Consider the following 144,179-nt stretch of genomic DNA (forward strand, 5'->3'; position numbering starts at 1 on the left):
TGGTGGAGGGTATATTTCAGCAGGGATAGAGTCATTTTTGGAGGGGCTTTGACGTGAAGAGGTCAAGCTAATTGGTAATATATGTAACATATACTACGTCATTAGCACTCCACTAGATGTTGTCCTGCTGTCAGCAGTCCTGAAAAGTGGATTTTGCCCCCTGACAGGAGCCTGGTGCAGTTCCCTCAGCTATTTCTCCAAGTCCAAGAGGAGGGAGGATATTTTGTGCAAACAGCAATTGGAGCAGGGCTGTCTGAGAGAACAGCCAGTGGGGGAGGTCTGAGTCAGGTCTTGTCTGCAACCAGATAGATGCTTAACATAAAGGAAGTGCCACTTAAGACACAGCCAAAGTGTTAGGGGGTATTCTGAGAATCCCCGCCCTCCTCCTGCCCAGGTAAATCTTGCCCCACGGAAGCACCGTTCCCTCTGGACTAGGGGAGTCACTTCCATGATGAGGACAGCTATTCGTGTCTCTGAAGGCAACCTGTCCCCTATTGCTGAGCCACTGGACCTGAGAACACTCAGTGAGTCAGAGCCCTTCTCTTCCCACCCACCTGGCATGCAAGAGTAGGCTCCTCATCTCCCCTCTCGCTTACGCCATGTGCACTGGTCAGAGAGTTGGACTGTGTTCCTAGTTCAAGCAAAGAGCAAGAGAACTTATATTACAGGGTTAACACCAGTCCTACTGCCCTTCCCCTCCACTACTTCAGGTTGGTCGCAACAAACCCAATTTTTTGCCAGACTCTTCCAGGCCAAGTATGCTGCAGAGCACATTCCAGCCTCAAGCTTGCACTCAATCACTGTAGCACAGTTTCTTAAATCATCAGTAGGGAAGGACCAGATTTCCTTTTTCTTTCTGTTTTTAAATTTCTGATCTATCATAGACTGAGATTTTGTAAAACCCAAGGAAAAAAGTCATTAGAGACATGAGGTAAAACTACAAATATCACAAATCTCAATTTTTTATTATCAAAATCAACAGACATTAAGTTGGTTATGTCTAATTGCTATAAAGTAAACACTTTACTCTCAACCCCTGTGTTATTTTGTCACGTACTGCTAACAGGCTCCATAGCCCGGCTTGTGGACCCCATTTCTAGTAGCTCTGGTCTAGTGAACCTGCAGATAAAAGGAAACCGAGCACTTTCTTGAGAAGGAATCCACCCAAGGGAAGAGAAAGTCGTAGTGCGAATGTTTTGCTGATGGGTTATGGACATTCATCATGGGGGCAGGGCGATTCCGAGCACACTCTTGTCTTTTACTCCCACAGTGAAAATGTAAAGGAGTGGTTTCACTAGGGTCCTAAGGGGAACACGTAGGGATTGTAAGTTGTGTCACATGTATAGCTGTGCAGAATGCACCCTTAGCCTTCAGCAGCGTCTAGGCGCTCATGTTCTCACTACAGTAGCAGTGGCCAGGATGGAACTCCCAGAGAATATGAGCAAGAGTAAATGAAATGGGTAGGTCTCTGCAAAAACTGGTTTCAGAAGTAGATCTATAGGGCTCACGGGGGGGCTCCCAGAAATATCTGGAAGACATTTGAAAGGGACTGGGTCTTCCACAGAAGAAGCAAAGATGAAACCAGAGAAGCAGGGCCAGTGAGTTCCTGAACCTGTGGTTATTTCTCCAGTTCTAGAATGCTTACTTGGTATAGACTTGGGAACTGGCAAATATCCACCTCCATTTTCTGACCTGCACTGTGGAGACCTACTGTAGTCAGAAAGGACAGAGGTGAGTCACTGGAACTGTCTCTACTTAGGAAGATAGTAAACCAGAAGCAATACCACATTTCTGGAATGGTTTCGGAGATAAGTGTCACCGTCAAGGACTTGAAGGATGCAGGGGTGGTTGATTCCCACCACATCCCCGTGCAGCCCACCTATTTGAACCCTGCAGAGAACAGGTGGATCTCATAGGGTGACAGTGGATTATCAATCAGGTGGTGACTATAACCGCAGCTACGATTCTAGATGTGATTTCATTGCTTGAGATTAACACATCCTCCGGTCCCTGACATGCAGCTATTGATCTGGCAAATGTTTTTGCTATTAGCAAAGACCGCCGGAAGCAGCTCGCTTTATCTGGTAAGGCCAGCAATCCACCTTTCACCATCCTACCTTGGAGATTTATCTTACTTCAGTTCAGCCTTATGTCATAATTTAGTCCACACCAACCTTGATCACATTTTTTATAAGACATCACATGGGTCCACTGTATTGATAACATTATGCTGATTGAACCTAAGGTGCAAGAGGCAGCAACGATTCTAGACTTAGTGGTAAGATATCTGGTTGAGGGTGGGAAATAAATTCAGCAAAAACTCAGGGGCTTTCATCTCACTGAAATTCTGGGGGCCCAGTGGTATGAGACAGGTCAAGACAGCTCTTCTAAGGTAAAGGATAACTTGTTGCATCTGGCCCTTTTCACAACCAAAAAAGAGGCACAATACCTAACGGGCCTCCTTGGATTTTGGAGTTAATATAAATCACATACCCGTCATGGAATTTGTTGGTTTTACTATGTTCCCCATCATCCTGAAGCTGCAGCCCTGATAAAATGGTGGAATGGCCTTTTGAAGACTCCGTTAGAGCACCATGTAAGTGGCAATATCTAGCTGGGCTGGGCAGTGTCTCCATATTCTAATGCTGTGGTAGTCTAGAGGTTTTGGTTTCAAAGCAAGGAATGGTGGAAGCATTCTGTCGCTACCAGCTTCATTGGACTTCTCCGTTGGAATCAGCAGGTAAAGAAGGGAATTAACTGTACTGACTGGGCCGATTGGTCCTGACTTCCAGGGGGACACTGGGCTGCTACTGCACCATGGAGGGAAGAGTATGTTCATGACACAGCACATCCTCTAGAGAATCTCAGGATCACCGAGTCCCATGACTAAAGTCAATGGAAAACTACAATTCAGGCAGGACTACCAATGGGTTGGATTCTCCAGAAATAAAGGTTTCGGTCACCCCACAGGCTAGAGCTGTGATCAGCTGAGGTGCTTGCTGAGGGCAAAAGGAATATGGAATGGGTAATGGAGGGCCCTTACAAATACCAGCTACAGCTACATACTCAGCTGGAGACACAAGGACTGTGATTATTGTATTTCTTGTTATGAATGTTTGTGTGTACATGAATGCGTATGAATACACGTATTAAGCAAAACTTTCCTCTTGTATTCTTTTATCATTCAACTTAAGATGTATTAAAAAGGGTTAATCTCACATCAGTCTTTAAACTACAGTATCTGGGTGGCTCAGTTGGTTGAGTGACTCTTGGTTTCAGCTCATGATCTCAGGGTCCTGGGATCGAGCCCTGTGTCAGGGTCTGTGCTCAGCAAGGGTCTGCTTGGATTCTCCCTCTCCCTTTGCCCCTCCCCCCCTCTCGAATAAATATTAAAAAAAATATGGTATATGAAGGAAAAAAGTGAATGAACGCCCAAGTACTTTGCATCCTCTGGGGAAAGTGAACATCTTTTCTGTATGTAGGTTAGTTGTTTGAGGTTTGACAGAAATATAAGTTGGCTACTGACTTTATTTGAAGGTAAGTATGCTTTAGGAAGATGTATATGATGCCGAGCCCACAAGGGTAGTCCGAGGTTAGTTCTAGGTGTCAACTTAGCAAGGCCATCGTACCTATTCAATAGACCATGAATCTATGTGTTGCTATGTATTTTGTAGATGTGCTTAAATTAACATCCATCATCCTGAATCCATTGAATTTAAATAGAAGAGATTATTCTCCATAATATGAGCAGGCTTCATCCAGTTGAAAGGCCAGCCTTATAAGCAAAACTGAGGTTTCCGTAGGAAATCGAAGTCTTCTGCCTGAAGACAGCAGTCTCAGCTACTGCCTGAGGATATCCAGCCCTCTGGCCCGCCCTACAGATTTTGGACCAGCCAGTTCCTGCAATCACATTCCTTGAAATTAATTTAATACATATATATTCTGCTTCCGTTTCTTTGGCAATCCTTAATACAATTTTCTTCCCCAAATACCGCATCAACCATGTTATTATAAATTTTGCTTGCTGGAATATTTTATTATTTTTGAAGTTAAAAATTCATAAACCAATGAAGTTTACACTGAAAAGGTTCATTCCTGGGACCCTTGTTCCCCAGGTACCTAGCGCTACTCCTTGGAGGCTACAAGTGTTACCAGGTCCTTCCCTACTGTTACAAACATGTACATACAAGTGTATTTTTATTTCTTATATATAAATTGCAGCACACCATGCAATTTCACACCATGCTTTTCTCACTGAACATATATTGGATTTCTATCTCGGTAACTAAAGCACTTCTCCCTTTTTCTTTTCCACTGGGCAAATGTAGTAACTTATTTAACTAATCCTCTGATTAGGGTGACTAACAATTTATCTAAAATGAGACACTTGAGAGTTGAAAAGAGCATTAATAGGGGCACCTGGGTGGCTCAGTGAGTTGAGCAACCCACTCTTGGTTTAGCTAAGGTCAGGGTTGTGGGAGTCTGTTTGGGATTCTTTCCCCTCCTTCTTCTTCCCTTTCTCTAAAATAAATAAAATCTTTAAAAAGAGAAAGAAGTAACATTAATAATTACACAAAAAATAACAGGTATAAACTGGTACTGTTAAGAAGCCCAGAAAATAGGGCTTACCCTATCTATGATGGGATATTTAGGTTGTATCCATTCTTTTGGTTATCACCAAATTGCAATGAATATACCTACAAACACATAGTTTTGTACATGTCCATTTCCATCAGTAGACATTTCTAGAAGTGGAATTGCTGGGTGTGGTAATTTTTTTAATCTACTTGACTGGCCACAGGGTGCCCAAATAAACATTATTTCTTGTCTATGATGATGTTCCATCATTCAACCTGTGGACTAAGTGGATTGCCTTGTGCTGTGGGAGCAGGCATTACCCAATCCATTGAAAGTATGAATAAAACAAAATTGGAAGGAATTTGCCGTTTGCCTCACTCTTGATTTAAGACATGTTAACTTGTCTTCTGCCTTCAGTGGGATTTATATCATTGGCTCCCCTGGTTCTCCATCTTGGCAGATGGCAGACCATAGTACTTCTCAGCTTCCAGAATTATGAGTGCCAATTCCTCCTAAGTGTTTTATATTTGTGTAACATTTATAATATATATTTATACATAATAAAAAATGTGTATCCTACTGGTTCTAATTCTCTGGAGAATTCTAATACATGAGGCCAAAGGTTATGTGCATTTGGAAGTTTCACAGAGACTGCCATAGAGTCCTATATAAAGGGTATACAAGATATACACTTCTACCAGAAAGGCATAAAAAATGCCTGTCCTACTTTATTGAATAATCCTTTTCCCACTGGCTTATGTCATCCTCATAATGTTTTAAGTCCTCATATGTCCACAGTAAAGTCTGTTTCTGGGTTTTTCTGTTCCATTGACCCACTTAATTGTGTACCTAATCAAGTTTATACTACCTTTTAAAACTAGTTCATCTAGTTTTATATAACCTTTTCAAATATTTCTGATTTTTACCTATTTACTTTTACAGGTAAGCTGTAGAACAATTTATCTCTTTCAAACAGAAATTTTAATAGTAGCAGTATTCACCATGGGAGGATTAAAAGTATCTCCATTTATTATAGTTTCCTTTCTTGGGATTTTTAGGCATATATTATCATCTGAAGTTAACGTTCTGCATTGCATTAGCAACAATCTCCTGTACACTATTCAGTAATAATCCCAGATAATGGGAATTCTAGATTTTATTTTATTTTGGGGTATTTCTACATTATAATGTGCACATTCAATGCTTTATTAGGTTTCATGAACTATTGATAGCTCCCTGCAGATCAAACATGTCCCCTGCTTCTATTTCCACATAAAGGCTACTGCTCTTGCCCAACTTAAATCCCTCCACCTCTGGGTTTCTACAGCATCCTGGATAGCTGTATCACTATATCCTATGCCTGTTTTTATTTACGGAGCTGTAAGTTCTTCAAAAGAAGGTACCATAACTTAGTTGCATGTTTGTATAAAAGCAGGAAGAGGGGAAGAGGAGGAGGGAGGGAGGAGAGAGAGAGAGGGAAGAAAAGGCAAGCAGGCACAGTGGCTGACTACTCACTGCACAACTCCAGGGACAGCATTCACACATTCCACATGAAAGGTACCTCTGGAGCACAAATAGGATATGAATTGTACTTCTTAGAATTCTGCAGTGTGGTAGCTCTGGTGCATGGCACACAACAGGTGCTCAATGCAGGTGTACTGAACTCTACCAGTGACAAACTCTGATTGTCAAAGAACCCAAAGAAACTAACAACTCTGAATGGTGGACTGCCTTCCTGAATATAAAGGGCATATTCTAGAACCAAGATACTTCTTTCAAAGAAAGTAAATTAGGCTCATGGATGAGGGTTTACTTTCCAATTGACACTAGGTACAACAGTCTCCAAACCAACAACTGTAAGCAAAACTCACTGATAATTCATGTAGTTGAAAATGAATTCAGTTAATTATATTCTTTAAACTTTTGAAAGAAGCCAGAAAAGAAACCTATTTAGTGCTCAAACTATACTTTAAAAAATACTATTTTATTTATACTCATGTATGAAAAAAAAAAAAAAGGCTGTACTACCATGTTTACATACATACCAATTCTGGAAACAGAATTCAATAATGAATTACTTCTAAATTTTATAAAGAACACACAAACATTAAAACACTGATTGGTTATAGAAAGCAGAGTGGAGAAAAAAACCATTAGCTATCATTTTCATTAAAGAGCAGCACCCTCTGAAAAGAATCAAATCAATTAGTAATATTCACTTATATTGCAAAATAATATATACATAGAAAAGTTAGTGATTGTACTGATTTTATTACTTTTACTAAGCCATTTATCTTCCTCACACTCAATGCAAAGAAATAAAACAATATAAAGAAAAATATGTCCTCATTATTATTCACAATAAAAAGGGTCTGCTTCATTCTGCAGGCCTGGGCATATTATATAATAGGGAGCACTTAATGGCTCAAGTGGATCAAAGTATCATTTTGATTCTGATCCAATGAATAGAATCTCATGCATATCTGTGACTGGACTAACTCCATGGGAGCTGTGATGTAATGAGCCGTTTCTGTGGTAACCCCAGATCTCACTAAGTCAAGAAAAGACCCTACACAAGAAAAGATAACAATCAATCTGTCCATAAATTATAACTATAGGCTCTTTCTTTAGTGTAAGGTGGGAAAAGGGGCCCTTTCTTGAGTACATGGATACAAGTATTGTTGTGGTCTAAAGATTGCTGGATTGATATTGTGTCTGTTATGATGAAAAGGTTTACGTCAAAACCACTGCCAGATTAAGAAACTTCCACCACTTGTCTCAATTCTTCAAATAACGGAGCAAGTTCCTTTTCTAGGCTGACAATGAGTCCTAAAACACAGATAAGAAAATTAGAACATCAGAAAAATATTCTTGAAAAAGTCTTTGACTTAGATTTCCTACTGTCAAATTTAATTACTAAAAAGCAAACAAGATCTAGTTTATTCCCCATAAATAAAGCAAAATACTATAATTCTAACTAATCAAAACCTCTTTTCATTATGAAGTTTATTTTCATTATTAAAGTAAATACATTTAAAAATATTCATATGTATTAGAAGATATAAATTATATGTACTGTAATTTTGTTAAGAGTTTTGAAAAGAATAATTTATACTTTATTGTTTTAAAATCTGTACTGATCAGAAATGATACAAGATTTTTACTTAAAAAGGTACACTTTGGGGGGATCCCTGGGTGGCTCAGTGGTTTAGCATCTGCCTTTGGCCCAGGGCGTGATCCTGGGGTCCTGGGATCGAGTCCTACATCGGGCTTCCTGCATGGAGTCTGCTTCTCCCTCTGCCTGTGTCTCTGCCCCTCTCTCTCTCTCTCTCTCTCTCTGTCTCTCATGAGTAAATAAAATCTTTTAAAAAATAAAAAAAATAAATTAAAAAAAAAAAAGTACACTTTTCTTCCTGAACAGATTCTAACAGACTTTATCAAAATACAAGTAAACAGGCTGCTTCAACCTTGAATAAAGAAATATTAGAAAACTATTTTATAAATTCAGTAAAGCTCAAGTGTAAATGGGTATTTCAATTGAAAAAATTAATTTTAAAGATGAATGGCAGGAGTGTAAAACATAAACTTCCATGTTGCAAATTTAGTGTTGAATCTGGGAGACAATGTAGTCTAGAAATTAGCCTATCTAGCTTTTCCTTAGTTTGTCAGAGTAAAAAGTTATTTATCTTAAATATCTTAGAAACTGTTTGTTTTATGCTCAAAGATCTTCCTCTATTTCACAGAATATTAAAAGCATCTGGGATTCTCAAAATGTTCTAGGTTGGGTGCCTGGGTGGCTCAGTCAGTTGGGCAACTGCCCCTGGCCAAGTCATGATCCAGGGGTCCTGGAATCAAGTCCCACCTCAGGCTCCCTTCTCAGCTGGGAGTCTGCTTCTCCCTCTCCCCTCCCCCCCCCCAATCTGCTCTCTCCTCTCTCTTACATACATACATACATACATACATACCAGAGAGTGGAAGAAAACATTTAAAAAAAATGTTCTAGGTACTAAAATATAATTCCGTACATTATCAAAATTTGTAACAACTGATGACTCAGTATATGATGGTGACTGATCACAACTGATATTTAATATACTTTAAATATCAACACCACAACTATCCTATATAAATTACAAAGTATTTTCACATATACTATTTTACAGCTTTGAAACATTTAAAAATGGAAGAGACCTTCTAGATCATCAATTCTAAACCCCTCATTTTAAAAACAAGGCATCTAAAGACAAGTTTCAGTGACACAGCTGGAAACAGAATGTGCTCAAACAACTTGGAAAGAAAAAAGCAGAAAAAAGAATGTATAACAGTTCTAAATAGCAGTCAAATCTAAAGGAGTCAATACTTAAAAAAAAATTCCCACTTTATCCAAGAGGGAGTATAGTATGTAAACTACAGAATACAGTCATTATTTTAAACATAAATATCTGGTCAAGGTCACTGGATATAATGGGATCCTATGATCTGCTATAGAAAATACAGCTTCCTGGTGGTGTGTGTTCTCAAAATCTTTGGCCCTTAGAAAGAACACATGTATGTTCATCCTAGTCAGACTCTTAAAATCTAAATCACATTAATTTTGCCCAATATCATTCAAGATTTAACAATCTCTAATAGATTGGTCTACATGGAATTGAACTCATCCTTGACCATTTTATGTGTCTGATTATCTTTTCCACTCTATTTTCTTAAGTTGTTTCAAATGTGAGCAAAATGTAGCATTCCAATGCTGAAGATAATTTAATTTTCCTTTCTCTCTTAAAAGATCACTTACCCATACAATGTTCATTTGAACTAGAAAATAACCCCATCAGACAAAGAAAGCAGGTATTAGCTCCATTATACAGCTAGGAAAAACAGAATCGAGAGAAGTTACTTTTCTGGAGACCAAGGAATAGATGGTGGAGTTGGGCCATTAATTCAGCTTTGCTGACTCTAAATCTACTATTTCTATCATATTATACTGCTCAGATATGGTATTACAAGAAATTAAAAGCTGTATTTAAGGTAGTTAAAACACACCTGTATTGGCATTGCTGCTGGCTATGAAACTCACCACCAAAGGTAAACGATTGAATTGAACCACCTAAAAAGAAAGTAAGATCTAAGTAAATGTTACTCAAATAAAATATCTTAATTTTTCAAAACTTTTATTTAAATGGCCAATGGGTAAGATACTACCTAGCATCATGTAATATGAAAGAGCTGAAAATAAGTATTTCTGTACCACAGAGTATCTCTTAGAGACATTATCATTATTCAACCTGCAGAGATTTGAAGGCAGGACTATGTCATCTTCATTTCTCTAGCTCCAAAGCCTAGCAGTGTGTCAATTATTACATGGCAGGGACTCCAGAAATATTTGATTACATGGCTAAAGTCAGTATTTCTCATTCAAGTAATTATATCTTGATGATTTTCCTGCTTCCTGTAACACTATTAATTTAAACTTCAAATCAACTATCACTTAAAAAAAGTTAGTTTCAAACTAATCTTTATTAGTAAAATTAAAGGTCAAAAGGGGTTGTTATCTTTTGCCTAATACACATGAGAATATGTGTATTTATTTTTTAAAATAAAAAATGTCACTTGTGTAACATCAGCAGTACATGAATCAAATTCTGGGAAACAATGCTCTAAAGCAGAAGCTGTTAATTTATTCTAAACAAAAAAATGCAGCTACACATCAAGAGGTATGTAGCAATGAAATTCTCTCATAATAACCTCACTTATATATATCTTTAAACCAAATGAAGGAATTAGCAGCAATAACAAATTTTAGTAACTTATCATGTGACCATCAAAGGGAACTTTTTATTTGTCACAACAACAAAATAAGTGTGTCATTTGAGAAATCATATTTGTTAAGCTAAGGGCACCATCTACTGGAGGTAAGAGTGACCTGACTTCTCTTTTTAGGATAATGTACTTTATTAATAAATCTTTTAATCACTTTTCCATATTAATTAATTCCTGGTATACTGGAATAAAATGTGAAGACAATTACTACAATTCAACACAACTTTGAAGGCTAAGATTTTAAAATGCCATCCACATTTCAAAACTAAAATTTAGAATAACATTAGTTATTCTATATAGAAGACTATTATAATAATAGGTGAAAGCAGCAAACCATTCAATTATTATGAACCTACCTGGTAGGTGTTATAGTAACAGATGATACTTTTATTTTTTGAAAGACCAAGTTTGCTCCCTTGGTCTGTTGCAAGGGCAAAAGTAGATAAGAAACCAGGTCTCAAAGCATGCTCTGGAGCATTATCATTGGCCACTGGAAATACAAATGATTTAAATAAAAATCAATGCAGTGGATATGATAGAAGTTTATCGTACTTTTTTTTAAAAAACATAAATCAGTGAAAATATTGAGCACAAGAGGTACTATGCTTCACAATGCTGAAGATCATATCAATAATTGGGTCTCATCCATTTTGGTGAGAAAAACTGCTCAATGAGAAACTGAATGATCCTAACTAAGGGAGGAAATACTGATCCTCGTAATTTTTTTCAAAGAATTCTAAATGTATATATTTTCTTAATACCTACTTTAAAACACAAATTAATCAGTACATTTAATAAACTAAATGTTCTGGTTAACTGAGAGCCAAGTCAGAATATAATAATGAAAAAAGCTTCCAGAAAACCTTTGCTCTCATAAAACCTATAACACATCACTTGAAGATATTTAATAATTTTGCAGCTAGCCATTTGTTTTAAGTTTCTTTCACTCATTATAAGGCCTGAATGGAGTTAGTTCTACCAATAAGTGCAGAGCTTAAGGCCTTAATACAGAGATCCTAAGAAAGAACATTAGAGCTGGGAAATCTCCAACATTATTTTGATTTTGTTCAAAGCCCTCAATACCAGAACTGAGAAAAGGTGAAAAGGCAGGTGACTACTTGCCCATGGTATGGTGGCTTAGAATGCACACTGAACCACACATCAGAAGATAATTGGTTCTATTACTATCTTGTTACTGACTCACTTGTAACTCTGAACTAACGATGTACTTTTTGCACTTGACCATCTTTGTTTACAAAATGAAAGAACTAAATTAGGTGATTTCTAAACTTTCTCTGAATTCTAAAGTCTAAAATTATCTGACACAGATGATAACCTCAGGTGGAAAATAAATGTAAAGAACATTACTTAATCTTTCTTTGGTAAATCTATTACAGCATCCCTAAAGAACTAGGAACATCCATGTGATGACATATTAAGAAACAAGTAGTAAAAATAGTCTTAATACACACTGATGCAGTGACATCATATATATTTTAAAAAGCTGAGGGGCGTCTGGGTGGCTCAGTCAGTTAAGTGACTGACTTGATTTCAGCTCAGGTTATGATCTCATGGCCATGAGACTGAGCCCCATGTCAGGCTCCTGGTTCTGGCCAGAGTCTGCTTGTCCCTCTCCTTCCCCCTCTGCTCCTCTACACTGCTCTCATGCCTAGTGCTCTCTCTCTCAAATAAGTAAATAAATAAAACCTAAAAAAAAAAAAAAAGGCTGAAAATCAAGGAAAAAAAATAGTTTTTAGGTTAACAAGCTCTTCTTTAGGCGAGAAAGTCTTGTTAGAGTCTAATTAATTAAAGTAATTGTGAAGTTAGCAGTTTAAAAAATATCTTATTTCTAGGAAAGAAGGAGAAAATTAACAGAGACTCAACAACAACAAAAAAACCAATATATGTGAATTCAAATGTACGGAAGTTTATCCCACAACCACCAGTAGTACTGATCAAAAATTATATATTAGGGAAATGTGTGTGTATAATATATACAGCTGCATACATGCTTAGTCTGAGCACTATTTACTAATGTTTACATTATACCACAAATGTCTCTAATGCAAAATTGGGCTTGTGATAAACCCATGTTTAAACTCTTGATGATGACACAATCCATTCAAAATGTAGTAAGTTATAAACTCCAACCCAGCCTTCAACATACAAAAGCAAACATCTCCCCCTAAACTGAGACCATCGCCTAAATTTACTGAAGTAGCTTTTATATGCTTACCTTCTGCCCTACTCAGACATAAATATGTTTTTATTCAAAAGCAAACATGAGGTGCACTTGGGTGGCTCAGGTTGTGATCCTGGGGTCCTGGGATTGAGTCCTGCATCAGGATCTCTGCAGGGAGCCTGCCTCGCCCTCTCCCTGTATCTCTGCCTCTCTCTGTGTGTCTTTCATGAATAAATAAATAAAATCTAAAAAAAAAAAAAAAAAAAAAGGCAAACATGACACTGACATGCAGGTGGCTCAGGCTCAGTTTTTACCTTTAATAACGGGGACTCCATCTCTATCTGACACAACAATAGCATGGAGCCCTTCAACACTAGAAAGAAAAAAAAGAAGTTAAAATATTATGAAGCATTTCATTTTCTCAAAATATGTACCTTAAAGTCATTACGGGGATTTTCAAGTATATTTCTGAAAAACTGTCAACTCAGTTGCTGACCTCGTAAGTTCCTAAATTTCTGCCAAAACTTCCAGAAATTGAATAACCATGCCTTATAATCCTTACCAATTTATGCTATTGATAAAGATCTAAAACACAGATAATTCTCCATTAAAATGGCTAATTATCTTTCCATTATTTATGAAAGTATGACAGGTTATCATCAGCAGTAGCTATAGTGACAATGGTATTAAGTGCCATCAAGATATCTGTGGGGTATGAGAGCCTAGAAGAGGGGGGTGATTTAGACAAGTGGGTCAGGGAAGGCAGTGGTAGTTAAGCTGAGGTGTTATGGCACTGGTCAGAAGACTGACAGAAAGACTGCTCTAGGCTGAAGGAACAGGTTGGAAAGAATGAAGGTCTGTCTGGTAGCAATCTTTTTAGTTATGCCTAATAAGCAGTAAGTGGAATCATCAAACCTGTGACTGTATAGTCCAGTCTAGGCTCTCCTACATTTACTATTTAAACCACCCTGAGCTAGTTATGAAACCTCTGTAAGCACCTGTTAAAAATATGAAATGGGAATAACTACTTATGTAGCTATTGTAAAATTTAATAAAATAATCCATGTAAAGTAGAAACTGATAGTTAAAATTCACAAATATTAATTATTACTAATTGCCATCAGAATGTCATCTGCACACACTGACAGTTAGGCAGTTTACGTGTTAACTCTTTAAGAGAATTCCGAGAGCACAAAACTTAAGTGTTAAAAATTAGAATGGGAAAACATTCTCCAACTTTCAGCCCTATAATCTTGTAATATCCAAGACTGCTAGACTGCTGCTCAGAAATATGTTCAATGATAACTATAACCCAGATCATTCTTTGTTAACCTTAATGTTTTAAGTTAGAAATAGGAATTTTCATATTAAGATACTGAAATTAAACTTTAAAGATCCCAGTGGCAAAAACTTTTAAGTCAGAGAAGTGTTATTAAAATTTGAGAAAATGTTATAAACACTATCATTTATGAACTTCACATTAAAAGTAAGAACGATGAAATAACCATGTATAAACATTTACTGGTATTACTTTTCATGATCATTCAATTCTGGAATTATCTACAGATTAAAATGTGCTCTGCATGGTTTTTTTTTTTTCTCTGTAAGGTTAATGTATAAAAGAAATTCTTCTTAAAAACTAGTTAAATAAAAGTATATTCTACAGATACATGTACACACAGAAACAATTTTGTACAGTTATCAACAGCAACATCACTTGAAATAGGAAAAAACCTAACTATTAAGAAAGACAAGATCAATAAATTATGACACACATATACAATGGAATACTTTGCAGCCATTAAAAATAAGGTTTTTTGTTATGCACTGGGAAGGACTGGTCTCAAAGGTATATTGTTAAGTGAAAAAACATAGTTTTGCATAGTGTGTGTACAGTTAACAAAACTTATATAATAACAAGGGTAGGCACACATATGTATTGTTGCAATGGACTAAATGTTTATGTCACCCCCAAAATTTGTATGTTGAAACCCTAATCCCAATGTGATGGTATTTAGAGGTGGGGCCTTTGGGAGGCAATTAGGATATGGGGTGGAGCCCTCAGAATGGGAATAGTGCCCTTACTTAAGGCTAGAGACTAGCTAGCCCTCCTTCTACCATATGGAGATAGGTGAAGTCTATAATGTGCAACTCAGAAAGCGGCCTTCACCAGAATCCAACCATGCTGGCACCTCGATCTTGGACTTCCAGCCTCCACAACTGTGAGAATTTCACTTATTTATAGGAAATCCAATCTATGGTACACTTTGTCCTAATAGCCTCAACCAAGACCTATGTGTACATGTATAAATATGTGTGCTTATTTACCTGCTTGTTTCTAGGTGCGTAAATTAACTTCGAGGGTAATGGGTGCCTTCAAGAGGGGAACTGTGTGGTGGGGGAAAACCAAACCAAACCAAAACAAACATATGGTCCTAATCCCTTTCTTCTACTATAGAAAGATTTTCATCACACTCTTACAAATACTCTTTTTACAAATATCAACTAGGCTTCTGCTCCTATATTTTGTTGCCAGTGTGGTATCTTTCCAACCCTACTGGTCAATTTTACCATCCATTCAATATGCTAAACCTCCAACGAGGCAGATACAGAAAGCCTAAGTACAGAAAGCCTTCATTTTGTACAGTTCCAATGTGGACTATAGTTACCACAGTTGAATGAAATAATTCCACTCTCCCTGACAGGATGGCTCAAATTTCAGGAAGTACGGTGTATTAAGTGAGTAACGGCATACAATACAAACTCCACTAACTCTTCACACAAATCACTGTGTGAATAACTGTAAATGACAGATGCACACTGTCCCATCACTTCTTTCAAAGTGTGTCGGTGACTGGTCACTGAGCATCTGTTACTTAGTTTATGCAGGGACAGTAAAGCATGGAGTATTATTATCTCCTTGTCTTCCAATGAAAAAGCATATGACATTAAAAAGAAAAACAGAACTGAAATAGGGAACTGGCTAATAAAGATGAAATACAGCAAAGGAAGTAAAGGTGACAATGCTGGAAGTGAAATTCAAATAGAAAGCAAGCACTCATAGATGAGATAACTGGCCAAAAGAATGCTGACATTTTTACTGTTGTGCACAAGACGTGCAGTTAGAGGAGCTTCGTGAAAGTGCACTTACTGACAGAATTTACGAAAGTGGGCTGTGATGAAAAGGATGAAAATCTCCCAGAGGAAGTGATGCTGGCAAAAAACTCTGAACATCAACAGTACAAAGGACAAAATGGTGGAAGCTGATCCACATTTAGAAAGGAGTATGCCAATTTGCCAAGGCACAGAAAAGATGCCTGCTCCTTATCTTAAGGTTTTACCTTTCATATATTTTACTATATATGCAAAGAAGCAGGCACTGTTCAAACCACACTTGAGAAGTTTTCTACAAAGAAACTAACACTGTAATCCTCAGTATTTCCACTGTTTTTAAATTGTGGTGTATTAAACAAATATTGGTTTTAGCATTTGTTTCTATCCCTTCAAACAGAACCAACAAAAGGTTTTAATGTTTTGACAAAATCTTCTAAAGGTCACAAAACAACTGTCATTTTCCCCAGGGATTACTAAAATTGCTTTGGACGGTTTCGGCTTGTACAGTCATCATGGCCCTGAACTACCAAGCAAAGCCTGTTCATCATGTTAAGAACAGAATCAGTGCTCTAGTTTTGCAAGTACTAGAAGGAAGAGAGTGAAAATGAATTCAAGTACTACATTAACATGAAACCAGAAGTAACAGTTACTTAACAGTTCAATAGTATGTTCTTCCTGAATATAGAAAAATATACATAAATCAAACCCAGGAGACAAGGTCATTAATTTCTACCGGTTGCAGCCAGGGTAAAGGCACAAGTCAATAGGCAAACCACGTCAAACAATTCACGCAAAAATCCAAACAAGAGAATTTTTTTTTTTAACCTACCTACAGAAATAAATTGACATCCAAAATCTTTTAAAATTCACACATTTGGAGAATTCTTAAAAAAGTAAAAAAAAAAAAAAAAAAAAAATCTCACTTTTACACCTCAAAGGTCATTCAGTAATGCTGAAATATAAAAATGGATGTTTCAAGTTGTATTCTCTTTCTCATATTCTTAACTCTCAGGTATTACTTTACACTAAGCTAAATGTGAATTTTAATACAACTAAAGTGACAAAGTTCTTTGAACCACAAAAATATCTAAAAGGAAGTTTGCTGTCGTCCACACAGAACCTAATTGATACTGGTGCATCGAATGGACTGGGTGCAGGCAAAAGAAACCTTTGTGATTTTTCCAAGTATGAATGCTGTCTATATCCAGCATTTTTGGGTTATGCAGACTCAGCAATTAGGTCTTAAAAATGATACTAGAGGAAAGGCATGTTCTTAGGGTTTTTCCCCTTAAAACTGCTCTAACTACTTTAAAGTATAATCCAGTAAACTGCTGACAGTATATTTGAAAGAACTCTCAAGTGACAAGAAATCTAACTTCTAGCCCTCTGGCATTCATGAGCTGTTTAACTTCAGACAAGTCACATAACTTCTCTAAGCCTCATATTATTTATCTGCAAATTCAAAGGATATTTCTTGTGCTAATGTCAAATATGTGAAAATGCTAAACAGCAGCATAATATACATACTAGTCTATAATATACAGAAACGAAATGTTACATAAAATCAATATATATTATGCAGAATTTGTTTAATAACAAATTAGTAATTTTTTACCTTGGTAATTTTTTATACAGGAATCGCTTTAGGTCCTGAAAGAGAATATAAGAAATCACATTATAATAATATGCCTTGTACTGGTTCTCTAGTTACTGTCCCACCCACATTTCAGGTACTTTAAATTGTCACTCACATAATCTTTCTTGTGTTTTCTTTCTGATTTTGATACTAGTTGTGTGACTTGGAACAAGTTATTTATTAGCCTTTTTCTCTAAGCTCCAGTTTCATTATTTGTTGAGAAGGGATAAATCACAGAACCTATGTCATAAGACTGTTGTTAAAATTTATTGAGAAGATGTATGTAAACTAATTAGCCTATCTGGACAAAAATATAGCAAATACATATTAGCTGTAAAATTAGATCATATTTTTCATACTATTTTACATCCTGTTGCCACTGTCTTGTTCACTTGAGAATGTATTATAAACATCTTTCTGTGTCCACAGATAAGCCTTCTAATGTCACTTTAACAATCATGGGTAAACTCACTTCTCTGAAACTCCATTTGTTTTCATGACTACAGTAAATGACAATGTGTGTCAAGTGTTAAGCATGGAAGAGAGCTGGGACTAAAGAAATTAAACACTATTTTATTTCCTCTCCTTACACTTTCTCACCTGGTGAATTTCACTGACAATCTAGGTATCAATTATGAGGTCTACCTAGGTAAATCAGGTATCTGTTGTTTTGAACCTCTAATCCCTACTATTCTCTAAACCTGAATGTTCATTTTATTTTATGTTATCATCACCATCTTAACCTCTGCTCTTATCTTAAACACACACATTAAAATACAACTCATAACATTTCTTGTGAAATATAGATTTCCTCAATCTCTTATTGTTTCCACTAATGGCACTACCAATCCCATTATTCAGGTCTGAAACACAGAGTAACATTTAACCCTAATAACATCAATAACATCACCTTTATCACTTCTAAATGATTTGTGACGTCAAATGTTTTTAAAATGATCTCTTCCTCTCCTTTTCAACTGACATTATAATTCAGGTTCACTTTTTTATTTATGACTTGTGCTAGTCCAACTGGTATGCTGGTCTCCCATTTCTATCCCATACAATTCTACAATGCTAGTAGCCATATTATTGTACTTTTTCACCTGGGTTAGAGGTGCCAGATGATTCTGTGTGCAGCCAAGGCTGAGAACCAACATCTGAGTGGCTCTCCACTGTTTAAAAAATTCTCTACAAATTCTTTTAATATTTGAGCCTCTCTACAATACGGTCAACACCTAATTTTACAGTCTTGCTTCCTACCACACCCTCATAACCTCAGCCCCAGCAAAAGTGGACAACTCACAGCTCCTCCACACACATCTCTTTCCCTTTCCTATCTCTCAAACTTTGCTTATACTATTCATTTTAATAATAATTCTTTATAAAAGAATTTTAAGAAAAAATGCTACTTATTTAGAGCTCATCTCAACCACCAAATACTCCAAATAAGCTTTCCTGATAAATACAAACCAGATGTAATCCCTCTCTTCTTCGAATTTTCACACAATAATGTATATACATTTATGATCACCTGCTTACTATACCTTAAAAAGAAATTTAAAAACCCTTAAAGAGAGGAATTATACCTTAATTGTTGTTATTTCACCCACAGCCCTTATTGCAACAACCTTTGCAAGGTGATGCTCAATAGATATATAGTGATTTGACGATGCCTGGAGAATAAGGTCTCAAGAACATAATGACAAACACCCCCAAAAATGAAGTGTCTGTATGTAAAGGCATACAAAGTTCCTAAATATTCAAACACATAATCTTGCAACCAAAAAGAAAAAAAATCACATTCATATTAATGTTTAATGACCATTTAACCTAGCGGTTAAGAGCATAAACTCTGGAGTCAGACTGTCTGGCTTGGTACCTGGACTCTACAACTTACCAGCCGTGTAACCTGAGGCAAGTTACTTCACCTTTCTATGCCTTGGCATCCTCATCTAGAACACAAGGGTAGTAACAGTGCCTACTTCCTGAAAGTTGTAAGAATTACATACGTTCAGTGTTTCGAAGAACGCCCAGCATGTACAGAAGTAAAATAATAACAAGATGTAAAATATAAAGATTCGTAGTGTTAATTCCCTGTTGTTCCTAGTAACTAGTACAATCAAGTTTCCTAAACTTCGAATTTGGGTTTTGTTGCTGTGCTAATGAGGTTATCAGTCAGAAATCATCTCAAATTGCCTCCAGTGAATCTAGAGACACGTCATGACCACTTTACTGGGAAAAAGTAGATTCACACAGCCGCAAAACGCCATTTAGAAATTCAAATGGTGTTCAGAGCCTCTCTTAACGCCCGCTGGACTGGGGAGTGGCAAGAGTACAATTTTCTCCACCTCAGACACCTTGGCGTCCTCCGCCCTCACCGTGGGCAGAAACTCAGGACCCAGAACATCTCTTCATGTTAGTCACTCACTCCGGAGTCTACAGAAAATACATGGCGGTGGGCGGGTTAAAAGTAAACTCATTTCTGCTCGGGAAGCTCTGCCTCTCCCCGCGCAGTAGGCCTCCAGCAAACTCCCCACCCTCCCCGCTTCCTCTTGTGTGGGTGTGTTAACTCACATCCGCCATGACGAACCCCTTTCTTCCGCAGGATCAATCTCCACTCCTGGAAGAGAAACTCCTGGTGATTCTCCCCTCAAGACTTCTTCTCACTCTCTTCTCACCTCCAGCCTAATAAGCGGAGTCGGCTCTCATCACGGCCGGGCAAGGATCCGTGGCTCTAGGACTCGCACCAGGGAAGCCCAAGCGAGGTGGGAGTTCCCAAAGAGCCAGAAGGAAGCTGGGATGCCCTACCTCAGCCCACTCCACCCTCCAGTCGCCGACATGTAGGCCCAAAGGAGAGGGGAAGGCCAGTGCTCTCCCTCTCCGTCTCACCGCTCGCGCCCCCTGCGGGCCCCGGCTGTATACCGAGCGAAGCGGCTCGAGTTACTGGCTTTCTGGGCTGCGGTGCTCTCTCCGCCGTAACTTCAGGGACAGTTTCAAAGACAAGTCTCCCCGGAAAGCCGTCGTCACATGACTTGTGACCTCCTCCGCGCTCCCGGAAGCAGTTCTCTGTCTCCGAGGCCCGAAGACACGGCATTTCCGGGGAGGTGCGAGGGCCTTTGGCGTCGGGCACGCCCCGCCCCTCCCCTCCCGGCCCCGCCCCTCCCCTCCCGGCCCCGCCCCGCCCCGCCCCGCCCCAGCCCTCTGCCCGCTCCCTGCGCCTGCGCAAGGCTTAAGGACGAGGGGCGGCTCGCTGGTGGATGCGGGCTTCGCTGGAAACCGTCGGGCTCTTAAAGAGCCCCGGGAAAAGTATGCGAGACGACGTTGTTGTGTGGGGAGGGTGCGTACATTTCATTAGTTTCTCAAGGTCCGTTATCTTAAGACTTTTTTCATCTTCAGATGAGAGAGTTTGAAGGGGTGTTGCTTACAGGCTGAGCGGCATGCAGGATTCCTGTGCCCTGAAGCCCCTGGTGCCTGGGACGCCCGGCTGGCTGAGTCCATTGAGCATAGGACTTGATCGCGGGGTGCTGAGTTCTAGCCCCACTGGCTGAAGACGGTACTTAAAAATAAAATCTAGAAAGAAAGAAAAGAAAGAAAAAAGGGGAGGGGAGGGGAGGGGAGGGGGGAAGGTAGGTCCCGGGTTCATAGGTTTCTGACCCCAATGTCCGCCTCTGCCTTGGCTTTTTCAAGAGTGCTCTGCAGGGGCCTGTCTAGATTGAATAGAGGAGCCTTGGGCCTCCTGGAGTTTTCACAGCTGTGCAACTCAACTTGTGCAGATACTGGATAACCTGCCGTCGGCTCATGTTTTAGGAGGCTGTGACTTCTAAGGAGTAACAATATTTTGTTTGGTGCTCGTTTGCACATGTAACAAAAACCTACAATTGGTGGTAAGAAAACGAAGGCTATGGGAACTTGAGGACTCCTCATCTTCAGCTCCCAACCCCTAAAAGTCGGAGGGCGATAGGAATTAACTCTAGCCCAAGACATGGTGGACACTGATTTCCTGGTTATCCTTGAGAAGATGAAATGGTAAACTACACAGCTGTTTAAACTGTTAAAAATGACCAAATTATTACAAGTGAACTTGACAGTTCCATAGCAACTCACATTTTGAAGTTCACGTCCTTTTTCTTATTTGAATTAAACCCTTTGACTTCTTAGCTTCTGGGATGCTGCTTTACTTATTTTCGGTCCTCACCCAGTCTAGTTTGCTTCCTGATTCTTTAGATGATGGCATTTAAAGCTTGTCTTTGGTTTCTGTATTTCTCTTTTCCCATTTTCCTGAGAATGAGTCCCAAGTCTACACCTTTCCTCAGAATTCTAGGTTCACATTTTCAGCTGCTTGTGGGTTGTTGGATATTTCTACATACATGTCTTTTAGTCAGCTCTGACTCAAAAGCTCCAAAAATTTCTCATTTAAGCTTTTTTTCCTAATGTGTATCTGTATTGTTTCCATGATTCTACTAGTCAGGTATCATGTTTGGGACTGCTAATCTTTTGTTCCTGATTTTTTCATCTATATTCTTTCAATTCTTCATTCAAACCCTTATTGTATTTAGCAAGATGATATTAATAGCCACTTAGTAATGGCCAGATAAGCCTTCCAAAACAATGCACATTACTGCTGTTCAAAAAATCTTTAGCGATGTATGTACCACTGCAGACTGATAAAGTTGACAGTCTTAGACTGACACAAGCATTCTATTTTACTTCTAAATACATTCTAATGTGAATCCTGTACTCCAGCCAAGTTGATTACTTCACCCTTCCATCACTGGTTATTCTTTCTCCACACTGGTTCTGGAGGGTCTTTTAAACTCAAATGTTTATTTCTCTTGCAGGGGAGGAAGAACATACTTCTACCCTCTTAGGTTTTTATGGCTGGGCCTAAGAATTAAACTGATACATTATCTGGTGAAAAACATACACATTTATTTAATATTCTTATGTGTATATGGCAGTCTTCAGAAGGAAGTAAGGTCCAAAGAAATCATTAGGTCCACAGGTTAAATACCTTTTTATGCAAAGAACAACAAATTGTGGAGATGTGACAAGAAAGGGGGCTTGGGTAAGGGACAGTAAATTGTGGGACAGTGACTCTGAAATATATGCGTGAAACCAATGGCAGATAAAAATTATTTAGTAGACTTGTTTGTACAGGTCCATTTTGGCATCAGTCTTGCCTTTGGTGGTAAGAATGTTCTCTTCCTGGTAAGAGGGCACCTTTCTCAGAGGAAATTTTAAGACCTGCTTTTTGGTAAAAGAGATCAAAGAATCCTTCCTGCATCTGTTTTCTTAGTGCCTTCAGTTCAAAATAATCAATATGCCTAAGTGGCATATTTTGGGGTGGCATGTTCTGCACCCCTTCACTTTCTACCTTAAATATGTATTTATTTTTTGAGAGAAAGAACATACGCATGTGTGCACATGCACAGGGTTGAGGAGGGGCAGAAGGAGAGAGAGACAGAAATAGAGGGAGAGGGAGAAGCAGACCCCCACAGGGAGCCCTATGTGGGACTCAATCCCCCAACCCTGGGATCAGGCCCTGAGCTGAAGGCAGATGCTCAACCACTAATCCACCCAGGTGTCCCAGGAGACAGCATCTTAAGCAGGCTCCATGCCCAGGGCACACAGCCCGATGTAGGGGGTAAATCTCATGACCTTGAAATCATGACCTGGGAGCTGAAATCAAGAGTTGGTCATTTAACTGACTGAGCCACCCAGATAATGTAATATCTACATTAGATATTTATTTATTTATTATTAAAAATATTTTACTTATTTATTCATTAGACACACACACACACACACACAGAGACAGGCAGAGGGAGAAGCAGGCTTCATGCAGGGAGCCTGATGGGGGACCTCCCCCGATCCCAAGTCTCCAGGATCACACCCCGGGCTGAAGTCAGCGCTAAACCGCAGAGCCACCCGAGCTGCCCAACCTTAGATATGTAAATCTTGTTTTCTGACAGTATCTTCTCACATATCACATTCTCTTGAATGCTACTATATGTTACCTAGAATAATTGATATTTGTGCATAATTTATGTGTCATAGTTTTGATTTGTTTTCCCAATGAAACCCTAACACCTAGAAGGCTGGGTCATGTTTTGGATTTTTTCCAGTTTCCTGCAATGACTAAATGTCTTGCATTCTGTAGACACTCATTCAGCATCTGTGGAATAAAAGTGATTAAAAGAAACTGTTAATTCTGGCCCTGATGACAACTTCTTAGTTGCCCAAGTTTAGAGGCAAATAAAAACATGAACTCTAGCAAGTTCTTTTAATTTCCGGAAGTGCTATTTTTCACTTAACATCCATCCTAATGACTTTGATAAATGATAATTGACCTGGAAAATACTGATTTTTTTTCTTCTTGGGTGGCAAAAAAGGGAGAGCATAGCTTTCTAAACTCTCCAAATATCACTACATCCTCAAATTGAAAGAACTTAGATTTCTAATTTCCAAGTGTGGGGGTTTTTGAATTATGGATCTGTTTTGAATTTACTCACTGCTGCTGGTATAAGACTAGGGAAAATATTTACCAGCCTAAAGGATTATCAGCACTATGTACCAGTTCTCCAAGGGGGTATACCAGCTGATCCCTGAGGTTCAGGAAGAAATTAGTAGAAACTGTATACATACACACACAAAATTTTATCTTACTATTCAAATTTTCTAGTACACAGCATTCTAGAGAAATAGTATACCATAAATATAATACATTAAACAGTTAAATATGTACATGTTGTAAAAGTTCTAACTTTATTGGTTGCATCAAAAGCCTTTGTTTCTGCTTATTTTTAGCTTAAGTTTCTCTTAGCTTTTGTATATGCCTAGGACCTCTCAATTTTTATTTTTTATTTTTATTTTTTTCTTTTTATTTATTTTTTTATAATAAATTTATTTTTTATTGGTGTTCAATTTGCCAACATACAGAATAACACCCAGTGCTCATCCCGTCAAGTGCCCCCCTCAGTGCCCGTCACCCATTCACCCCCACCCCCCGCCCTCCTCCCCTTCCACCACCCCTAGTTCGTTTCCCAGAGTTAGGAGTTTTTGTGTTCTGTCTCCCTTTCTGATATTTCCCACACATTTCTTCTCCCTTTCCTTATATTCCCTTTCACTATTATTTATATTCCCCAAATGAATGAGAACATACAATGTCCTTCTCCGACTGACTTACTTCACTCAGCATAATACCCTCCAGTTCCATCCACGTTGAAGCAAATGGTGGGTATTTGTCGTTTCTAATGGCTGAGGAATATTACTCAGCCATTAGAAAATTTTTTTTTTTAATTCTTCTTTCCTATAAAAAATTATCAGGATCTCTGGGTAGCTCAGTGGTTTAGCGTCTGCCTTCAGCCCAGGGTGTGATCCTGGAGTCCCAGGATCGAGTTCCGCATCAGGCTCCCTGCATGGAGCCTGCTTCTCCCTCTGCCTCTCTCTCGGGGTCTCTCATGAATAAATAAATAAAATATTTTAAAAATAAACAAACTCATGGGAAGGAGAGTCTTGCTGATTTTCCAACATACAAAAATGAAAATTTTATCACTTAGATTGGCCAAATTGGAAAATGTTTTGCTAATACTGATTCTGGCTGTGATTTGGGATTTGGCCCATGGAGAATACAATTATAAAGTCATAGGCAATAACTTGCTCGTTTATACTATCACTTACTGTCCTCACACCCTGGATTCAGGCAGTCACCTGAGAAATCACTAATTCAAACGATCTCTGGCTTGCATACAATAAACAATCACAATCAATGGATCACTCACATGTCAACATCTTAAACTCCCCTACCTTCAGCCTGACAGAACTCCAACTCTGGATGAGTTTGATGAGTTGTATTCCACTGCTCATGCCTTGGCTGATGGGTTAGACTGGAGAAAATAAACAACTAAATAGATTGTAAATTCTGTCACCAATCTGGGACTCATAAAAACCCTTTTGCATTCATCAGCTGACTCAGTGAAAAAACAATTTCTTCAATTTGTCTTCTAAGCCTCTGTTTATTTTTCTTTTCCCCTCCCCGACTTTACCCTGCCAATGCATCATTGCATCAAGCCAATGAAAGGCATGACATCTTACTAACCAACACTACAAATCTACCTGCCTTTGCACCCATCCTCCATGCGTCCCTTTCTTAAAGAATGCTGGTGGTCGCTTAGCTAAAATAATTCTTCCAATGGACATAATATCCTCTTGGACATATCAGGCACTTACTGGTACTACTCTTACTGGTATTACTCTTTCACTTTCTACCTGCCCCTTTATAACAGAATGAAAAATAACAGAATAAAACAGATCTCTCATGCAATAAGATCTCATGTAATTAATAACTGAAAAAATAAAAGCCTTCTTTAGAAACCACATCCTCTTTCAGCTGACATCCTTCTCTATCTACTCTTTTTCACAGCCAGAATTTTGGGAAGTTTTTAATTGCTGCCTCTATTTATCCCAAATCCAATCAATCAAATAATTCTCTTGACTCTACCTCCTGAATCTCTCTCAAAATCATTCAGTTATCTGTATTTCTACTCTAGATCAAACCATGATCATCTGTCCTTTGCCAATAACTTCCTATCCTCCCTACATTCACTTTTACCCTCCAGTCTTCTCTGCACAACCCTAAAATGATACTTTAAAAACTCAAATCTCATATGTAACTCCATTCTTAAAAATATCAAAGGGTTTTCTATTGGCATAGGATAAATTCCAATCATCATCATCACTTATATGTGGTTTTATGGAACTTGGCTCCTATCTTATTTTAATTCTCTAACTTACCCTGTCTTTCCTATGCTATAATCATATGAGTTGGGACGCCTGGGTGGCTCAGTGGTTGAGCATCTGCCTTTGGCTCAGGGCGTGATCTGAGTCCTGGGATGGAGTCCCAGGCTTCCTATATGGATCCTGCTTCTTCCTCTGCCTGAGTCTCTACCTCTCCTTCTGTGTCTCTCATGAATAAAAAAATAAAATCTTAAAAAAAAAATCATATGAGTTTGTTTCCGTGCAAGTTTGTTTTCACTTCTGTAAAGTTTCTATGGCTTTATCAACTTAGCACATTCTGCCTGAAATGTATCTCTAGTATTCACCTCACTCCTACTTATTTCATCTTTTGGGTTTCAGTTTAAGCTCCTTTTCTCAGAGAAACTTTCCCTGATCCTCCCAGAGTAGGTTAAGTCTTCCAGATATATGTTCTCATTGTACCTTGTAATTTTCCTTGTAGCGTTCATCATAATTAGTTATTTATTTGACATTGATTTTCCTGGCTAGATGTAAACTCCATAAGGATTTCTGTCTTGTTCAGCGATTAATTCCCAGCACTCAGCTCACTGCCTGGGATAAAGCAGGCATTCATACATTTGTTGAATGGTTTAGTGAGTGAAAGAAAGTGCATATTAAGAATATAAAAGATGATAAAAACACATCCTTTACAGTGAGAACAGACCTTCTTTTTATTCATATATTGAGATAAACTGCAGAGACTGAAAGACAAAAATTCATCACAAATCATTCAGCAGAACATTCATTAAAAATCAAATGCATTTTCTTTAACAGAGTTCTCACACAGAAAATTTTATTTTATAAGTCTGATATAACACTAAGTATTTTACAAATCAGACATTTTTAAACCTAATTGTATAATCTTGAATGCACTATAGACAAAGTAAGATCTCCTTTGCCAGTTTCACTTAACTGGTACAAGGCTTCCATTAAAATTTCATCACACCTTGAAAATTACCTGCAGCTTTTAAACAACACATGATTTAAACCTTAAATGGAAGAAAGTCTTATGTAGCCATCCAAAAAAATGAAAACAAAAATAGGTAAGAAGCATTTCTTAATATAAATAAGTTACAAAATATAATTTATGTGGAGTTTCTTTCTTCTCGTTGGTATAGTCAGCCAACTCAAAAACAATTCATTTTGAAATCGATGCTTAAAATACTCCAGTGTCACCGGAAAACCTCTATTATTTTAGTGGTACTCTTAAATGGCAAAGTAGAATGAGACTGGAATGTCCCGACTCCTGTGCCAAAGTGAAGGAGATTTGCTCAAAATCATGCTGGTTGTCATCGCTGAGCAGTTACCAGACAGCTCGGCAACCCAGTAATCCCAATTGTTAATAATAACTTACTAAACTAGACACTTCAAGAAACACTTCTTACCCCTACATATTTCCATTGCTAGGTACAGAAACATACAATTATATTTGAAATATGGGCCTTCTAATAGGAATCTCTGCTTTAAAATTTGAAAATGATCAATGGGAAGAATTCACACCAACAGAATTCTGTGGAATGATTTTCAAAGTTAGAAATGAGAATATCCACTGCTAATGGAAGCCCTGCTCTGTGCAAACATAGTGTGGTATATATTAAACAATCACACATTTGAGGTATTAGCTGGAAAAATATATATATATATGTATATATATATACACACCTATACATGGACACATCACAGAATATTCACAAGTCCATTGGCCCCAAAACCAGCAGATAATAAAATTAAATGAGAATGAATCAAGTACCAACAGGAAAAAGTTACACATAGGACACTTACAAAAAACATGGTTATAGAATCCTTAATATAAGGAGTATGTTTTGAATTAATGTTTTGAGGGAAAATGTTTCCATTTATATGAAAATCTATTTAATAGTAATGGAAACCAAAAAGGAAGCCTGAATTCTAGAACTGTGTTGCCTGTCAGATTATTAAAGGGACGTGCAAGAATTCTTTAAAGATTCTCATTCTACTCACTTTTTCTTTGTAATTACAAATTAGAATTTAAAAAGTTTTGTACGTTATTGTTACACTACTCTTTACTTTTTCATTGGTTTAGAGAATTTTATGGACTTCAGGCATAGTCCAACGGGCTAACAGGTACAGTTTTTTTTAGCTATTTAGTAAAGATTAAAATTCAGATTTATTGTTCATTTTCAGAAGTTTTTCTGTTCAGACAAGAAAAGATTATGAATGCTCTTTTGGTCTGTTTCACTCAGGATGAAGACAGATGGTAATAGGGGTAGTATTAAACCTAAGCTTCATTTAGGGAAGCTAAATGAATACACAGATTCTCCTTTTGAACCATAGGGTCCTTTGACATAACACTTACTTAACTGGCAAGATGGCTCATTTGGTTCTCAGGTCAACATCAAAAAATATTTCACTGCCTTACCACAGGTAGAAGATTTTTTTTTAAGGAAATATATGGGAAAACATTATGAATAATATGTCACAGTTATTAAGTAACAGCTGCATTTAAAACTATTTATGGTCAAAAAGAAATTAAGAAGGTAACCATTTTTCTCACTATACACTATTTTACATACTAGTGGAACTGAAGAATTAAAAGGAAGACAACTTAGGTTTAAAAGTGCAATCACAGTAAAGGACTCCACATTTCTGTTCCTGTGAACACCTGAGCTGACACGAAAGCAGAGTGGTGTAATGCACTGGCATATATTTGCTTTAAGGATTTATTCTTCTCTACCAAATTTCTGTAAGTTATAAAGAAAAATGCAGTCATTTTGAAACAAATACTTATTTAAGCATTCAAATGCAATCTGTTCCTAAAATACATTGTTTTTATTTATTACATGGATTAAATTTGAATTTGCTCATTGAGAATGAAATTCTCAGATTGGATCAAAATAAATTCTCAACCTTATAAGCAACTAGCACCAGTCTACTTGGGAACTAAGGAATCAAAACAGGAGGAGAAAAGATACTATCTACTTTATCCCAAATCCTCACAAGGATAATGTTTATATGTATGTGTAAAAAGATAAAAATGTAAAGCATTAATAAATATAGTTGCTACCAAACTTCTAAAATACCAGTTAGAAAAGCTAGTAAAGCACTACTCAAAGATTGAGAGCTTTCAGGCAATGGTTAAAATGAACAGTACAAGTTATCAAATGAAATTGCAAAGCTTGTGTAGTAAAAATAAGATGGTAAAATGTTGAGATTTTTATCGTAAGAGTAGCAAACATGAAAATCTTACATCTCAAGATAGTTCATATCTTCTTACTTTGTAGAATTAACCCAAAATTCTAAGACACTTAGTTGGACCTTCTCACCAAAATATGGATGACATTAGGACTTAATATTTCCTTGCATACTTTATATGTGGCTTAAATTATCAGGCACTCAATCAGTTATTTCACATAGTTGTTTGAAAATTTGATTTTATCAAACACATTTCCCCGTCATTTTATGAAATGTGATGAAATGCAGCAATGCAACTGAAATATAATACTGTCCAAAAGCCATATATGACTTCATAATATATAACTTCACTTAACTTGATAACTTCATCTATCCCTTTAAAGCCAAGATTAAGGGAAAAAGAATCACTCAAAAAGAGTTCGATTCACATTAGTGTCAATCACAATAGTGTAGATTTCTCATTAAAACTGGAAAAATGAATGGATTAAATTATTTCATTCAAATTTTTGTAATTTTTCTGATGTATATGAACTTTCAAAGTTAATTAGAATGTTATGACCTTATTTTTTAAAAATTGATTCTGCAGGCTCAAGAACAGATTTAATTTGTATTTTAAGCACTGCTATTTTTTTAATTTAAAAGTCGCATTTGTAAAATAAAACTGGTGAAGCTGTCCAGTTTTCCTAGGGCAGTAGGTTGTTTAGTTTAACTCATTAATTAATTCAGATATTTCTACTGATTCACCTGGAAAAGGGGATACAAGAGAACATTTTAAAAAGAATGGTCATTTTAGCAGTTTTATTCAACAGATGCTATAAAATCAACTACAGTCAGAAAACAACAACAACAAAAACCTTTAAACAGAAGAACAGAGCCACTCAAACTAGCATGCTCTCACACACAAAAAAAAACTACCAAAGATGCATTTGTGTCCCATTAACTGAGTATGAAGGAAAATCATTAAAATATTACAACTGTTAAACATAGAAGACTAGAAATCAAATTGTTTCGTACTGAATATACAGGCACCAAGAACTTCAATTTCCAGCTTACTTTTCTAATTTATATTATGTATTGAATTAGAGAGAGCTTATTCCTATAAGATTAATTGAATGACTCAATGGTGAATAGTTTGTAGCTCAGAATTTTATAAGGATGACTTGCTATAAAATCACTATTCTACCTACCTGCTGCCGTATTTCTGCTCACTGTTGCATGTGGCCAAACAGATCATGCTCTGATCAAGTAGTGTGCTGTACTCCACTTATATATTTAAGAGTTGGCAATCAGGTTAAAAAGGCACAAAGCTTCATTTTAGTAGTATTTTTCTCTTATTACTCATTTGTAGAAGAACCCATTAACTTTGGATCCTGCTTAAATGATCACTAAGAAGAAACTAAAATTTCCATGGGGGCAAAACAGGTGGGTTCTTTTCTTCATGAATCATAGCAGCCTTCAAAGACAGACATATAAACATTTGGGAGCCTTTGAATTACTAGAATTAGAAATGACATAACTGCAGTTTACTGTTGAAGACCCTTTTTGTTTAATATTTATATAGCCATCTCATATTTTCTTTAAAATCTATCAGTATAGCATTTCTTTTCTATGCATGGCTTAGCAATTCATAAAACTAAATAGCAAACTGATATTCTACACCAGTTCATTTATCTCAATATATATTCTGGATTATAATGGCAATATTAAAAATATCAATTCCCTCTAAGCTGATAATGCTACAAGATTTACACAGTTAAAGAGCTTTTTTGTTTTTTCTTTTCTTTTTGAAAAAGTTTCGTTGCTTAAACTTCACAAACATTCAACATCTGACAAGAAAAATGTAATTTTGTCACAGAACACTTATTCTATCAGTTTAAACTAAAGTGTCTCATGGAGTTAAATGCTAAAAGAATTTAAATAAAAATCCAGTAACCCATATACAAAATGATCATTCCATAAATATTTACATGACCAAAGGAAACGTGGAGAATCACTAAAACTGGAAACTGCTACAGGTGTGATAATCCTTTCTCAAGACATTTTTAGTTAGGAATAATATACGCTTTTAAAATGAAAATAGTTGCCAGAAGCATAACTAAAATATTAATTTTAGTTTTCAGTTCCTTACTATTCAAAGGAGCCAGTAGGTCATAAACAGTCCAAGATTTCAGGGACCAACTATGCAGTTTAGTTTTTAACATACAATCTTTTTCTTTAGCTCTCAGGATGAAACGAAACTTACTTACAGAAAAAATAAAGAGAATGCTAAAAGTTATAAATACAATCCCAGTTCATCCTCCTTTATAAATACTGGTCAGCCGCTCCAATTCTTTACAGTTGTCCATGCTCAAGGCATCAGCCTTCCTTCGGAGCCGATCATCACGGTATACTTTGGCTGCATACTGCATATCTGTTTCTGTTAACAAACCAAAATATTCTGCTTAGTAGATAATAATTTAGGTCACCTTGTTACTTAAGCTGAAATGATGTTTAAAGAAGCCCTTCAATATATTTCTAATAATTGACCTTTTTTTAAAAAGAAAGAAATCCAAGTATTACTCCTAAAAGCCTTTGGAAGCCTAGTATCTAAAACAAACACAGAGCTACTCTGTGAAAGAAATGAAAATAAAATCCTATCCACTCTTTCCCTCACTCCTGTCCTCAAAAGTTTAAAAACTGCTGCTCTAAAGCACCATTTCGACCTTGCATACTAAAGATATATCATATGCTATTCAATCCTGCTGGTGGTTGTTTTGCTGTGACCTCTTGTTAAGGTTTCATGTTAATTAATTATGCCACGACTTGAGTAGAAAAGTTTGAAATCTTGCCCTGAGTTTGCTTGAATTAAAAAAAATAAAAAAATAAAAAAATAAAGAAAAGAAAATCTTACTGAAGGAACACAAAAGGGGAAAAAAGTTTGCTATAGAATCACTGTAGTGTTATTTAGCAAATAAGTACTTCTGAGACTTCTTTCAGTATGTGGATAGCATTACTAAGGAAAAAGAAACGGACTATAAATCTCTAGAGAACTATTCCTTGCTATCTTTCTGTTCCTCTCAGTCATTTCACTGTTCAGTAACTCTTCCAAAGGGTGGGGGCACTTAGAAAATATGTAACCAGACACAGAAAAAAGTCAGTTACTTTCTGGAAAACAATGGCCAGAGTAAAGGACATCAGTCAGCACCACATTCAAAATATACTCACAGCAAGAGTATATTCTATTTGTAAAGATCTTCATAAATGACCTTGTATTCAGTCAATCCAGCTAGGATTTAACAATCAAAATCACTCCATCCCCTTTATTTACAAGTGAGGCAATTGTAAAATCCTTTTGCAGATGCATCTTCCCAGATGAGGTAGATAAACCGAAGTTCACAGAGCTAGTCAATGGCGGTCTAGATTCCAAGCCAAACTTCCAATTCCTAGCTTAACATTCTTTCAACTTCAAATTACTGCTTGTATCTTATAAAATGCCTACTGTATCAATATAGACATTAGAGAGTGTTAGAAATGACTGCAAAACAGAAAAACCCTGGTTAAAAAAAACCAATTGGCCAACAACCTTTTTGATGACATTAATTTATAAAACAAGGTGAGTTCATCCTGATTAATTAGTAAAACATTCAATCAGTGGATTAATTAACATTACACTGAGCTCCTTCCACTTTCATCTTCATTTAAAACCCCTAACCTCTAGATGTGCTGAATTTGTTAAGTTTTATTTTGATAATTTCAAGGAGTACCTGGGTGGCTCAGTCTGTTACGCATTGGACTTAAGCTCAGGTCCTGACCTCAGGGTCCTGGGATGCAGCCCTGCATGAGCTGTGCTCAGCAGGGAGTCTGCTAGTCTCTCTGCCCCTCCCCCCACCATATGCTTCCCTTCTCCCCTTCTGTCAAATAAATAAATCTTAAAATTTCAAACCTTCACAAAAGAGTACTACAATGAACACTCTAAAACCCTTTACATCTTGATTGATCAAATCTTTCACATTTTGTCAAATTTGCTTCAGCTCTCTCTTGTAATAAAGGCTGTTGTGGTGGTGCTAGTGGTAATTATTTTGTAAAACCTTTTGAGACTTTTCATTCCTAATTACTCCAGCATGTTTCTCCTAAGAACAAGGGCATTGTCTTACCTAACCCCAATTTTCAAATTCAGAAATCTAACTATAATTCTATCATCTATTATATAGTTCATATTCACATTTCACCAGCAGCCCCAATGATGTCCTTTATAGCTATTTCCTCCACTCCCCATCTGGGATCCAACTCAGGATCACACATTGTACCTAACTGTCATTTCTTTTTAGTCTTTAAGAGTTTTGTCTTGTTCCATTGATATTCTTGAACATAAGCAAGTTTTTTTTTAAATCTTTTTTTTAAATTTTTTTTATTTATGATAGTCACACACACACACAGAGAGAGAGAGAGAGAGAGAGAGAGAGAGAGAGGCAGAGACATAGGCAGAGGGAGAAGCAGGCTCCATGCACCGGGAGCCCGATGTGGGATTCGATCCCGGGTCTCCAGGATCACACCCTGGGCCAAAGGCAGGCGCTAAACCACTGCGACACCCAGGGATCCCAGCAAGTTGTTTTTTAATAATGACTTATTAAAATCAGATTCACTTAAAACTTATGATAGTAACTTTAAAAGACACACATATAACTGTATACAATACAGCTGTAGACAACTTTGTATGGTAAACAGAACACAGACTGAAAGTCTGTGAAACTTTAATATCAATCTTGCCAGATGACTTAAAGATTAAGTATGCCAAGCAAAAACACTTGGCTTATGGTATGGATAGGAAAAAAAATAATTACATTATAGTAAGTAAAAATATTGAACACTTACTGATGCAAGATATTATGCTAAGTGTTAACATGTATTATCTGTTATGGTCCACATTTTAATGATGACATAAATGAGATTTAGAAAGGTTAACTAACTTGGCCTAGGCAACATGTTGGTGGAACCAGGATCTTGTCTTGCAAGGCAGTCCCAGAGCCTGCACTTTAGCTGTAACATTACACTATCTTCCGTAAATATGAATATATTTTCCTTCCTTCTTTCTATTTGTATAGTCGATTTCCCAATTATTTAAGGTAATAGAATTTAAGTATACATAATCCAAAAATTGCCCATATTTGGCTGAAGATTAGAATTTGTATTTGAAGGTGATGTATTTAGTGTGTTAGTCATTCTTTTAACACAAAACAAGCAAGTCTTTCCAATCATTTTTATGAATTCGGTAATCCTTCAACCAATTATTCCTATATCCATTGAAAGTTTACCATATGCCTATGATATGCCAAGGACTGTGTAAGGCACTAGACATCAAAAAGTGAAATGAAATAAGTAAAATTTGGTATCCACTGCCCTTAAGACCTTCTGCTAACGCAATTTCTCAGCCTTAGAAATGTTGGCATTTTGGGCCAGGTAAATCTTTGTTGTGGGGCTGTCCTGTGCATTGCAGGATGTTAAGCAGCACCCCAGCCTCCATCCTTTATACGCAGGCAGCAATCTCTTCCATCCCCAACTGGTGGTGACACACAAAAAGTTTCCAGACATTACCAGATGTGATGTGAAGCAGAGCAAATCTTTCCCGGTTGACAACTAGTCTAATGCAACCTTCTCCACACTGATTTCACTGACCCAGAGACTGAGACACCAAGGAGGCTGCACCTCTTTTAACTACCACTATATAGAATATAGATGAGGAAACCAAGGTCAGAGATATGAACTTTCTTGGAAGTATACAAAAGTTATATTTTATCAAATTTTCCCTAGTAGATTAGATGATGATAACCACTACCATTTTCTGGGCCTTTTACTACATGTAAAACACTTTATTGTCTGATTTAATTTTCACAACAAACTGGCAAAGCTGGGTATTATTGAGAAAATTGTGGCACACAGTGCCTGGATTCTGGAGACAGATGGACTGCTTGAATCATGGACTACCTCTATGGCCCTGGGTAAGTTACTAAACTCTCTTTACCTCAGTTTCCATATATATATATATATAAAGGGTATAACTCTTACAGTATTGTTGTGGAGATTAAATGACTAAAGTGCTTGGGACAGTGACTTAAATAATAGGTATTATATATGTGACAGTTATTTCCTCCTACCACTCATCATCATCATCCATTTTACACCCGAGGGAGTAAACTCATACATGTTAGAATATTTGGCCCTAATCACTCAGCTAAAGATCCCAGAGTGAGGTTTCAGCTTTAGTCTGTTTAATTCCAAAGTCTACACTGTATTGTCTACATTATTATTTGTAACAGTCAGAAAAACAATAACCATAACAACACTTGCTTCACATGCATCTCTGTAGATTCTTATGGTCAAACTTTTTATAGGTGGAACTGCTTCTTAAGTTAAAGAAGTTGAAGACGGAAAATGCCAAACAAGTTGATTAAGTGTTCCCTAAGATTTTTTGTACAGAATAAACAAAGGAAAATGGAATGTCAACAGAACTCATTATACACTAAGTGTTAAATGTTGAAGATAAATTAATGAAGAGTTTCAAACTTCACTTTGAAACAGGATGCATATTAAAACTGATGATATAGCTAATGTGCCAGAATTTTTTTCTTTCTTAGTGCTACAATAATAATGCATGTTACAATTGAAAACATCTTAAATACAATGAAATTTAGTATTATTCACTTATTCAACCAAATATTTATTGATAACATCACAAGTGCTTGCTACGTGCCAAACACTGTTATAAGGCCACATAAAACATTTTAAGTTTTGAGCTCCAATTATGTGCCAGGCAATTCTAGAACCTTTCTTGAATAGGGAAACCTACAATAATCAATCAATTCCAAAGACTCTGAATAGATTTTTATATGTTAAACATTTAAATAACTTACTTTGTTGTCTTTCTTTCCAGCAATTATTTCGAATATTAGTCACATAATCTTCTTCCACACTCTTTTCCACTTTTTGTAATAACATTCCTTTATATTCATTTTTAAAGTCCTTGTTGACATAATAAACAACACCCAAGTTTTCTGTTTGCATTTTAATAGTTTGCCCTGATCCACTGTAAAAGAAATGCTTGATCATTATTTTTAATGAAAATTGTACATTCTGATCCTGCTACTACAAACCAAGCTAACAAAAACAATTACAAAAAATTAAAAAGTTAATATTGGTAATCATTTATTTACATTATTTCAAACTGCCTAAAACCACCATTCATGTCATTAAAAAGTAATTTCGTTAATACAATATGTTCTTATAAGTTCTTTCAAGTTTTAGTTAATAAAAATCTTATTTAGGAAAAATAAAAAGTTATTTCTTATTTTTAGATCAATTTGTTTTTAATACTGTAAAATCACTGCCAATATGATTGTACTAAGTTTCCCTTATGTTCACTGTATTACACTAAAGTTGTCTAGAATGGATGCTGTGTTAAATTTCCTTTTTGTCCTGATCTCTTACATATAAAGTACATTGTAGAAAAACATTTTATATAAGAGAAAAGTAATATTCGCTTTTAGTTAACCGATATCTACAAACAAAAGAATGTAGTCATTTACCCCTCAATGATATAAGTCTATGTAACAACAATTACAATTCTACTTTTGTCTTTCAAATATTTTTGTCTTTTAAACTATATTTTGCCTGTGAATTCAACACATTACCTATCATATTAAATTGCTATCAAGTTCAAATATAGTACTTCTGTCTTTACCCACAATGGAACAGAAATGTAACTAACAAGACAATACAAATTTATTACTTGAGTAACTATTTTTTAAATTAGATATTTTAAAATCTGATATAGTAATAGAAGATTACTTAAAAGTTGAAGAGAGCACAAAGCCCTTTAAAAGAAGCTAGATAAGAAACAATAATTTTTTTTTAAACTTCACTTAGCTACTTACGATCTGGGATATAAGGAATAAGGAGGATTAGAGACCATCAATTGGCTTAATAATGACACGAGGATCAATACAATAATGGGCATCAGCTGGATAAACACAGAAAAACCTCCCTACAAAAAATCATCAAAAAATAATAAATTGTAATATAATTGTAGTTGTTAATAATCCAACAGTTGTCATATATTTTTAGAGGCAGAAAGGGCATTTGAGATCATCTGATTCAGTGCTTTCAAATCTCCCTGATCATACCAGCTTTCTAGAGTGATTCTTAAAAATATCACTTTCCAGGTGCTTTATGTAGAGATCCTGATTTGGAAAACACTGATGTAAACTGATCTCATGTTACAGATGAGGAAGTTCTCTATTTATCTTGCAAATCTAGCATTCCCTTGAATTTGAGGGTGGTATGTGGAAGCAGATGAGTGGGGGCCCAGGCTTTTCAATTTTTAGTCTAGTGTTCTTTCCATTTACCTTTCTACTCCATGTAATTTAAGGGCTACATGCAATTAGGTATAACTGCATTAGAACAAGCAAAGTAACTATCAATTTAAGTTCTTTAGTACTAATTCTAAATGTTTTAGGACCAACATGAGAACTTGTCTTCAAAGCGTGTATACCACAGGGATATTCTTCATCAGAATCACAGAACACCAACTTAAGGTGTCATTTTACCCACCACCCTCCAGCTTGACTTCTACCCTTGTTCCCTTAATATCCCTAAGGGACTGTCCAGTCTATTGAATACCTCTGGTAATAGAAAACTCATTACTTCCTTTTAAAATAACTTCCCCTATTTTCAGATAATTCTAATTGCTTTTTCTGAGCTGAAATTTTGCCATTTTGAGATTTCTAATCATATCATAAACATACATCTCCTCTTTCTTCTTCTCTCTCATGTCCACTATGTCGATGCTGATGTTGATGGCTATAACCAGCTCGTCCATTTGAAAATGAATGTACACTACCTAAAAAATTAAAAGCAAGACTAAATTAAGGAGAGCAACTGTGATCAGAAAAATCATATTTTTTTACATTCTTGTTTAATTTTTAAAAATTACTATAATAATGCATGTTTGAGTAGTGAATGCTTATTGCTCTGTGAGTAAAAAGTAGATGGAAACAGAAATGATTCTCCCCAGACTTTCCTTTCTTTAAAGTAGAAGTTCTCATATGTGGAATTTAAGAAACAAAACAGAGGAACATATGGGAAGGGGAGAAAAAAGAAAGAGGGAAACAAGCCACAAGACCCTCTTAATGACAGAGAACAGAGGAGAGGGTTGATGCAGGGAGGAAGATGGGGGATGGGCTAAATAAATGGGTGATGGGGATTAAGGAGGGCACTTGTGATGAGCTGGATGTTGTATGTAAGTGATGAATCACTGAATTCTACTCCTAAAACCAATGCTGCCCTGTATGTTACCGAACTGGAATTTAAAAGTAGAAGTTCTTTCTTTATGAAACCATGAGTAAGAGTTCCTGCCTAATATTGCATCCATAGAGGACTTTTGTTGCAGTTGATTGTTTTTACAAATCTTGGGTCATCACTCTGAAATTCTTGCCTTCCTCATTTATCAACAAATCACAAATACCTTTGGAAATCAAAATAGTGCTTTCACTCATTTAAAAAAAAAACAAGTATAATATACTCTGTAATCTACTATGGCAGGGGTAGACCACAATTTATTCAAACATTCAGTTTCTGAAGGACTTTCAGGTTGTTTTCAAATAAGATGAGCAATCAGAAATAGCTAACATGTCAAAGTAACTTATGTTAAAACAAGAACTGTAATTCAACTACCTGAAAATTCACTACTACTTGAAAGATTTGTTCTTAGCATATTATCCATCAAAATTACTAGTCTGAATAATTTTTTGTGAGAGATAATTATATACCCTAATATGTCAAAATACATGCTGTATTTTCAGTCATTAATTTATACTTATACGTTCTCCTTCCATGAAGGATGCTTTACAAAATGCCCTATCAATGACCACAATCTTGCTCAATAATATTCAGACAGGATCATCAGACCAAAGTATATTAGTACATTCATAAAGATTCTCCTAATTTTGAATTGAATGTTTAACTTAGCACTTAAATGTTGTAAATATGACTAGAGCTATAATTTTAACTACCTTATAGGAGCTATTCTTAAAGAAAATTAATTTTCATATAACCCATAGTAAATATAAGTAGAGTTCAATACAACTTACGCTGGTACTATAAAATCTATTTAGTAGTAACTCTACCATATTTACTTTGATGGCCTAGTTCAACTAATTATTTCTATTTTAATTTTAAAACCCCACTACTTTATATATAACCTATGAATCAGACATTTTAATATTTCAATGGAAAATACTACCTCCATATACATTCACATTAGCAATTTATTTATGAATGAAATGCCTACAATGATCTTCAGAGAACCAATGTCAAATTGTCATCTAGGGTACAGGATACCTCCTGTAATTGTAATAGCACCTAACTAAGATATTGTCACTGGATTTCCTACTTATACATCCTTTCTTTAGCTTTATATAAAATAGAGAATATCTGTACTCATTTCTTCTTTTAAAAAATTAAAACATGTTATATAGAAAAAAGGCAAACCTACAGTCAAAGTAGTAAGGCTAACATTTTTTCACCTTCATGAAAAATCATCAATCATAATACTACAAGAAATGTAGGGGAGAAGGTTGACAAATCTCTAAATAGCCTAACTGGAGGTGTAAATCTCTAGCTTCATAAAATAGAATATTTATAACTAACATTAAAATACCTGAAGGAAATCCACCACCAAAGAATATATTAAATAAGTCTTCTGGAGTTATATCAGCTTCACAACCTCTATGGAAATTAAATCTACCATTGTTTTGGTGATTACATGCTTGTTCTTCATTGCCTGTGAGGTCATACTGTTTTCTTTTTTCTGGATTGCTTAAAACAGCATAAGCATTTCCAATCTCTGAAAAGGTAATGAGTAAAAGTTGGTAAGCAAAGTTTTTACATTATAAAAAGACTTCCCCATATAAAAGCTACTGTCATATTCACACACACAAAAAAAAACAAAAAACAAAAAACAAAAAAAACAAATCCTACTTGAGACAAAAAAAAAAAAGGTAAAATATTAACAATTTCTTATAAAGGCTTATACATTAGCTGTGCCTGGGTGGCTCATTGAGTTAAGCTTCAGACTCTTGATTTTGGCTCAGAACATGATCTCAAGGTCATGAGATTGAGCCTGGAGGCAGGTTCCATGCTGGGCTTGGAGCCTCCTTAAGATTCTCTCTAACCCTCTTCCTCTGCCCCTCCCCCCCTTAAAAAAAGGTGGGTTTTTTTTGTTTTGTTTTTTTTAAGATTTTATTTATTCATTAGAGACACTGAGAGACAGGCAGAGCCCTAGGGAGAGGGAGAAGCAGGCTCCCTGCAGAGAGCTGGATGCAGGACTCATTCCAGGACCCCAGGATTACTACAGGAGTCCAAGGCAGAGCCTCAACCACTGAGCCCCACCCAGGAGCCCCAAACAAAGGTTTCTACATTAAACTTATACACTACTTGCAATTATACATATTATTACCTCCCAATACAAATTTTTATATGAGACTGGTAAGTCTTCCTACAATCTTTAACATAAAAGAATGTTCATCTTGCTTTCTTACTATTGTGCTCCATCCTCTAATATCCTACTTCTTCTTTTGAATATCCTAATCTAGTCATTCATTAGTGCTACTCAAACCAATAATAATAGCAGTAGCTACTAACTACCATACTCTGAACCCAATATATTTTTACATTATTCATTATTATCCTTACTATATGGATGAGCCTCCTGAGGCTCAAACAGGTTAGGATACTTGTTCAAGGTCAAAAATTTTTTTCAATAGTAGGTATATTCTATGCAACCTTTACTGTAAACCCGTTTTTATATACTCTAGCCCAGAGTGAACTATCTTTCATTTTATTCATTAATAATTTGTTTCTCTTGAAACTGTCAACTCCATGAGGATAGGGAAGGTATCTATGTTTTCACTGCAATATCCATCCCCATGGTCCAGGATAAAGTCTGAATTTGCTTTTGAATGGATCCAGATAGTCTCTAGTATTCCTATCTCACTTTGCTAGTTTTATGATATTTACTTATAAAGAATTTGATTTCCCATCTCATATTCCTACTCCAAAAGAGGCAATGGTTACCAAATGTCTTCTTGAGGTAATTTACAAAAGCTGTAATGCTTTGATCTAAAAGTGGGAATTACCTTATTCTCATTCTGATACTTCTAAATACAGCTTACTTCTTTTTTTTTTTTTTTTTTTTTTTTTTTTATGATAGGCACACAGTGAGAGAGAGAGAGGCAGAGACACAGGCAGAGGGAGAAGCAGGCTCCATGCACCGGGAGCCCAACGTGGGATTCGATCCCGGGTCTCCAGGATCGCGCCCTGGGCCAAAGGCAGGCGTCAAACCGCTGCGCCACCCAGGGATCCCCCAGCTTACTTCTTAAAGTAGATTGTAAACCTTTTGCAATATGGGATAGTTTAAAAAAATACTTTTCAGATCCCATGCGGTAGCTGCCACAGGTAATGACAAGCAAATAGATGCTCATTAGGTAGTTGTCTTTGGATGATTACATAGCACACTGCAATGAATTATATCCATGTACTCTGCAACTTTTCTTCTGATGGAGATTCTAAAACCTGGGATTCAGAAATAGCTTTCAGGGGTTCTGTGAATCCCAGTATATGAAAAATTAGTTGGATGGTCCACTTATCTGAGGAGATAGTCCAAAACTTTCTTTAGATTCTCAGATAGATTCATGAATCAGAAATACAGCCATCATTTATAATATTGGGGAAAGCATGATCAGAAATCTAAACAACATACCTAGCAAACAACAGCAAGGTATTAACCAATACCCAAAAAGGAAGCATATCTATCAAAATCTGCCAGAGTTGTACTTCCAATAATATCAGTATTAGGATTTATCTCTATATACTAAATAGACTATTCCAGGTAATTTCACAATGCTATTATTTTTTAAACTACTGATATATGGTTTTAAGGTTTTAAGGCTTTCCTTTTTAAAAAAATAAATTCCAAACATTAAGATATTTTAGAAGATCTCTGTGAAATATTGTTATAATCCATAACTGTATATGCAAGACAATTTATCTACTATGACTAGAGTAATTTTCGATTTATTTACATTGTGCTATACCCATTATCAAATTTTTCAGTTTCTCATTTCCTAAAAAACTAAATCTCAAATTTATTTCGGTATTCAAAAGCTTTACAAAACACATCTACCTCAGTCTCATTTATTTCACCAAAATTAACTTCCACCATATTCTTTTTTCTTTAAACTTTATTTTGAGATAATTTTAAATTTATATGAAGTTGTAAGAAATAATACAGAGAAATCCTTTAAACCTGTTACCTAATTTCTCCAATGGCAGCATCTTGTAAAATTAAAGTACTATCACAAATAGGATATGGACATTGGTATAATCAGGACACAGAACATTTCCATCACCATCCTCCTGTCGCTCTCATATAATCATATCCACTTCCTTCCCCTTCATCCCCTTTTCAACCCCTGACAACCACTAATCTAGTCTCTATTTCTATATTTTTATGATTTCAAGAATATTATATAAATAAAATAATATAGTATACAAATGGAATGAAACCATTTGGGATTAAGCTTTTTTCAGTCAGCATAGTTCTTTGGCAATCAATCCAGGTTGGTATGTAAGCCAAAACAGTGCCCACCTTCACCCTCAAGCTATGGTTTCAGTTACCCTCAATCAACCATGATCTCGAAGCAGATGATCCTCCTTCTGACCTATCATCTGAAGGTCAATAGCAGCCTAATGCTGCATCAGAGTGACTAAATCATTCACCTCACTCCATCTCATCATGTAAGCATTTTATCATTCCATATCATCATAACAAGCGTGAATGAAGTACAATACCGTATCTTGAGAGACAGACTTTTTATGTAAATTTTATTATAGTATATTGTTAAAATTGTTGTTTTTTTGTTAATTATTGTTAATCTTAGTGATATTGTTATTGTTAATTTTATTGTTTTATTTTATTTTTAATTTTTTAAATTGTTTTATTATTGTTTATTTTTGTTATTTTATTGTTTTTTTATTGTTAATTATTGTTAATATCTTAGTGAGCCTAATTTAAAAATCACCCTTTATCATAGGTATTTACGTATAAGAAAAAAAAAAAACAGTATATATAGGGTTCAGTACTATCTGTTGTTTCAGGAAGCCACTGTGGGTCTTGGAACATTTTCCCTGAAAATAAGGTGTGTGTGTGTGTTGGGGGGGGGGGACTACTGTAGTCCATTCCTTTTTATTTATTTATTTTTAAATATTTTATTTATTTATTCACGATAGACAGAGAGAGAGAGAGAGAGGCAGACACACAGGCAGAGGGAGAAGCAGGCTCCATGCCAGGAGTCCCACGATCCTGGAACTCCAGGATCGTGCCCTGGGCCAAAAGCAGGCATTAAAACCTGGGCCACCCTTTTTATTGCTGAGTAATATTCCTTCTTATTGCTGAGTAGTATTCCATGGTATGGATGTACCACTGTTTCTTTCACCGTCCTTTTTATTGCTGAGTAGTATTCCATGGTATGGATGCACCACTGTTTCTTTCACTGTCCACCCAATGAACAACATCTGGGTTGTTTCTAGTTTTTGGTATTATGAATAAAACTGCTATTTACATCCATGTACAAGTTTATACATAAACATCAATTTTTACCTCTAGGATAAATACCCAGGAATACAATTGCTAAGTTGTATGGTAATTGAATAGTTTTGAGAAATTGCCAAACTGTTTTACAGAGTGACTGTGTCATTTCACATCCCATCAACAATGTATGAGTGATCCAGTTTCTCTACATCCATGCCGGTTACTTGGTGTTGTTGCTATTTTTTTATTTAAGCCATTTTGAAAGGTGCATAGTGGTATCTCATGGGTTTTACTTTATCTCTAATGGCTATGAATGATGTTAAAAATCTTTCAATTGCTTATTTCCCATCTGTATGTCATCTTACGTGGTATGGTTTTTTTTCTCATTTTCTAACTGAATTGTCTGTTTTTAAAATTTTCAGTTTGGGGAGTTCCCTTTGTATTCTAAATACTAGTCCTTTTCAGATATGTTTGGTGAATATTCTCTCCCACCTTGTTACTTGTCTTTTCATCCTCTTCATAAGGTCTCTGCAGAGCAAACATTAAAAAAAATTTTGATGACCCATATATTATTTAGAAATGTGCTATCCAGTTTCCAAGTGATTAGACATATTTCAATTATCTTTCTGTCATTAATTTTTACTTTGATTTCATCGTGGTCAGAGAACCAACTCTGTATGACTTCAGACTTTTAGTTTGGTAGAGGTTTATTATTTTTTGACCCAGGATATGCTCTATCTGGGTCTATGTTTTGTGAGCACTTGAAAAGAATTTATAATCTGCTGTTGTTGGATAGAGTGTTCTATAAATATTGATTAGAGCTTGTTCGGTAATGATGATGTTTCATTCTTCCATATTCTTCCTGATTTTCTGTCAAGCTGTTCTATCAATTATTGACAGAGAGGTGCTTAGGTTTCCAACTATAATTATGAATTTGTCTATCTCTCCTTCAGTTCTATCAGTTTTTGATTTACATAGTTTGCATCTGTTTTTTAATGCAAACACATGTATATTGTTATGTTACCTTGAAGGATTGATCCTCTTATAATTCCTTCTTTGGTGACTTTTTTAGTCTAAATTTACTTTATCTAATATTAATATAGCCACTCTTGCTTTCTTTTATTTTTTTTATTTTTATTTTTTAAAAAAAATTATTTATTTATTCATGAGAGATACAGAGAGAGAGAGAGAGAGAGAGAGGCAGAGACACAGGCAGAGGAAGAAGCAGGCCCTATGCAGGGAGCCCGATGTGGGACTCCAGGATCAGGCCCTGGGCTGACAGATGCGCTAAACTGCTGAGCCACCCGGGCTGCCCCTTGCTTTCTTTTAATTAAAGTTTTATGATATATCTTTTTCCATTTCTTTACCTTCAGCCTGTCTGTATTGTTATTAAAGAGGTGTGTTTCTTATATATAACATGTTTTTAATTCTTATAGTCATGTTTTTTTTTAATTCATTCTGTCAATCTGTCTTTTAATTGGCATATTTAGATCACATACATTTAATGTAGTTATTGGTAAGTTAGGGTTTATGTCTATTTTATTTTTTGCTTATTGTTCTTTATCCTGACTTCCTGTGAGTGAAACATTTTTTTTAGAATTTCATTTTGATTTATTTAGTGTTTTCTGAGTGTATCTGTTTATACAACTTTTTAGTAGTTGCTCAAGGTGTTATATTACACATACGCAACTTATCACAGCCTACTGCTGTTATCATTTTACTAGTTCAAGTATACCATGAAACCCTTACTTTTTTAACTTTCTTTTCTCCGTCCCCATTTATAACACAATTGTCCTATATATTTTCTTGGCATACATTTAGAACCATACAGACAATGCTAAAAGTTTTCTTCAGATGTCAAACAATTTAGAAATTCAAGAGGAGAAACAAAATATATTGCATTTACCCATTTTTTTGCTTACCATATTCTTCCTTTTTCATATTTCAAGATTTCTTCTTTTATTGTTTTATTTTGGTTAGAGAACTTCCTTTAGCTATTCTTTTAGGGTATGTGTGCCAATGACAAATTCTCTTTTTACTTTCATCTGAAAATGTCTGGATTTCTCCTTCATTCCTGAAGGATGTTTTTACTGGGTATACAATTCTAGGCGAAAGTTCTTTTCTTTCAAAAGATACTTGGAAAATGGGTCATTGCCTCCCAGCCTGCATGGTCTCTGATGTGAAATTCACTGTCATTTGAATTGCTTTTCCCCAGTAGGTAAGGTGTCATTTCTCTTTTGATTCTTTCAAAATTTTCTTCATCTTTAGTTTTCAAAAGTTTGACTATGATGTGTCTTTGTGTGAATTTTGGGAGGTTTATCTGTTTGGGGTTCATTCAACTTCTTGAATTATGTAAGTTTATATCTTTTGACAAGTATGGGAAGTATTCAATCATTATTTATTTATTTTTGAGTACCTTTTCAGCCAAGTTCTCTTCTTCCTTTCCTTTTAAGACCTCAATGATATAAATGTTAAATCTTGGTTATAGGTCCCACTTGTCCCTGGAGCTTTTCAGATTAGATACTATTTTTCTATTTTCCAATTCACTGATTCTTTCCTGTCACTTTGCTGTTTATTCCATTTATTGCTTGATTTTATTTTGGTTTTTGTATTTTTAAGTTGTAAAATTTCCATTTGATTCTTTATACCTTTTATTTGCTCAGATTTCCTATTTCTTTGCTGAAACTCTTCTTTTACAAAATGTATTTAAAGTATATTTGTAATTGCTCATTGAAGCATTTTTATGATGGATGCTTTAAAATCTTTGTTAATCATTTCTAACTTCTCTGTCATCTCCACGTGGATATCTATGACTTCCTAAATTTAATTTGAGATTTTCCTTGTTCTTAGTAATGATGATTTTCTACTGAAATGCGGTCATTTGAGATATTATCTTATGAAACTCTGAACCTATCTAAAACTTCTGTCCTCCTCTGACATTATTCTGGTACAGGAAGAGGAAATACCACCTTTTTACTTCCAGATGGGAATAAAAGTTCAGGTTTCCCCCTTGGCCTCTGATAACATCTGAAAAGAGGAGCTCATTACTGCTGAGCGGGGATAAGATTCCTAGTCTCCCATCAAGTGTCCAGTCATATCTCTGTGGCTAGAAACAGTAGGTATGGGTGCCTCATTACTCCCCCCACCCCTGGTAGGTTCACTAACACATGGATATGGCTTTGTTTGCCTCTAAATGGTGCTTAAAGTCCTCAGTCTCCACTAGGTCACTTATGACACTACCCCAATGAGGAGGGAAAGGGGCACCTTGTTACTGCCAAGCAGAAGTACCAGCTCCCTGCTTGATCATCTCTCTTAACACCCCAGTAAAAGGGGTAGGCATCTTATTACAGCCCAGAGAAGGTAACAGGCTGGGTTTTTACTCAGCCTTTGCTGATGTGGGTGCAGTAGGACCACAGTTTTTTCTTGGATTTGGCTGTATTGCATGGTTATTGCTTAAAATTCTTCTGTCTTACCAGGTTGCCCCCTTCCTGGTTGTTTAGCTAGAGAAAGCAGGCTTTTCTTGGGGATTGTTTATCTGTGCTTATTGGTATTTCTGGGTTGTCTGCTTTTCCAGTACCTAGTCTAAGATATAAAAGGCAAATGAAAACCCAAGCAACTTACTGCCATGTAGTTCTTTGGGTCCCAAGGTCCCTAGCTCATCTACCTTCTTCTTTCCACCTTTCAAAGGTTTTTTTTTTTTTTTTTCATGTTTCTTTTAAGATTTTATTTATTTATTCATGAGAGAGAGAGAGAGGCAGAGACACAGGTAGAGACAGAAGCAGGCTCCCCACAATGGCAATGTAAGACTTGATCCCGAATCCTGGGATCACGCCCTGAGCCGAAGGCAGATAATCAACCGCTGAACCACCCAGGTGTACCATCATGTTTGTTTTATATGCAATATTCAGTTTTATACATTGTGCAAGGAATAGGGAAAAGTACATCTATTCCATCTTCCTGAAAGTGGAACTCCTCATTGATTTTTAAATCACTTCCCTCCTTCTCATACCCAAATTTCTGCCATTTTCTCTCTTCTCTAGTCATGGAAATCATACTCATGTCCAGAAAACTCTTAATTCTCACCTATTACATAAAGGCTTCTCTGATTACTCTGATTATAATCTACCTTATCTTTCTGACTTTTCTTCAAACATCTGTATTCAATGTTTTGGTATTTAATTATATTCAGTCTTCTGGGAGATCCTTAAATCAGCTAATCTCTCTGAGTCTTAATTTTCTTACTGGGGAATGGAAGGATGACACTAGTCCCCTGACTACTTCAAAAGATTTTTAATAAGCATTAAATGAAAAAATAGGAATGAATAACTATAAAATGCTTGTCAAATGTTATGTATACTACTATTCCAAATATTCTGTGTGACACTTCTCAAATTCTTTGAGGAAGAGGATATCTCATATTCTCCTTTTGTATTTCTCTACAAAAACTAGCCCAGATGTTAGGAATATTTAATTACCAGACCTAACATAGGTAAAACTATCTGACCCATTATTATTTATCAAGTAAACATATAAGCAACTAATCCACACCCCTTGTTATTACTCTCATGTTGATGTGAATAGGCACAGGTACCATTCAAAAGGTCTCTGAAATACTTTGAATTATTTGCCTTTGAAGATAAAGTAGACCAAGTATATTTTGAAGACGTCCATGTCAGCTAGAAGGAAAGGGATCCATTTCATTCAAATATTTTTTAAAAGTATGTTCATATATATTGTACAAGTCACTCTCTAGAGGTAAATAAAATATTCCCTGCTTCAAGACACTTGAGTTACAATCTTAACTGTAAAGGACAAATAGCTATATGAACTTAAGAGTTTATTTAGTCTATCCTCCTTGATAGCAACCTTTTATTTTTAAATCTTTACAAAACGCACAAATGAAAGAGCACCTGGCTAGCTCAGCATTTTTTTTTTCATGTGTCTCTTGATTGTGAGTTCAAGCTCCACATTGGGCATTGAGCTTATTTAAAAATCAAAACAAAACAAAAACACAAGTGAAAATATCTTTCCTATCTAATTTAATTCCCTAAACCAATTACTTCCTCTTTTTCTATTCTTGGAGGAAATAAAAAGCAAATGGTTTCGATCTTATGTAAAAAGTGTTTTAGTAGTTACAGAGCAATCAATCTGTACTTAGTTTTTATACAAAAGAAAAAAAAACTATAGTATTTACTTAAAATAAACAGCTTGGTATCCCAAAAACAGAAGTTAGGATTGGTTGGTTAGAAATAAAATGATTCAGAAGATAAAGAAAAGACTCTGCATGCTGAATAAATGAAACCTGCCATTTCTGAATGATGACACTAACCGTAATATTTTCTAATTAAGTACCATTGCTCACCAAGCATCTGTGAATTACAACGTAGTTTTCTATGTAGTTTCCACTCAATGAAAAATGGGCTCATCAACCAACTCCCTATTCTGATCCTCTTTGGGATTAATAAATTGGCATTCTGATTTACAAACAACCTCCTGTGTATTGAATAATGTGAGCCTCTTCTCTAGAGATGAACCACCTCCCAGCATGTTGATAAATATTGTTTCCAGTTTGCAAAGTAGAGCATCAGACTCTGAAATGTACCACATCAAACTGTAATCACCTTTGTAAAGCTCTTCTGAAAGTCTAGCTGGGGTGACATTTATGCTGCTCACCTCTTCAAAATACATAGGATCTAAAAATATTGGTAGGTCCACTTACTGTTATTCCAAGACTAATAATGCTAAATGACTTCAATACAGAAGTGAGAGAAAGAAGCAGTTTAACATTTTTAACATTAATGGAGAATTAATATTGAAATCACTTAGCAGATCACAAACATGAAAATAACTCACTGCCTAAATGTTTTTCATTATATAAAAACACCAATTTGAAATTAAATGATTTTAATTCATAATGTGAAAAAAATTTTTTTAACTTTGAGGGGAACATGTGCTAGCTAAAGTTAGTGTTTTTGAGTAAAGAAATATTTTCTGTACTTTCAACATGCCACTTTTAAGGTAACAAACAGAGAAGGCTCTCGTCATAGTGATACTTTATACTTTCACCAGCACCACTTTGGCAGTTGCTTTTATTGAAACATATTAATAATTGCCAGAATATATTTTATTTGGCAACTTCCTTCAAGAAATAAAACTGTTTTAGAAACAATTTTAATAGCATTTTGTGAAAGACCAATGAAACCATCTATCTTTTAGGAGCATTTTATTCTATCTATCTATCTATCTATCTATCTATCTATCTATCTATCTATTTATTTATTTTTTCAGAAAAAGAGAAATGATGTGAATTGTGGGGAAGGGCAGAGGGAGAGAGAAAGAATCTTAAGCACATTTCACACCCAGGGTGGAGTTAGATGCAGGGCTACATCTCAAGACCCTGAGACCATGACCTGAGCAGAAATCAAAAGTCAGATGTTTAACCAACTGACCCACCTGGGCACCCCAGGAGCATTTTAAAAATTAGCATTTCCTTTCTGTTATTCCAAGACCCCAGCACTTCACTGCAAATATTGTATGTTGGCTCTATAAATGCCAAATTCAAAAGAAGGAACAATCACAAATATAAGCATTTTCCTGCAAATTAGAAGTTAGCTATTATGAAGAAATTGTATGTGACAAAATACAAAATTATAAAATCAACTCTCTGACATTTATTTACTAAATTGGCAGAGACAAAAACCTCGAAATTATATTAATAAAATGAAGAAAAATGAATAGTAGGCTAAAGGAAAAAAACTAATTCTTTTTTTTTAAGTAAGCTCATGCTCAACATGGAGCTCAAATGCACGACCTGAGATCAAGAGCTACATGTTCCACTGACTAAGCCAGCCAGGTACCCAAAGAAACTAATTCTTAAAAAGAAAAAAAAATCACATTTGTTAGAACCACATATAAATAAATGCAAAAATTGGCCAGTTAACAGAAATACAAGAACACTGGGCAGACAATCCAAATTTCCCAATTCTAGACAGTCTCTATCCTAAAAACTTGCAAAAGCTAAAAAAAAAAACAAAAACAAAAACAACAACAAAAAAAAAAACCTTGCAATATTTTGTTTTAGTTCCCTTTGGAAGCAGATGGCAATACACAAGAAGCTCATGTGTAATCACCACACTACTAGCATGTGGTAAACTAGAAAGCATGCACGATTATCTAGAAAAGTTGCTTAGGACTTTGCCAAAACTGGCATTTTGCTTTTGTGAAGCCACACTGCATTTTATAACAAATTAATAGTACAGTTTTAAAGGATTTTGAGGATCTTGCTTATGCTGGCTTCTAAATGCACCAGTCTAAAAGCAGAACTTAATATTCTAAAACACTGTAAAGTAGGATTCAAAAAAGAGCTTAGGAAAATTGCTTTAAAAGGTTTACTTTACTTTTAAAAGCATCTGTTGCTCCAGGTGCATGGTTTTTGTCTGGATGAAACTTCAAAGCAAGCTTTCTATAAGCTTTTTTCAAATCTTCATCACCAGCATCTTTGGTAACTCCGAGTACTTCATAGTAATTTTTACATTTGTTTATGCTGTGAACAAAAGAGTGTGTTACAATGCAAATTTCAAGGAAGAACTTCATGTAATATCTCTAATTTTTTATTTATAAGAATAGTAGGATTGTTTTCTCAGTGTCAAATGATAGCTTATCCTGTTAAAGGTTATTGCTTCATTCTCACAGACTATTCCTTTAACCTCTTTCCTGTCTAAGGAGAGTTGGCCATGAGAATGTCCTTGGTGTTTTTTATCACAACTACAGAGAAGTAAGGCAAAGCCCATAACAACCATGGATTAAGAACAGAGCACATGCTGAAACTAAAATGAGAGGGCGAGAACAATTTTACAGTATTCTTAGGTGCACAAAGAAATTCCAAAACTGTTCACAAGTATGTTGTAGCTAAAGATTAATTAATACGCATTGCATCCCAAGATTTTAGTTGTCGCATAACATAGACCTAACCAAATATCAAAGCAAGTTTAGTGCATGTAAAACAACTACAAGTATCCTAAGGTTTAAATCTCAAGGCAAGTTTAACTCAGCTCCACTATACTAAAGGGAACTCATCTGCGTCAGTCTAAGAAAAAGAAAATCTCAAAATAATATGTATCACAGGACTTAAAAATGCTTTTTACACCCAATTTTCATTATGATAAGCATACTTTTAAAAATTATTTACATAGCTAACTAAAGATGTTAACAGATTTAAGCCCAGAGTCTTGGAAGTACATTAAGAAAAAAAATATGCTCTAAATGGAGAAGAGAACATTAATACTTTCAAATGCTAATATTCTCCCCAAACCTAATAATTTTCCTCCACTAAAATACTGTACTATTTTAAACATTTTCTGTGGAGTACTTGATGACTTTAGATGTGTCCCACATATGAGGGTTTGAGGTAGTAACAGGTGAAAAGATCTTAGACATAATCGTTCGCCGGCAGCTAAGGAATTGCAGAGTAACTCAAAGTTCTCAAAGGAAAGAGACAAGATTGATCTTATTTTACTATTGAATCTATAAGCCATAATAGTGCTTGGTACAGGATAGGTTCTCAGTAAATATTTCTGGAATAAATGATCCTTTGCTCTCCTTTTATTATGAAAAGTACCAACATTTGTTAAATGAACAAAGTTAAAAAAAAAAAAAAAGAGAGAGAGAAGACATGTATAAGATTACAGAAAATTTTTATAATCATACATCAACAAAAATCTGTTATGCAGTCTTCTTTATGGTAACAATTAAAATTGGATTTTTCTGCTTTAGATATTTAATAAATATTAACACAGTCAACTTTATTTCATAAACGTGATATTTCCTTTATTTAATCAATAATATTTATTGAGCACCAATTTTGTCACAGACGGTGCTCTGAGCACTTGAGATATATTAATGAACAAAACAGAAACATTTGTGGAGATTCCTGCCTTTGTAGAGACCCATTCTCCCAGATATGTTTAGAAACTATGTGATAGAGAAAAAGGGAAAGGGGACATTTATAGAACACCTACTGTGTGTCAGGCACAGGTCCACAATCACATATCCATGTTCCATATCCACAAACCTCTGAAAAATGAGAGTTATTCTATAATTTGACTGCAAAAACCTGACTTGAACTCTTTTAGAGGCAAAGTTTGTCCTGAATGGATGTGAAGCTGCTACAGAATTTTCACTTATCCCATTTAAGTGTGAATATTTGTACAAGTTGCTGCAGAAAGGTTACTATTAGGTTATGGGCTGCTCACCACATGTTAAATGTTATTATGTAATGTATAATATATGCTCCTTATTACCTTTCTAAAATGGGAACAATTCTGAATTCCAAACTACATCTGGTCTACAAAGATTTTACACAGAGCTACAGAACCTTATTATGTTGTCTATTTTACACAAATTGTCTCATGTATTCCTCATTAGGTAGATGTTATTCCTAGGACAATAAGAACCAATGAGAAAACCAAGGCTTTGAATGGTTAAGTAAGTTGCCAAAAGTTCAATAACCAAGTAATAAATAGGAACTGAAATTTACTTCCTCAACAAAAATTTACAGAGCATCTACTTTCTGATAGACTCTGTTTCAGATGTTAGTAGTGAAAATAAAACAGTAAAAAAAAAATCTCTCTTCACATTAAATTTACAATCAGAAGAGGGATGAGCAATGAACAAATATACAAGTAAAATATAAAGTACGTCCTATGATAATAAATATTTAGAGAAAACTAAAGTGACAAAGGAGACAAGAGAATGGATGTGAAGGCCACCTATTCTAAATAAGATGATTAGGAAAGGCCCCACAAGTAAGGATTCCAATCTGAAGTCTGACTTGAAAATCCTGCTATCTCAGAACCAGACAAGGAAAAGGAGCCCTTTAGACACCAGAGTAACCCATCTCTTTCTTTCTGTTTGCTTTTCCAATCAGTGTTTAAACAAACTTTTCTCTCATAGTTATTTTCAAATGTTGACTTTGGTGCCCAAAACATGCCTTCTCCACCCTCCTTCTTGCTTAGTTTCTACAACTTCTTCAGTCTTCAACTTAGCTTTCCCTTTCCTCAAGAACTCAAATTCCTCAAGACTAGGTTTGGTGTTCCTCTTATATTACCCCCTGCAAAGCCGTCTGGACTTGAGCCCTCTCCCAGCAATGACCACAATGTACTGAAGCTATCATGTCTGACTACTCTTCTAGACTATAGGCCCCTTGAAAGCAAGGATTTTGTCTTGTTCATCATACGCGATGAATGATGGATAGACAGATGGATGACTGGGTCCATTTGAGGGCAGAAATGGTTAGGATCTAAAAGTTAAAGGTGATAAATGCTATACTGAAAATATAGATGGCACCAAAAGTCAATTTGGAATAGAGGATAATGGACTGTAGGACAAGGAACAGTGCTGTGAATGTGACAGATACTATCTGGATGCAGAAAACAAAAGGAAGTGATCAACAGAACTACTAAACAATCCTAAAGTCATTATTACTTGGTTTGCATGCATAAGATGATTAATTATACACAAGATTAACTGTAAAATTGTTTTGTTGAGATTTCTTGAGCATAAAAGCCTAGGCAATAGAAAAAGGCAGCCCAACAGAGGACTGCTGGATAGTGTAGGGAAATTAGGTTGGAATCCACAATCCTCTAGAGATGGGTCATAAAGCTAAGAATTGTCACAAAGACAGGGAGTCTGCATCTCCCTCTCCTTCTGCCCCTCCCCCCAACTCGTGTGCTCTCTCAAATAAATAAAATCTTTAAAAAAAAGGAAAAGAACTGTCACAAAGAGAAAAAAGGTAGGAAAACAATTATTTCACTAATTCTTAAGGGTAGCTAGTTTTACCATATCCTCCCTGCACTGAGTTTTTCATCATATATTAGAGGAGAAATTTTTTGAGAAGCCAGCAGAAAGGTATCAAGTTGATATCATCAATGCACAGGCTGAAGACCACTATATATTTCAGGTAATGCTCCAAATGTACTCATTTACTTAATTTTTCACATCTGAATGAGAAATTACCATTCACATATTTATTTTAATTCATATTTTCGTTCATCATTCCTTCACCAATTAAATGCATTTGTCATACTTCCTAAAATTCACTCCTTACTGAAAGATTTAAACTTTCTTCTCCATCTTCACCAAATAATTTTTTTAAAGAGATAAAAAAGAAAATAAATTAAAAAGAAGTAACCTATTACCTATCCTGGAAGGAAGTATTATACAACCAGTCCAGAAAGACTGCAGCCTCAACAATCGAGAAGTACATCTAGTTCAGCCTCTATGTCTTCCTTTATGTGCATGAAAGCATAGTGGGTAGGGCAGGAGAGTCCTCTTTCAATTCTTTTTTGCATGTTATAGCTGATCATTTAAATAGGCTCCAATTTAATTGGTGTTTAGGGAAATATTTATACTGAGACAAAGGATTATTTATTTGTTAAGTTTAGCAAAATCATTTCTTTTCATTTAAAGAACTGCAGCTTAAATCAAATCCTAATCAAATCTCCATAATTCAAATGACTTCACAATTGTACAAAAGTGTTCCTAATTGATAAATAGTATGATGCCCCAGTTAATGCTTTCACATTGATTTATAAATTTTTTAAGTAAAAGATGGGCCTTTTTTTCAATGAGAAAGTAAAAACTTCAAGTTAGATCCAGGACACGTCTCAATAATTTTTCAATATATTTCAACTCAAAGACAACAAACAGTGTTTAGTTACACAGAATATTATTAGCTCTACAAAGTTATACACTTCAGTCTTATTGTAAGCTAGCTCTTACTTATGCAATGGATGCAGTATTATTGCATGGCTTCTCCCATTGAGCCAAACTGTCACTGAGCAACTTGTTTGCATAATCCTGCTAACACAAGATAACATGGCTTTCTTCAGAAAAAAATCCCCTGTGTATAGGTAAAACAAAAAACAAAACATACAGCATTTAAGTGTTTGCTGGTGATCTGTTACCTCACTGAAGCAACACTTATGAAGGCTAATATAATGAGTAAGTGTTATATATTTCAGCTAAGCAACTCATAGAAGTTATCAACTGAAGTACTCTGATAACTTAGGGATTCTATTAAAGAATCATTCAGTCACATTTAGTTTTCAAAGGAAAAAAACTGCATTTAATAAAAAAGGGATAACATTATTGACCAGAGAAACAATTTCTAGTACAGCTATACGACTAAGCTAATACTTAAACCCAATAAGAATTCATGGTTTCAAACCTGGCTGGGTTCTCAATGCTAACCAGCAATCCTTCCTTTCCCTTTGCTTTACCCCTCTGTAAATATTCCATACTTTCACAACTTCCTCAAGTTTCCAATCTCATCTCTTTGCTCCTAACTCTCAGAGGATAACCTCATCTCCAATTTCACAGAGAATATAAAAGCCAACAGACAGAAACTCCCTCAACACCATGTTTCCATCTTTCCAGTTCTGGCTATATACAAAGTGTATCTGTACCTGCCATCATCTGTCATTCTTCCATTCTTAAAATACTCCAAGAGATAAGAGATAGCAGAACAAAAGCACTGCTTTTCCTTCCTTCTTTCTACCATACCTTGATTTACTCCTCTTTTCCTTTCAAGGTGAGACGAGAGGAAATAAAGAAAAGATGATTTAAAAAAAATAGCACCAGATTTAGGAAATTCCTATTTTCCAGAACTTTCAACTATATTTTTTTCTAAATAGAAATCATATACAATACAATTGAGTTTATTTGGTTCTTTTAGTAAAAACATACTCTCCCAATATAAAGTAAATTCTACAAGAAAATACAATTTGTTTTCAAATAGATGTGGTTTCCTGGAATGCATTTCAGAACACTATTTCATTAAAGCTTTATCTTGAAGAAATTCAAAGGTCTCTCATTTATTCATTTACTTACTCAGCCATCTCTGACACAATACTAGTTATAAAAGTAGTTAGTAAAATTACTTATTTCCCAAAAGTGCTTCACTATCATTCATGCTAATCAAATACCCTTTACCATGGCTTCCCCATGATTAGGGAGTCTTTTATCTTTTCTTTTTTCCCACCAAATGCCAAGATCTGTGGTTATACTCAGATAAAAATGTTACAATCAAGCTTTAGTGTCTAAATATATTGGGGAAGAAGAAAAATGTAAATACACTGATATTTGATTTAAAATGATTCAATTCTAAATTATGGTAAGAAAAAAAAAGAATGAACTAAAAAGCAATGGAGAAAAATGGTGAGAAAAGAGAAGTAAGATTAGAAGAAAATAGGTAAGAAAATGTAAAGAGAAAGATAATCTAGTTTTACCTACTCTTCACTTGAGCTATTTCTCTGTACTATAATTTAATCTCCATATGAATTGTCTGATTAACCACTATTTAGAGTTTTTCATCCTTACACTTTAGTTTACCTAGAGAACATCAGTACAATATAAAATACAGCTTCCCTAAGTTGTAGCAGAAAACAAAACAGCATTTTCTGTAGTGTTTCATACTCAAAGGTTCACTTTATTGCCAGAAAATCTTTTCTTAATTATATAATCAGTTACGTCAGATTCCCAAGACCCAGTTCACAATTTTCCAACTCTACCTAATTCTACTTTAAGTAGAAGTGTATCATGGGGTAAAACTAAAAACACAGAGGCAGGATCATTAGAGTAAGAAAAATATTAAAAGAATAGGATATTATAATGTTTGCATATATATAAAGATGGCCTAAAAGAGAGAGAGAAAAAAAAACTATGCTACATTAACACAAGTAGGAATTTGAAAATGCTGTTGCTATGGCCCTCAATTTTCTTCTCATGTGAAATTCTACTTTCCTATATACAGAAGACAAAACAATTCTTTATCCTCTTTTAATATAGTTATCTACATATTATACTTTGTCAAAAAATTCAAATAATGTTCCCCAAGAAAAAAATATCTGGAAGCAACTTTGTGCCTTATAGTTACTTTTATTTAAAAGATGGAACCTTCCATAGAGTTGGTACTTTACAGATTGAGTTGGTAAATAACATAAAGCATAAGATACCGAGAGTTCAATTCTTCCATGTTTGTTCTTTCACTTAATTATAGTTCACACACTTATTTTTAGGTGTTTTAACATTAAAATATTACATTAGTATCAATTATAGTTGAGATGTAAGTCATATTTATCCCTACCTGAGAACTCCATCTATTTGGTCTTTGGTGTAGCCTTTTCCACCTTCATTACCACCAGATGTGCTGTCCTTTGTACAATTAGGCTTGCTCTGACCACCACAACCTGATGGTTTTCGGCAATGAGGGCTATTTCCAGCGGTGCTTCCATTTTTCATAATTATTTCCAATAGTGCTGTAGAAAGATAAAGAAAGCAAACTATGCCATGTTACATCATGTGCATACACATGATCTTGAGAAGAAAGTTATAAAGCTGAAAATTAAAAATCATGTACTCCAAAAGTATTCACCACAGGGTCTTTAAAAATAAAATATAATTCCTTACATATCTGTTTACAGACCACTCACTAATCATTACTTAGAAGTAGAATATTGAGAAATTAAACCTAGTAACTCAAAAATACTATCATTTAATTCCTTATGACACATTTTCACTTGTCATATCATGGTGAAATTATAGAATACCAAAGAAAAAGAAATAGTCTTTAAAGAAGCCAATGAGATTAGCTACAAAGAAACAGAAATTAGACTTTCTATTTATTTCTCAACAACCACCATGGTAGCTAAAAGGCATGGAAATAATATCTTCAAAATGCTCAGAAAGAATAACTGTCAACTTGAATTCTGCACTTATTTTCTAGAAAATGCAGAAGATCAAAAACATTTTCAAAGAAACAAAAACTGACAAAATTTAGCACTAAGATTTCACTAGAGGATACTGTAATATAGATGTTTTGGGCAGAAGGAAATGCTTCTGAATAGGTGAAAATGTAAAACAGAATGGTGAGCAAATTGTGGTATATGTATGAGTAAATCTAAACATTGAATCTATAAAACAATAACATATTTCTAGGATTTGCTTTAAAACACGAAGAATATAAAAGAGAAGGTAGAGAAATATATATATGAAATAAGATGGGCCATATATATTCATAAAGGTTAAAGATGAGAGGGCAATAGGAATTGATTACGCTATTCCCTTTCCTTTTGTGTATGCTTAAAACTTTCCATAAGTTAAAACTAAACATAAGGGACACCTGGGTGGCTCAGTGGGTTAAATGTCTGCCTTGGACTCAGGTCATGATCTCAGGGTCATGGGATGGAGTTCTGAGTCAGGCTCCCTCTCAGTGAGCAGTCTGCTTCTCCCTTTACCTGCACTGGTGTACATGCTCTCTCTTTCTTATTGTCTCAAACAAATAAAATCTCTTAAAAAAGATTAAAAAGAAAACCTTAAGCATAAAAAAAAAAAAAGAACTAAAAGGAAGAAGCAGAGAAATCCACCATGGTGATAGAAGATTTAACACATTTCAATTTAACACACTTCAATGTCAGTTATTAATTGACACAGGGGAGATAAAAAAAAAAATCACCAAGGACACAAATGATATAAACATCTAATTTATCCAGCTTGATCTAAGTAAGATACACACACACACACACACACACACACATTATGTCTAACAATTGGTGAATATTCATTCTTTACAGGCCCACAGGAATAAAAAAACTGACATTATATAGCTAGACCATAATGTTACTCTCTTTGAATTTCTAAGTAGTCATGTATTCTAAGTCATGTATTCATTCAAAGAAGCACAATGTATTTAAGTAAGAAATCAATTTAAAAATTTAAGTAGATCACAAATAGGTTAGAAAGAAATCAAGACAACTCATGTACCAAAGAAATAATCATAATAGAATTGAAAAAAAAATGAACATACTACATATCAGAACATGAGAGTCAACAAATGGTGCTGGGGCAAGTGACTATTCATTTGGATCCCTTTGTCACCATATACAAAAATTAGCTTAGAACAGATCACATACCTAAATGGGTGTGTGAAGTAAATATAAGGGTAAGGAAAAATTTCTTCCTAGAACAAAATAAAGGAATATATCTTTGTGACCTTGGGTCAGACAAAACACTTTTAGATAAAAGTACAGGTGACAAAGAAAAATAGAGAAACCAAACTTCATCAAAATTAAAAACTTTGTCCCTTCAAATAATATTATCAATAAAGTAAAAAGACAATCCACAGAAAGAGAGAACATATTTAAGAAATCATACAACTGAAAACACATACCCAATAAAAACACACATCTATATAAAAACTGGCTCACAAATGTTCATAACAGCATTGTCCATAACAGAAAAACACTGGAAACAATCCAAATGTTCATCAATTGATGAATGGATAAATAAAATGTGATATGTTCATACAATGGAATATTATTCAACAATAAAAAGAAATGAAGTACCAAGGAAACAACAAAACTAAAAGGCAGGCTATGTAATGGGAAAAGATATTTACAAATGACATATCTGATAAAGCGTTAGTATTCACAATCTATAAAAAAACTTATCAAACTCAACACCCAAGACAGATAATCCAGTTAAGAAATAGGTAGAAGACCTGAATAGACATTTTTCCAAAGAAGACATATAAATGGCTAACAGACACATGAAAAAGATGCTCAACATCACTCATCATCAGGGAAATACAAATCAAAACTATAATGAAATACCACATCACATCTTTCAGAGTGGCTAAAATTAACACAAGAAATGACAGGTGTTAGCAAGGATGCAGAGAAAGGAGAACCCTCTTATACTCTTAGTAGGAATGCAAATTGGTGCAGCCTCTGGAAAATAGTATGGAGTCTCCTCAAAACCAGTCTATGATCCAGCAATTTGCACTAAGTATTTATCCAAAGGATACAAAAATACAGATTCAAAGGGGTACATGTACCATGATGTTTATAGCAGCATTATCAACAATAGCCAAAGTATGGAAGGAGACCAAATGTCTATCAGCTGATGAAGGATAAACATGTGAGATGTGAGATGTGTGTGTACACACACACACACACACACACAAATGAAATATTAGTCATCAAAAAAACCGAAATCTTGCCATTTGCAACAACATGGATGGAGCTAGACTGTTTTATGCTAAGCGAAAGAAGTCAAAGAAAGACAAATACCATAAGATTTCACTTATATGTGGAATTTAAGAAGCAAAACAGGTGAATATATGGGAGGGGGGCGGGAAAAAGGGACGGAGGGAAACAAACCACAAAAGACTCTTAACCATAGAGAAGAAGCTGAAGGTTGAAGGAGGGAAGTAGGAGGGGGATGGGCTAGATGAGTGAGGGGTATTAAGAAGGGAACTTATGATGAGCACTGGATGTTGTATGTAAGTGATGAACCACTGAATTCCATTCTTAAAACCAATATTGCACTGTAGGTTAACTAACTAGAATTTAAATAAAAATTTGGGGGAAAAATGAAGTACTGATATGCTACAACATAGATGAACTTGAAAAGATGCTCAGTAAAAAAGAAACCAGTCACAAATATTGTATGATTCTATTTATCTGAAATGTATAGAATAGACGATTGTACAGAGAAGAAAGTCTATTAGTCATTGCCAAGAGCTAGTGGGGAGGAAAGGTTGGAATTGGGGACAAACAAGGATTGACTGCTAATAATTATAGGGTTTCTTTCGGAGGTGAAGAAAATGTCCTAAAATTGTTTGCTGCAATGGTTGCACAATTGTGAATGTACTAAAACCCATTGAATGGTATACTTTAAATGAATGAATTATATGTATGTGAATTTTATCTCAATAAAGCTGTTATATATTTATTTATTTATTTATTTTATTTTATTTTATTTTTTTATTTATGATAGTCACAGAGAGAGAGAGAGAGAGAGAGGCAGAGACACACGCAGAGGGAGAAGCAGGCTCCATGCACCGGGAGCCTGACGTGGGATTCGATCCCGGCTTTCCAGGATCGCGCCCTGGGCCAAAGACAGGCGCTAAACCGCTGCGCCACCCAGGGATCCCTGTTATATATTTATTTTTAAAGACCCCAACAGTGTTGGCAAATTTGCAAACATATAATTATATATATATGTGTGTGTGTGTGTGTGTGTGTGTGTGGTATGTGTGTGCATGCATATATACACTTCTTTCTACTGTATCTTTTCCCTAGCTAATGCATTCAAGAGGTCACAAAAAACATACATTCAGTTTTTATGATATCCAGTTGCAGATGATACAGAAAGGCTCTTAGATAGCAACCTATGTTATTAACAAGTATAGTATATGTTATATAGTTAATTTTTTATAGTTAATTTTTAACTATAGTTTAGCTTGTATTTAATGCAATCATAATGTTAACCTTGAGAGCAGAAGCCAGCATAGTCTAGAGGCTAGTAGTTCACAAAAATTCTCAAAAATTCTGTGAGAATTTTGGGAAGAAGGATGTGACAGCAGCTAATATTTTAAATCTCTACCAATTCCCTTAGAAAATCTGATAGCAAATTCCCTTAGAAATTAGATAGCAAAACCAAAATCTAATGCACAAAATCCTAAAATACCAGAAGGTGAGGAAGAACCACCAATAGCTACAAGATCTATGTGGGTTTTACCATCTGTGTGGGAAGAAGTAGAGCACAGTAACAGGGTATTTGCCAGTCCACAGAACAAAAGAACTCCAAAATAACCCACAGTGACTGTCTATGTTACAACACAGCAGGCAAAACTGAGGAAAGTATGTAAAAAAAAAAAAAAAGAGTTTTGCTCACTATAGTAGCATGTGAATGACATGGTCCACAGTAAACTTGTAAAGGCGTGGAAACTGCAGGCACTACAAATACTCAGCTAATCAGTCAAAACTCTCATCCAGAACAAAGTCACATTAAGAATCTTCTGGGAACAGGACCCAAGCTGAAGAGGGCAGGGGCAATAGAAGAAATAAGAAACCAGGGCACCTGGGTGGCTCAGTCAGTTAAGCATCTGCCTTCAGCTCAGGTCGTGAACTCAGGGTCCTGGGATTGAGTCCCAAGTCAGGCTCCCTGCTCAGCAGGGTATCTGCTTCTCCTTCTCACTCTGCCCCTCTCCCCAGCTCCCACGTACTTCCTCTCTCTCTCTCTAAAATTTCTTTCTTTCTTTCTTTTTTAAGATTTTACTTACTTGTCCATGAGAGACACAGAGACAGAGGCAGAGACACAGGCAGAGGGAGAAGCAGGCTCCATGCAGGGAGCCCAATGCGGGACTTGATCCCAGGACTCCAGGATCACACCCTGGGCCAAAGGGAGACGCTAAATTGCTGAGCCACCCAGGGATCCCCTAAAATTTCTTTTAGCAACTTTACTAAGTTATCTTTGCCATAAAATTTACACATGTTTAAGAAATATAACTTGAGGGCACCTGGGGCAGGGGCGGGGGCTCAGTCAATTAAGCGTCTACCTTCAGCTCAGGTCATGATCCAGGGTCCTGGAATTGAGTCCCACATCAGCTCCCTGTCCTGCAGGGAGTCTGCTTCTCCCTCTGCCCCTCCCCCCAATTCGTTCTCTTTCTCTTGCTTGCTCTCGGTCTCCCAAATAAATAAATAAGTAATCTTAAAAAAAAAAAAAAAAAAGAAAGAAACTCATGATGAAGTGGGGAAGGAGAAAAGAGAGAAGAAAACTTATATAGCAAGGTGACATATTTTCAAACATTACCCAAAAACCGGAGAAGGAATTCTGTGTATTTAGAAAGGCTAACTAACTTCACATAAAAATGACTATAAAAAATAAGTCAAAGAAAATGGTAGAACTGATACCTGATACAAAGTTATTGTGAGAAAAAAAAAAAGTAAATAGGAATAAAATAAATCTTTCAAGACAATGAAAGCATACCACAAAGACTTGCCAACAAAACAGGTAAACACCATAAACTACTACCTCAAAATAAGCTGAATTTTTAAAAAGTTATACATAATATGAAAATATACCATAAATTAGAATTAGAACAACCCCCAGAATTATTCATTAGATGATGAAACTTAGATGATGAAACTCAGGAAAGACTAAGAAATAAAAAAAGAAAGTCAATTCAAAAAAAAAAAAAAAACTAGGAGAAACGAAGAATTAATAAACTACAAATAATGTTGTATAAGCAAAAGAGAATGTTAAAAGGGGAAAATTTTTAAATTAAAAATTGAAAAGGACAAAAAGTTAGAAAAAAAAGGCAAATACTAAAAATAGTTTAAGAATATCCAACATATATTTAATAGGATTCCTAAAAAAGAAAATAAAGCATAGGAATAAAACCAATAAAACAATAATTGGAGAATACTTTTCCAATAAAACATCTCAAACCATACAATGAAAGGGCAAATCACATACCTATGAATATTGGCACAAAATAACCAATACCATAATATATTCTTTTAAAACTAACTGAGCATCTAGGCAAAAAAGATAAAGCAACTTAAAATGAAAGAAAGTTAGATTGTCATCAAACTTTGCTTACCAGTAGTATTTACAAAAAACAATGGAATAACAAATTTAGATACCCAAAGAAAGAAAATTTCACCCAAGTACTTTGTATGCACCAACTAACTTCAAGCACTAAGGCCACAGATGAACAGTTCCCAACATTCCAGAACTTAGGAGCATAGTCCCCACAAGCCCTTCCTAAAAATTTACTAGAGAACAAGCTTCATGAATCCCAAATAATTATAAATACATTGATATAAGGACTGATGGTGAGCACTAAATGTATAGTGACCTACAGAGATAAGACTAAATTACAATTAAAAGAGAGAGCATATAATATGTAATGATAATATGCTCTGACACTGTAGATGGATTCAAATATTTTTAAAATGGTGGGCTTCCTTTGGCTTGTCTTTTACTTGAAAAAAAAAAAAACAAAAAACACAAAGTCTGTTCTCTTCTCTATCTTTTGGCAGCTGAAGCCTAGATGAAGTTTATTGGACCCAAGAGGACAATTATAGCCAAAAAAAAGGGCTGAGCATGATACTACATATATGGAACTGGAGAAAGCTAGAATGAATCCTGGACTGATATCAAAATTAATAAAGATTAAATTACTATACATATACATATGCCCATATACAAACACATATAACACACAGATATATACACCTACATACATACATTCACACATACATATATTTCTTAGTTCTGTCAACTGAGAAGACCTAAAGGCAATCCCAACCCTGTAGCAAGAAGCCTATCTAGTGCATATATCTTAGTTTCCAAGTACCATGGCTAATTCCCAGGACAATAAAAAGTGAACCTGAAATTTTTTTCGTGCCAGAAAGTAAGGAAGCTCAAAGAGTGATAAAGATATGTCAAAAAGACACAGGAGTCAACTTGAAGGGACTTCTGACTAAATCTGAAGCAATCTGAGCATCAATATTACAAATAATACTAATGGGGGCACCTGAGTGGTTCAGTTGGTTGAGTATCTGATGCTTGGTTTTTGGCTCAGGTCATGATCTAATGGGTCATGAGACTGAGCCCCACTTCAGACTCTCCCACTCAGTGAAGAGTCTGCTTGATTTCTCTCCCTCTCCCCCTATCTGCCCATGCACTCTCTCTCAAATAAATAAATCTTAAAAAAAAATGATAGTAATGGATTAAATATGAATCCATGACTCCAAAAATAAAGTTGAGTGCCAACTAATCCATTATAGAAGGAATGATAGAATTAGAAAATCACCATTTGACAACCATTAGAAATTTATTTAGGAAAGAATCATCGATGGAGCTAAAAGGAATTGGGGAAAGCCTATTGGTGAACAGGACATTTACACAGTTTCAAGTATTTTCCCACAAAATATTTATTAATTACAAAGGGGGGAAAAAGTAAGTTTAGAATGGAGAAACCTAATAATAACCACCTCAAACAATTGATCAAAATTAGCATCATCCAATAAAGCCTATATCACTCCTGACATGTTATACTAAGAAAACAACATCACTTCTATGTATTCCTGCCAAAAATTCATATGAGGAAAAGTCAAACCCAAGTTGAGGGTGATGTGGAATGCCTGGGTGGCTCAGTAGTTGAGCATCTGCCTTTGGCTCAGGGCATGATCCAGGATCGAGTTCAGCATCAGGCTCCTTGTGGGAGGCCTGCCCCTCTCTCTGTGTCTCTAATGAATAAATAAATAAAATCTTTTTAAAAATTGAGGGAAATTCTAGAAAATGATTATCCTGTACTCTTCAAAAATGTCAAGGTCAAGGGAGAAATATGTCAAAATAATGCAGCAGGTGTCTTTTTGCTATCAAAGACATAATTGGAAAGACTGGCAGAATCTGAATGAGGTATGTGTTAATTTCATTAATTTGATGGTTATACAAGAGTGCCCCTATCTTAGAAAATATACACTGAATTATTGAGGGGTAACAGGACATCATATCTGCAACTTACTTTTAACTGACTCAGGAAAAATTATAATAAGAACAAATTGTGTGTGTATACATGGGGTGAGGGAGACACCAGGGAAGGACAGAGGAAAGGTGTGATAAAGCAAGTGAAGTAAAATTTTATCAAGTAGGAAGCCTGAGTGAAATATACAAGTAAAGTCTATACTATTCTGACTTTCTTAGGAATTTTAAATTATTTCAAAATTAAAAAAAAACTTAAAATGGAGAGGGAAAATGTGGAGTATATGCAAACAATTTTTAAAAACTGTATTAGTGGAGTAATATTAGTAATGCTACCCTGAAACTATTATGCATGTATATGCTGGGCAAAAAGCAAAAAAAAAATAATAATCATGACATATTCTATCATTTACCATGGCCTTGAGAACCAGCATTACTATTGTGGAAGGAAGGGGATGGAAATATAAGCCAGGAAAAAAAAAAAAAAAGAAAAAGGAATATAAACTAGAGAAGTTTAATACCCCAAAGTGCTTAATTTGAATGAAAAGTAACAGTATAAACCCATAAGCTGTTTCAGCTTTAAAAAAAAAAAAAAAAAAAGTTATTTCCTAGTCTGTACACTGAGAAGTCCCAGAAACAATGAACAATCTAGTAGCTACAGCATCCCTAGTTCCAGACTGTGATGTTGAAACACACACAAAGAAGCCAGGGCTTATTGGGAATATGACTGATTCCAGATCTATCACAGAAAATGTACAAGAGGAGCCTGCAACATTCTGTTATAGCAAACAGCAAGTAACTATTAAAGACTATTGGGAATCTGTCTGTACTGAGGAGCTAAATCTAAAGGGGTTTCCCTACTGGCCAAAGACCTAAAAAATAATACAGTTGACCCTGAACAACCCAACCATTAGAGGCACCAACCCTCATACAGTTAAAAATACCCATTTAACTTTTGACTCTCTAAAAATCTAACTAATAGCCTACTATTGACTGGGAGGAAGTCTTACCAATAACATAAATAGTCAATTAGCACATATGTTATATGTTATATGTGTTATCTAATGTATTCTTATAATAAAATAAGCTAGAGAAAAATGTTACTAAGAAAATCAGAAGGAAGAGAAAATATATTTCTAGTACTGTACTGTATTTATCAAAAAAAATCTGATTAGTGGATCCACACAGTTCAAACCCATGCTGTTCAAGGGTCAACTATACTAATAGCTGCTTTTGAGAAAAAAAGGGAACCAACTCCTTTTCTTGAAAACTGATAAAAGCAATCAGGCACTGGTCTTTTCTGTATGAATTGTACCACTGTGTAACCATAAGACAGGAAAGGGGAAGTATCTTTTTACAGAAGTAGTTCAGCTAATAAATGATGAATTTTCTAAAACTTGTGGAGCCAGATATGAAAATGGTTTTATGTGTTTAGTATTTACAGGTGGACACAAAGTCCCTATGCATGCTAGTTAGAAGTTATCTATATATTCCCTTTCATTCTTAGCACAAAAATAATCTAGTTTTTTTCTGGACATCTTCCAGATTAATAGCTAGATGGTGAATATTGCTGAAGCAGGACCACACTCTTGTTTTATATTTTTAACATTTGTACTATACAGAAAACTTTTCTACGTCATGCATAGGGGCTCTGCTTAACAATGGCTACATGTGTACATGCACTCACACCACTCTTTAGCTCCAAAGAGTGAAAATCTGGGCAAGTTCCATTACCTCTGGGTCTCAATATCCAGTTTTGTCATCTTAAAAATGGAATCAGCAAGGTTTTCTGTATTAACAATCTCTGGAACCAATGCCTGAGAAGGTAATATGATTCAGTTCAAATACTGCCACAATTTAGAACATATTCGATTTTTCTGATTTATTAAGTTCTTAGCTATCACATGAGACTCATTTGCAACAATGTGTAGTATTACAAACATTAGTTGGGCAAATACAGTACTTACAAACCAGACTACATCTACTTTTGGTTTTCAAAATTATACATCATTTTATGCCTTCACTTTCCACACCTACTGTCTTGCTTTTGGGGTTTTGGTGGAATCTGCAATTAATTTAGGAATACTCTATATTTAGGACTAGTGAAAAAGTTAATACAGTATTAAAAATGTTTACGTGAATAATCCAAAAGTGAAGAACCAAGATCTGTTTTTATCTCCTAAGTTTCTACTTATGAAACTTACTAAGTTTCTACCTGATGCATAGAGTATCCACCATTAACTAAATCTAAAATAAGAATGCATGATGTGAAAAACAAATGCATCTTTTCCTCCTCTTTACAAACCAGAAACAACTTTTATTTGTGTGATTATAAGAGTAATGTTTCTCAACTCATTAAAAAAAACATAACAAAGTAAAAATCACTTATGAATTCTACACAAGAAAATCACTCAACCGTTTTGGTATACTTGACTCTAGTTATTCTAGTTAGCTGTTGAGTTTTTTATGTATGCTTAAACAAGATTAGAATAATCTACATATGTTTATAACTCACTTTTATTTAATTCATTGTGTATTTCATTTTATATCAATAAATATCAATCCACTTTATTTATTTATTTATCTATCTATTTATTTATTTATTTTTCAGGACTGTTGCAATAGGGAAGTAATCAGGCTTACCTCTGAATTCAGCAAAGATAGCTGGGGATTTATGGCCAAAGAGCAGGATGAAGGGATCAGTGGATGGAAAATTACTGAGGCACATTATCATTTTTAATAGGCACATAGTATCTGAATCCAATGCAATTTATTTAATCAATTCCCACTAATGAATATTTATACTCTTTCCAAATTTTGCTACTGACAATTTTTATATATACATTTTTGCATACTTATCTGATTATTGAAAAGCTTCATTTGTGAATATGATAAGCCATGATTAAATTAAGGTTCAAACCAAATTCAGTATTCTTTAACTATAATATCTGAAACAGTTTGGCTATTAGCTGAAATTTGGAGATCATTTTATAACACTTAACTCAATGTTATCGAAATAATTGTTCTGAATGCTATAATTCGTACTCGTCACTAAATTTTAATTAAGTCAGAAATAGAAAGAGAATGGAACTGCCTTAAAAGGAATAGGTTGGTTAATACTCCAGATGTGTAATGACAGTTTAAAAAGCTTTATTTTACTATTTTGAGGGAGGCAAAAGGACGGAACTTTGAATTTTTTATTAGATTTAAATTTTAAAAAATGTAGCCAAAAGAAAAACAAGGAAAACTCTATATACATATCTCTCACATGAGGGGAAAAAACAGGGAACTATTTTAATTGCTATTGTGCTGATAGATGTTGCAAATTACATGAGTTACCCATTCATTAAAGCAGACACAGGATGGTTTTTTTTTGAAGTTGTAGGCCACAATTTAGATCAAGTTACTAAGAAATTCTTGAAAATAATCAAAATGCTCTTTTCTGGAAAAAACAAACAAATCTGTAAGTCAAACTGCCTCCCAATTAGTATGAAACACTAAAGTCAATACTAAGTAAATAGCAATGCAAAACATTAAAATAGTGAGATTGTATCCCTCTGTGAAAGTCCAAAACATATCAATAATTCAATAAATACACAGTTTAAGAAACTAAAATGTAATTTACTTTTCTGCCTGCTGACATTATTTTTCCAGAATATGTAGTAGTTAGTACTTAGTAGTCATATGTATCAATCCTTTTGAACATAAACCAAACTCGAAGTACGAAAATATCTGATTATTTGTAAAAGTCAATTCACTTAGAAGTCCATTGCAATAAACGATCCATAAAATAATATCTTTAACTAAAACATAGAAAGCAATAATGTCCTAGATCCATTTGAAGATCAAGCTTTTTCCTCAAGGAAAACTCTTGCCAACTTTTTAAAGTGTTTTATCAATCAGACTGCTCACCTGGCAAAAATAAAATGTAAAGAAGATAAAAATTTTGGAATTTAGGTAGAATTTACTCTCACATTTTCCCATTCACTGTACAAGAATAATAGAAGTCAAATGCAATGTTTTCTTTTGCCCATCTTAGTATAACAACACATCAGAGGAACCTCCAGTCAAAACTGAGTTATAAGAATTTGACAATAATCTAGAATAGGAGAAATTCAGAAATAAAATTTTAAAATTTAATTTTATAATCAATAGCTTCAATTTCTTTCTACACTAAATATTTTCTCAGGACTTAAAACAAATCTTCTAGACCTTTCCTTCCCCTAAATTCTTAAATTATTCCATTACACATCTTCTGAGAACATTCTATGTAAAACACTTCACTAAGTATTTGTGTATAACTCTATTTCAGCTAATGCTCCCATAAATCCTGTGATGAAATCTTCATTTCACATATAACCAAAAAAGACTTAGAGATGCTAAGTAACTTGTCCTTTGTTACAAAATTGTCAGGGGCAAAGTCTGCATCTGAACTTTCTGACCACACAACTATAACCTATCACTTTACTTGGTTATCACAGACTGACTTTACAAGACATTGTACTATTAATTTTCACTGTTATTTTTCTTAATTTTCTCCATGTTCATGTCTTTAAGAGCAACAACTATGTTGTGCTTTGATATCTTATAGTATCCTTTCACAGACTGATTTCAAGTTGCTTATATGATCGGGGTGCCTAGATGGCTCAGTCGGTACAGCATACAACTTTTGATCTTAAGGTTGTGAGTTCAAGCTATGTCAGGCACAGAGCTCAGTTAAAATAACAAAGCAAAACAAAACACTGAAAGAATGAAGTTTCTCAATGAAGCATTAAACGAACAACAACAAAAACCCCAAATCACTTATATAAGAATGACAAGCTACAAGTTTAAAGTTTCTCAGAGCCCCACACTTGTTAGACAGAAATAATACCAAAAAAATTGAGTTCTTAACTGTTAAATGCATTCCATGTATTAATTCCTTTGATTCTCATAACAGCCTCATAAAAGCTGTACATTACTGTCCCATTTTGCAGATGAAAGAGCCGAAGGCTAGAGAGGTTATCCTACTTGCCCAAGATTAAGGATATAAGCTAGTAGGTAGAGGAGATAGGTTTCAAAAGTCAAGGTATTGTCTTGAGTGGTTATTTGCTTTAAGTTAAAACTGTCTAGTACTAAATAATGGCTAAAATGAAACAATGTATTTATACAGTATGCAAAAAATTTTAACCATGGGCAATTATTTCTTGGATATGACACCAAAAGCACAGGCGATAAGAGCAAAGACAGACAAAAGAGATTACATCAAGCTTAACTTCTGTATATCAAAGAACACAACAAACAGAATGAAAGACTTCCTACAGAATGGGCAAAAAAATGGGCAATTCATGTATCTGATAAGGGGTTTATATCCAAAATATATAAAGAACTCCTACAACTCAACTACAAAACAACCCAATTATAAAATGGGCAAGGGCACCTGGATGGCTCAGTCCATTAAGTGTCTGACTCTTGACTTCAGCTCAGGTCATGATCTAAGTAAGGGTCATGGGATAGAGCCCTGCTCTGCACTTAGCATGGAGTCCGCTGGAGTTATCTCTCTTCCTCTGCCCTCCCCCGTACTTGCACACACACCCCCCATAAATAAATAAATTAATAATAAATAAATACTTAAAACATAAGCCACTTTCTGTCAATCACCTGAGTTCTATCCTCAACACCCTAATAAGTAAAAAATTATTTTAAAAAAATGGCCAAAGGATTTGAATAGACATTTCTCCACAGATGATACAAATAAGCCAACATGCTCAATACCACTAATCATTAAAAAAAAATGCAATTCAAAACCACAATGGGATATCACCTCACACTTTTCAGGATGGCTACTATCAAAAACAAATAAGAGAGTTTTGGTGAGGATGCAGAAAAATTGTAACTCTTGCACACTGTTGGTAGGAATGTAAAATGGTGCAATTGCAATGGAAAATAGAACAGTAGTTCCTCAAAAAAATTAAAAATAGAACTGTCACTATGATCCAGCAATCCCATTTCTGGGTATGCATGTGAAAGAACTGAAAGCAGGAGAAACTTGCAATGTGATACTTGCACACCCATGTTTATAGCATCATTCACAATAGCCAAGCTATAAACACAACCTAAATATCTACTGGCAGATGACTGAATAATGAAAATGTGGTGTGTGTGTGTGTGTGTGTGTGTGTAATGAAATATTATACAGTCTTAAAAAGAAAATCATATCATGTGCTACAACATGTATTTAAAGAACATTATGCTAAGTGAAATAAACTAGTCAAAAAACACAAATATTGTATGATTTCACTTACATAAGGTATCAAAAGTAGTAGAATTTTAAAAGTAAAGAACAGTGTTGCCAAGGCCTGGGAGACAGGGAAAATAGGGAGTTGTTTCATTGGTATAGAATTTCAGTTCTATAAGATGAAAAAATTCTAGAGATCTATGACACAACAGTGTGAAAATGGTTAATACTACTGAACCATATGCTTAAAAATGGTTAAGTAAATTTCGTTACGTATTTTTGCCACATTTTTTAAAATATTAACTCCTTTTCTTTCACTTCCTTTTCCTATCCTCTCTAGTATAGTATGCAACAGCAGTGTAATGAAAATGATAGGGAAAAGCAAACAATAGAAGAGCTTCAACAATATAAAAAAAAATCGAGAAAACAATCAAATAAAACAGCCTCACATTCTTATTAACTTGTCATTAGTTTTCTTAACCCAGAAATACCTTGAACCTCGAGTGAAACGGTTTTTAATCGGCAAGCCAATACAGCATAGTGGTTAAAGGCTTTCTGGAGCTAGAAAGCCCAAGTACTATTCTGACTTTGCTACTAATTACTCTGTGACCTTCGGTAGAATATTTGCACTCATTCATTCCCTCATTCATTCATCCATCAAAAAGTCTGTTTACACATAAGTAAACCCAGTCAAATGAATCCCACCTCTACACGGGACTGCTCTGAGGAGTAAATGAAATAATTCCTAGGAAACACTGGGCACGAGGCCTGGCACTTGGTCAGCGCTCAGTAAATGTTGACTGTGACTCTTACTTTAAAGCCTGCAGAGCAGAACGTGAAGAGGGCGAATTCAAGTAAAGTCCGTTCAGTAGACTATTCCTTAGCGATTTGCCTGATTTACCGATAACTGAGGTGTCACAAAATCAGATACTACTGAGGAAATCAATGCCAAATTTTGCTCCCCTCTTCTAAAAAAGTCTCTACCGGGGAAAAGCAATGTCATCTCAGGTATTCAGAATGTTTGCTTTGGGAACAGGGTTTTCTGCCCTGGAGGTGGTGGAACGGGGACCTGTGCCTTAGCCTCTAGAGCTCCCCATTCCTCTCAGTTCCTTAGGGGCCTAGGCCTTCCTTGAGGGCGCGGATGCGGTGCGAGGGGGCCCCACGAGCCAACAGCCCTGTAAGAAGCCCCGCTCAGTTAAGATGGGGCCAGACAGACCTCCAAGAATGACAGCTGGACCCGTACAAACCGACCGGGAAGCGGGGACACTCGCCCGTCCACGGAGAGCCGGCACCTGGAAGGCAAGCCCGGGACAGTCGCGGCCGCGCGGGGGTGTGGCGGGGTCAGGCCGGCCGGGGGCCCCGCGGGTCCCGGAGGGGCGACGGTGGGGGCGACGGTGGGGGCGACGGCGGGGGCGACGGCGGGGGCGGGCGGGGGCGACGCGGCGGCCTGGGGAGCGGCAGGTGGGGCAGGGGCACCGAGGGCCTCACCGCGGGCCGAGGGCAGCGGGTAGAGCTTCTCCGCCTTCTGCAGGAAGCGCTGGGCCTTCTCACGGTTGCCGGCGTTCAGGGCCTCCCGGGCGATCTCCACACATTTCTCCGCCTCATCCCGGTTCCCCTCCATGGCTCGCGCTTCCTTCCGTTTCCTCCAGCGGCGCAGCTCGGGGGACGGACTCCGCGGCCGCGGCGGAGGCGAGCCGGCCCGGGGCGGGGGCGTGCGGGGGCGAGCGGGGAGCAGAGCCGGGGACCGAGGCGGCGGCGGCGGCCCGGGCGGACTGGCGGGCTCACAGCTCCGCCTCCTCACGGCGGCCTCCCCGCCCCCCGCGGGCCGCTACGGCGCGAGCCGCATCCCTCCGGGCCCCCCGGACCGAGCTCCCGGGCCTGGGAGGCCGAGCCGACCGTCTGCCGGTGCGCGGCGCCGCCACGCTCGGAGCCGACCAACGTGGGGGCCGGGGGGGCGGGCGATACCAGCCCGGCCGCCCGCCGGGGGATTCCGCCGCCGGGGGGGCCCGGCCGCCCGCCTGAGCAGCGCCCTGCCCCCTGACCTCCTGGCGGCCGGGGCGACGGGACGGGGCTGGGGACGCCCGTTTACAGCAAAAGCTCCGGGGACCCAAGGGCTCGCCTCGGGGCCCCTCAGCCTTGGGAGGTTTCGGTCGGGGGAGAAGCGCGCTGTCAGTCCCCAGGCTGCGCTTCCGGCACAGGTGTTCTGGAGCACATTGGAGCGTCGTTTGACCCGAACTACGGTGTGGCTTTATTTATTCCCTTTTGATTACAGCTGCACACCGTTTTTCCTGACCCATATTCCACTAAATTGTCTTTCGGTACACCCAGAAGGTACTTTATTTGCAGTTTGCAAATTATTCTGGTGAGAAGCCCTAATCCTGATCCTTTACGACCAAAACAAGGCAGAAACCACCGTCTTATTATCACAGAATTGACTACTTGTTGGCTTTTCTCCCTTCTCCCATTTTCATGGCACCCCCTCGTGAAATGCTGAACCACCTCATGTTGGGTCTCCTTGGGGAGAAAGGGACCACTTATTGCTTGGGACTATCACCCAAATTAAAATTAGGGCAGGAACTTCCCACAAAGCCAGACTCAAAATAGGCCACTCAACCCAAGCAAAAAATACTAGCTTTTTTTCACGATGTTCAATCAAGCTATTGTTAGCATGCAAATATGTAACTCAGGACTTGCAAAGAAATACTGATGCTCTTCTGGAAAATGCGAATAGCATGGGCCCTCTCCCACCCACCAGGGATGTTTAACGACTCAAAGATTTAACTCAAGTAGACTTCAAAACACGAAAAAACATGATCTTCAAAGTCTAAACTGCAAGTTCCCTCAGTGGAGGTAGGTAGCTATAAGGCAGGACTTCCTTTACCTGTGCTCTCCCTCCCCAAATTCACCACACCAACAGCCCACCAATGTGATGCCACCACGTAAGAGTAGACACAGCCAACAGAGTGAGACGGTCAAGCCCAGCCTCTAAGAAACAGCAGCCTGTCCCATTCCAGCTCCTGTCAACGTTTGAAGATCCTTAATAGCTCATTACATGTTAAAAAAAAAAAAAATTACACTTGGGGGTTCTGACTTGGTTGATCTACAAGTCTACAATTTCAAGAGAAGAAATATGCTTATGTTACTACTGCTCTATAAGTTACCTACTCAAAAGAAAGGAATTCCCATTACAATCAAGCAAATATAAAACACAACTAGTTTGGGATATGACCTTTATTGAGCTTATCCACTGGAGTGGAAATAATGTCTGTACAAAACCAAATGTTTGTTACTATAACTTCTGCATCACAATTAAAATCCAAACAGTTTTTTAAAAACAGTCAACTCAATCAAAACCCACTACTTCAGAATCAATAGCTTCTTTGAAGCCACAGTAACACTTAAATATGGTTAAGACTCGAATGCAGAAATTTGGTTGGTTGGAAAGCTAATTAAACTTCCAACTTGCTCAAATAGAATTACAAAAAGGCAAAATTGTGTTTTTCACAGAGATACAGTCCACTGGAATCACCAACACTGGACAGCTGTTAAGAGTATTTAGAGTCCTGAGATAATAAGGAATCCAGGCATCCTTTAAACAGTCTTCTGTTGTCCTTTCTTCCCAATCAGAGATTTGTGGATGTGTGGAATAACACCTAGGAGAAGAACAGAAAGGGATTAATTCTACTTTTTAATATACATATTTTAGAAATCACACAACACTTAAAAAAAAACCAAGACAACGTTCAACTTCAAAGAGGTCTTTAAATGCAAAGCTCAAGTATGTACAAATTCTTTAAGTTCTACATACGAATCAAATTTCTTGGTGCAACCACACTGAAGACGACTGAAAACAGGCCTTCTTCTTGACTAAGAATTAATGAGCGCCAAGGAATTTTTTTCTCCAAAGGAACAAAATTTTAGTATTTACATACCACCACCAGCAATTGTAGCCTTGATGAGGGAATCCAATTCTTCATCTCCACGAATAGCAAGTTGCAAGTGACGAGGGGTAATACGCTTTACCTTCAAGTCTTTCGATGCATTTCCTGCCAATTCAAGTACCTACAAGGCAGATTTTAATCAACCTCCTTCCAACTTTCCTTAAAATCAAATGTTAGTCAATCTCCTTCCACCTTTCCTTAAAGCCAAAACCCAGGGAGTAGAATCAAATCTCCAGGAAAGTAATCTACCAAACGTCGCCTTCCCCTACTATCTGAATGGCAACACAAGCAAACGGGGGCACGCAATTTTATTTCCAAGAGCAGCAAACTCCACCAAGCCCAGTAGGATCCCTCAATGAACACCAGCCCCCTCTAGCGTTCTCAGAAGCTTCTAGCCGTGATTAGGGCCTGGGAGTTTTTCTTGCATCACTTTCCTCCTTCCCTCTCGCCGCCTCCCCCCAGCCCCCCCAAACCTTTTCCAGATTATAGGCGTACACCCATTTACCTCTGCGGTGAGGTACTCCAGGATGGCTGCGCTGTACACAGCGGCAGTCGCGCCCACACGTCCATGACTGGTCGTCCTAGATTTCAGGTGTCGATGAATACGGCCCACCGGGAACTTAATTTTAAGCACACAAACATAAATGCACAAAGATGTTAGAGTCAAAGACGGCAATCTTACGCGCGCGCCAAAGCAAGGGGGCACGGACGCTGGTGCAGCAACGCGCCCCGGCATCGACACACGTGATCGGCCCCCCCCCTCGATATTTATCGTATCGGCGAACCAAGTCGCGACACCGCATCACCCACGCAGAGACGAAACGCCCATCTAGAGCGATGATAAACAAGAAAAGAGGCGGAAAGGAAAACGCCACGATCCCTGGACTGCACGAGCCACCACTGACCTGCAAGCCGGCTCTCTGTGAGCGGGAAACCGCCTTTGTCTTGGCCTTTCCGGAGTCCTTCCCAGCCTTACCGCCAGCCTGCGGCGCGCACACGCCCGCGAGCGAAGGAGGAACGGGGAATATAGGATTACCAGGGCGGCGCGCCCCTCCCCCACCGCGGCGCGGCCCAGGCGCGAGCGCGGCCCCGAGCCCGGCCGGGGTCTCCGGGCAGCCGCGCGCCGCAAGGGCGACCCCGCCCGCCCGCCCGCCCGCCCCCCGCGGCGCGCCCGCCGCGGCCGCGCGCCTCCGTCCGCCCGCCGGCCCCCAGCGGCGCTGCGCGCGCCACCCAACCGCCGCCGCCCGCCGCGAGAGCGGAGGCTGCTCCGCTCGCCGCCGACAAAACACCTCCCCCCGCTCTTCCCAATCCTGTCTCCGCGCGTTCCCAACCGTCGCCGCTTCGCCCCCATCTCCCGAGCGTAACGGGTTTTTCTGCCATCGGCAAAAACCCGCGGGGTCTTCGAGCGCCTCCGCCAAGTTTACCATTTCGAATTCTGCTGAAGCTCAAACAAGCAAGGCAGAGAAAGGACTAGTCAGACAGCCAGCGAGATCCCACCGCCTACTCCTCCGTCGCACCGCGATTCAAACTGCGCTGTCTCCCGCCTTCCCCGCGCCCTTTATACCGCTGAATGTTCCCTCATCCGGGAACTCGGACTGCTCATCCCACCAATGGCCGCCGCCCGCCCTCGGGACGCGTCCTTGAGGCCTCGGCCAATGAGCAGGCGAAGAGCAGGGCGGGGGGGCGGGCGCTCCGCCGCTCGAGCCGCTATTGGGGCGTGGGGAAGGAGGTGGGGGGAGGGCGGAGGGATGGGAACTGAGGAGAAGAAGGGCACGGCGGCGGGAGGGAAGAAACAGAGCGAGCTACGCTGCGGGAGCGAGGAGACCCGCCGGCCGCGGTCACGTGTCCGGGGGAGGAGCCGAGAGGCTGGCCCAGGGGAGGGGCGCGCGGTGGCGCCCCCAGGCTCCGGGCCCGGTCCCGCCGGCTGCGCGTGGCGCTCTCCGGGCCTGGCTCCTTGCCGCACCGCCGCGACCGGAGCGCTCCAAGGCCGAGACCCGCTGACCCACAGCCTTTTTTTTTTTTTTTTTTTTCATTTCTTCCGTCCGGGGCCCGGGGCAGCCGCCTCCGCGCCCCCCTCTCCTCTGGTCTGACAGGTGGCGCGTCCGCGTCGCGGGAGGTGGCCCCACTCCTCGGTGAACCGCAGGCTTAGCAGGGATCTGGCGTTCCTTGCGCGTCGGCAAAGCCCCAGCCTCCGAGCCTCCGATCGCGCCCCGCTGCTCCCACGTCCTCTCGAGCTGTGCCTCCCACATTTTCTGTCGTCGCCACTTCTGGAGCGCGCCCCCCCCCCCCGCGCCCCCGCGCCCCCCGCGCGCGAGATCGTTCCCCCGGAGCGAACGGTGGAGCAGAGGCCCCTCGAGGGTCACAAAAGGCCTTTTGGTCTCCGCACCGGAGGGCTGGGGCCGAGGCCGTATTCTTTCATCGAATCCTAAACCATGTTTTTCTGGAGGCTACACATCAGCGGGGCGTACTTCGAGCCTGATGTCTAGAGTTGATTTAGTGACACCTGAAAGCCACTACGTGTCAACTCTTCTATACAAAACCTTTCGCTACGTGACAAATGTTCTATAAATGTCACCGGGGTAACTTCTAGCAGGATTCACAGACAGTTACAGATGGTCCATGTAATCAATTGCAAATGGTGGGCTTAAAAAATAGTCCCGCACACCGAGGACTATCGTCATGCCAGCCACTTTGTCTCCCGACTAACAGGCGAGTAACACCTGTGAGCATCTCCAGGCGCTCGCAGCGAGCTAAGTATTTCATGATTATAGTTGTTAACGCTTTACCAGTATTTCCAACATGAAGTGATTCTGAAATACGTGTTGAGTACTTTTTTTTTTAATTTTTATTTATTTATGATAGTCACAGAGAGAGAGAGAGAGGCAGAGACATAGGCAGAGGGAGAAGCAGGCTCCATGCACCGGGAGCCCGACATGGGATTCGATCCCGGATCTCCAAGATCGCGCCCTGGGCCAAAGGCAGGCGCCAAACCGCTGCGCCACCCAGGGATCCCACGTGTTGAGTACTTTAGACTGGGTTTCAGTTTGAGAGATTTTTGTCCAATGAGAACACTTCATTCGGGAGCTAGATTCTAGAGAAGAGATTCCCAATAATTTTGATACTAAGGCTTATTCGTTCCTCTCCTTGGAGCTAAGGAGTTGTTAACGATGTCATCAATAGCAAGAGTTAATCAGTTCCCCCACCGAATTTATACAATGACAATAAAAATAAAATAAAATAAAAATTTAAAAAAAACCCAACCCTGTGAAGCCTGATGTTATAGTACCTAGGCCCCACTGGACCTTTCTGCTATACAACTCACAAACCAACATGAATACCGACCTTCTCCAGTTTAGAGACTATGTTCTCTTGGTTATGGGGCCCAGCTAAAGGAATTCACTGTTGCCTTACCCAATAGACTTTAATAGAAGGAACTCGGGAACTGGTAGAAATGGATTCTGCTCTTCTTTCTTATTATGTCATCATAGTTACTAACTTTTTGGAACTTCCAGGTCTTCTGTGAAAAGAGTATGTATGGGGCAGCCCAGGTGGCTCAGTGGTTTAGGGCCGCCTTCGGCCCAGGGTGTGATGCTGGAGACCCAGGATCCAGTCCCACGTCAGGCTCCCTGCATGAAGCCTGCTTCTCCCCTCTGCCTCTCTCTGTGTGTGTCTCTCATGAGTAAATAAATAAAATCTTAAAAAAAAGGGGGGGGTATGTATGGTATCGCCTATTTTAACGTGGTTGTTGAAAGATTAAAAGGAGAGGGTATGCGATGTACCCTCTAGCATGTATTTGTCACACAGTAAGCACTCAGTCATAGCTATGATAATCTTCTACCCTGGGTGCTGAGGAGGGGTGAAATAAAGTATCTTTGATTCCTGAATATTTTTTCCTGGCTGGTACATTGTCTTCCTTTGACCTGAAAGTAGCAGCCTGAAACCTGTCCAAGTATGCACAACCAAGGCATCCATCCTCCAAACTAAAGTCCTAAATTGATTTAATGCATTCCATAGTTTTCCTCTTCCTGTGAATAACAGGATAACATCAGTTTTCTCACTTCTCACAGCAGTTTTGTGATTGCTGCTCTTTTTCCCTCTCCGGAAAACGCATGGTACAAATATGTTAATATTCTTGGATTATATCTCCTGTACTTGTGTTTATCCTGAGCTATGTATACAATATATATAGCCAAAGCTATATAATTATTTTGTTCAGTGTCATATCCAACAGCTAGTTAATTCCTCTTTTGTCGTAAAAATCTAAATATGAAGTAGATGACTCCACTATTACTGACTCTCTCCTTAATGGCCTTATCCTAAACTCCAAACTGTCTATGACCAGTTATTATCATCCCTCAAATACTAGCTTGTATGTTAACTACTGTGGTTTTTTTTACCTTTTATGGTGAGAATTTAAGAATCGCACACTTAGGAATCTCAAATTTCTGAAAAACATCTTGCTTTAAACACCTATTTTTAAGCAAATAAAAACTTACAAGTTATTTCAAAAGATATCAGCCTAAGCTAATGGGCAGAATTTTTCTGTTCAAGAAATCCTCATTAGAATCCTCATTCCTCTACTTAGGGCATCCAGGAAAGAATGTGCCCTCACGTACTCTGAGTTCCTATGTGATATAATACAACATACTGACCTAGAGTTAAAAACCCAGAATGAGTCTGGGTAGCCACTCACTTGTTATACAGCCTGAAGTAACAAACTCTAAGCCACTTCATTTTTGAAGTGGGGATTCCTAGCATCAGAGAAACCAACCTTATAGAACTGTGAAAGGATTTCATGAAGTATAAAGAATATATGGGCGGGGGCAGGGGTCACCTGAGTGGCTCAGTTGGTTGAGAAGCCAACTCTTGGTATTGGCTCAGGTCCTGATCTTGGGGGTCCTGGGATCCAGCCCTGTGTTAGGCTCTGCACTCAACTGGGGAGTCTGCTTGTGGATTATCTTTCTCCTTCCTCTGCCCTCTCCCAGCTGATGCAAATGCTTTCTCTTTCTCTCTCTTTCATAAATAAATAAATAAATAAATAAATGAATAAATAAATAAATAAATCTTTTAAAAATATATGGAATAATGTATTAATATTGTGGGACAAAGACTGTAGTCCTCCCTGAATTCATCATATAAAAATGATTACATTAGGAGAAACCTATGTGTTTACATTGTTGATGAAACCACAGCCATAGATTTAAATTCCCAAATGCCCAGTTGTAAGCTTCCCATGACCACATATTTCATACACTTAATTCATAAATACAGGGCATAGATTACAAAGAAGATCAGCTAAATCCATTCTACTTCAATCCACTGCCATTTCAGGAAAAACAATTTGAAAGTCATGGGACCCAGTGTGTCTTTTAATACGGTACTAAACATTTTTTTTCTCTAACAGTCCTCAGAATGTTTGAAAATACGCTTTTTTAAAATAAAAAAACTAGGGTTTTTTTTTTCTCTCATATCCTTTCATTACCTATTTTGGCCTTTCTGAGCAGAGAGAGGGAGTCTATGTGTCGATCTTGTTTTCCCAAATAAGATTTCACCTATAGTATTTTATAACTTATCCCACCAGCTAAATTGTAAATACTGTGCATCATAATACATGATACATAACCCTTCCCTAATGAAGGACTAGATGTGATATATTCCAGGTTGGTGCTGCCAGCCTGTTAGGTAAACTAGAACACAGTCATTAAGTTGTACTACGTGTCAGGCACTATGCCAAGCAATTGCAGTTGGGAGACAGGATATGTAGACCTTAGGTTCTTCCTTCGATCTAGCTGAAAGGATTAGACAAGAAGGAAAAATTAAACAATGCTTTAATCATTAAGATCACATTAATAAGGCTGTTACATAATAAGTTTCTGATTGGCTGCCAAATCAATAGTTTCTCTAAAGGACAGAGACAACTGTGGGCTGGAGTGTTTTGAAGAATTTATGTTTAAACGGACACAGGCAGAGTTTAACTAGACTGGCAGGCTGGTGTAAGGAAGCAGCAGTTAGAACGTAGGTGTGGAAGAGATTCCTGGTCATATCCAAATGTCTATTTTCCCAACTTCTTGAGGAATAGAACTTTCAATTTGTAGTGGGACACTTGCTCATCAAAATATAGTTACATTTGGCCAGAAAAATAAGTTTTCACCAAAGGATGTAGGCACAGCATCCAGGAATTTATTTTTTATTTTTTTTTATTTTAAGATATGCCCTTCTCTTCTTGCTGACTGGAATGAAAACAGAATTGGAAAGCCATTTTGGACCATGAAACGAACTTGGGAATATAGGTCACACATGAAGGAAAATAAGATAGAGAAAGCAAGTAATACTATGGAGTATCAAACCCGCCCTGGATTTCTCTGAACTTTTACATCTATTTTGTCTGAGCCACTTTTATTTTGGATTATCTGTCACTTGCAGCTGAACCTGATCTTAACCATTACACTGAGTCAACATCCTAAATCTTGGAGAAAGATAGCAGACCTTACCCTGAGGAACTGAGAAACCAATTAATACCTCAGAGAAGGGGAAATACAGTGTTCATTGATTTTAGGATACTAATCTAGCATGAGGTAGGAGGCAAAACATAAAAGGGAAAATTTTGTTAGAAGACGATGTATGTTACTTAGGTATATAGCCTAAAACCAGTATAACACTGTAACCAAGAGAATGATATAAAACATCTTTTTTTTAATTTATTTTTTATTGGTGTTCAATTTACTAACATACAGAATAACCCCCAGTGCCCGTCACCCATTCACTCCCACCCCCCGCCCTTCTCCCCTTCTACCACCCCTAGTTCGTTTCCCAGAGTTAGCAGTCTTTACGTTCTGTCTCCCTTTCTGATATTTCCCACACATTTCTTCTCCCTTCCCTTATATTCCCTTTCACTACTATTTATATTCCCCAAATGAATGAGAACATATAATGTTTGTCCTTCTCCGACTGACTTACTTCATTCAGCATAATACCCTCCAGTTCCATCCACGTTGAAGCAAATGGTGGGTATTTGTCATTTCTAATGGCTGAGTAATATTCCATTGTATACATAAACCACATCTTCTTTATCCATTCATCTTTCGTTGGACACCGAGGCTCCTTCCACAGTTTGGCTATCGTGGCCATTGCTGCTATAAATATCAGGAACAAGACAGGGATGTCCACTCTCACCACTGCTGTTCAACATAGTACTGGAAGTCCTAGCCTCAGCAATCAGACAACAAAAAGACATTAAAGGCATTCAAATTGGCAAAGAAGAAGTCAAACTCTCCCTCTTCGCCGATGACATGATACTCTACATAGAAAACCCAAAAGTCTCCACCCCAAGATTGCTAGAACTCATACAGCAATTCGGTAGCGTGGCAGGATACAAAATCAATGCCCAGAAATCAATGGCATTTCTATACACTAACAATGAGACTGAAGAAAGAGAAATTAAGGCGTCAATCCCATTTACAATTGCACCCAAAAGCATAAGATACCTAGGAATAAACCTAACCAAAGATGTAAAGGATCTATACCCTCAAAACTATAGAACACTTCTGAAAGAAATTGAGGAAGACACAAAGAGATGGAAAAATATTCCATGCTCATGGATTGGCAGAATTAATATTGTGAAAATGTCAATGTTACCCAGGGCAATATACACGTTTAATGCAATCCCTATCAAAATACCATGGACTTTCTTCAGAGAGCTAGAACAAATTATTTTAAGATTTGTGTGGAATCAGAAAAGACCCCGAATAGCCAGGGGAATTTTAAAAAAGAAAACCATATCTGGGGGCATCACAATGCCAGATTTCAGGTTGTACTACAAAGCTGTGGTCATCAAGACAGTGTGGTACTGGCACAAAAACAGACACATAGATCAGTGGAACAGAATAGAGAATCCAGAAGTGGACCCTGAACTTTATGGGCAACTAATATTCGATAAAGGAGGAAAGACTATCCATTGGAAGAAAGACAGTCTCTTCAATAAATGGTGCTGGGAAAATTGGACATCCACATGATATAAAACATCTTAAAGGAAGAATCAATAAGATTTAGTAACTGACTGGGTCTGACCATTTAGGAAGTCATGGAAAGTGGACAAAAATAAGTGAAAAGGCATAAAAGAACATACCCAGATTTTTAGATTGGTGGTCTGGGATATAAAGTAGCATCTAACGAAGAGGGGATCGGTGCCTGGCTGGCTTAGTCGGTGGAGCCTGCAACTCTTAATCTTGGGTAATGGGTTTGAGCCCTGCTGTTGAATGTGGAGCCTACTTAAAATAAAACTTTTTAAAAATAAAATTTTAAAAAAATGGGGAAGCCAAGAGGGTAGATGTGAGTGGACAGAGGAGAGAAGAGCTAAGTTAGGAAAGTTATGAAATATTTAAGTTGATATTTAGAGAATTCACGTGGAATTTTCAAGTACGTATGCTGGAAATAAGGGCAGGAGTTTGTGAAAGGGAAGAGCTTCAAAGATCTATCCCAAGGAGCATGCCTCACCAAAAAGTTCTATAGTGCTGTCAGAACTGTTAACAGATAAACTGAGGCATATTTAAAAGTGCAAGAGTTTATTGGAGCAAAAATTGATTGGAATTGGGCAACACCAAACCAGAAATAGTTAGGGGCCCTCCACGGACAGGAGCTGGGGAAAAGACTTACAAAGAGAAGGTGTGAAAGCCGAGAAAGGAAATTATTTGATTAGCTATAGCTTAGAGCTTAGTTGACTCTGTCATTGGTTGTCTTAAGTTTCTATTTCATAGCCTGGAGGCATTTACAGGCTTAGATTTTAGGCTGCCTTGACATTAGAGCCACCTCAATGTAATGGCCTCCTTGTTTAGTTAATTGAACACCAATAGCAACACCAAGGAAAACAGTGAATACAATTGAAAGCTAAATAGCAGACAAAGGAAAAGACCCAAAGAAGTGAAGTGTGTGTGGTGTCTCACCAGGCATAATGATTCCATACTAAACTAGAAAATTCCCCTAGTTACAATATCTAACAAGATGATGTTCAAAACATTTCCACAAGTGTATTGCTGCTAGCTCTGGGAAATGAACTGTTCTTGATCTTTACTATTCTGTTTACCGAAGATTGCCAGAGATTTTGAGACGAACTCTGTTTTTATCTAAACTCTTGGTTGTTATGTAAATTTCTTATGCCCAACGTTACAAGGCAAGGATAACTAAGAAAAGCTCATTGGCTAAATTCTCGGAGCTTAAAATTCCATATAGTTCTCTTAGTATGAGAGGGAATCCAAATGCCATCTTTATCCTAAGGAGAAAAGGGAAGCACTACAAAAGGGGGGGAAAAAAGACGAGTCTAAAACCATGAAATTTATACTTCATACTCCTCCACAGACTCAATTCCAGGGCAAAAGCCATATGAAAGGGGTGGCCATCATATCTATTGTTAAAACTTTGTAGAGACAAGCATAACCCCACAGTCCTCTCAATTGGACGGAAATGGTTCAAGAGAAACATCTAAAGGCTTTTCCAGACTCAGATTTTCCCAGCTTTGTCTTGTGTGGTGTGTGTCTGTTTGGGGAGGGGGGGGTTGGCAGCAAGGGGGAGCAGTTCGAAGCTGTTTATTAGCCTAGAACAACCTAGAGAAAGCAACTAATACAGCTAACTAGCTTAGAATCATCTTGTTAGCTATTGTAATTGCTTTAAAGAGATTTCTGAATGAAAAACTTCTCAGGAGAGAATTTAATTAGTGCTTTTGACCACACATACCTAACTTTTTCTGTCTTAAATGAAATACGTAAACTCTCTAACTAAGCAACAGTGTTTAAGACACCAGTGTTATTCTTTCTAGATGAATACTGTTTTCATTGTCTTCTAGTGTCCTAGAAGACATGGAGTAGTCGTTAATTTCTTCAATAAGCCTCCTCTGCTGCTCAGAATCTCAGTAGGAAACAGTCTGAGACAATCTTTTCCTCCATTAATAGATTAATCCAACAACTCTAGACAAGAGCTGTCCAGGTCATTTATCATATTTCACCACAGGATATGGAAATTTACATGCTGGCTCTTTGTTTAGATTTTTATTTCCTGTTTTAAAATTAAAACAGTGTACTCATCTTAATTTTCAAAAATGAAACAAGTCACTTTTTCTCCAAAATAAGCTGACAGTTCGGGAATTTTAAAAAATATGTAAGGAAAGGGAAAAGTCTGGCCAATCCGTGTTATTATATATTATTATAATGCAGAAGTACTTGTTTCACATCACTGATTTTGTAAGGTAGTAGAATCTGCAGAAAGGGTTTGTTCAAATTAATGACTATTATGAGTGACAGAGCACCTGAAGATAAACACAGTATCTTGAGGATAAATACTTATATGATATAAATGTAAATATACAACAAATTTATAATATTTTCACATATGAATATATGTAACATTCCAAGTAACTGCTAAATGTATTGCCTAGGATAAATACCAGTACATTTGCTTTACAATTTTTTCTATAATAACATTAATTATCGTAAATGTATCAAAGCTCAAGTACTTTTAAAATCTATTTTTGAACATTTCTGCTTCTTATGTTTTCTGTGAAGTTGGTTTATGAACATTCTTTATAGATAAGTCAAACTACAGTTCAATTTCCAATAACATGTTGAAAGTTTCAGATGAACAGAATCTGAAATTTTGAGGCTCTACTCTTGGTTGGTTGCCTGTGGCATTTGGATTGGCCTCAAAGACTGGGGGACATGACTTGAAACCACTTCTACAAAGCAACGCATTTTTATTCAGACTGCATATTTTGGAGGTAGCCAAATCTCTTCATGTCACCTCTAGGTACTGAATTTTCCCTTGAATGATAGCTCATGTAAAAATATAGACATTTGTAAGATTGCAACTGTCATAAGCTCCCCTGCTCCATTTGCTGCACACATTTCAAAAGGCTGTCTTGAAAGGACACAGTGTCTATTCACTGACATGATCTTTATATGGGTTTTAGATTTGTATATAGACATTCAAGTAAATAAACTCAAAAACATGAACTATGTAATCAGAGCCAAGAATGGCAGAGACTGGCTCATTGTTCACCAAACCCATTTCTTCTTCCTGAGCATGCCACTGATACTCCTGCTCCCTTGCCAGGAGGGGTGGCCATGTGTGGCCATGTGATGGATGCTTGTCAAGGAGTGTGGAAGTGGAACGTGTCATTTCTACCTCAAGTCTTTCAAAAGGTGTGCCTTCTCCACTCTCCTTTTCTGTATTTGAGGGTTGTGCACAAAGAAGGAGACTTCCAAATCGAAAGAAGATTTTCGATCCTCAGGATTGATCATACAAAGGCTACAGACCAACTAGAAACACCAGACTAACACTTTTATTGTGTTGTCACCACAGTTTTGTTGTTTATTTATTACAGCAGTTAGCCTTCTTTATCTAATACACCTAATTTATAGCCGCTAAACAAGCAATGTAAGTAATGTGTTTTTGAGAGACCTATATCTGTGTGATCCATTGTTATTAGAATGTCCATCTTATTTGCTAATACTACATACTACAATAGAAAGAGTTTTGGCAAACATTCCCTACTAAAGAATTCTTGTTTTCATTATTCCCTACTTTTAAAAAAAGATTGTGCTTTGAAAAATACAGAATAACTTATGCACATTTTATTTATTGTGGCAGTGTTTGTAATAGCAAAAGACTGGAAATAACTCAGATTATCGTCAACAGAAAACATATCAATAAACTGATACATTGACATAATGAAATAAGATGGAGCTACAAAAAGGAATGAAGAAAAATCTCTATGCACTGAAATATAGTGATCTTTCACATATATTACTTAGGGAAAGAAATAATGTGCAGAGTGGTGCCTGGGTGGCTCAGTGGGTTAAACATCTGCCTTCAATTCAGGGCATGATCCCAGGGGCCTGGGATTGAGCCCTGTGTTGAGCTTCCTGCTTGGTGGGGAGCCTGCTTCTCCTTTTCCATCTACTGCTCCCCCTGCTTGTGCTTGCTCTCTCTCTCTGTCAAATAAATAAATAAAATCTTAAAAAAAAAGAAAAGAAAAAATGCAGAATATGGTATTTAGTATGTTATATTTTCTGTAAAAGTTCACCTATTTGCTCAGATTTACAAAAAGAAACAATAGTGGATGAATACATCAAAAATTAATAAAGATTATTATGGTGAGAGGGAGGGAGGGAGAAGAGATAGGGATGGAAGCAAAACTTGTTTCACAGTTTTTACTTTGGGGTGTTATAAATATTTTTATAGAATTTAAAAGACTCCAATAAGCAAACTATAAATATTGAAAGCAAACTGAATTAAATAAACCTAATTGGATATTAAGTTGATGCCATATTCTTTTTTTAAAAAATTTCTTTATTTATGAGAGCAAGAGAGAGAGGGGAGGAGCAGAGGGCAAGAGACAAGCGGACTCCAGGGTGAGTGGGGAGCCGGATGAGGGGCTCAATCTCAGGATGCCACGATCATGACCTGAGCTGAAATCAAGAGTCAGACACTTAACCGAATGGGCCACCTAGGTGCCCCAAGTTGGTGCCATATTCTAACAGAAAAGAATTAGTCTAAGTAAATTTAGAAATAATGTTTCTCTTAATCTTTAGTGAGATATACAATAAATACAAAAAGAGCTACCAAGAAGCGTTAATAATTAACATTAGGAATTATATCAGTATTGTTATTTTTTAAAAAATTATTGGGGCGCCTGGGTGGCTCAGTCAGTTGAGTGTCAGTCTTTGGCTCAGGTCAGGATCTCAGGGTCCAGGGATCGAGTCCTGTATTGGGATCCCTGCTCAGGGGAGTCTGCTTCTTCCTCTGCCATTCCCCCTTGCTCATAGTCTGTCTCTCTCTCCCTGTCTCTTACTCTCTCCCTCTTTCTCTTTCTCAACAAATAAATAAAAATTAAAAAGTTATATGTATGTTACAGGATAAATTTATAGGTACGTTAATTTTCTTAAGTATAGATAATTTAGCATAAGGAAAAAAAAGGAGGTATAAAACCAATAAAATTAAGACCCTGTAATCTCATATTTGAATGGGAATATCAGTGAGAACATATAATTTTTCCTTTTCTCTTGAAAAAGATATCTTAGGGGGGCGTCTGGATGGCTCAGTCAGTTAAGTGTCTGCCTTTGGCTCAGGTCATGATCCTAGGGTCCTGAGATTGAGTCCTGAATTGGGCTCCCTGCTCAGCAAGAAGTCTGCTTCTCCCTCTCTCTCTGCCCTTTTCCAACCGTTTGTGCTCACTCTCAAATAAATAAATAAATAAATAAATAAATAAATAAATATCTTAGCTCTGTCCAAGGAAAAAACCTTAAAAGCAATGACAAATCAATAGCAGCAAATATCCGTAGTCATAAGATCTTTGGAGAAAAGGGTGACTCCAGAGCTGGGGCAGAAAATGTACATGATAAGCTTATATTAAATTGTATTATATTGTCCCAAAAAGTAAGGGCATCATCAAAGACTATAGATGCCTGCAAAAAGAACACTGGAAAAAGTTAGAGAAATCTCCTGCTAGCCAAAATGGGGAAATTTGAACATCAAAAGAATAATGACCATAAGCTTAAGTCAAACACATTGAATTTAGAAAAAGAAATTAATTGAAATTAAAGAGTAAAAAAAGAGGAAGGAGAAAGGACAGAGAGAGGAGAGGGTGAAGGAGGAAGGAAGGATAGGAGGAGGGAAGGAGAAAGGGAAAAGTAAATTCATTGGATGCAACTGGAAGTATCCACAGCACCAACTGGTTACTCTAATCTAATAATTAAAGGTGAAGAAGCAAGCATTTACCCTGTTGCTCTGCAATGGATTACATTTCAGTTTATACTGAACTAGTTGATGAAGACGAAATTCTCCTAAACAGAGGAATTCAAGCCAATAAGCACGGAAGAAATAATAGAATTAGGAATAAAATCCCATTTGCAACTTTGACATCAATTCTTCAAAGGTCATCAATCTACAGTAAAAACATCTTGTCTTTATAAAATATTTCACTGAAGATTGAGACTCATACTGTTTCCAAGTTTACCTGGAAAATTATTTTAAAAGAATATTTTATAGATGGGGTGGCATAGTTCACTTCGTATCTATTCAAGTGTTTAGGCCACTGGAAATCAAAGGACAACAGGCAATGCAAGGGAGTATTAGCCACATGTAGGATGTGGGCAATTGACCTGGTTTCCTCAAAAAGAAAATAGCATTGATCAGAGAGGAAGGAGAAGAGAGAGAGTTTGAGAGAGAGAGAGAAAGAAAGAGAGAGAAGAAGCTGTTTTAGACAGCTTTAGAAGAGACTTTAAAGAATTCAAAAGAATTTTTTTAAGAATTATTTTAAAAGAATAAGGAGGCAGAATAAACCAATAAAATGTGTTGAACCTTGTTCGGAAGCTGATATCTTTTAATTTTTTCTTTTAAGTTTTTAGCTAATGGGGGAAAATTGAATATAAACTTAACATTAATATTCAAGAATTACTGTTAATGTTATTAGATAAAATAATGGCATTTGGATATGTAAAAACAACAACTCCCCCCCACCAAAACCCACCCTCTATGTTATTATTTTAAAATTGAACACAAATACTGAGGGGAAAGATGAAATGACTTCTGGAATTTACTTTAAAATGTTCCAACCAAAAGATGATCCTTTTTAAGTGTAGGAGAGAGAAACAATACAGCAAAATATTGATGATTGTTAAAATTGAGTATGTTTTGAAAATTTCAGGAAAATTTCAAAAAATGTCTTTAAAAGATGATGAAACTGCTACAAATGATATCTTTTTTTTGTAAAAGAAAAAGAAAATGGTAAGCTTTGCTTTGTAGCCATGCAGTTAGCTCCTTGTGTGGGGCTCAAACTACATTTGGCATCACAACTTTGCCCTTTAAAAAAAAATTTTTTTTAACAAAGGGCAACTCCAGTACCTGATTTGAACAAAACAGGCTGGCTTCTCAGCCACTCTGGTTTTACCATATGAAGAATATTTTCGGGGCACCTGGTTGGTTCAGTGGTTGAGCCTTTGCCTTTGGCTCAGGGCATGATCCCAGAGTCCTAGGTTCAAATCCCAAGATCAAGTCCCACATCGGGCTCCCCACAGGGAGCTTTTTTCTCCCTCTGCTTATGTCTCTGCCTCTCTCTCTGTGTCTGTCATGAATAAATACATAAAATCTTTTTTTTAAAGGATATTTTCTTGTTTGAGGTTGCCCTTAGCCATATTTAACAGATAATCTCATCTATATGAATGTTTTCGTTGTTAATTTTGTTTTGCTCTTGCTATACTAAAATAACATGCAGGGAACTTGTTCAAGAATTCACCGGATACGAGTATGGGTCACATAAAAGAAGGAGCAGTGAGGCAGTAGTGGGGGGAAAAAGGAAAATTGAATTCAGACGACATGGATTTGACACTGATACTTCCAGGCTAAGAATCAAATCACCCCCTGAGTGAGTATTGGCACTTCTCTTAGGCAAAGTGAAAATGGTAACAGGGCTATTGTAAAGACTTTGTGAGCTACGTAAGGTACTTTTTCATCTCTAGAGCATCATACCAAGGTAAAACATTACTAGCATGGAGATTGAATCCCGGCAATATTTCACACCACCATTGTCACTTTACAAAAGTAAAACACTATATGGATTTTTTTCTTTAATTTTCAAAGATTTATTTATTTTAGAGAGAGAGCAAGTGCTCAAGAGAGCATGAGCAGGAGGGGCAGAGGGAGAGGGAGAATCTTAAGCAGACTCTGTACTGAGCAGGGAGCCAACTCAGGGCTGGAACTCATGGCCCTGAGAACATGACCTAAGCCGAAACCAAGAGTTGGAGGCGTAACTGGCTGTTCCACCCAGGAGCCCCAAAACATTTTATCAATTTTTAAACATAAATCAAATAAACAAACTGAAAGTTTCCATTAAAAGATATCAAAGTAAAGCAATTAATTTCATAATGCAGCTAAGTACCTCAGTTTTACTGTTTCAAGCCTCATGTTTATTAGATCAAATTTTTTTTGTGTGTTTGTTTTATTTCATCACCTAATACAATTGTAACTCTTAAAAAACTTATAAGTAAATTTAGTACCATACATAGGGGCAACAGGTAGCATTAATTGTGACTTGGATTGTTTTCAGTAATTTATAATTTCAATTTGCAGTCAATATTCCTTCTTGCTATGCCCTAGAATGCAGCTTTTCTCTAAATTGTATAAGCCACGCAAATATCTGGTATTAATGAAAAGTTGTTCTTATGATATATTTTTGAGTCCTGAAAAGAGAATTGAAGAAAATGTGCTTCCCCCATCCTCTCTTCAGAAAAAGAGACCACATGAAAGAACATGAATATCTCTTTAAATAATTAATGGCTTAAGGGCTACAAAGTACTGCAAATATAAATAACAAGAATGATCTTTTTCCTACTACACAGCAATAAGAAACACATTTCAGCTCACTCTACGGGTTCCTCTCAAGAGAGGGATGAGGCCCCACAGTTCCACATTGGCTTTTAGACTTTGTGCCTGTTAAACCTCCTTTCACTGTGGTGGTGGTAGAGCTTCTTTTTAAAAAATATTTTATTTATTTATTCATGACAGACACACGGAGAGAGAGGCAGAGACATAGGCAGAGGGAGAAACAGGCTCCTTGCAGGGAGCCCGATGTGGGACTTGATCTCAGGACTCGATCCCAGGACTCCGGTATCATGCCCTGAGCCCAAGGCAGCTGTTCAACCTCTGAGCCACCCAGGCATCCCAATGTTAGAGCTTCTTTGGTTAAGTTGTGATTTCATCTCTTTGGGTGATATGATAGAGAAAACATATATTCCTGTGGATACTGTGGGCACTTCCAGTACCTTTATCAACTCTCTCTTCCAACTTTCCTCTCCCTCACTGGTTTTCTGTCTTTCAATCTAGATCAATTTTAACTGGTTTTAACTGTCTTTCAATCTAGATCAATTGATTTCCATTAAAATGCTTATTTACTTATTTTTGAAACGGTTAAACTTTTACATGTTTCAACATTTGAAAGGTTAAAAAAATAAGTCATGTAGTGAAAATTCTCTCTCCTACCCATGTCCCTCAATTACCCAGAAGTATATGTTTTCCCCAGATTTCCTTGTTTTCATTCTCATTGTTTCTTTCCCCTATCTGAAATGTCCTTCAAACATCTTTTGATTTTTGTTCTTCACTTCTTCAAAATTTATTTTGATACTCTCCTTTAATGAGCTTTCCCTGAACCATCACCTCTAGAATTGATCCCTTATTTTCCTTATTCTGCACAATTGAATATGGTTTTTACCCTAATTTTTAAAAATATGCTAAAAATATGCTTAAATTTGCTCATGTTTCTAAATTATTTTCAAAATAAGTGGGAAATATCAGAAAAGGAGACAGAACATGAAAGACTCCTAACTCTGGGAAACTAACTAGGAGTGGTGGGCGGGGGGTGGGGGTGACTGTGTTGCGGGCACTGAGGCGGGCACTTGACGGGATGAGCACTGGGTGTTATTCTGTATGTTGACAAATTGAACACCAATAAAAAATAAATTTATTTTATAAATAAATAAATAAATAAATAAATAAATAAATAGTTTTCAAATTTCCTGAACAGACTTGAGATTTCTGAACAGCTTACAGATTTTTAGTTTCCTTGAAAGCAAGAAGTGACCTCTTTTCTTTGTTTTCCATAGAGCAGGTAGTCTGGACTCATGCAAATAGTTGATGCCAAATACCCTCTCTATCCCCCAAAACCTTACCAGGTAGTTCTTAAAATTTGCTGCTTTAAGAATCACCTGGAGAGGTTTGGAAACTTACAACATCCTGGCTTCACCCTATACCAATTAAATCAGGATCTAAGCATAAGCACTATTTAAAACTCACCAGATGACTCCAACTTGCAGCTAAATTTAAGAATCAGTAACCTAGCCAACCTCCATGCCCTCGAGCTCATACTATGACCTCATTTCATAAAAACATGCCCTTGCTACCAACGTCAAACATGCCCCCTTCCTGCATTCATACCATTTATGCTTTGCTTCTTTGTTGGTAAGAAAGAGTTCCTCTTCCTCCCACAGGACTCCTTTCAGCAGCCATATTTTCTTTGCTCTTCTTCATTGAAAACTTTCTCATAAGGCTTTGCTATGAAGATAATTGTCTATTTTTTTTTTTAACCTCCAAGTCCCTCTTCAACTCACTAATATCTGGCTTTTATTCCCATCAGGTGTGCAAAAATGGTCTTACTGGTGTTACTTGTCATGTTGCCAAACCCAAGAATCAGTTTTCTGCCTTCTTCCCACTTCTTAGCAGCAGGATCCCTTTGTTGGAAACATTGTCTTTTCTTGATTTCCCAGACACCATGTGGTTGCTCTTCTCTTCTCCTTCTATTGTGTCTTATCCACCTGATTTCAGGATGTCAGTTTCCCAGAGTTTTATACTAAGCCCTCTGTTGTCTCCAAACATTCCCCTGTACCACTTGTGCCTAGAGATGTTTTTAGATAGTAAATGGTTGAAATGTTTTTTACCTTAACAGATAAGTGCCTTTTTTTTTTTTTTGGTGCTATTAGAAAGGACTACAACCTACAAATCAAACTCACTTTAACACTATAAACTGAAGGAGGATAAGTTTAAATAGCAAATCGTATAGCAAACTTCATAAAACATTCTTTACACATCTCTTTTACTTTTTTCCCCAAGTGTCTTCTCCAGATTGCAGCTGCTTTGCTCTCTCCAAAATCCTCCACCCACTGTACAGCTAGGTCTCCTTTTTCCTTTATAGACTTTTCCCTAAGCATACTCTCTTGCTCCCCTCTCCCCACCTGTCTTCAGCAGAAACACCTCCTGCTGATGAACTTCTGTACAATGGAGATCAAACCTGCTTTTTTTTTTTAAATGAGAAGTTACAGTTCACCTAAAAGGGAAGTCTTCAAAATAGAGAATATGTACATTGCAAGGAAGCCATGGGAAATTTGCTTGATATGGAAGAGATATTCTGGGGAAGAGAGATTATTGAATAAAGTCTGTCTCATATATGCTTTTACTATCTAAAAGTCAAGAATAATTTACACTTAGGAATGTTGGTATACTTTAGGAATGTTGGTCTCAAAAGCACCTATGTCAGCATCAAAGCTGTCATATTTATCACCAATTTATTTATTTAATGGGATGAAGCATTATCAATATACAACTCTATTAAATCTGCATCTCGGGCACCTGGGTGGCTCAGTGGTCGAGCATCTGCCTTTGGCTTAGGTCATGATCCAGGGGTCCTGGGATTGAGTCCCGCATTGGGCTCCCCACAGAGAGCCTGCTTCTCCCTCTGCCTGTGTCTCTGTCTTTCTCTTTGTGTCTCTCATGAATAAATAAATAAAATCTTAAAAAAAATAAATCTGCATCTCTAGGATTTTAATTGAATAGTGCTGATATAATAATTCTACCATTTTCTAATAGTTCTGTTAAAATCTTTTAAACTCATAATAAATATATTATTGTATAATATTAATATATATAATATATAAATATATGACATGATATATTTAATAACTCTACTAGTATCTATGGGTTATATTTATCAGGTTATAATAAAACTCCAACAAATACACTGTTTCATTATTCATTTGTACAATGACTTTAAATGCATCATCTGTAGCATTTGTGGAGGCTCACGTACTATATCCTTGAATATTTACATGTCAAAAATTAAGCTAGCATTGTTAAATAAGATACAGTTTATTCCCCTACATGACAAAATTATATTTATATTAACAAAAAATTTTAAATGTGAAGTTATGTAATTTTTTTTGCAACTCCAAGTTAGAAAATATAAAGGATGACTGATATTAATTATAGTTGTCATGTCTGACCTTCTGCTGATGGCCCAGGGATGTTTGGATGGTATAAAATGAAAGTAAATAGAATCAGTAAATTATTATATATTTATTCTGTAAGAATTATTTTTCTTGCTTTCATTTTAGAAAAATTACTATGCTACGATAAAGATTCTCACCTAATAGGTATTGACATTATGCTAAATTTCTTGATTCATTAAAACTTTTCAATAGTTTTTACAATTAATTTTAACTGGGCAAAGCTTCACGTAGCTGAGGCAAAAAACATCTGTAATTTCAATCCAGTTCTTAAGGCAATACTTCGATTCGGTAATTAATTGTGAATTTTACATAGCATCTGCAAACATTATAAAGGGTTCATGTGTGGTAAATCATTGTTACCCTGTAAGACTTTATAAAATATTTAAGATTTCATTGTCATCACCTATATTGCAATTTATTCTATGTCTTAAAGCAATATCTAAGTCTGTATAGTGACATGAAGAATTGCCAGCATGCTTGACTGATTCTATATTTAGATTGACATATTCAATTGTAATATGAATTAGATAATGTTAAAAAAAGTTCCTCAGCTACCATGTGCAATTGTGATTATCATGCTAGTTTATGAATATTTCTGGAACCACAACTGGAACACACACAGAAAAGCAAAAAAAAAAAAAAAAAAAAGCGAACACTAAGCATTCCCAAGTAACAATATTTTGTTATTCAAGAAACTATTATTTCATTGGCTTGGTTTCAGAATTGCTTTGTAGATACATGATGCTGTGTACAAGTAGCCCTATTTCTGAACAAAGTATATTTCTAAGGCACAAGAAATAAAGCCAAATCTTAGTTTAAATTAAATAATAGGGGAGAAATACAGATGTTTCAAAATGTCATAGATATTTGAGACAGTGATTTAAAAATACATATCTACTCACCAATAAGATTTTAAGTTGCCACAAATTGTTGATGTTAATCTGTAATTAAGTGACATTTTATAATATAACTTTACTCAAGATAGGCTTAAACATGTATGATGTTACCAAATCTCTATGACTCAATAATGTATTCAACAGCTATTTTCAATACAAGTGAAATTTATAAATATTAGGCAAAATATTGATTTAATTAAGAATACTCTGTGGAATATTAAGAAATAATTGATATTCAGGAATTAATATATGTGGACAACCTGTGGCAAATCTGAACATAAGCAAGATGTATTTTTTAAACTTTTTAAGTTTTGTTTTGTTATAGTTAAGAACTCAACATGAGATCTACTCTCTTAACCGATTTTAAGGATATAATATAATAAGCATAATGTTGTACACCAGATCTCTAGACCTTAATTCATCTTGCTTGTCTGAAACTTTATACCTGTTAATTAGCCACTCCTCATTTCCATCTGCCCTCTTTCCCTGGCCATCATTGCTCTTCTCTGCTTCTATGAATTTGACTATTTTAGATACCTCATATAAGTGGAATTGTGGGGCAGCCCGGGTGTCTCAGCGGTTTAGGGCCTCCTTCAGCCCAGGGCCTGATCCTGGAGACCCGGGATTAAGTCCCACATCAGGCTCCATGCATGGAGCCTCCTTTTCCCTCTGCCTGTGTCTCTGCCTCTCTTTCTCTCTTGTGTCTCATGAATAAATAAATAAAATCTTAAAAAAAAAATAAGTGGAATTGTGCGGTATTCGTCCTTCTGTGACTAGCTTGTTTCACTTACACAGTGATCCCCAGGTTCATCCCTGTTGTTGCAAATGGCAGGATTACCTTCTTTTTTTGAGATTGAGTAATATTCTATTGTATGTATATACCACATTTTCTTTATGCATTTGTTCATCCACGTGCAAGGTATGGATGATTTTAAATGGGCCACATGCTAATATGTGAAATATTTTATTACACACTTGTGAGATCTATTTTATTGCTTTATTGATATGTATTCATGTTTACTTTTCGAATTTCTTTTTAAATTAGAAATTGAGATGAGGGAATTAATTGAGTTCTAAGGATCTTCAACCCCTTGCCTTATTTAACATACACTTGAACCTAAACTTAATGGAACAAAATGCCTTTGAGGTTTGAGGTTTTTATTGACCAAAGGGCCATCATTTTATAGAATGAAAACAGAACCTGTCTCTGAACAACCAGGTATATTCAGTAGCTTAATATTTATTGAATACCCAACATAACAGTCACTGTTCTAGACACTGGCTTGCAATAGTGAACAAAAAGGTCCTGCCTTCAGGGAACTCACATTCTAGTAGTGGAATGGGGTAAAGGTGAGGACACAGAACAAGAACAAATGAATAAATTATATCAATGTTTAAGACTACGTACAGTGAAGAAAAATCAGAATAGGGGAATAGTGTGCTCATCGGAAGTTGCACTTTTAAAAGGATTGTCATGGAAGACCTCACTGGGAAGATGACAGGTAAGTCATTAAGGAGGCATTACAACATGCACACACACATTAAAAAGAAATCTCAAACTTACACAAAAGTTAAGAGTACAATCAAAGAATTCTTTTTTCCCCCTAATCTATTAGACAGTAGCTGATACCCATTACCTCCAAATACTTTGAGGTATATTCTTTATGAACTAGGATATTCTCCTGCATTACCACAATATAGCCAATAAAATCAAGAAATCATCATTATCACATTATTACCATCAAATCCACATCAAGTACATAGAGCCTGTTCAAGTTTCTCCATTGGTCCCAATTATGACTTTTATTGCAAAAATATCCAGTTCAGAATCATGGATTGCATTGAGTTGTTTTGTCTTTTTCATGCTGGGTCTGGAATAATCCATCCACCTTGTTTTAAATTTCATGACCCTGACTGTTTTTAATATTATAGACCACTTACTTTGTAAAATGTCTCTCAGTTTGAATTTGTCTGATCTTTCCTCATGAGTGCATCCAGATTTCATACTTCTGGTAAGAATATCATAGAAATAATGCTCTCTTCCTCTCATTTCATTCTATATAGTGGCTCATGGTTTTAATTTGTCCCATTATTGATGCTATTAACTTGAATAACTTGATTAAGGTATAATCTGCCAGGTTTCTCCTCTGTGAAGTTATTCCTTTTATTTTTTGTAATTAATATGTGTTTTGTGGAGAGGTACTTCAAAACTATTTCTCAACCTATTTCTCATTAAACTTTCTATTTATTCATTTATTTTTCTGCATCTATCTATCTATCCATCTAGCTAATCATTGATTGAATCCATGATTTCCTATTTAATCTGTGCATTATAGTTTTTACTACCATTATTTACTGGTGCTCTCAATGGTCCCAGATTTGGCTGGTAGGAGCCCTTTCAAGCTGATACTGGTGTGTTTTTGACATGTCCCTATCATTCAAGAACAGTCCCTTGTTTAGGGGCACAGGATATCCAGCCTAATTTTTTTTTTTAATTTTTAAGTTTGGATATAGTTAACACACAATGTTGCATTAGTTTCAGGGGTACAAGTGGTTAAACTTCTCAATATGTTATGCTATGCTCACCACAAGTGTAGCTAGCTATCATCTGTCACTACACAATGCTATTATATTATTACTGACTATATTCGTTAGCTGTGTCCTTTATTCCCATGACTTGCTCATTCCGTAGCTGGAACCCATGCTCATCTTGTGCTTTGTTGATCCTTTCCCTGAAATCAGTCATTTCTTCAAGGAGTCTTTTTTTTTTTTTTTTTTTTTAGTAGAGACTAATGTATAAGCCATGATCTAGGTGTTTGATGTGCTTAATGACATTGGGGGTATGGATGAAGATGGGGGTGATTACTGCCCTAAGGCCTTATCAGTGGTAAGAGAGAAGGAATAAATATACATATACACACATACATACATTTACAAGTGTACTAATTTTCACATCCAAGTATTGAAAATAATGAGTTTAATCAATACTTTAGATTCCAATCAAACAACACAGAATTCATTTTAGTTTTCTCCCTTCTTTTTTTCCAATGAGTTAAACATATGTTTATTCTCATATGCTTCTACACATAAGTTTACAGACCTTAATGAATGAAGATGTTACTGGAAAGGTACATTATACACAGGGTAGAGTCAATGAGTTAATAGTTTTCTCTCTTTTTATGTTTATTTGATTAATCTGCTGTAGCCCCTCCCCATTGTGGAAGCTTCCTTATCCCATCTGCATGTTTAGGCTTTAATTCCCTGCCCTGGACTACTGCATATCCACCTTCCTCAGTCAGGCTCATATATACCATTCCAGGTCACCTTGCTTGCATACATTATCTTCTCCCCTCACACCCTGCAGGTTCTCACACCCTGCATTGGGCCTTTCCTTGCATGATAACCTTTTTGTTCTGCTTGACACTTCAAGTTGGGCTTTCTCCCATGTGGACTCCCTTCTTAATCTACACCATCTCTGAATCCCTGTTTGAAGATGTCCCCATGGGTGAACACCCTCCTCAGGCTCTGATTCCTTGCATGGGCTGCCTCCCCAGGTCCGTGTCCTCCCCACTCTTCTCTCGCTCTGATACTCCATCCCACACATGTCCTTTGTGTAACACCTTTCTTATCCTACTCAGGATCTAATAGCCTCCCTCCATCCCACCCCATTGGAGAGCCCTCCTTATCCAGCTCTGGTTCTGACACCTGATGCCAATTTGCTCACTCAGGTATGTCATGCTCATTCTTTTGGGCTCCAAGTCCCCAAACTAGAATCCCGTCCCTGTATGGAGCCCTCCCCCGCTCCGCTTGGGAGCAAACATCTCTCTCCCAGCCCTTTTTTGCTGAATGAGTACCCTCTTCACCCTTCTCACACTCTGACACTATGAACTGGACAATCTCCTTCCCAATATGGATGCTCTTCTCATTCTTCAAGGGCTCCGATGCCTCATGCAATTCTGCCTATTTGTTTGAATATCTCCCTTGATCTGTTCATCTAATGTCTTTAAGATTGAATTGTTCAGTAGGATGAATGCGAATAGAAGGGAAAGAGCAAGAGAAGAGAAGAGAAAGAAGAGAAGAGAAGAGAAGAGAAGAGAAGAGAAGAGAAGAGAAGAGAAGAGAAGAGAAGAGAAGAGAAGAGGATGCTACTTTTTAATAAACAAAAAATGATACAGACACATTATGGCTTTGTGATGCATTAGCTCCTTTGCTATAACAAAATACCAGAGACTAGATGGCTCATAAAAAAACAAACATTTATTTCTCCCAGTTATGGGTCTGGAAGTCTGAGATCAGGGTACCCACATGATCAGTTTCTGGTGAAGGCCCTCTTGTGGGCTATGGACTGCTAATTTCTCACTGTCTCCTCCTTACAGGATAGAAAGGAATGAAGGAACTCTCGGGATCCTCTTTTATAAGGACACTGATCCCACTCACCAGGCTGTGCCTTCACGGATTAATCATTTCCCAAAGTCTCCACTTCCTAATAGTTTTTATCTTAGGGATTAGGATTTCAACATATGAATTTGAGAGGGACACAAACATTTGCCACATAGCATATGCCGCTCTGGAATTAACCTTCAATTTGAACCAGACTTCAACTTTTGCTTTCAAGTCTCTGAGGAAAATAGATGCTCTAAATCCCAATCTTCTGCTCTGAAGAGGAGAATAGAGGTTGCCCTAAAGCTACAGGACTAACATTTTCGTGTAAAATTAAGTTGATGATTTGGGTGCCTTAGACTACCCATCTAAAGAAATAGGGATGTGAGGGAGGATGAGGGAAAGCTGAATCACTGAAAAATCATGTTTACTAACAAGTAAAGAATATGAGACAACAACAGTGTAGAAGCAATCCACTAACAAATATATATGGAGTTTCTACTAAGACATAGAGAATCACTCTTGATCAATTTTTTCGTATTTCAATAGTCTCTTAGGATTTCCTTATATAATAACACAGCAATTAATGTTAATAAAACAATGAATCATTTATAAAAGGCAAAGTGAAGGTCCATTTACTTTGTTTTTAAAGGCAGAAAAGTGTATTAGAATACTTCAAAAAATGGCTGACAATTATTTAGTGCTTAAATTTTAGTTACTTGGAAAATATATATGTGCAAAAACTCCATTTCATTTATCATTGGAAAGTAAAGTGCCATTGTTTGTATTAGAGCCTATCCAAACTCAAGATCCTACACTGTCATTGCCTCCAGCTAGCTGTAAGACTTTGGGGTAGTCACTATATATCTTAGGACCTTCCATTTCCTCATCTGTGACATAAGGGAGTTGGTCTAAATTTACTCAAGGATGACCGTTAACTCTAACATTCTGTATATTAAAGCAGATTAAGGTAGGGTGTTTTTATCTCCTAAAAAGAGCTTCAAGTTTATATAAGGCATTAAAGAATAACGTATTTTGTGTTGGGAATTGCCTAATGGAGTAAAAATGATCAGAAATGAAATATTCATTCACTGGACACCCACACAAGTCTAAGAATAAGATGTGGTTTTCTCTCAACTGTTAGAAAATTTGAATAATGGAGTATGAAGTCCATAAGTAACTAATTTATCATTTGAGATTTACATTAGAAATCAGCTGTTGGAATTTCCCAGAAGGTAATTTCCCACTATAGTTTATCTTTCTCAATATGTGGATCATTAGAAGGCACCCTAGGTAATGAATCAGACCAATAACAAAATATTTCATTTGTATAGTGCTTCCACTTTAAGTATAGGTATCCCTTGCTTTTTGAAAGTTTACTCTACCCCACTTTGCTTTTCCCAAAAGACCTACATTTGTTCCTGTTTTCACTAACCAAAAGATAATTGAGGAGGATTTTCTCTTTTAAGAAAAAAGGCAAAACAGGAAAAGAGCATTCAGTGTTTGTTTTGCAGCAGCTATTATAGAGGAGTGACAGTGAGCACCCTGAACAGTAGAGGGGTCTGGCCAAGCTCCTTCTCTGGGAAGTACACTCAGCATCTCAGCATCAAGCCACCGTAACTTTGAGCTGTGTCTGTGAGCATCTATGCTTTACCTCAATGTATCTTGTGCATCTGTTGGCAAGATGTGTCCTAAAGTGTCAGAAAAGCCTGAGAGAGGTTATTTTTGGAGTCTGGGAACACTAAAAAATTTTTCTGTGTAAATTAATGGTAACTGCTTCCTCACTTTACATCTTTTGGCCTATGAAATGTTTCATTGAATGCTCTACTTTCAAAAAGTACTTCTTTTTTTTTTTTTTTTCAAAAAGTACTTCTGATGACAATTTACCCCTTTCTTTCTTTCTTTTTTTTTTTTTTTTTTAGGCTTATTTATTTTGAGGGAGCAGGGCAAAGGGAGGGAGAGAGTCCCAAGCAGACTCCATGTTGAGCACAGAGCCCCACAGAGGGGTTGATCTCACTACCCTTGAGGTCATCACCTGACTGGAAACCAAATCTAATGCCCAGCCAACTGTGTCACCCAGACACCCCCCACCCCTTGTTTTCTTAGAGTTCATTTCCTTGGTCTGGCTGCCCAAGGAAACAGCTTTGAGGTCTTTGAGTATATTTTTCCCTGGCATAGACCAGCAGTATTTCCTCACTTGGGATGTTGAGTTGAAGAATATCAAAGCTGATTTAGATATAAGTGGAAATTGAAAAAGAAAGACTACACCAGGATATCCCAAGAGGTAGCACTAGAAAGTGACTGATCACATTCCTGCTCAAATTATTGAGGTACAAATAAGTTGAAAAGGTTAAGAAGAGAGGAGAAAGAAAATGAGCCTGGAAGAGCTAAGACACATATATTATCTTAATTTACTTTCACGGCTACCATGAGGTAGTGTCATATCATGGATTTGTACATTAAAAGAATACTACTCAGAAGGATAAGTGACTTATTTTCCAAAGATTGCATGACTAGTTATTTTCGAACCGCACTCTTGACTTAACTCTAGACTTATGACATTCGTGCAAACACCCTCCAGCTTTGCTGCTACACTGTCCTGCCAGTACTGGCTCTGCATTGGCATCATGACCTTGGAAAACTCAGTATCTCTGAGTCTCAGCTTCCCGGTCTGTAAAGCAGAGTTACAACACAGTATTACCTTATTTAATGGGGTTGTTTTAATACTATATAATGAAATGTCTTTCTTATTATGTTATACGGTTTATAAAGGGGCACTGATGCGTGATTTTATACAGTTAATTCTTACAAAGGGCTGTAAAAATCAAATGAGAATGTGTATGAAAGCAGTTGTATTGTAATGATCACATGCTTCTACTTACATATCTACTTCCTATCTCTGAAGCTGTTGAAATTCTTGGGCTTTTGGTTATGATTTAAAGTTGTCCAGTGAGACATTTCAAATAGGTACCATAGCCTTTGCTAATGCTTAAAATGAAATAAAGGCATAAGTAAGAATTTTATAACCCATAATGTCCAAATTCTTCAAATAGACATTGAGGGCCATTAATATTCTGTTCACCATGACTTAATAACATTAATGTAATCACCCTTCAACTTTGCTATCCTCAGGCTTCAATGAATTCTTCCTCCGTGTCCGCCTGTTGGGTGTTCTACTAACGGTCAGTTCTATGCCTGTATCTTGCCCCACATTCAGTTTCTCCAGCCAAGAAAACACTCTACCTATTGTCTATTCTTCCAGATATAGGCCACATATGTGAGTTTTGTTCTCCAATAGCTATTAGTTCTTACTAGCTATAGCAGGGTAGGCAAATTATGACCCACAATCTGTTTTTGTAAATGAAGTGTTTTTGGAATTCAGCCTATGACAGGGCTACAAAGGCAGGGCTGAGTAGTTATAACAGAGACCATATGGCACATAAAGCCTTAAATATTTACTTTCTATCTATACTACCTATTTACTATCTACCTAGTACTAAAGGGGACTATCTGGCTCTTTATAGAAAACATTTGCCAACCCTGGGTCCATAGCAAATTTCACTTACCCATTGAAAAGCCTGGATCTGGCAAGATAGTAACAGCTTTTTTCCCCCTGAAATTATTTATTATTTATAGTAACTTAAGGACATCAAAATTACAATAGTATGCTGAGTGCATATTTTATTGTTATATCAGTAAAGCACAATTTTGAAATTTTATTATAAGATGAAAGGATTAAATATATTTTGGTGTTATGACAATGGTAGAGCAACAAAGCCAAAAAATATTACATACTATGAGATATAATGACAACAAGTGGCCAAGGTAATAGGGGAAAGGTAGGTAACAAAAGATAATCCTTAGCAGAAAGCTTGGGTTGGGAGGGACACATCAAAGATACCCTCTGGACAAAGAAAGCTAAGGATCATGACAAAGGCCTAGTGTCTGCACATTGCTACTGTGAAGCCAGTCACAGATTCATGGGTGGATAATAGATGGCTGGCTGGCAAAGTCTGTAGAAAATGCACATGCCATTTGCGTTGATCATGAGTACTCAGAGGAGCAATTTCTGATTAATTGTTAACAAAGCACTGTATTGTGTGGAGAACACCTGTGCATGCCTTTGAGGGGCACCAACTGGGAAGCATTGGTCTCTGCACTGGGAAGCACTATTTTCCTCTGTTGGTCATATTTTCCCAACTATATGAATCTATTTAAGGCTACAAACAATGCCACATATTTCTACCATCCACATTGTTAAGTACAGCGTTACCTTATTGTGCATGAAAGCTAAACCCAACACTTGGTCCTGCCTTTCTAAATAGCTCTTTTCTCTGCTTCAGAAGAGTCAGGAGGACAGATTATTTTCCATGAACCAAATATAGCCCATGTCTATTAGATAGAGAGACTTCTTCAAATGTTACTAAATAACAATTTGTCAAAGTGAAATGTCATTTCCAAATCTCTTCATAAGTTCTGGTAAATAGCTTTTATGTTCTCATCCATAAATACATATTACAATATAACCCCTCATAATTATAAAGATGTTAAATGAATCAGACATTTATTCTTATTGAAAATTTGATTTTTGGTTGCTGGAAAAGATAAACCTTTCCTTTATGCTTGCTAACCAGATCTTTCTACTTTTTGTCTTAGTAATAAGTTATTTCAAATCCGTTTTTTTTTTTTCCGGTGGATTTTTTTAAGTAGTCTTAATTTTTTAGAGAATTTTGGGTTCACAGCAAAATTGAAAGGAAGGCACAGAGATTTCCCGTATATACATGCATAGCTTCCCCCATCACCAACATCCTCCACCATTATATCACATTTGTTACAACTGATGAACCTACACTGACACATCACTATTACCAAAAGACCATAGTTTACTTTAGCATTCATTCTTGATATTGTGCATACTATGGGTCCATATCATTATATGTGTATAATGTATCCACAAATACAGTATCCTATAGAGCAGTTTCACGGGTCTAAAAATCCCCTGCACTCCATCTTTTTTCATTTTTTCCTTCTACTCATACTGCATGTAGGCTTTTCAGATTGGCTTCTTTCACTTAGTAATGTACATCTGAGTTTCCTCCATGTCTTTTCATGTCTTGATAGCTCATTTCTTTTTAGTGCTGAATAATATTATCTGAATATATATACCACGGTTCATTTATCCATTCACCTACTGAAGGACATCTTAGTTGCTTCCAAGTTTTGGTAATTATGGATAAAGCTCCTATGAACATCTGTGGGCAGATTTTTGTGTGGATATAAGGTTTAAACCTTTGGGTAAATACCAAGAAGTACAACTGCTGAATCATATGGTGAGTTTGTTTAGTTTTGTAAGAAACTGACAACTGTCTTCCCAAATGGCTGTACTACTTTGCATTCATACCAGGGATGAGTAAAAGTTCCTGTTTCTCCACATCCTTGTCTGCATTTGGATATGGTCAGGGTTCAAGATTTTGGCCATTCTAATACATGTGTAATGGTATCTCATTGTTTGTTTTAATACTATCTATCTATTTATTTGTTTTTTTGCATAAACTCTACCTCCAGTGTGGGGCTCAAACTCATGACCGTGAGATTAAGAGTTGCAGGCTCTATTGACTGAGCCAGCCAGGTACCCTTGATTAAACAACCCCATTGTTGTTTTAATTTATACCTTCCTGATGGTGTATGACGTGGAACATCTTTTCATGTGCTTATTTGTGTTCTGTATATCTTTTTTGATGAGTTGTCTATTAAGATCTTTGACCTATTTTTAATTGGCTGTTTTCTTATTGCTGAGTTTTAAGAGCTCTTTGTATATTTTGGATAATAGTCCTTTATCAGATATGTATTTTGCAAATTATTTCTCCCAGTCTATGGATTGTTTTTTTTTTTTTTCATTTTCTTGACAGAAAATCGTTTCTTTCACAAAGCAGAAAAATTTAATTTTAATGAAGTCTGCTTTATTCTTTCTTTTATGGATTAGGTCTTTGGTGTTGTGTCTAAAATGTCCACTTTTTTCTGCCTTTTGTAGTTTACACTGAACATTTTAAATGACTCCATTTTCTCTTTCTTAGCATAGAAGTTGAACTTTTCCAAACTTTTTAGAACTTTTTTTTAATACTAACCCGCAAGTTTGCTGTATACATTTACAACTAATCCAAGTTCACTTTTGAATAACACTATACTGCTTATAATAGAAAATCATCTTAATCCCTGGTCTAAAAATCCCCTGCACTCCATCTCTTGTATCTTGTATCTTGTATCTCTTGTATCCCCTGCACTCCATCTCCTCTCATCTCTTGTATCATTGCTGTCATTCATGTCACTTATACACACACACACATAAGTCTACATAATTAAATATATTTTTGTTATTATTTTGAACAAACTCTTATCTGTTAGATCATGTACGAATAAGAAAAATAAAGGTCTTTAATTTGTCTTCTCTTATTCCTTCTCTGATGCTCTTCCTTTCGTACTGTAGATAAGAACTTATGACTTGTATTATGCTATTTCCCTCTAACATTTCTTGCAAAACAGGTTTGCTGGCAACAAATTCCCTCAATTTTTGTTTGTGAAAGTTTTTATCTCTCCTTCACTTTGAAAAATAATTTTGCAGGGTACAGAATTTTAAGTTGATGGAATTTTTTCCCCTGTACTTCAAATAGTTCACCCCATTCCCTTTTTGCTTGCCTGGTTTCTGAGAAGTCAGATGGAATTCCTATTTTTGCACTTCTATAAGTAAGTGGTTTTTATTTTTTCTGACTTCTTTTGGGATTTTCTCTTTATCTTTCATTTTCTGTAGTTTGAAGAGGACATGCCTAAATGTCATTTTTTGGGGGGACATCTATTCTGTTTGGTGTTCTCTGAGACTCCCGGATCCATGATTTGGTATATGATATTAATTTAGGAAAATTCTCAGACCTTGTGTTTTAGACATTTCTTCTGTTCCTTTGTCTCTCTTCCTTCTGGTATTTCTATTATATATATATATTAGACATTTTATAGTTATTTCATAGTTCTTGGATAGTCTGTTATTTTATTTTCTAGGCTTTTCAGTTTGGGAGTTTTCTTCCTTTATTTTTTTTTAAAGATGTATTTATTTATTTTCCAGTGAGAGAGAGAGAGAGAGAATGTGCAGAGGGGAGAGACAGAAGGAGAGGGAGAAAGAGAAACTTAAACAGACTCCATGCTGAGCATGGAGCCCGATGCAGGGCTCAATCTCATGACCCTGAGATCATATCTGAGCTGGAAACCAAGAGTCAGATGTTTAACCTCATGTTTTGGAGTTTTCTATTAAGATTTCTGCAAGCTCACATATTTTTTCTTCCATGTCCAAACTCCTAATATGCCCATTTGAAGCATTCTTCATTTCTGTTAGTGTTTTTGCTTTCTAGCATTTCTTTTTAGTTCTTTCTCTGAATTCCTATTTGCTTACATTGCCTATCTGTTCTTACGTGCTGTCTACTTTATCCATTAGCATTCTTAGCATATTAATCATAGTTATTTTTAACTCCCTATTGATAATTCCAACATCTTTGCCATATCTTTGTCTAGTTCTGATGTTTGTTTGGTCTCTTTAAATTGTATTTTTGCCAGCAAGTATGCCTTGTAATTTTTTCTTTATCACTGGACACTGGGTAAAAGGAAATGCTATAAATAGACCTTCAATAATATGGAAGCGAGGTGTTGGCATAAGGAAAGTGTTCGCTTGTACTATGATTGGGTCTTAGTCTTTTAGTGAGCGTGCATCTGCTTTACAAGCGATTTTCAGGTTTTTTTTTCTCCCCTTTTAGGTGGGACAGAATGGATAGAATGGGCTTGAGTTGGGTACTTTCCTTCTTTCAGTTCAATTCAGCTCTCATAAAACTCCAACAGGTAAGGCTCTAGTTAAATAGCTTCTCCTGTTATGTTCAGAAGAACAAAGTGAGTGCTCTGGCATATTTCAAAAACAGTTTCTTTCCTCCTACTCCTCCTAGAAGCTCAAGGGGATTTTTCTCTGATAGTTACTGTGAGAACCAGATCAACTTCCTGAGGGAAAACTTAAAAACATGTATGAGTGGGGGGATCTGTATGATTGGGTCCTCCTGGAGTTTTGAACTCTCAGAATTGTCCATACTGAGCCTCCAGCAATTAGTCAGTTATAGTTCAGATTTTCCTACCCCAGCACTGGTTCTCACGAAGGTTTCTGCTCTGGTAAGTTGTGATTCTCTGCATTTGCCTGTCTGTTTCTCCAGTTCTAAGGACAGAGGTTTGCTCTGTTTTTGATTTTCATAGATCCTAGAAGAGTTGTTGATTTTTTTTTCAGTTTTTCATTTTGTTCAACTTTGTATTTGTCGTTAGGACAGGGTGATGACTTCTAAGTTTCTTACATGCTGAATTGGAAACCGAAGTCCAAATGATTTTTTTTAAAGAAGATAGAATTTAAAAATCTAAGTTACAGTAAATCTCAAAAATGTCCCACAGATTTGGAGTGTGACTTCTAATTAGGTAATACTAAAGTAAATCATTGATTTTTTAACTTTCGAAATTGTCATGTATATTTTACATAACATAAAATTTACAATTTTAGGGATCCCTGGGTGGCGCAGCGGTTTAGCGCATGCCTTTGGCCCGGGGCGCGATCCTGGAGACCCAGGATCGAGTCCCACGTCGGGCTCCCGGTGCATGGAGCCTGCTTCTCCCTCTGCCTGTGTCTCTGCCTCTCTCTCTCTCTCTCTGTGTGTGACTATCATAAAAAAAAAAAAAAATTTACAATTTTAAGCATATTTTAGTGCACAGTTCGGTAGCGTTGAAGTATAATATGTTGCTGTGCAACCATCACTGCCATCTATCTCTGGAACTTTCCCCATCTTCCTAAACTGAAACTTTGTACTTGCTAAATAGTAACTCTCCATTTCTCCCTTGCCTTGGCCCCTCCCAACCACTATTTTACTTTTCTATGAATTCAACTACCCTCGGACCTCATATAAGTAGAATCATCCAATACCTGTCCTTTGGTGTTTGGCTTATTTCACTTGGCATGATGTGTTCAAGGTTCATTCATGTCACAACACATCATAATACCCTTTTTTTAAGGTTGAATGATAGTTCATTATACATATATTTCATTTTATTTATCCATTCATCTGTTGATGGACATTGGATTCTTCCTACCTTTTGGCTGTTCTGAAGAGTGCTGCTATGAAAACTGGTGTACAGAACCTGCGCATCTGACTTTTTTTCCTTAGAAAAAGCCCTTTTATTAAATAAGTATTTATAAAGCGATTAATACTTGTTGGGCATTGTGCTAGGTGCTAGGTACACCCTAGTAATCTTAGAGCTCATCATTATGCCTCCTTATTTCTTGGATGTATAGAATCTAGGTTAGTAAAAAACGAATCCACACTTGGTGATGACATTGCTACCCAGCAGTCCAAATGCAAAGTGCCAATATTAATGTATTTGGGGACTAACGGTAAAATATACAGAAAATATTTTCTCATAAAATACTGAAAAGAATCACAATACTACAGAGATTTTGTTTAACATGTTAAGTGAGTATGCACTTTTTAAAGCCAGAGCCTTCTTTTCTCAGTTGTATGAAGTATGTTTTATTTATTTCAATAAATATACTCTCATTTGAACATTCTCTGGGGTAATAGAAAGACCAGGCACATCTAGCTTGAAATGGAATGGTTGGTTCTTCAGCTTAATACTAAGCAGTGATTAAAAAAAAAAGTCTCTAGGGTAACCATCTTGATCATTACCATTTACGTTGAATGGAGAAACTAAGTATTGCTTGAGCATTGTCCTCATTTGCCAGGTCTTTGACAAGTCATATTGCCTCTGCACTTGTTTCCTGGGGATAGTAATGCTTATCTTGTGGAGGTGTTTCAAAAATGAAATGAGAGGATTCATGTGAAAGCATTTTGTTAACTCAAGCACTATACCAATATAAGGAGTTTAACAAGTTGCTATTTGCAAACATGTCCTAATATTAACGTCTTAATGACTACAAAGAAGTGTCAAAATGTTCCCACCTTCTGCTGCTTCTTAAAGAATGTAACCTAAGTTGTGAAACCTTTTCCCCAATGGAATTCAAGAAAGTCACTCAGAATTGAAGAAAGGAACGTGTTCTATAATTTTTTTCCTCTCTGAATGGGGCCATATACTAAAAGGACTCAACCAAGCATACAACTATCCATCCCCACTTGCTTGCACGTGACCCTCTGTCTCACAGAATGCCACCCTCCACAGACCATTCCATTTCCACAATGACCACTAACCTGTCCTAGTTCCTTGCAGCCAAACGGGATATCTATAACTAAATGCTCTTCAAACATTTATTTATTTGTATTTATTTTAATTTTTAAGTGTAACTGCAGTAATAGTTAACAAACAGTGTTAGTTTCAGGTGTGCAAAGAGTGATAACCCATTTTATTTATTTTATTTTAAAAAATTTTAATTCTAGTATAGTTCACATACTGTGTTATATTAGTTTCAGGTGACACTCCTCAAACATTTAGAAAGAGCAACCATTTCCTTTTGCTGGGGACTTTCCTTTAGACCAGATTTTCAGAATTTTTACCAGTCTGACAACTTCTCATTGGATATTTTTTGTTCTTCTATTTCTCTTATGGTGCCTAGAATTGAGCACAATAGTGCACATACTGTATGAATAATGCAGAAAAAAAGACTTTTCTTATTCTAGGCCCTGTACTTCTATTAACACTTCCTAAATTCATATTAAAGTTTTAGCGAAAGCCTTGACTCACTTTTTTTTTGTTTTTATACCAGCTGCTGGTTGAGCCATATTTTACCCATTCTATTTTCCTATAGTGGCTTTTAAAAATTCAGCTGGGGTTACCTGGGTGCTCAGTTGATTAAGCGATTGACTCTTGGCATTTAGCTCGGGTCATGATTTCAAGGTGGTGAGATAGAGTCCCACACTCAGCCTGGAGTCTGCCTGGGATTCTTTCTTCCCCTCTCCTTCTGCCCTTCCCCTTGCTTTCTCTCTCTCTCAAATGAATAGATAAATAGAATATTTAAAAAAATGATTCTCAATCTTTCTGTGTCTCCCTCTGCTCATGCGTGCTTTCCTTCTTAAAAAAAAATTCAGTTGTAAAATTGAATCTATTTTTGTAAATTTCGTCCTGTCAGATGTAAAAATGAAAGCGTATAGAAAACATTTTTGTTTCTAAACCTTCTAATTCATATGGAACCCACTCTAACTTCTTTCCTGTGTTTGGATGTAAAAGCCTAAGAACAGTGCTCCTGTACCCTCAGTGTTAATGGCTTTCCTTGTACTTGAACTACTTGAATGGGTTTCTGATCTTTGCACTCAAAAACAGCCTCAACCAGAAAACACAGCATTAACCCAATTAGGGCTCATTTTACTTATCCTTAGTGGATGGATGGCCTGGACCGGAGGCCAACCTAAGAAATGGTCCCAAACTAAAGACCAAGAATTGTAGCAGCCTTGACTACACAATTGCCAGAACAAAAAGAAAATACTCCTCCAGACTGTATCTTTCTTGTATTGAAAATGAAAGAAACGACTGTATAAAACGATCATTTATGGGGAGAAACACAATGAATGTGTGTATGCAAAGCATGCACTGGACTTGGAGTTAGGGGACGCTGATTATTATCCTAATGCCACTACATTCAAGTTGTGGGACTTTTGGCTGGTCACAACTTTCCTAGGCTTCGGTTTCTCTATATGTAACAAAGAGTTAGGTGGATTACTTATAACATCTAAGGTCCCCTTTGGCTTGAAATGTCAGCTTCGGTATGTTTCATGTGCTGGGTGCACAGCACCACTTTGCCATCTCTCATGGTAGTCCTCTTCAGCCTTGCTTTCCTTGCTGTGTCTGGAAGATATTTCTTCCAAAGTCCTGGAGACAGCCAGGACCATCACAGGTGTGGAACTGTGGTTTATGGATTCAAGCCCCTTCCTCCCATCTCTCACCTGTATCCCTCTCCATTCTCTTCCCTGGATATGCATAAGCCTTCCTTATCTTTGTTCTTCTACTTTCAACAAGTCCACTTCTGCTTTGTCAAATCTTCCTGGCCTATGGTAAAATCTAGGGTTAACGTAATATAGTATTTCCCCCTCACCAATAAGTTTAGCTCTGATTGCTATAGCAGTACTTGGAGAGATTCCTGGTTTTTTTTAATAGCTTCAGAGTATTCCATCATTTAGATGTATCAGAATCCACCTCATTAATTCTCTATTGCAGTTGCCAGTAATATCCCTTTACTTTCATGGTTTTGATTATGTCTGTATTCACCTGCAGGACCAATTCGTAGAGATGGAATTATTGGGTTAAAAGGCAGAGAGTTATGTGTGATCTTGAAGGATACTTCTGAATTTCTCTCCAAAAAAGTGCTTGTCCCAACTTACATACCCATACCCACAAGTGATATGAAGGGCCTGTTTTCAACACTTATTCCAATGCAGTGTATGGTCAGATCAAACTTTTTGGGTTTTCCAATTTGGTAAGCGAGAGATAATATGTCACTATCATTTTAAATTGTATTCTTTTATTGTGATTGAGGTTGAACATTTTTTCATGTGTTTGATGGCTATTTGTCTTTCCATTTTTTGTTATCTGTTAATATCATTTGCTAATGCTGCTATTTAGGTATATTAAAGATAATTTGATATATGCTTTCAAAATTATGTAAAATAAGGCTTAGGTAATGATCAAAAATCAGGACAGAAGGTTTTAAATCTAAAAATAATTACAAAGAGGGGGACCTGGGTGGCTCAGTGGTTGAGCATCTGCCTTTGGCTCAGGTCATGATCCCAGGGTCTTGGGATCAAGTCCCTCATCGGGCTCCCCACAGGGAGCCTGCTTCTTCCTCTTCCTATGTCTGCTTTTTTCTTTGTGTCTCTCATGAATAAATAAACAAAATCTTTTAAAAATATAAAATAGGGATGCCTGGGTGGCTCAGTGGTTGAGTGTCTGCGTTTGGCTCAGGGCATGATTCTGGAGTCCCAGGATTGAGTTCCATTGCATGGAACCTGCTTCTCCCCCTGCCTATGTCTCTGCTCTCTCTCTGTGTCTCTCATGAATAAATAAATACAATCTTTTAAAAAATAAAATAAATAAAATAAATAAAAATAATTACAAAGAAAATTTTGTAGGAATTCTTTCTTCTTTTAAAGGTTATATATTTAAATAATGTCTACAACAACCATCAGGCTCAAACTCACAACCCTGAGGTCAAGAGTCCCATGCTCCTCCGACTGAGCCAGCCAGGTGCCCATGGAGGAATTCTTTTTTTTTTTTTTTAAGCTTTTAATATTTATTTGACACACACACACACACACACACACACACAGAGCACAAGCAAGAAGGGCAGCAGACAGAGAGAGAGGGAGAAGCAGACTCTCCGCTGAGCAGGGAGCCCACCTTGGGACTAGATCCCAGGACCCTGGGATCATGACCTGAGCTTTAGGCAGATGCTTAACCAACTGAGCCACCCAGGTGCCCCTCAGGAGGAATTTTTTGTCATCATGTTTCCTTTTGCATTTTATTCTCTATCTTCTCTTTCCTATTTACCTCTCTTTTCCCTCAACTATCCATGAAGAATTTAAATATACATTTAGTATTTCTATTTAGTTAGGAGGGATTGCTCTTACCTTGCTTCTTTGCACCTATAACATTTGATGTAGTTGTCTAGGCCATGCCTGGACTGTGGCCTGAGTGAGGTATTCACTCTACCTGCGTGAATGCTATGGAAACCAGTATAAGGCATTTCTAGCTTCAGCAGTGGGAAGCAGGCTCTGCCTCACAAGATGGGGAGGTTCGATCATTGGAAGGGTGTTTAGATTCTGGATGTTCAAAAAGATTGACAATTGTCATTAGCAGTTCTCAATTGATTTTCTTCTCTAGGCAGTTTTCTTTAAAAACCCACTTGAAAATCAAGACTAATTGTCTATTTCTTCTCTTGCCCTAAAATGTTGAGGGTTAAAGAGGCAAATAATTGGTCCTCTCTTCACAAAGCCTGATCAGAGTTTGGTTGGGAGAGGAAATAGGAAAATGCAGTTGGAGAAATAGTTGCCAAAGCCAAAATTTATGCCTGGAATTACCAGTTTTTAATTCTTTATTCCAATTTTTAAAATTATATACTCTCTACCTGCTTACTTTTTCTAAAAAATGATTTCACACTAACGTTTTCTGGATAAAAATAACAGCTTATTGTTCTTATAGTTTCTAGAATTACAACAGTTAAGTTAGGGCTAGCCGCAAAGATACACATGGCCTAAAAATAAAGTTATTATGCTTCTACTCCCCAGGCTAATGGTATTAGTTCGTTAGAGCTGCTGTAATAAAGTACTACAAACTGGGTGGCTTAAACAACAGAAATAGAATGTCCTGCAGTTCAGGAGACTATGAGCCCAGGATCATGGTGTGGCAGGATTGGTTCCTCCTGAGGCCAGCAAGGGAAGGCTCTGTTTCAGTCTTCCCTCCTCAGCTTGTGATTAGCCGTCTTCTCCCTGTGTTTACACATTGCCTTCCCTCTATACATGTCTCTGTGTCCAAATTTATCATTTTTATAGGGATATGGGCCGTGTTGGATTAGGGCCCATCCAAATGATCTCATTTTAACTTGCTTACCTCTATTTCCAAATAAGGTCATGTTCTGAGGTTCTATAGATCAGGACACCAACATAGGATTTTTGAGGGGGTTGTGATCAACATTAATCTTGTTGCTGATCTTAATAAACTTTGTGTTTGAGAGGGGAGAAAAAGAGAATGTAAAACACTGTAATAGCTATATTGCATTCTAATTTGGGGGAAAAGTAGTGCTGAGGGCCAGGAGTCTGAGATAATGACATTGCCAAATGTGGACAAGCTCCAGAAGACCTGTCAGTATACAATCTCTTTTTATAATATTTTAAAATAATAATTTGTAGATATGATGTAGGCAATTAAAATAAGTAGAATTTGGTACCTATATGTCTTATGCACAGCTCTAAAAGCCTTTTTTTTTTTCCAATTTAAAAAAACACAACTTTAGGACTCCTGGCTGGCTCAGTAGAGCATGCAACTTTTGATCTTGGGGTCGCAAGTCCAAGCCCCACATTAAATGTAGCACTTACTCTAAAAATTTTTTTTTAAAAAGCACAACTTTTCTAATCTTAAGGTACTAAATTTATTTCTCTTCTCTAATTCTCAGGTGTTAAAAATTATTTTTTTTTCAGATTTTATTTATTTATTTATTCATGAGAGACAGGGAGAGAGAGGCAGGCAGAGACACAGGCAGAGGGAGAAGCAGGCTCCATGCAGGGAGCCCGATGCTGGACTCCATCCGGGGACGGTGGGATCATGCCCTGAGCTGAAGGCAGACAGACGCTCAACCACTGAGCCACCCAGGCGTCATAAAACTTATTTTGGAAACAATTTGACAATTTTGCAGAAGTTAGTTTTACTAATTTCACTGAATTTTTCTTTGATTACAAAAAACCACACAAGAAATCTCAAAACTCACGAGTTTTCATATGGATTTTTCCAATCAATTGAAACCACATTTTTTGAGCACCTGTATATAAAACAGAATATAGTTTTATATTCTAGCTCAAAAAAATGTGCTAGAGTCAGAAAATTGTGATGAATCTTCTCTAATCCATCTGCCATATCTACTGCACAGGACTAAAAAAATGATAGAGTAAACAAAAAAAGCCTCACAAGTTCAAAGTACTTTTATAACCAGCTATGAACAAACAGCCTCACTTTGCTTTTAGGTTACTGAAACATATGGCAAATTCTCTATTGGTCTCAAGCACCTTAGAATGAAAATGGAGATGATTGATGAGATGTTACAAGTAATTAATAGTATGAACAAATGCTGTCAACTTTTATTGAATAGCCTTATTAAAATTACAGTCTTAAGATTTGAAAAATAGGCTTGAGTCTAAGACGACTCCCTTCTGAGACTCCTTTGCACTTAGTTTGAGCCTATTTAGTTTCCTACACATTCTTTTTTGCATTTTGACATATTACATTTTGGCAAATTTCCTAATTTTGGCAAACCATACATATTTCCTACCATACTCTGCATGAAGCTTACAGTCAGAATGTATTCTATTCATATTCAGTTTCTTTGGGGCTTCCTCCTTTGCACCTTGCTGGTCACTATAAACATTGCAATCTTTGTGAAACTTTTGAATGTGAATGAGCAAAGCAGCCACATGATGGCAGCATGTTAAAAGAATAAGGATTGCTCACTTGAGGCCATCCTTTTAATCTTTAAAAATCTGTATGAAGAGGAAAACTTCAAATCTACCAATTTAGTGAATCCCTGATCTTCATTGATTCTTACAGAGGCAGGAGCTTGGAGAAAGAGATGGTTTCCAGATTTCAAAAACAATAAGGTTGCAAGAAAACAGAGGGCTCTGAACATTGAGATTTTAAGCTAGAACCAGACAATCAGGATGTGACTCATCCTTCAAGCTGAATGGTTTTTGGTTGCGATTAGGGAATTGTTTGGCAAATTGTATAAAGAAAAATGATAACTTATGGATAGTGCCTAATTTTAATGTCTGGTAGTTATACAGATGTTTTTGATTGCTCTGCTGATTAAATTTTTAAAAGTCATATACATGTGTGCGTTACATATTTTTAAATGGGTTGCCAAAATATTGCAATAATAATTTGAACAGCTTTTTGGCCTTGTCATCTGTGACTAAGGATTTTTATTTCATTAGCAAACAAATTAGTCAACATTTGTTGGAAATCTCCAACTGCATGATAATTGCTTAAGTAGGAGAGAGAGAAAGAAGTTCTTGTGCTGGAAGTCTAGGTGTAATTTATCTGTCCCCGTAGACAATGTCATCCTCTTTCTTATTTAAAGTCTTGATATTGTTTTCTCTAGTATTGGCATCGTTTTCAGCCAGGCTTTCTTTGGTGATGCCAAATATAACCCTGGATCATGTTTAGCTGGAGGTTTAGTTACGTCAAAAAAGACAGTTCTTTCCCCCAAAAGTTTCAGCGAACGTTCTGGAGCTGGCTCCTATTGGCTGGGCTCAGGTCACTTGCAAATTCCTGAGCTAATCAAAGTGACAAGGAGGAATAGAGCGTTCTGATTTGCCAGGCCAGGCACGGGCAAGTGGCTGGGTGCATATTGAGCCACTTGCTTCCCCACTAACAACATAAGAAAAGAGAAACAGACATTAAATAGTTTGCTGTACTGTTGCTTATCATGCCCAACATAGAGCTTTTATCGCAGTTGAAACTCATACTCAGATTTCCCAAATGACAGTGGTTTTACCTATGTACAACAGTATGGAGTACCTGTGAGTAAAATAATATTGTTATATTAAATGATCTAATATGCAATAATCAAACTATGTTTGGTCATAAGAAAAATCACCTAGCCGGAGTTTCTCAAATTGTGTCTGCCAATGTCATAATTTCTTGGGGTGTTTGCTATAAATACAAATTCCGAAGCTTCATCCTTTAGACTTCCTGCATCAGAATCTCAAGAGATCGGGTCCTAGGAAGTAGCATTTTTAAGCAAGAGCCTTTTAGGCACTGTGATTTTAAGCATTTCTGGCTTAACATATTTAATCGTATGCAGCCCTAGAGATTGCATATTTGTAGAAAAGAAATCAGAGATCTACAAGATACCTTTCAATCCCTTCTTTAGGCTGGCCTCTTACTCTGGTCATCTTTTTTTGTTCTTTTGTCCTGCTCAGAGTTTTATACTCAGAAAGGCTGAGAATTATACCAACTATATGTCTAATTTGTAGCATTCCAAATTAATCACTGTTAAGTCTATTAGTCTTCATAGCAAATCTTAAAATAAAAATATAGAATTAGAAAAGGCCTTAGTTGAACTAACTCCTCTTATACTCCGATAAAGACTGATTTCCAGAAAAGTAAGTGAATTGCTAAGCTGGGCAATTAATATGGATGGCCCTTTTGAAACCACTCATTTTTAAATGACTATTTCATTTGGGGAAGTGGTCATAAAAGTCAGTTAGCATTTAGAATGAAAACCCAGCTTTAGTTACATTTAATTGTTTGCGCACCAGAGCATAAAATTCAATTTCAAAACCCTGAACCATATTTTATGATATGTCTTTATTAATGGTTATTAGACATTTGCTATCCCTCTACATGTATTCCTCATTCCTCACAATGCTGAGTGTAAGTGCTAGCATGCCCACTTTGTAAATGAGGAATCTGGGACACGCATAGATTAGGTAACTCGGCCTAGATCAGTATTTCTCAAACTTCTAAGAGACTTGGCAGTCTGGTTAGTATGCAAATTCCGATTCAGTAGGTCTGGAGTGGGACCTGAGATTCTGCATCTTTAACCAGCTCACAGGTGAAGGCCAACATTGTTGGCTTGTTGATCATACATCAAGTGACAGGGTCTTAGATCATGAAATAATTCACAGTAGTCTGGCAGGGTCTTAACCCCGGCTAACTGACACTGAAGCAGAGTATGTGTTGACCTTTCTCTTTATTACATTATAATTTACACCCTACAGATAGAGGAGTGAGGTCACTTTTTGCTGAATGTTCATTTGTGATGTAACTTTATCCTTGAGGAATATGCAGGGAAATGAAGCCTATTCAGACCATTCTCACCTCAGAGGCTGTCTCCTCTACATCTGCCTGTTTTGAGATGGCTCCTACATAATCATGAGGGTAAACAACTGATATACTTAAATTATTTTGAATCCATACAACCATTCTCTATCAATGCAGTATTCAATAAATTACATGAGCTAGTTAACACTCTATTACAAAATAGGCTTTGTGTTAGATGATTTTGCCCAGCTATGGGCTAGTGTAAGTGTTCTGAGCCATGTTCAAGGTAGGCTAGGCTAAGCTGGATGTTCTGTAGGTTAGATGCATTAAATGCATTTTCAACTTACAATATTATCAATTTACGATAGGGTTATTGGACATAACCCCATTATAAATTGAGGAAGACCTATATTGTCGAGTGGCAAAACTAAAACACCTTAGTAATGAATTTGATGTCCTTTATTCAAGGGAAATAATCCATGGATTTGGATTACCAAATACAGTTCCTTACAAGCAGAGGAGCACTGGTCTGGAGGACTTTGGGAGAAAAGCCAGTTTTATAGGACATTAGAAGCAGCAAGGCAGAGGGGCGCCAGACTGGGCCACTCAGTTAATGCATCTGACTCCTGATTTGGCTCACGTCATGACCTCAGGGTACTGAGATCCAGCCCTAAATTCAGCTCCATGCTGAACAGGGAGTTGGCTAGGGATTCTCTCTTCTGCCCTTTCCCCCTTTGTGTGTGTGTGTGTCTGTGTGTGCACACACACGTGCGCAGAAACAGAGCATGATGGGCTAGCAGGTCAGGATTTCTGTGTAGGGCTAACAGTTCCTGTTTTCTAGGGTAAAGTAAGCTAGCTAATGTTAAATTGAAGGATTGGGATTGGTGTATGCTGGGATTCTCTGACAGTGAGGTGTTTCCCCTAAGTGCAGGCTAACTTAGGTTTAGATTTGTGATGTGGGAAAGGCCACCGGGGTTGCCTCCATTTTGTGGATCCTAATGTATGACTTAACTCTATCAATATAATCTGTATTTTTCCTTTGCTTCTAGCTTGATTTCTAGTTTATCTTCCTTTTCTTCCCATTTTCCTTCGTTTTCATAGTTCGTTTTCTTCTGATTCCTCTTTTTGTCCCATACTTTCTTTTTGTCCAAAAGCCACTTCTTTTATATTATACTATAATTTTAGCAGTTACTGAAAGTAAAGAAAATTCAAATTAGCCACCTTTATACTGTATTACTTTGGTAAAAAATAGCCTGGAGTCAAGGATTTCCTTTGTACCCCTTGTTTTTCTTCAGGTGAGGGTAGTTTGACTGACTTAGTCTGTGTAAACAGAGGGACAGGGGAAATAAAACTGGATGCTCAGCATAAAAAGGGCTAATGACAAAGCTATTTTTAGGCAAAGGGGCTTTTTTGTCTTTTCCATGTTATTCTTTACAACCATTTGGTATCTCTGTTCTCAGGTTCTTATCTTTAAAAGACAGCTGCTTTACCTCAAGCATAAATCAGAAAAGGAAAAGGAGCTACCCAGCAAAGCCTGGCCTGGAGGGAGGATGAAAGGGGATAGAAGTTGAGAGAGGGGAAGGGAAGAATAAAGGTCCCCTGGAGAGTCAACTCCAGGCCAAGCACAATAAATGAGAATCCTCTACCCTTCTGGTGAGCACAGACTGAACAGAGAATCTTACTTGAGAAGAAAAAGATGAAGCCCTGGATGCCTCAGAGGCAGCAAAGAAGATCCCATGAGAGTGACAAATATGCCTTGGGAGCAAATCTGCCCTGGAAGTACAAGGCGTACCCTCCGCGTTCGTGGCATAAATGGGAGGTAGGTGCTCAATTCCAGGATACAAGATGGAACTGGGAAAGAGGACAAAATGTGATTAATCATCAGTCATAGTTATGTAAAATAGGAACCACACTGCGTTTTCCCAGAATGCTCCAGAATCAAGACTTTATACATGAAGTATTTCAGTTTTCTTGGAAAATATATTGCAAGTGGATTTTTAAAAATATTTTATTTATTTGATCATGAGAGGCACAAAAACATAGGCAGAGGGAGAAGCAGGCTCCCCACGGGGAGCCCGATGCAAAACTCTACCCAGGACCCCGGGATAACAACCTGAGTCGAAGACAGACACCCAACCACTGAGCCACCCAGGAGTTTCTATTGAAGATAGATTTATTCAAAATTATACACATCAAAAAAACTCTCAAAATTTCCATATACACACAAATCTGGGCTTCCCAGTTAACTTTAATATATTTAAAAACAATAAATTGTTAAAAGAAAAAAACTCATTAAAATTTAGCGAGAATGATTATTTGACACCAGATAGCTAGCTTTACATTTTTCTTTTCCTTACTTTTTTTTTAGCCAGCTGTTAGGAATTATATAAATACGGCTTAATTTATACAAACTTAGCTAGAAAATTGGAGGACTAATATCAACGTCAGTTTAATTTTCTATCCTTTGAAAATTAGCTTAATACTGAAAATTTAGAGCTTTTAAAAAATAAAATTCTGGATAAGAATAAAAATGTGCTACCAGATTTGTTTGCTCTCAGTATTTTCAGCTCACTTATATTTTAACATGCTCTTACTCTAAGTTATCAGAGAGTGGATTATTCAAATATAGGTAAGTAAAGGTGATGGGGGCTGCAGAGGTGGGGAAAGGGGGAATGTCAGCAATTTTGTGATGGCAAATCAGCAGATGAAAAAAATGCAAATTAATTCTCATTTTAGATATCTTTTGCAGCCAGAAATACAACACTAGGCCCTTTAAGGATGCCAGTCTTGATTTATATTACTCTTTCCAGCTGCATTTAAATATACCTCTTTATCTCTCCGCATTTCTTTTCTCTCGGTTGATGGCAAATGGACACTGCACACCTGACAGGCCCCAAGGACAGGGAGTTAGAAACACTTTCAGGGAGCATAACAATTCAGTTCCCAGCTATAAACATGCACACACACATAACCAGGAACCAAAGGAAGTTAAGAAGGAGTTGTGATGTACTCACAAGAAAAAAAAAAAAGCTATGGGATATATTAACATAAAGCTCAGTTTAACAGAATATTCTTGAATGGAAACTATTGTGATTGCTGTGCTAACAAGTAACACTGATGTCTCAGGGATAGAAATTGTATGAAGATTATAAGACTATAGATACACCCTCATATATATTGTTTTTTAAAATTAGTTTTTTTCAATGGTAAGGTATGTACATGGTATATAATTCAAGAATTAGTTCGTAAGGAAAAGGCCCCCTAATCTCCTATCACTAGCTCCCTACCTGTCCCTCTTCACCTCTACCCATCAGTCTTGCTCCTTAGAGGCAACCACTATATATAGTGTATATAATAATACACTATATATCTTGTGTATTATTATACCAGAGATGTAATGTGGAAGATTTTAAACTCTCTCTTCTGTGCCTTAGTTGAAACTTAAGAGGTTCAGTTTCCATTGACTTAAAACAACAAAATGGAACTCTAGTCTTTGATTCTGACCTGAAACAACTGCCATTTATCAGTCCTAATAACTGAGAACTTGCTAGATATACCAGGAATAGCCCTGATTCTGCTTTAGGAGCTAGATCTTCCCCTAGCAACAAGTTAAATGGCCAACTCTCTGAATGGACCCTGTTTCACTATTTATTGCTGTATAATTACAGCTAAGTCCAAATGAAAATGTAAAATGAATGTGACTGACTTATATAAGTTGAATGATATGGGCAGAATGGGCTGTGAAAGGAAACACGTTGCTTTTTGTTTTTTTGCTATTCTATCCAAGGTTTCCTATCTACTTTGGTGAATTATCACCAGCCACATGAAAATACACTGATTAAAAAAAAAAGACAAGGAGAAGCTGCACATCTCCCTCTTGTGTGGAGTGCTGATAAATTTATATGGCTATTTTGTCTGTGTAAACTGCCAATTATTAATAATTCAGCAATAGATCTTTTGAGTTCTAAGCACTTTAAAATCGATAAAGTCTCCAAAATATCTATAATTTGCAACCATTTAAGATTTACCAGGATGATACATCAGAAAGTCCTCATCAAAATATCCAAAATACCCCCTTTGGTTCTTATAATGGCAAAGTTTTATTTTGTTTTGGCATTTATAGTAGAGTTAACTAAATGGCTCTGTGTTAGTTCTTGGTGCTATAAATGTGAGATTAAATTGGAACAATTGTGACAATGCATAATGAAATTACTGTTGTTATTCCCTGTTCACACCTAAAATGGTTCACATAGCAGCCTGAGAGGTGGACTGCCAGGTGCAAAACAAACTCTGCAGCTAGCAGCACTTTTAAGTTTTGGCAGAAGAGTTATCCAGTGATGAGGTTCAAGATGGGAATGCCACATCTCCAGGAGCATTCTAATAGTGTTGCTAGCTATGAATTATTACACCTTCAACAGGAAGTCACAAGGGTCTATGCTTGTTCAATATTTATTTTCCTGGATCACCCATCTAAAAGATGTTATTTGTCATTATTTATAATTCATTTGGCTGTTTGATGAAAAAGCTGTCATATTTTTTCTACTTTCTAAACTAAATTTTAACTTTCAAAGCTATATGCAGACATAGTTAAAAAAAGTTCAGTATTTCATAAGGCTTATAATTTAAAAATGACACTTTTCTCCCCCTTCCTTCTCCTGATTATTGCTCCTCAAAGAAAACCACTTTCAACTTTTAGAACTTCCTCCTGGTGTTTGCTGTCATATTTCTAAATAACAGTCATGTAATGCTATTTTGTTCAATTTAGGTATTATTGATCAATTCCCAATTCTAGCCTCTGCTCCCCTGCCCCTCAAATAGTTATCCTCTCCTCTTTCTAGTATAGCTGCAGCTTCATTTTTGGCTGAATCAACATTCAGTTGTCATTATTATGCACATTTAAATAGTAGTCTAATGTAGGGGAGGAAAAAATTTTCGTTGGCCCTCCTAGGGTCCTTGGTTGTGTCTGAAAAATTAAACCAGCAAAGAGAGGCGCTTGAGTGGCTCAGTCAAATGTCAGACTCTTGGTTTCAGCTCAGGTCATGATCTCAGGGACCTGGGATGGAAACCCATGTTGTGGAATCCAGCCCTGAGTTGGCTTCTCACTGAGCACAGAGTCTGCTTGAGTTTCTCTCCCTCTCCCTCTGCCCCTCCCCACCCGATGCATGTGTGCGTGTGTGTTGTGTGGGTGCTGCGTGTGCACTCTCTCTAAAATAAATAAAATCTTTTATGAAAAATAAACTAACAAAGACAGGAGAAAAGCATACAAATATACTTAATATAACTTTTACATGACACAGGAGTCTTCATAAGGAAAAGAAGACCTTTTGAAGAAATTATAATCTGAGTGTTTCTATGTGGGATTTGCTGAAGAATGGAACCTCACGGAGAAACAGGACAAGAAGTATGAGTGAAGTGTAGCAACCTGGAAAAAGCTCAGCAAAGCCTCTTCATTTGGATTCTGGGTCTCAGAGATAAGGATACCGCTTTCTTGTAGGTATAGTGGGGGCACGTCTCAAATGAGGGTCTTATGATCTGCTTCAGGTGAGAAGGGGAGAGGAATGTCAGAGAAACCTTCCTGCTTCTGCTGTTTTCTCAAACTTAGCTTGAAAGATTCAATACGCCAAGGTGCTGTATTTTGGGGTATCCTGTTTTGAACCCCATCAGTATCATGATTATAATTACTTTCTTCTATAACTTTGTTTTCAAGGTAGTTGTAATTTACTTTTTCTCCTTAGTTCTCCATGTACCTATAGCTAATTCATCCTGTATTGCTTCACAAAGTATTGACTTCCTCTTAATATCTTCTAGCACTTCGGATAATCTCTCAGCTTCCCCATTTTCTTGAAGACACAAGTTCCATTCTGCTACTCCAGTCTGGGGCTCTCTGTCCCTTCCACTTGCTTTCCAGCTGCCTTCTTGGGATTTCCCACCACATCATCCTGGAAGTCCCCGTTGCTTTCCTCTTGGACCACATTCTTCATTCTTGGAGCCTTGACACTCCCTCCTTCTTGGTTCATGCCCCTGCTCTAGTGTGGCACTGAACCTTGGAGGCCTTTGCATCTCTGAAAAGGAAAATGTTCTCATTCTATCATCATATTTATTTTATAGTTAGACAAGGTGTAGAATTTGAGACTTGTAATACTTTATTCTTCAGATTTGAAGAGATTTTTCTACTATGTTCTAGGTATGAATATAGCTTTGATACTGAAACATCTGGTATATTCTGATTCATGCTTCTTGGTATGTGAGTTCTTTTTCCTTTTCTTCTCATTCCCCTCACTCTCCTGGAAGCTTTTAGAATCTTATTTTCTATAGCTAATGTTCTGAAGTTTCTCAGTGATATGTGTTTATATGACTTTCCCCCCCATTGTACTGGACTCCTTTTTTCATCTTGGTGTGACCTTTTAGTCTGAAAACTCTTTTTCAGTTCTGGAGATTTTCTTGAATCATGTTTTGATAGTTTTCTCCATTTCATTTTCTATGATTTCTTCACGGATGTCTTATTATGTTGAAGTTAGATTTTCTGGAAAGATGATTTAATCCTCTTTTATCTTTTTGTTTTCTTGTTCCCACCTCCCCAGTCCCACTCCCAGTTGGTTTTCTGCCAATTTAGTGAGGTTTCAGGAAAGAACACACATAAACATTTGTTTATTGTACCATATTTAGCCATAGTCTGACAATTATGGAGGTGCTAAAGCTTTGTAGGGAACTAACTGCTCCCTAAGAACTGGTTGCTAACTAGATCATAGAAGGACAGTGACTAAATAGGCCATTGATATGGGATTATCCTTTTAAAATTCAAATATGAAATTAGCTCCCATGGAAATTTCTGTGAAGCTACCTGACATCCATAAAGTTTAGGATAGGGTAATGATTTCAGTTCTCCAGGGGGAGAAGGAAAAACAAAATCAATTCCTTGTGTGAAAACTCTACTTTGTCCCTAAGATTAAATTGGTCTCAAATATCAGTGGCATTCTTTGGCCATCAAATATCCAACAAACAAAATACAGACATGTCTTTTTAATACTGACCTGACTTTTAAAATGATATAGTCATTAGAATTTACTTTTTAATTTATAAATAAGAGAAGAAAAGTCAAATTTCATTCCAGTTTGGACTTAATTTTTTTTTTTTTTTTTAGCTTTCTGTCCATATAATTAGGATTCGAGGGACTTTGAAGAATTAATGCTCCTAGGGGCACCTGGGTGGCTCAGTGGTTGAGCAGCTGCCTTTGGGTCAGGTTCTGATCCCAGGGTCCTGGGATTGAGCACCGCATCAGGCTCCTCGTAGGGAGTCTGCTTCTCCCTCTGCCTGTGTCTCTGCCTCTCTCTGCATCTCTCATGCATAAATAAATAAAATCTTAAAAAAAAGAATAAATGCTCCTATATCTAATTATTGTAGTTCTCTTTAAGGCAATAGTGGTTTGCAACATTCCTAGTATGTTCTCCTAAGCTTTCACTCTGCACCCTCCCCCCTCCATCCCCATATTAGCCAGGACCAGTGTTTTCTACACAGGGGTGCACACATGGATTACAGGCACTGCTAGGAGCTTCCTTTTCCAACATGAAGACCAAGTTAATCTTCAGGAAGTATTTGTAGAATGCCTCTGATTACTACTGAACAATAAGTATCTAGGACAGAGTAGGAGATGCAGCAGCAGCCACAGAAAGAATGAAACACACACTTAATTGGAGAAGCTGTAGGTCCTCTTTAGCTTGTAATTTAACTCAAGATTGTCTTTTCCCTCCCAATTTACCTGTCTGTTTATCAGTTATTTATTAATACTGAGGACATGAAAAAATAGTAGGCTGTATGTAAAGGGTTAACACGGGGCTTGGGCTGATGGAAGAGGAGTGACCTCCCCTCTTTTCTTGGTAAGCTTTCCTTGGCCACCACAGAGGGAAGATAAACCCTGGAATGTTGTGTCTAATTTGCTTTATTTACCTTTGCTCTGTGCAAACTGCAAGGCGGGGGTGGGGTGTGGGGGGGTGGATTCCGTGGGTTGGTATGCAGGCCTCAGGCCAGTAGGACTGGAACAGTTTAAAAGATAGTGGGGAAGTTGAGGGTGGCTTCACTGTGGCCAGTGACCACAGGCATGTCCTGCAGCTGCCCCACCAGCTGTGGGTGATGGGTGGCTTGTGGGTCTTCCGACGACATGCATAGACTGCACTTACTGTACCTCCTGTCCCATTTCCCTCAACAAAGCTTGGCAAACATATTGTTAGCTGAAACCTTGTTTGTGGCTTGTGAGACTGAGTGTCAGTTTGGCCTCGTAACAACCATTGTAGCACCTCCAAGGCAAATTCAAAACTGTTATCTCAGGGGATTTTTGCTTTTTTAGTTTTTTAGCTACTTTGAATTTTATAATTACCAACACATGGTATGTTTTAATATTTCTTCTTAAATACTTGAAAGTCTCAAACTGATTCTTCTTGAGAATTGGCTAAGAACAAAGAAAGATAATCAGTCAATTCTTTAAATTAAGTTCAAGTCATACTCCATTCAAATTCATTCATTCAAATATTGAATGAGCCATGGTGTATGAGGCAGTTAGTGAAGCCGTAGGAATACAAAAATAAATGAACAGGGGCCCCTGGGTGGCTTAGTGGTTGAGTGGCTGTCTTTGGCTCAGGTTGTGATCCTGGGGTCCTGGGATCGAGTCCTGCATCAGGCTCCCTGTGGGTAGCCTCTCCCTCTACCTGTGTCTCTGCCTCTCTCTGTGTGTCTCTCATGAATGAATAAATAAAATCTTTAAAAACAACCAAAACAAAAATAAGTGAACATACACAAAACATCGTTTCCTTTGCAGAACTTATAAAATGTGGGTGTGCTTCCTTAATTGCTGTGCGGGCAGCATTCATTTATTGAAATTGATATTATCATGAACATATAATGGAAAAATGCTCCTCACAATAGGAAAGTGAATATCGACCATGAATAGGGCAAAGCTGTTTTCAAAAGATAGTAATGTGGGAAATTGTTTCACAGTTGGCTGTGGCTGCTTTTCCACTGTAATGGGATAGGTACATGGTGCCATGGAAGACAAGGAGGATCACCGAACCCAATGGTTCCTCTACAGATGGATTGGGGACCTCAAGGCTGGGCTTGGTGATGAGCTAGATTGCTGAATAACTCCGAATGAGGTGGTGGCGGTTGAGTCTAGTCCGTGCCAGCAGGGAGGAGAAAGGTGACTGCGTAAGAGATGGCAGGAGTCTGATCAGGTGAGACTAGCAACTGACTGAATGTAGGAGAACTGAGGAAGAGGTCATTTGTGAGGGAGAAAGTAGGGAATTCAATTTCAGACAATTTGATCCATGTTAACTGTTCTCTAGGCCAAAAAATGTTGGTCCCATCAGTGGCAGAACTTTTGGAAGAACTTTACTTGGCAGAATTAGACACCATCCTCTCATCCTTGGAAATTTATACATTTTGCATCTTTATTAAGGTGCTTATCATGCTGTTTTGCAATCTGCTTATATTTCTGCTCCACCACTTTGGAATGCTTGAGAGCAGGGTCTGGGTCATATGTTTATTTTTGCGACCACAGAGTTTAGCACAAATTATGTCCTCAAACTTACAGAATTGACCTTAGTCAGGGACTGAAATATTGATTCTAGTCATGTCATCACTTAAGGATCCATTTAAAACTAGTTTTCCCTGTAATGAATTTTGTGTTTTAATGGATTTCTACCAAACGAACTGCAATGGTAAAATAATCTCTGGCTTCTGATCAGTTGATATCAACACTGTACTGGTTGAAAAATATTCCAACAAAGAGTAAAGCAATTTGATGTGTTAGCTTTAGCAATGCTAATTAAATATTATCTTCATTCAAATATGAAATACTGAAATAGTTTGAGACTTTCTTTTTTTCCTCCTTAACATTTATATTTAAGATTTATCCCTGTTGATAGAGTGAACTGAAACCCATCCTTGCCTAAAAATATTCATTAGGATGTTTTACCCTTAATGCAGGTTTGGTGGTTACCTCTAGGAAGAGAGCAGACAAGAGCTGACAGTGAATGTGTTATTATTTCTACAACGTTGTATTTCTTAAAAAATACTTGGAGCAAATATGGCAAAATATAAACCAACCAAATATGGCTGGTGGGTGCATGGGAAACCTAATTTCTTTTTTTGTATATTTGAAAATTGCATGCTTTAAAAAATGGAACAGCTGATTTCAAATGGCCCTTTTCAGCAACCCATATAAAAAGTTGTTGATATATTTACTCATGAAAAAATATACTGTGAACTTGTCTTGTAAGATTCCAGATTGGAAACATTTGCCTTTAAATTTAAAAAGCATTACTTTAAAAACATTAGAATATATATAAAGAATTCTAATTATTGACAATAGAGGAAGACAGATCACAAGAGATATGAAACTTCCAAAAAGCAAAATCTTGATATTTAAAGTTAAAATGTCTTTAACTCTATGTAACTGAAATTACCACCTTTATTCAGGTGGCTCAAATGTTTAGTCTAGATATCTGTAAAATTCCCAACATCCCTATCCAACAGCCTGCTTTGTAGCACTTCTTTGAGCCAAATATGACCCAAACAAAAGTCGTGAACCCCTGCGCCCTCTCTCCTCAGCACTCCAAACCTGGTCCTCTTGTTCCAGTGACTGGAGTCATGTGAATCAGACACCCATGAAATTCCTTGGTCACTAAGCCTTATAACATTAGTATTCACTTCATTCCATGCTTTCTTTACAGGAATCTTTTTAAGATTGTGTCCACTTTATGAAGATTATTTCAGTTAAACTAGCATTTTGTCCATAAATACACTTAACCTGACATACACAAACTGAAGCACAACCCATATGTGCAAGTCATGAATAGACATATATATATATGACTGTTTATATATATACATTCACACACAGTAGCCAGAACATCAGGAGATACATATATAGATATATAAATATAAATATATCAATATAGATATCTATCGATATCTATCTATCATCTATCTATCTAATCAAACATCCTCTTGGGATCTTCCCTTGACTTTTCATCTTTCCTTCCCTTCCCATCTTTTATAAAAAGGCCATGTGAACACTCAGAGACACATAGGGAAGAATGCCATGTGACCACGGTGGCAGAGAATGGAGTGATGCATCTGCAAACCAAGGAGCCCCAAGAATAAGCAGAGCCATCAGAAGCAAGGAGAGAGGTGTGGTTATCCATCTTTTTTTCTCTGCTCACCCCCCACCCCTTCTTACCACGGAGATGTCAGTGAATCCAGTCCAGGCAAGACTAGTGTGGTAAGAAGGTTCTTCCTTGCCGATTCTTTATGTGCTGTAAGTTCCTTCTCAGATAGAAAGAAATGTAGTTTTTATCATCTTCAGTATATTTCCTTATATGCTTAACAGTTAACTTGTTTTCTTATTGTAATAATTTTTCCAACCATTCAGTAGCCTCCTCTGAGTGCTACCTCCTTACCATGCTAGTATGATACTTCACAGAGCTCCTACCAATTTTTAAATATAACATGATCTATCCATACTGGATCTCAAACTAACACAACTCATTGGCAAACTAACATTGTAGGAAAACCAAAGCCACTTGCCCACAGCAACTTGAAGTGAATTTTTTTTTTTTTTCTTAAAGATTCATTTCTTTATTTTAGGGAGGGAGGAGCGGAAGGAGAGAGAGAGTCTCAAGCAGACTCTCCACTGAGTGCACAGCCAACATGGGGCTTAATCTCAAGACCCTGAGATCATGACCTGAGCTGAAATCAAGAACTGGCCACTTAACCGACTGAGCCACACAGGTTCCCCTTGATCATGATATTCATAATAAGAGAATCAGTGTGGCAAAATTTGGGTTGTACTTGGGTTGTGAATGCTCAGAAAAAGGAAGTAGTGATCCTTATGAGCCAGCAATGCTTCCAAACAAAATTACAAAAAACCTCATTGTCTTTTTAAATGGAAATAATAACTGTGATCTAGATATTAATAGCCATGATCTAGATATGTTGCTTTTGAATTTTAGCAAACATGTCCCATGATGTTTGGAAGACAAAAATAGAAAAATTTAAGCAGAGTGTCAGAGCATTTAGGTGACCTGCTGATGCTGATTTACCTACGTGGAATTTTCAGTAAATTCAGGGTATAATCAGGGCACAGAATGCAAAGAATGAAGTATCTCTTTCTGCCACAGTCAGCCCCATCTCAGGAAATAGAACTACTCTTCACCCTACGGCTCCGATCATGTGCCTTGAGGTTATTTTTGATTCTTTTCTTTATCTTACTCTTCATATCCAATTCATCAGCAAGTTCTGTCACCCCTGTCAAGAACAACGAAGAGTCTGAGGTTTTACCTGGGCAGAAGTTAGTGAATCATGTGCCATAGTTTCATGGAGACAAAGGACAGCATAGTACAGCAATAGCAGTAGCTTGAGCTCAGCGTTTGTGACAGTTCTCGGAGTTCCAATATCCCACAGGGTGATGCCCAGAGAGTTGAGTGATACCTGCCCATGCAGTGGGTTGAATTACAGCACAACAACTCTGATATTTGGAAATCCACATCTTTTATAATAGACAGGAAGCCTGTCTCACCTTTGCTTTGAAGGGTATACTTATTTTCTAGGGCTACCATAACAAAGTGTCACAAACTGGGTGGCTGAAAATAACAGAAATTCATTCTCTCATAGTTCAGGAGGCTGAACGTCCAAAATCAAGTTGTTGGCAGGTTTGGTTCTTTCTGGAAGCTCTGAGGGAGGATATCCACACCTCTCTCCTTGCTTCTGATGGCTCTGCTTATTCTTGGGGCTCCTTGGTTTGCAGATGCATCACTCCATTCTCTGCCACCGTGGTCACATGGCATTCTTCCCTATGTGTCTCTGAGTGTTCACATGGCCTTTTTATAAGGACATCAGACAAAGGACATGGGTCGTAAGTGCTTAGATGTAGGGCCCACCCTTAGCCATTGTAATGTTATCTTAACTCAGTATATCTGCAAAGACCTTATTTCCAAATAAGAAACAGGGTCTTCAATTTTGAGGTTCTGGTGGTGGTGGCAGGAGCAGAAGGACAGGTGTCACAGATTTTATAATCTAATCTGAAAGGTGCCCCTGGGGCTGGCTTCATGGTTGTGTGACTTATGCATTTGCACAGAGCCCTGTGAATTAAAAAAGCCCACGCTTGGCTTACTGCTCTGGTCCTAAATATTACTAGTAAACTACTTGAACCAAGGGCTCTACAGGTTCATTTTGCACTTGGCCCTAAAAATGAGGTAGCTGGTGGTGTCTTATCACTCTTGTATTCTATTGGCTAGTACAGAGTCACTAGATTCAGCCTACACTTAAGGGGAGGAGCTTATACAAAATGTAAATACCATTAGGCAGTGAACATTGGGAGTCATTTTAGAGGCTGTCTATCACATTCTGCCCACCAGCTCCAATGATTCATCTTCCTTGTAAGTGCAAAATATACTCACCACCTCCCAAGGTCCCCAAAATTCTCACCCAATTCTAGTATCACCTCAGAATTTAGAATCTCAGCATCTAAATCAGGTCCAGAGGTGAATGAGGCTCTCCATGTACTTTTCCTTAAGTACAACTTTATGAATATAATTTCTATCTGTGACCTGTGAGACTAAAAAGACAAGTTATCTGCCTCCATACACCCAACATACAATGGTGAGACAGGCAGAGGAAAACTGCCTTGGACAGGTCAGTTCAAATAGGGGGCAAAATAGGAGTCACAAAGGAGTTCTCAATCCATAGCAATTCTGAAGTCCAGCCAGGCAAATATTGGAAGTTCCTTGATTGGGTCTCAAGTTCTGGGAATAATTCCCTAGGCTTTTTTTTTTTTTTAAGATTTTATTTATTCATGAGAGACACAGAAGGGGGGGAAAGATGTAGGCACACAGAGAAACAGGCTCCCTGCAAGAAGCCCGATGGGAGACTCGATCCCGGACCCTGGGATCACATCCTGAGACGAAGGCAGAGATGCTCAACCACTGAGCCATCCAGGCGTCCCTCTCTAAGGCTTTTAGTTCCACCCTCCGAACTTGGAGGTGGTTGGTTCCACTTTGGTTCCACTTTCTCATCTATCCTTCCTTTCTTCATAAAAGGTACCAGGTGTTTGCAGCCAAATACTTTTCTTAGCTTGCTTTCTGCAAGTAGAAATTTGGGGGTCCAATGACTTCATTTCCTACTATCTGTCCTTTTGGGCTAAAGCTGGAAGTGTTTCGCCAAATAGTTCTCTCAAATCTTTCTGGATTTTGTGTGAAACTCATTGAATTTTACTCCATTAGACAAAGCCACAATCATACATCTCTTTGAGATAAATTCTTCTCTACTTTTCTTTGCCCATTCTTTCTATCTATCCTTTTATTTATTTTTAATTTTTCAATTTAATTTAATTAAAAAAATCTATTTATACATGATAGACACAGAGAGGCAGAGACACAAGCAGAGAGAGAAGCAGGCTCCACGCAGGGAACCCGGTGTGGGACTCAATCCCAGGACTGCAGGATCACTTCCTGGGCCAAAGGCAGGCACTCCACCCCTGAGCCATCCCGGCATCCCACCAACTTAATTTAATTTTTAAAAAAGTAATCTCTACACCCAGCTTGGGGCTCAAACTCACAACCCTGAGATCAAGAGGCAGATGCTCTATTGATTGGGCCAGTCAGCTGGCTGGCCCCATCCTTTTAAAAATTGTTAACCTTACCTCACATGATTTTCTATTCTCCTTCTGTTCTTTATGGCATTTATTACTATTTAATATGTTGTATGTTTTACTTATTTGTTTTAATTTTTATCTGTTCCCTCATTTTTCTACCCCAATTATAAGCTACAACAGGTTAGTGAATTTTGCTTGTTTTGTTCATTATTTTATCTGCAGTGATTAGAACTGTCAGACATACTCAAAAGAAATGCTAAATAAATAAAATAATTTCAAAAAGGATTTGGAGAGTTTCAACACAGACATTCATCTGCTGTGAAACCTTGTAACATATAGAAATACATGAAAGATCACCTGCTCATGAAGCAAAATCAATAGAAACGACTTTTGAAGTCCTGGTATGAGGATAAGAAATTATAATAAAATACCTCCCTGAACACATATCAAAAAAGACAAACAAAACACATCTCCAACAACAAAAATAATACCATCATACACACACACATAGATTGACACACAGACTTTGGCATTCATTGTTGTGAATAACCAATAATTCCCTGATGAGGGGAGAGATAGTCATCAAATCTGAAATTCTATTATAGAAATTACTTAGAGTAATATATAATTTATAAACAGGATATACTTATAAGTATAAATAGTTAAAATTTTGTCCATATTGGATTATGGTAAGGTTATCATTTTCTTCTCTCTGTATCTTCAATATGACCATGAAAAATATTTAATGATCTTTGTTTTGTACTTAGAATAATTCTGAATTAAAGTCTGTAGAAAAAAAAAAAAAGTCTGTAGAATCCCTCTGTTATTCTCCAAGGTAACAATTTCTGATTGATTTATTTGGCTAAACAAATTGAGTTGAAATAATTTGTTAAAATAGTCTATTTTCAAGTTCAGTTCTTAGTATAGGAATCTGTAATAGATTTTTTCCCTTTTATGCCAGCAACTGAGAATTGGGTTTTTAGGTTAGAAGCTGCATTCTTTTCTTCTCCTCGAAGTAGAAGCACATCCAAAAGGGAAGGTGTCAATCCCATTGTATTTTTTTTCAGTATGACCTTCTCTTTAGAAGCCAACTGAGTATAACCAGGGGATGAATCTGAGGGCCCTGTGGAGCAGTTTGTCATTTTGCTGCATAGTGTTGGCTTACTAGTATGGGCTGAATTTTGTCCTCTTCTCCCCCCCAATTCATATATTAAAGTCCTAACCCCTAGGACCTCAGAGTGTGACTCTATTTGATACAGGATCTTTAGAGAGGTAATTTAGTTAAAATAAGGTCATTAAGATAGGCCCTAATCCAGTATGACCAAAGTCCTTACAAAAGTAGGAAATTTGGACACAGAGATGTACAGAGGGAAGATGATGTGAAGATACAGGAAGAAGACAGTCATCTATAGAGACCAATCCTGCTGACAGCTTGATCTGGAAAATCTCTGTCCAGACTGTGAGGAAATAAATTTCTATTGTGTAAGCCACTCAGTTTGTTATACTTTTTTTTTTTTTTTAGTTTGTTATACTTTTTAATGTCAGCCCTAACAAACTGAATTCTCATCTCCATTTGTCTTCTGGATGCCACTGACTCACTAGGATCTTTTTTAGGGAGGAAGCTGAAAGTGTGGTCTGAAGGTCTTCTGTCTCTGTAGAAGCAGCTGATAGTATTGGACAAATAAACCAGGGCTGTGCCTTCTCCAGCCTGTGCGAGAGCAGGGCAGCAACCTCCCTCCCCATCTTAGCTCCCCATCATGTTTCTGCCCAAAGAACAAACACGTTAATTATTTTTCTTCTTCCTCTTTTGCTTCTGCCTCCACTTTTTCCCCCTTTTATAAACTGCCAAGATTCTATTGGTCAGCATCCAATCCTAGTTAATTACCCAATCTAGTTATCTTGCATCATCCAAGGGAAAGCACTATCAGAATGACTAAAAATAGGTTAAAACACCAGTGACAGCAAATATTTTTTCCCAACAGAGACCTATAAAGGACACATCTCATCTTTAAATAATATGTATCTCATCCTGAAATGCCTTTTTCAGAATATACTCATTGCTTCCACATCTGAACCATATCTGAAGTAGATTCCCACACTACTCTTTGCGTTCCTCCTTTTCTTTCTTTTTCTTTTTGCAGATCCTGGTCACAATGGGAACCATGATCTCTCTGCTTTATATCTGGCTGTATTCCCAGAGCTTCCATTTCCATGTGGCACATCTTTATGCTCGCTTTGGGTATCCCAGTGCCCAACTTATTGTTGGCCAGAGATACCTGAAAGGTAACTTCTGGTGCTCATTTTACTGGGGAGCTATGGGAGTGGGGGATGAGGGATGGGACTTGCTCTTTGGATTTCTGAATCTGTAGGTTTATAAAAGATTTTAGCATCAAGCAGTTAACAGAGTCTTCTTTTTTTCCTATGATATCTTTTGTTTTTACCCAGGAGCTGGTGTGGTGAAGGATGAAGAGATGGCAATGTATTGGTTTAGGTATGAAAGACCAATCTACCAAGAGCAAAACTGCAGAGTTATTTCAGGAAGTGCTGAATAGAAAATCTTATGATTTTTGGTGCTTTTTTCCTAGAATGAAAATAAGGTAGAGATATAAACTCTATTAATATTTAAGTCTTGGTACCTTCTCTACTTTTTCCACTTGGTGGAGAGGCAGGAGTAGTGGTGGAGGTGATGTGGCTGATGCATTGAAAAACAGTCTACATCATGTAAGCAAACAATAGATTAGCTTTAAAAGAGCTAAATTGGGGGTGCCTGAGTGGTTCAGTGGTTAAATGTCTGCCTTCAGCTCAGGTCATGATTCAGGTTCCTGGGATCCAGCCCCTGCATCAAGCTGTCTGCTCAGCAGGGAGTCTGCTTCTCCCTCTGCCCTTCCCTTTGCCTTTCCTCCTGCTCGTGCTCACTCTATGTGCTCTCTGTCTCTCAAATAAATAAATAAAATAGTTTTTAAAAAGCTCAGTTGGAACACATGTAACGTTCTAGTTGAGATTTAGCACATCAGTAATTTTATTAACAGTGCTATGTGCTAGCATTACCGTATTAAAATTCTGAGCTCTTGACCATAAAAGACACATTAATTTGAAGTTTTAAAGTAGAAATACATATTTCTTATTGTTTAGTCCATTTTTTGGCTTAAATTTTATGCAACTGGTTTGTATTCAGTGTTCTAAATTTTTCACAGGCAGCTTTCTTTTCTTTTTTTTTTTTACGATTTTATTTATTTATTCATAAGAGACACAGAGAGAGGCAGAGAGAGGCAGAGAGAGGCAGAGACAGGAGAACCAGGCTCCATGCAAGGAGTCCGATATGGGACTTGATTCTGGGACTCCAAGATCACGCCCTGAGCCAAAGGCAGAGGCTCAACCGCTGAGCCACCCAGGCGTCCCAACACAGGCAGCTTTCTTAATTCTGACTGTATAATATTGGCCTGATGAGTCCTCACAGAAAAATATACAATATTATATGTTTAGTTTGAGAAAATAAGAATTACTTTAGAAAAATACACTTGAACACTCCACCTCACACTCTAGAGGTTAAAAAATAGAAACGGTCTCTGAGATGCTTGAAACTCTTTTTATGGAGACTGTGATAGAAAATAAGGACAAATTAGATGCAAAGCCAGAGTCACTTAATATAGAGAATGGGCTTTGAGTTCATGCAGTCTCAATTTACTTGTTACCATACTCTCTAAACTGTGTTGTCCAAAATGGCATACACTAGCCACAAAGATTATTGAGCACGTGAAGTGTGGCTAGTCTGAATAGAGAGGTAAAATACACACCAGATTTCCAAGATTTAATGTGAAGAAAGGAATATAAATTATATAGTTAATAATTCTTTATATTGATTACATGTTGAATAATAATGTGATAGGATTAAATAAAATATATTACTTAAATTAATTTTACCTATTTCTTTTAAAACTTTTAATGCAGTGACCAGGAAATTCAAAATTATGTATGGCTTGCATTATATTTCTATTAGATGATGCTGATGTACACTGCTGTACAGGATCTTATGATCCTGAGAAATGTTCAGTTATCTGAGAGAGAAGTGAACACATTTATGACTTTGCTATTACCCATGAACTGATGAGCTTATTCTTCTCAGATGTTGCCTTCCTTTTCTCTAGAATAGTGGTTGACAAACTTGGCTTCGTATTAGAGTCTCCTGGGTAGTTTTGAAACATGCTGATGCTTGGCTTCAGATTGACTTAAGTGAACAGAAAAAGCTCCCCAAGGGACTGTAAATGTGTAGTCAGGTCAAACCACTACTCTAGAAGTCTGCAGTGATTATAAAGTAAACATAAACCAGCAGAGGAAGCTATTTCAGGAACTCATTTCAACACAAAGTTGAAAATGGATATTCTGATAAAGTTCACCTGGCAACAGAAAAAGTAACTTTGAGAATCAGGAAGGAATGGCATGGCTATAGTGGAGCTAAATGTGGTTGGTGATTGACTAAACGAGGCTGAAGCCCCTGCAACTGGGAGTGTAGGCCACATACCTGCAATGTTGGCATCACCTGGCAGGCACTTGCTATAAATGCAGCATCTGAGACCCTAACCCAGCCCCCCAAGCAGAGATTTCATTTCAACAAGGTTCTAGGGTGACTAGTATGTGCATTAAAGTTGCCCTGAACAACATTTTGGAAGCCAGGTTCTGTCTTCCATGGGATAGTACAATTAAAGGCCAGTATGAAAAATGAAAAACCTTTCCATCTTTCAGTGATGGCATCCCTTGTCAGGAATAGGGTGGGGAAAGCATTACAAAAACAAGACCTTCCCTCATGTGCTTTTAAAACAGGATTTACAGTTAATGACTTACAAAATAATTTATGACTAATAAGGAAAACATTGAAAAAAAACAAAAATCACATATGTCCTATCACACAGTGAAGACTACTGTAAACATTTTGATGGATATTCTTCTAGATTTTTTTCAAATGACATATGTATAATATTCCTTAATTTACTTGAAGATTCCCCTATTTATGTTTAGTCCTTTTCCTAGTTTCTTACTATCACAAACTGCTGTTGGAAAGAGCCCTTCATCTATATCTTTTTGTACAGCTGATTTCCTTACCAAAAAAAGAAAAAAATCACTAAAAATAGAACCATCAGGCCAGATAAGTATCATTTCTAAAGCTTTTGGTACATATTGAAAAACTATTCTGAAAGGTTGTCCAAGTCCACTCTAGTATATATTCACAGATTTAAAAATATTTTTAAAATTATTTATTAATCTTTACCAACTGGAATAACAACATAAGCTGTCTCATTTAAAATTTATCATTTTTATCAATTATAAAGTTGAACATTTTTTTAAAAACATGTCTTGTAATTTTTGTTTCTTTTTCTGCGAATTGTCGGTTCATGTTGTCTGCCCATTTTTTCTCTGACTTTTATTTTTCCACTAATTTTCCAAAATTTTCATGCATCAAAAATAGCAAACTTATGTACATTTCCTTGTATTTCTGACAATTTTTCCCTAATCATAACTAACTTGAAAAAAAACTGCAAAGTAAGAAGGCAATAATTCTATTATTCATGTTGTCCAATATAATGGCCATCAGCCACATGCGGCCATTTAAATTTAAATTAATAAAGATAAAAAATTGAGTTCTTGGGGCATCTGGGTGGCTTAGTTGGTTAAGTATCAGATTCTTGATTTTGGTTCAGGTCATGATCTCAGAGGTGAGATCAAGCCCTGCACTGGACTTTCTGCTGGGCATGGAGCCTGCTTAAGATTCTCTCTCCAACTCGCTCTGCCTTTTCCCTCTAAAAATAAATAAATACATCAATAAATTAAATAAATAAATACATATTCAGTGTTTTTTTTTAAGACTTTATTTATTTATTCGTAGAGACACAGAGAGAGAGAAAGGCAGAGACACAGGCAGAGAAAGAAGCAGGCACCACGCAGAGAGCCTGACATGGGACTCCATCCAGGGTTTCCAGGATCATGCCCTGGGCTGCAGACGGCGCTAAACCGCTACACCACCGGGGCTGCCCCTATATTCAGTGTTTTAGTTGCACTATATACATTCCAAGTACTTAATAGCCACATGTGTGTAGCAGCTACTCTATTGGACAGAGCAGATATAGAATATTTCTATCTTTGGAGAGCTCTATTGGAGAGTACTGGCATATCCCATTTATACTACAGCAACTGGAAATAGTGCTTAAGGATTAGCTTATATTTTACCAAATTCCTAACATTCCCAGATGGTTCTTTCCTGTATTTTGATTTCCTGTGTATTTTGGAGAGAAGAGTATAATTATTTTGATATTTGGAAAAGCCAACAAATACGTTTGGAGCAAATAAGTGATTTAATTATTCTTATATTAGTTTTAAAATAAGTATTGCACAGGGGATCCCTGGGTGGCTCAGCGGTTTGGCACCTGCCTTTGGCCCAGGGTGCGATCCTGGAGACCCGGGATCGAATCCTACGTGGGGCTCCCAGTGCGTGGGGCCTGCTTCTCCCTCTGCCTGTGTCTCTGCCCCTCTCTCTGTGACTATCATGAATAAAATAAAAAAAAAAGTAAGTATTGCACATGCTTCAAATGAGAGACATTTTTTAATGAGACTTTTTAATGTTTGTCTAGATCTATAATAAGATGGTTCCCACTAATGGTTACATATTTGTATTGGCACTTCTTTTGATTTTACTAAGGACATACCTTTTTGTGAGACTGTTTCCTTGTTTTTTATTGCATACTCACTCCCCACCACCCTTCCAGCCCATATAACCAGTCCCCTTTTCTTTTCCTTTCTTTTTCAGACAAGCCTCCAAGCAGGACCATCCCTATGCTTCCTTTAAACCTTGCAGTAGGAAAACTTAAAAACATGACTGGATCCATGGAAGTAGGGTAATGAAATTAGCTGTCTTTTCTCTTCTAGTTGAGATGTCATTCCTTCTAAACCTGCCCCCATATGTTACCTGCAATTGACAGACAAAAGTGTTTTATATATAGTTCACTTCCTACTCTTGCCTTTTTATGTACTTACATTGTTATGAGTTATGATAAAAGTCACAAAGTAAGGGAATCCAAGATTCATACATGTGCATAGATTCCACTGGTTATATTCTTAAGGCATTCCATGAACTTGAGACGAAAGGCCAGGTTATTTCACGGTCCTTACAGTCTCCTACACCTTGGGTATACCATCTTTATGGCCTTATAGAATTTTCATATAAACAGAATGAAACATAAGAATCTAAGGGAGATAGCTCTCTTTGGGCACATTCTCCCTGTGTTTATTGCACTAATCCTCTTCTGGTTACTTGTAGTCATCAAGAGAAGTACGACTATTTTCTCTGGAGAAGTTCTCAATGTTTTTGAATAGTTCATAGTCTGTGACATTTTTTTATGCAGCTATTTTGAGACAGAGATATTTTGATAGGGTCCCAAAAATAAACCATTAAACTTTCAGCTTGCTTTTTATTTCAACTAATGTAACTGACATATATTCCATTACCAAGTAATGCATACAACCTCCTCCTTCAAATTCTATCCTTTAATCTACCTCAGACTGGTGAGTAGACAAGATTCAGAAAGAGGGATTCTCAGTGAGGTGCTGATAGATATAGAGTGAGTTTTGGGAATGGACATAACACTCAGGGATATTAGTTGCATGCATAATTTGGTAATGAAATTTTGAAATGATCTTTCCAAGGCAGCCAAGTCAAAATGGTATAGTCAATATGTTCTCTTATGACTGACAGCTGGTAGTTTCACAGCTGATGGACAGGCATGTCGAGTGGGGCCTGTCTCCAGTTACCACTTCCAAACTAGAATTTAGAATTTGCTTGCAAGAGAGGGGTCTCAGACACTACCTAAGAGTCTTGGCTAGAAAAACTCGTCTAAATAGGGGAAAAAAAAAAATCCAGCTGGACTATGATGCTGTAAGACTATTTCTTCATGTGGCTTTGATTTTATTATGAAGACACCTATGATGAAACTCAGATGAAACAGCACGTATTTCCCTCAATACCTTAGAATGAGTCCAAACAGGTGTTAACCTGGCCTTAGCCTAAACATTGGACATGCAGGTGCTTTCGGTTTACTTTTTCTTTACACGACTAAATAACTGCCTCTTCTAGGGATGTAGAGATTCTCCTTAATGTTGGTGCAAGACAGGGGATTCAAGAAGCTCAGGAACTTCTGGAGAATGTTATTTGGACCAGAAGCAAGCTCTTGCCAGCTACAAGAATTAGGAGTTTTTACAAACCGTAGTGTGTGTGCTGCACACTTCCTGGATCGAGACACTTCCCTCTCCCTCACTCACTGTTGCCTTGCAATGCTCAGTGGAACTTTAAATGGAAGTGGCTTTTAGTTATAGTTTTATATGCTGCTGCATCATCAATTTGCTGTTCAAAATCCTTTAAGCAAGGTATTGCTTGTGTTTTCCTGGGATCCAAGTTTGAGCTCTTCTGGATGGAGGAATATTTCATTTGGATTTCATTACTGCTCACCTCAGCTTAGTTTCAAGTCAGCGAACATTATATGAAGTGGTAGGAGGGAAAGAAGGAAGGAACCTGTCACCAGAGATTTGGCTTCTTGGATGTGTTAGTTGGCACCCACAGATCACTGAAGGAGCTAAACTCGTCATTAGCCTAATCTATGACATGTGGTGTTCTGCTTAAAATAAACTTGTTTTCTTGTCTCTAAATTTCAATTATCTGCTCTATTAGATTTCTATGGTATTTTATTGTATTACTTTTTGTATTACTTTGTGTAAAAAGTCCTTTATGGGGAAAAAGTTAAAAGGCTGTGAATATTGCCAACAAAAGAAAAAAGGATAAAATGTAAGATCTCACATTTACTGAGCACCTGTCATGTTGTAAGGTTTTTTCCTAACTGCTTTTAAGTATTTTAGCATTTATTAGTTATAAAAGCCTTATGAGGTGGATTGTGTCATCATTCTCATTTTACAGATGTGGGAATAAATGTGTAGAAGTCAAGTAATATGTGCAGGGTCATAAAATGAGAGGTAGAATAAGATTTTGAAATTCTTAACTAGTTCTGCTACCATTACTCTCTCAAATCTCCTTCCTAACAATTTCAAATATTCTCCAAGAGCAGCTACTTGGTTTATTAGGAGTACATAGTGAAAACTTGAGAACTTACCTTAGCTCAATAGCTCAATAACTCAGCCACATTTTCTGTCTTTTCTTTTTCTTTTTTTTAAGCATGAACAACATATACCTAAACTTTTAAAGAGGCATTTTAACCTTAAATATAGTTACCTTTATTTATTGCATTTAGATTATAGCACAATTCAGAAACATGTGAGGATGACAAAAATGTCAAATTAGAATTCAATAAAATGATTAAGCTGTTTAAAATACTTGTTTCATGTTTAAGTTTGAGTATCAAATTTATACTGTATGCAAGATGACTGAATCTTAGTCAATCTTTTGAAACTGCTTAAAGTCATAAAGCTGAACAGAAATCAAAACGGCTGCGCTGATGCTTTGGTGAACTTCTA

At 37.1% G+C, this 144,179-nt stretch overlaps 3 protein-coding genes and 1 long non-coding RNA gene across 10 annotated transcripts; 1 reads left to right on the top strand and 3 right to left on the bottom strand.

Moving 5' to 3' along the window:
* Positions 1 to 6,829: 6,829 nt before the first annotated feature.
* Positions 6,830 to 20,412, bottom strand: LAMTOR3 (late endosomal/lysosomal adaptor, MAPK and MTOR activator 3). Of its 5 annotated transcripts, none has more exons than XM_072809955.1 (7): positions 20,214 to 20,412; positions 19,899 to 19,944; positions 17,304 to 17,338; positions 12,889 to 12,947; positions 10,749 to 10,882; positions 9,616 to 9,679; positions 6,830 to 7,407 (listed from the first exon to the last, which is right to left on the bottom strand). In XM_072809955.1, the coding sequence occupies exons 2-7, from the start codon at positions 19,905 to 19,907 to the stop codon at positions 7,334 to 7,336; spliced, it is 375 nt and encodes a 124-aa protein (XP_072666056.1). In that variant the 5' UTR covers positions 19,908 to 19,944; positions 20,214 to 20,412; the 3' UTR covers positions 6,830 to 7,333. The 5 variants fall into 5 exon arrangements, with proteins under 5 accessions (XP_072666056.1, XP_072666055.1, XP_072666052.1 ...); XM_072809954.1 differs by having other exon boundaries at positions 20,133 to 20,412; XM_072809951.1 differs by having other exon boundaries at positions 20,247 to 20,411.
* An 86-nt stretch (positions 20,413 to 20,498) lies between these two features.
* LOC140623473 (uncharacterized) lies at positions 20,499 to 21,481 on the top strand. The gene is made up of 2 exons (XR_012023084.1): positions 20,499 to 20,630; positions 20,721 to 21,481. It is a non-coding gene; the product is annotated as an uncharacterized lncRNA (long non-coding RNA).
* A 5,282-nt stretch (positions 21,482 to 26,763) lies between these two features.
* On the bottom strand, positions 26,764 to 74,342 carry DNAJB14 (DnaJ heat shock protein family (Hsp40) member B14). 2 transcript variants are annotated; one of them, XM_072809956.1, is made up of 8 exons: positions 73,949 to 74,282; positions 58,052 to 58,223; positions 51,306 to 51,451; positions 39,979 to 40,164; positions 38,066 to 38,160; positions 37,196 to 37,305; positions 36,176 to 36,348; positions 26,764 to 31,704 (listed from the first exon to the last, which is right to left on the bottom strand). In XM_072809956.1, the coding sequence occupies exons 1-8, from the start codon at positions 74,079 to 74,081 to the stop codon at positions 31,580 to 31,582; spliced, it is 1,140 nt and encodes a 379-aa protein (XP_072666057.1). In that variant the 5' UTR covers positions 74,082 to 74,282; the 3' UTR covers positions 26,764 to 31,579. The 2 variants fall into 2 exon arrangements, with proteins under 2 accessions (XP_072666057.1, XP_072666058.1); XM_072809957.1 differs by lacking the exons at positions 26,764 to 31,704; positions 36,176 to 36,348; positions 37,196 to 37,305; ... (1 more) ...; positions 39,979 to 40,164; positions 51,306 to 51,451 and adding an exon at positions 55,688 to 55,807 and having other exon boundaries at positions 73,949 to 74,342.
* Positions 74,343 to 75,673: 1,331 nt separating this feature from the next.
* H2AZ1 (H2A.Z variant histone 1) lies at positions 75,674 to 78,197 on the bottom strand. Of its 2 annotated transcripts, XM_072810550.1 has the most exons (5): positions 77,826 to 78,197; positions 77,307 to 77,384; positions 76,907 to 77,020; positions 76,393 to 76,522; positions 75,674 to 76,113 (listed from the first exon to the last, which is right to left on the bottom strand). In XM_072810550.1, exons 1-5 carry the CDS (start codon positions 77,826 to 77,828, stop codon positions 76,052 to 76,054), a joined length of 387 nt encoding a protein of 128 aa, XP_072666651.1. In that variant the 5' UTR covers positions 77,829 to 78,197; the 3' UTR covers positions 75,674 to 76,051. The 2 variants fall into 2 exon arrangements, with proteins under 2 accessions (XP_072666651.1, XP_072666652.1); XM_072810551.1 differs by lacking the exon at positions 77,307 to 77,384 and having other exon boundaries at positions 77,826 to 77,979.
* Positions 78,198 to 144,179: the final 65,982 nt, after the last annotated feature.

This window comes from Canis lupus, chromosome 33, assembly GCF_048164855.1.
Source record: "Canis lupus baileyi chromosome 33, mCanLup2.hap1, whole genome shotgun sequence".
Classification (NCBI taxonomy): domain Eukaryota; kingdom Metazoa; phylum Chordata; class Mammalia; order Carnivora; family Canidae; genus Canis; species Canis lupus.

Coding starts and splice junctions, on each gene's coding strand:
- H2AZ1 (XM_072810550.1), bottom strand. Junction 76,523..76,906: donor TGGAGTACCTCACCGCAGAG/GTAAATGGGTGT, acceptor TCTGCCTTGTAG/GTACTTGAATTGGCAGGAAA. Junction 76,114..76,392: donor GGCTACAATTGCTGGTGGTG/GTATGTAAATAC, acceptor TTCTTCTCCTAG/GTGTTATTCCACACATCCAC.
- LAMTOR3 (XM_072809955.1), bottom strand. Junction 10,883..12,888: donor TGGAGTCCCCGTTATTAAAG/GTAAAAACTGAG, acceptor TTGTATTTCCAG/TGGCCAATGATAATGCTCCA. Junction 9,680..10,748: donor GTTACTATAACACCTACCAG/GTAGGTTCATAA, acceptor CTTTCTTTTTAG/GTGGTTCAATTCAATCGTTT.
- DNAJB14 (XM_072809956.1), bottom strand. CDS start 74,081: ATGGAGGGGAACCGGGATGAGGCGGAGAAATGTGTGGAGATCGCCCGG. Junction 51,452..58,051: donor CAAATAGATGGAGTTCTCAG/GTAGGGATAAAT, acceptor TTTTGTTCACAG/CATAAACAAATGTAAAAATT. Junction 38,161..39,978: donor TGGTGGTGGATTTCCTTCAG/GTATTTTAATGT, acceptor TTAATTTTTTAG/GTAGTGTACATTCATTTTCA.